Source organism: Nelumbo lutea, chromosome 7, assembly GCF_056320005.1.
Source record: "Nelumbo lutea isolate HS-2025 chromosome 7, American lotus-T2T, whole genome shotgun sequence".
Classification (NCBI taxonomy): Eukaryota; Viridiplantae; Streptophyta; class Magnoliopsida; order Proteales; family Nelumbonaceae; genus Nelumbo; species Nelumbo lutea.
This window is the reverse complement of record NC_142690.1, coordinates 23,406,614-23,550,412: the sequence shown is the minus strand read 5'-3', so window position 1 is coordinate 23,550,412 and position 143,799 is coordinate 23,406,614. Positions and strand designations below refer to the sequence as shown.

Here is a 143,799-nt window from a genome sequence, read left to right as displayed (position 1 = left end):
GCTTTATTTTACACTTATTTCATAGTTTTCCATTCAGTCATTAAAACATGCAAGAAGAAGAAGAAGAAGAAGAAGAAGAAAATGAAAGGAAAAAGAGGAGGAATAAGAGGAGAAGATAGTGAGGACGTAAAAGAGAAGGGGATGAAACGTCTCCCAAGAAATGCTCCATTCGAGAGAAAACCCTTGATCCAAGCGGCTTTATTTTACACTTATTTCATAGTTTTCCATTCAGTCATTAAAACATGCAAGAAGAAGAAGAAGAAGAAGAAGAAGAAAATGAAAGGAAAAAGAGGAGGAATAAGAGGAGAAGATAGTGAGGACGTAAAAGAGAAGGGGATGAAACGTCTCCCAAGAAATGCTCCATTCGAGAGAAAACCCTTGATCCAAGCGGCTTTATTTTACACTTATTTCATAGTTTTCCATTCAGTCATTAAAACATGCAAGAAGAAGAAGAAGAAGAAGAAGAAGAAAATGAAAGGAAAAAGAGGAGGAATAAGAGGAGAAGATAGTGAGGACGTAAAAGAGAAGGGGATGAAACGTCTCCCAAGAAATGCTCCATTCGAGAGAAAACCCTCGATCCAAGCGTTACTTTAATTGAGGACAGTAAATGATTAAAAAAACCTTGTTGCTTTTTTTAATTGTAATGCTGATTACGGGGTAATAACGTAACTTATTGTTTTAAATTCAAGAGAATGAGGAAACCCAAATTTATCATCTCTCAGCCTGAAAAGCTTTTTAAATTCAAGATCTACTACTTTCCTTTTCTTTTTTGACATAACTTATTGTTTCAACACAATTTAAATTAAATCATTAGATAAAAAATAACTGTTGAATTTATGCAATTTCCTTATGTATAAAGGAATAATAATAAAGCTACAGAGACATAATCCATCTCATAAAATTTCTGAAACTGAAAAGAGGAGGAGGAAAGAAGGAAAGATCTTATTATATAAAACATTGAATGTTAGTAAAGAACTAAATGTCTCATATTCTGCATGTCATTAAAGATCTCATTAAGGAAGCATAGAAAGAGGGGGAGGAAGCAACGAAGAGAATTCAAAATATAAACAAATAAAGAAATGCTAAAAGAAGCAAATTTTAAGTAAATCCTGGTATTTTACCATTTTTCATTGCTGCTTGGATCCAAAGATGCTTATGCCCACCGATTACATACACAGAATTTAAACAACGTATTTATTGACTTCTTTAAATTAGAAGAGGTATCCCATGTTATGGAGTTTGAAGCTATGAGCTGTGTTGATGAAAAAGTTGCATTTTAAGTATATAAATTTTCAAAACACCATTACGATGAGAATGCTTATCTACTAAATTTGGTTCTAATTAATAACACCCTGAACAGAGGATTAATCCAATGTTAAGAAGCAATCTTATTTAATATTTATAGGTCAAGATTCAATTCAAGCCTTGCTACTCATCCTTTTTCCATGGCAATCTTGATAAGTTGGCCTATATCTGAAACCTCAAGTCCATTAAAAGAAGCAAAATATTAAGTAGATCCCAGTGTTTTACCATTTTCCTTCATTTCTACTTGAAGCAAGGCAATGATGGCATTATCTCTGGTGGAGGGAGGCTTCAAGGTAGAAGTCACCCCATACAATATACATCATGAATTTTAGAGAATTCCATTCTACGATAGTGTACTTACAAAACCAAATTAAATTAAATAAATTTATATATAGAGAAATAGAACTGGGCGAAAGAAGAAGGGCGAAGCCCTTGTTTTAACATCCGACAATGAAAATTCTGTCTATAAGACTGTAACCCACCTTAGTTAAACCTATCATAAAACCTAAATCGAATCTACAATTTTAACTGCAAAACCAAACTATTTTGGCATCCAGACCCCTTGACATCCAAAAGAAGGGTGGAGCCCCTGTTTTGATGTCCAAAATGATAATGAAAATATTGTCTACAAGTCACACCAGTTGACTTGTTACAAAACTAATCCCCCATAGAGCTTGATTGTAGAAAAACCCAAACAAATATTTGAAAGAGAAGACAGAGGGGGGCTTGATTGTAGGAAAATAATAGAATGGGATGATAGCTTGAGAGCAAACCGAGTTTATTGTGGAATCAAGAACAAGACTATAGAATGGGAAATGATGATAGCTCGAGACCAAAGTAAGTGAGAGAGACGTTTGGAATACCCTTATGGGGATGCTTCGTAAGTCCAAACGCCTCATGTGCGTCATTGGACTTCATTGTAATTACGCGGATTTAAAAAGAAAGAAAATTCAAAATTTTGAAGGAAAGGGATGGGGGAGAAAGGAGAGGCATGCTGACGTGGTACGTCCAATTTTAATATATATATATTATCAATGGAAAGTTGCAAGATGCTGTTTGAACAGTGTGACCATACACTTGTACTAACCGAAGCCGATTTCACTAGGATATGCTACCTAAATATGTCTACAAGAGAATGAGATGTTCCCGATGTACGACATAGTGTCTTGCAGGAATTTGAGATCCAATACCAAAAGCTGATTACATTATGTATGGGAAATGTTCTCAATGCATGGCTGCAATGCATTGTGAGGTTGGTATTAGGCACGCTCTGTAAGGGGGAAAGAAGTTCCCAATACACGGCCTATGAGGTTTGTGGGAGGTGCACCTTGTGTGGAGCAAATCCCCATTCATCAAAGCAGCCTCAATATTCGAGAGCCTTCATTACGTTGCAATAGAGTATAGATTTCCCAAAGTTTATTTCGCGTATACCATGGTGTGCTCCCAATCATGTTATTACACGTTGGCTACACACGACACTTCACTTAGTAGATATTTCAGCTAGAAAAAGCATATGAGAGAAACTCAATGATAAAATATCATGTACAAGAATGACTCAATGATAAAATATCATGTACAAGAATGACTCAATGATAGATCATGCCTAAGCCTTACTAGGGATGGCAATTTTCTCAATTCCTAACGAGGACCCGACTTCCCCGACTCAATGGGACCGGGGATGGGGATTGTTTTGGCGGGTGGGAACGAGGACGATGATTAATAGGAATCCCCGATCAGGGTCAGGGATGGGGATTGAGGTCCCCAACATTAACAGGGACTCATGTAATGCATAGGATTTGTTAAGCAAAAGCTAAACAATAAAACAGGTCATTTACTAAAACACCACTTATAATTTGCAATGGATTTAATCAATCTTCCATTAGATGATAGTGGAAAATGATAGTGTTGACCCAAATGTTCATTTAAGTAAATATGTAAAAACTATAAGGTATGTTCTAGTAAATGACCCTAATAGAAACACACAATAGTATGCAATTATTTTATATTTTCAAATTTTTAAAAAATTAATAATTATTCAAATTATGAAACCAACAAACCCGATCATCTCGACCTGAGTTGGTCGTCTTCTAGTATTTTAGGTTGGCTTTGATTAAAAAATGTCCCAACTCGACCAAGTTGGATAAGTTTCGCTTTGGCCATTTATAAACCGACCAAAATCGAATGACTTGGCCATTAATATATATTAATATTATTATATTTTAAATATAATTTTTAATATGGAAAAGTGGGAAATTTCCCTTATTAATTAGTCTAAAATGTTTTATATCATAAATGTAATTTTTAATAACTGCACTATAATTTTTAAATTTTAAATTTAAATCATTTGAACCAACTGACCAAACCAAAAAATTGACCCAAACCGGTACAACTTGAATGGATCAATTTTTGGAAATGGTCGGTCGAATTCAGATGACCAACTCTCCAACCTGACCAGGTCAATTTGGTTGGCCTAACAGGCTACGACCGAACCAAACCAACTCATGAATGCTTATAATTTCAAATAAATTAATAGTCTCATCTTTGATAAATAATAATAGTTTAATTTCTAATAAAAATTAATCAATAAGTTATAACAAAAATACAATAAAAACAATAAGTGCAATAAACAAAATTTAAAAATTTCAATAATAATAGTTTCATCTCTAATAATTATTGAAAGTTTTCTGTTAAATAAAAAAACAAAAATAAATTTATACATAATTATTGAAAATACATCTATCACAAAAAACAATAAATAATTACTAAAATATAATAAATATTAATATTCATATATATAATTATATAATAAATATATATTAAGAGCCTAAAATTATTATTAATAAATATTAATTTTTATGAAAGTTATTTTCTCTAATTGTTAATTGATATAAGTAAAATTAGTTATTTACAATATTATGTAAAATATTCAATTATTATTAAATTTATTTCATTATTAATTTTGTAAAAATTAAATTGTTATTAATTTCAATACTATGATATAATTATTTTTCTACTTTTCAGATTTTTCTAAATTTATTTTATAAATGATTTATTTTAACTAATTTAAAATCTAGTTATGTAAAATAATTCTTTATTTAAATACTAAAATAATATGTAAAATGTTTAAATTTTAAAATATTAATTACATATTGAATATAATAATCCATAAAATTAAAATTGAAACTATTACTACATAATTTCATTATTAATTTTGTAATATATTAAATAATTTTTTATTTCAATATCATGCTATAATTTTTTTTTAAATTTATTACATAATTTCATCATTCTAACTATTTAAAATGAAGTTATGTTAAATATTTAGTTATTAAAATATTTATTTTTTTTGTTATTTATTGTATTTAATAATCCATAAAATTATCATTTATACTATTAATACATAATTTCATTATTAATTTTGTAAGATATTAAATTATTATTAATTTCAATATTGTGTTATAATCACTTTTCTACTTTTAAGAATTTTTTAAATTTATTCCATATTTTTGTTATTTTAACTATGTAAATTCTTGTTATGTTAAATATTTAGTTATTTATATATTTAAATAGTATGTAAAATTTTGTCATTTTAATATTGTTTATTTAAGGCTATTACATATTATTACATATTTTTTATATAATTATTTATACTTATAATATTTTTTTATTTAAGATATTTATTTATTGAAATATTTAAATAAGAATTTATTTTTTAATGTTAAATTTTTATTATTTGAATAACATTTAAATTGATAATCTAGAAAAACAAAATTTAAATTGTGGGGGGGGGGGGATAAATAGGAATTAGAGATAATTTAGGGAGAGAAGCTCTCTACTAAATTATGAATAATTTTGGAGATAAATAGGAATAGAGATAGTTTTGGAGAAAGTGCAGGATAATTGGGGAGCTTGTTTAGGAAAAATTTTAGAAGAACAAGTTATTTAAGTTATGGGAAAGCGCATCTCATTGATTATTTTAAAAATGATATGGAATTAAAAATTTAAAAAATTAAAAAATGAGAAAATTTATAGACTTTCTTGTTTTAAACCACCGATAGAAGGTTGATAACTGTGAGAGTATCGCCTTCAAGAATACAAATGACAGTTGTAGGCTCGAGAAAAAAAGAAAGTTACTCGAGTGAAACTGAATAGAACCTATAATAGCATCAACATTGATATTCAAAAAGACAATATGAGGTTTCACCCAACGTCGAACAAAGGTGGATGCTCGGACTAGGGATAGGGCAGTTTGAGAGAAGGTTGTCATAGATGTTAGTGGAATTGCTAAATAAGTTGGGCAGTTTTTAGCATTGAATTGATAAAGATGAATGCATTTCAGGCTAAGGCAACAACGTCAAAGTAACAAAGCATCATCATCAACGTATTCTTTTCTATCTTTGGACCACCATAGATAAATGTAATCTACGAGATCATTATAATTGCATTTGATTGGGCCGGAATTGCATGAATGAGCCGAAACAAATTGGTTGTACTAACGAACATTAAATAAGAATGTGCAGTGACGTTTCTGGATGTTTCTAAACAAAGAGGGCGAATGTTATCTATCACATTGGAATGTTTTGTAAGATTGCCTTTATAGGCAACATATTAAATTAAGGTTTCCACACAAACATCTTGGTCGAGGGTGGAAGATGTTTGTTCTAGTCATGATGCAATCTCTCTCACAATCACTCTCTATACCCTTAGCTTCTCTCTCTGATTAAGAATAACTCGGTCCCCTAATTTGCACTTATCGAGCCAACAAGAAGTTTTTATACAACTCAAAGTACAGAGTCAAGGTCGAATTAAAAAACAATAGAGTGAAAGACTCCAAAATACTCAAACCTAGTCGTGTAAAGCCCGTGCAAAGTGCGGGATGCGGGATGTGTCGTGCTGGTTTGCGGGCTGTTATGGGCCGTGCCACCCTTCCGATGAAAAATTTGGGGGTCGGCCTAGCACGGCCCATGGCCCAAGCCCGTACGAGCCCATGCCGTGCTGTGGTGCAGGTCGGGCTGGCCTGTGGGCCAGGTTGGGCCAAAGCTATTTATTAAAAAAAATTGACAAAAACTTAAAATTTTAATTTTATATGAAATTTGTGTATAAAATTGCTTATATATACAATAATTAAATAAATTAGTATTATAAATTTAAAAAAATATTTATTTCGTTAATATATTATATACTATATATAAAATATAAATAAAAAATATATATGGGTCGTGCTGGCCCACGGGCGACACAACCCACTCGGTCGCGCCGTGCCGTACTGGTTTGTGGACCTAAAATCCCAGGCCCAACACGGCCTGCATGGTCATTCCAGGCCTAACACGACCCACGGACCATTGTTTCGAATCGGTCCAAGTTCATGCCGGGCCACGAGCGGCATGGCCCGATTTACACCTCCACTCAAAACACGTCATTGAAGTTAAGGAAAGTAAGCTTAGGGGGGTGTTTATAAAGTTGTATCCACACTTCATCTTTGAGGTTAAAGAAAGTACGCTTCATGGGCCATCTCACGAAATTGCATTGATTAGTTGATCCTACAAGTTTGTTGCTTGTAATCGACTAGGTTGTTTAGACTTGGAAGGGGCTGTGTTTGGTTATATTACCTTTTTCTACCTTTTTATTTCAAGCCAAACACAGCCTTATTGGCTTTCAAAGGGTTTCTTTCGCACAACCTGCCAAACTATCTTATCATGCGTTTGATTGTCTTAATGGTCTTTGGATAATGTTTCATAGTAGGCAATCCCGTCGTAGTGCGGGCTTTCCCTCCGGTCTTCGTACAGGCTTCTCCCTACTTTCACACCCTTGATTCCCCTCGGTTCCTTAGCATGGCTGAGGAGGATCTACTAAAAGATTTATCTCGCATTCTTCTCCCTAGATCCAATCATGCAGTTGAGGCTAACTTGGACGATGCTCTTCCCAATGAAGCTTGGAGACGATTGTTAGTTTTCAGGGCCCTCTCCGACCGTCCTGTTAAACCCGCAGGTCTAACGGAAATGGTTTCGAAAGCTTGGCAAATCAAACCATCAGCTATTTCAGAGTTTACATCAAATACTTTAAGAGTGAATTTTCCAAGCAGTTTTGAACGTGATCAAATAGTGGATCGAGGCCCGTGGCTCTTCGAAAATGATCTCATCACTATGCAAAAAGGTGAACCAAACAAGAGTCCTATAGACTACGTTCTAGATCGTGCAGATTTCTGGGTGCATCTATATGGCTTCCATGTTGAGTATCTCTGAGCAAATGCAGTCAAAAAGGTTGCATCGGAGATAGGTAAACCATATGAACCCGATCCGAAGGATATCCCGAAGTGGAGTCAATTTGCTAGAGTTAAAGTTTCAATCAATATTTTTGATCAGCTAGTGCAAGAAGTTCCTTTTAATCTGTTAAATGGAAAAACAATTTCTATTGGCGTTCAATACGAACGTCTCCCTAGATTCTGTGTTTTTTGTGCTAGAGTTGGACATAAAACAGTGTGTTGTAAAACAAAACATAGGTTGCAGGTTGCAATTGAAGATTGTTCTAACCAAGAAATAAAAGCTAAACTTGAAGCGATGTTGGTGGATAAAATATCCAAGGACTTGCGAGCTCAGAATCAGCACCGCCCTGCAATTGGCCGAAAGAGACAAGACCTTTCATCAGGCCCCCCTACATTGGATTCTCACCTGAATCCGAACAGCATCTTTCCGGAAGGGACATTGAATCTGAACGGTTTGGAAGCAACCACTGAAGCTCGAGCATTTCCCTTGGATGGCAGAATCTCTACCGAAGAAAACGGAGGCAATCTTGCCAATATTGGCAACGCATCTTCAATATCGCCCTCCAAGTCAGGAAAACATGGCAGTTCCCACTCCAATCCTTTTAGAGATGACTCCACAAATTCAGGCTCGTCTCATTTAATCAACTTAAATGATTCCAATCTTTCCGCTTCAACTTCCAATCCTACTGTTACAGGGGTTACTTCCACGTGCATGGATCAAATTATGAATGAGCAATTACTTTTGGACCATCCAACTCAAGTCTCCTTTAAGTCAAATGCGCCAGAAAATTCTGAGAAGTCAAGGCTTATTGATTCGGATCCTAGTGATTCTCATAAGGAAGGTGGGCCCCACTATTCATCTTCTTCTTTGAATGCACCCAATCAATCGGATAGAACTATGATGCAATATGAGTCTTCTTTAGTCCACACAAGAAAGAGTCCTACTTCTTGCACAAAAAGGAGAGCTTTGGAACCTGCAGAAGAACAACCGGTTTCAAAAATACAACGAACCCAGTGCAGTAGCAATATACGTACCGGTCGTCGTAATGTTAAAATCTTGGCTCGTTCCTCTGGCACTGAAAATGACAACTTATTTCTTGACTACAGGGGTGGAGGAGGCGCACCCAAATCATGCCCCTACCTCCCCATGAAGCTGCTCTCTTGGAACTGCCAGGGAAAGGGGAGTCCCCGTGCAGTTCGTCACATTTCAAATCTCCTCGCCGCACTAAGCCTGATATTATTTTCTTATCTGAAACAAAGGATAGTGAACAAAAAACAAGGAGCTTAATGTCTGTTCTTGGTTGGGATCTATTTCATATAGTCGAAGCAAATGGCCTCTCCGATGGCCTTTGTTTAAGTTGGTGCAGCAATATTAATCTTCAAATTTTGAGCTCTAGCTGCAATCTCATTATTGCAAGGATCGATGATCCCATTGGAAGAGGGCAGTGGGATCTTCTGTGTGCCTATGGTTTCCCCAACAGAGAAGATAGATCCAAGCTCTGGGATTTTATCAATTCTTACCATGCTTCTTCTACAGTTCCCTGGGCTTTAATTGGAGACCTGAATGCCATTATGAACGACAAAGAAAAAGTGGGTGGTCCCCAAATTTCCATCAGAAATACAAGAGAATTTAACTCTCTCATTCAGAACTGTGGTTTACTGGATCTTGGCTTTCATGGTCCAGCCGATACTTGGACGAATAGAAGATCTCCCCATCTACTCATCAGAGAAAGGTTGGATAGGATTTTAGTGCAACCTCTGTGGCTAGAACTGTATACGAAAACAATGGTCAAGCATCTCCCTGTTGTTGGTAGTGACCACAATCCTATTATCTGCAGTTTGGTGGGTTTCCATAAGAAGTTTAAACCCACAAGACGTTTCGAAGCGGCATGGCTGACCTATGCAGATTATTCTGAGAGTCTTGTTCAAGCTTGGAATTCTAGTGAAGGTTCTTTCATTACCAAGTGTAGTCAAAGTAAAAGCAAGCTATGGCTTTGGTATTCGTCTAAGCTGAATTTTAAAGCTAAGATCAAGGATTTAACTCACCGAATTGAAGATTTACAATGCAGCCCTTCTTCTCCATGGACTATTGCTGAAGAGACTAAGCTAACAAAAAAGCTTGAAGAATGGTATAACAGGGAAGAAATCTATTGGAAGCAAAGAGCAAAATGCAACTGGTTAAATTATGGAGATCGCAACACCCTTACTTCCATATTTCAGCTACAAATTGGAAGCGCAAGAATGGTATATATTGGCTCAAGGACTCTCATGTTGAGTGGTGCTCTGACCCAGAGGTAATAGAGGCCTCATTAATTAGTTATTTTGAATCCATCTTTACTTCTATTAATCCGGCTTTTGATGATCTCAACGAACATTTGATAATGCCTTGCATCACTGATCATGAGAACTCGATGTTGTGCACTCCTCCTCTTAACCTAGAAATCCAGCAAACCCTCTTCAGTATGAACCCAATATAGGCTCCTGGCCCTGATGGCCTACATTCTCTTTTCTTTTAGAATGGTTGGAATGTTGTGGGGGAGGACCTTTGTCATTTCATTCGCACCCTATTTGTTGAACCTTCCCACATGGCATCCATTAATGATACTGGATTGCTCTTATTCCAAAGAAATGAAAGGTGGAAACTGCAAGTGATTTCCATCCAATTGGACTTTCAAATATAACTTACAAAGTTATGGCAAAATTGGTTGCAAACCGCCGTAAGCCTCTTCTAATGAAAATTATCTCTCCATTTCAAAATGCTTTCTTACCTAGGAGACGGATAATTGATAATGTTGTGGCAGCTCATGAACTTATTCACTCGATGAATAGAAGCAATTGCCAAGAAGGTTTCTTTTTATTGAAGGTGGATTTGTCAAAGGCCTACGATCGGGTCGAGTAGCCATTCCTCATTCAGTGTTTGAATCTATTGGGTTTTTGAGAATCTGTTTGCAAATTAATTAAGGCTTGCATTGCCTCTAACTCTATGAAAATCTTGATTAATGGAAAGCCAAGCTATGGTTTCTCTCCTAAAAGGGGCTTTAGACATGATTGTCCACTTTCACTCTATCTTTTCATCATATATTTGGAAGTTTTTTCTTGGATGTTATCTAATGCCTTGGAGACTGGCACGTTAAAAGGCTTCAAATTTGGCAGGTCAAATGTGAAAACCAAACACTTAATGTTTGCTGATGATTTATTATTAGTGGGAAGAGCTGAAATTGGAGAAGTTCAACACTTTAATGCCATTTAAAAAAAAAAAATCTGTGACTGGACAAGTCAAGTGATTAACCTTGATAAATCATCTATTTTTTTTTCAGCAAAAATACCCCTTTATCTACACAAAACTCAATTAAGAATTTGTTGGGTGTTGCTGATACGAGAAAGGAAGATACCTACCTTGGTGGTCCACTCATCGGAGTTAGCAGAAAATTCTCTTCTTGGCAGTTTTTGTTGGACAAAGTTAAAGCTAAACTCAAAGGCTGGAAGATGGGGGTTCTCTCTCATGCAGGAAGATCTACTCTCATTAAATCTATGCTTACCTCAATGCCTATTTACCACATGCTGTCTTACTCTCTGCCCTCAACCATTTGTAAGGGTTTAACTGCCATCTGAAGAGACTTTTGGTGGGGTGTGTCTCATGGTAAAATACCTCTTTACCTCAAGGCTTGGAATTCTTTTTTACTTCCCAGTGAGAAAGGTGGTCTGGTCTAGGCTTCAGACATTTTGGCTTGGTCAACAAAGCACTCATAATGTAGATTGCTTGGCATTTCTTAAAGGAAAATAATTCTTTGTGGGCCTAGGTTCTCCATGCAAAATATCTTCTAAATGATTCTTTCTAGCGTCAGAAGAAAAAATTAGGTGATTCACCTCTTTGGACTGCTATTCTTGATTGCATAAATGACTTAATTAAAGGGTGTAAGTGGATTATTTGTAGCGGGTGGAATGTTAACATTTTTTATGATCCTTGGCTGCCAAATGGTCTTATTAACAAACCTGCAACTTGGAACCAACCCATAAACATAGTGGCTACTCTTATAGATCAACACTCTCATAATTGGAGTAATGTTGTGCACACATAGGGTTTCAATGAGGAGACTGTTAATTTGATTTTGAGAACTGGTATCCCTTCTACTTCTCATTCCCATGGGGATACCCTAGTTTGGACATTAACTCCCCATGGTAACTACACCTGTAATTTGGGATACAAACTTATTTCTAATTCTCTAGAATCTTTACACTCTATGTGGGTTTGTCTAGGACTAATCTGGAAATCTTTTTGGAAGATAAAATTCATCCTACCTAGAATAAAAACCTTTGTTTGGCGCTGCTGCAAAGGAGCCCTTCCTATGTCTATTGACCTTGCCAAGAGATCGAATCACATTGATCCCACCTGCAGACTTTGCCATGAAGATCCAAAAACTTTGGACCACTTATTTTTCCACTGCCCAATGGTTCAATCAATTTGGTTTGCCTCAGTCATGGGTTTGCGAGTCAACATTTGCAATGATCAAGGTTTTCTTTTCTAGTTAGAGGAATGGAGGAAAATAGATAACATTATTAAAGAGGAGTCTGATCTCTCCCTATTTACTAGAGGCACTGTTCTTGTGTGGTATATTTGGAAGGGTAGATGTCAAACCTATTTTAATGGGAAGCCATTCACTCACTCACCCGTTCTCATTCCCTATAATACCCACCTTGGAGACTTGGTGAAAATGCATGAAAGACCTTTGTTGACCCAGCGAGAAAACTTAGGATTTGCTTCTCCTTCTTCTCTTCAAAGAACCTCATCAATTTGGATCAAACCTCCTCATTTGCACATTAAAATCAATACTGATGGAGCATGGTCTCCATCAAAAGCTGTAGTCAGTGTCATTGCTCGAGATGAATTTGGATCACTCTTGGTTGCCAAAACCTTGTTGGTGAAGAGTTCTTCTCCCATTGATTCTGAATCTAAAGCAATACTAGAAGCTCTTCGACTAGCAAAATCTTTCATCTTGGACCCGATTATCATAGAAAGTGATGCTAAAGTTGCTATTCAAGTTCTCTCTTCGGATCTGGAACCCCCTTGGAGTTTTTTGCTAGTTGCCTTGGATTGTAAAACCATATCAAAATCCTTCTCATCCTGTACTTGGTATCACACCCCTTGGTTCTGTAATAGAGCAGCCCATGGGCTTGCCCAATTTTCTTTAAGACAAAATAGATCGTTTACTTGGTCCTATTGTATCTGATCTATTATTTTGGATGAGATGTAACCTCCAAGTTGAAAGTTAAGTAAAGCTCTTGCCCTGTGGCTTCAAAACAAAAAAAAAGATAATGTTTCATAGTACAATTAATTGCACCCAACTATCCATTTTCAACAAATAATCTACTCATAAATGAAATAAAGATGATCCAAACATCAATCCCAAAATATAAACATTAAAAAAAATGCTTTTATTGTATCCTCTAGGTGGATTAACCCCAGTTGCATTTTGGTTGCCTCAATTGGATTAACCCGATCCACAAATTACTAATTACATTTTGGTATGATTGTCCTTTCATTTTTTTCTTTTCTTTTTACGTTATTAGTTATTAATTAAAGTCTTTTAATTACACACATTTTCAAAGCTCAATAGACATTAACAGTTTTCTTTGTGGCTGATATGTTTATTATCAAAGCGTATCAATTAGATGTGAGAAAGGGCAATAGAAGTGATAACTTATATATATTTTATGGTCTGGATTACTAAAATTAAATAGAAGGGTAAAAATAATTTTTTTTCTCCTTGGGGTTGGATTGTACTTTTACTAATTTAAATTTCTGATTCTAAAACTTTGAAGTTAATATTTTCTTGAACATGAAAAGCTAAGGATGGTTAAAGGGTTGCTTCTATTTTAGTTTTATTTAACAAAATAAATGCATTACATGGGGCTCAAATAGTATTTCTATGAAATTTTGAATTTTATGTGAAGGATAATTGATATTTTATATGTTTTTAACATGCTTTAATCAAATAATTAGAAATTTTAATGTTTATTCATGTTACTTTACTTGTTTATTGCTTATATGTAACATAAAATAATAGAAATTTAAATGCTTCGGACCTGACCCACCTACCCTACCTGCCCCACACTCAAATGCAAGTAAGGTAGGGTTTTGCACTATCATGTGCCGGGGAAGTTTGTGTTTTGAAAATCCAACCCATTGTAGGTTACAGGTTGGGAGGTTTAGAGAGACAAGTAAGATCTGAAATCTACAAGACCTTCCCCAAACCTGCCCTGTTGCTAGGCTTGTAAACGGATCGAACTCGAATTGAATCAGGCTAGATTCGAATTTGAAACCGATTATATTCGAATTTGATTTGATATCTGACAGATATCAAATCTATCAATTCGAATTCGACTTCAATTATTAAATCGAATATTCGATTCGAATTTGACAGATTGGTTTTAAAATCGGTATTGATTGCAAAGAAGGGGAAAAAGCTGAAAAATCTAACTCATAACTAGAAACCAAAAAACCAATAAATCATCTAAATCACCATCAGAAATTTGTAATCTATTCTATCTCATTAGAAATTTAGCATACGAAAATGAGCTGAAAAATCTAGCTCATAAATAAATCAATAAACCAATTTACAGTCTATGAAATCTATGGAAATCTAAATCTAACCTTGAGAAAAGATGCAGGGGATTGACAACGGTAGGCGCGACTTCCTGGTGGTGGGCCAAGTGTGAGTGTGTGACCGCATGAGTTCCCAACAGTGCAAATGTGATGGGTTCCCAGCAGTCATGGGTTGTAACACAAGGTCGGTGATGCTGGACGGTTGATAGTTGCTTGAGCTTGAGCAGTGGTGAAGGAGATGACACTTTGAGCTTGAGCTATGGCCGGTGACTGGTGCTCGACCATTATCATTGACGCTACTGTCGATGATGGTGGTTGTTTGGGCGTTCGGCATTACTCTGAGAAAGGAGAGGTAAAGGTAAGAGGAAAGATGACTAGATGAGTGACAATGGCGTTCGGCGAAGGGTTGGTGGTTGCTCGAACGATGAGGGGCAATGACCGTTGATGGATTGATGGTGGTTGCTCGGTCAGCATCCGGTGATGGTGAAGGGAGTGACAGAGGGTTAGGGTTTTTGGGTTTTGAAAGCTGAAACTTGAGAGAGAGAGAGAGAGGCAAGGACGTAAGCTTTGAACTTCGATCTCAAAAAAGACTGAAATGAGTTCAAATTCATTTGACCAATGTATATTTATCGGTTTGGATATTTATCAGATCGGATCAATGTATATCCAAATTTGACCAAATATTTGATTCATATTATTTAAATTCGATTCGATTATACCGAATCTCAAATTCGAATTCGGATTTTCTAGTAGCTTTTATAGGCCTACCCGTTGCCTTCCCTAACTATCACTTCTGTGATACCAGTTACCATGATTTTTGGTTCTTAAGTGTCAAGTTTTATAAATGTTATTTTATTTTTTCTTTTTTTTTTTTTTTTTTTGTAACCAATGGCGAATTCCATTGAATTAGAATGCTTTAGAGTACAAGTCTTCAGCTAGTGCACCATTAATTATCTTACTTTTTGGTATATTAATTAATTGTTTTCAATATATTTTATTCATAATACATAATAGTAAAGTTATTTTTAATTCATTTTATTAATAATCTAAATATTTTGATTATTTTTTATCTTTTTTCTATTGGCATTTTGTATCGATTGCAACTCAAAATCTATTCAAATCTGATATAAATCCATCGAGAGTAACATTCGAATCAAATCTAGAAATAAACGGATCAAAATTTAATCTAACCCTTTAGTATATTGGATCCAATCCGTTTGTAGCTACATTTGGAGCCTACTGCCTACCTAGAGGTGTAAATCAGGTCATGTCACCTGTGGCCTGGCATAGCCCTTCTCGGCTCGTCACAATGGTCTAGGTTGTGTTGGGCTTGGGGTTCTAGGTCCATGCGCTGGAACAACATGGCACAATTATGCGTGTCGTGCTGCCACGTCTCACATGCTGGCACGACCTAGACCGCAGCATGGCCCGGGGGCCCATAGCTATATAGGGTTTTTTTACAAAAGTACCCCCAATAGCTATAAACGACTATATAGGGGGTATTTATGTATTTTGGTTTTGGTGGGGAGAAAAAATGACACAAATGCCCCTAATAGTTATACAACAACTACTTTGGGGGCCTTTTGGGTAAAGTGATAAGTAACTTTACAATGACCAAAACACCCCTCTCAACAACTAAAAAATGGTTAGTTTTTAGGGTATTTTGGGCAATTGAATTATTTTCAAATTCCTATAAATAGCCCTATCCTCCACCATTCTCATCACACCAATTCAACAATTTCTATAAATAGCCTTATCCTTCACCATTTTCAATTCCTACAATGAACAAAGTCAAGAACAATAGGAAAAGATGATGAAGCCAATATTTTTTATATACTCAATAGTTGAATAGTATTTTTCAAATTAGTTTAAAATTTGTTTTAATTTTATTTAATTTATTTCAGATTTTTTAATAACATAATTTTTTATTTTCAATTTGTAACTATGTTGTATTTTTTATATTTATTAATTTATTCCGTTTTCCAATTTTCATATTTCATTCATCCAACCATTGTATGATTTGTATCATTCAAATTTAAATGAAATAAAATTCCTATTTTTCTTCCAATTTGTTATTCACTTCGAGTCTTTGTCTCTTTGACTTCTAATCTGGTTAAGTATTTTTTTTTTTCATTTTTCTTTGTTAGATTTCTTATTTTTTCAAATAGCTCCCAAATGAAAGTTAAATATTTTAATTTCACTTAACAAAAATATATATAAAAAAAGGGAAAATATATGATGTGGAAAAGATATGGTATGGAAAGAGTTTTGACCAATCAAAACCCACCCATGAATTTTTATAAATAACACCTGATTGACTACCACTTTTATGATTCCGATTGACTGGTCAGAAGTTCTTCAGATATCATATCTTTTCCATATCACAGTTGAAACCATAAAAAAAACCAAATTGATCCAGTTCAGCCCATACCTAAGACCCATCATGTGGATCAGGCCCACAGCACGGCCTGCAGCCCGCCTGATCAACCCCCAAATTATCGCTGAGGAGGCGGCACAACCCGACCCGATTTTACACCTCTACCTACGTGTGATATGTCCCTTGTCAGTCACACTCATTTCCTGAAAGTCTAAAACACTCACCCTCTAGAGATTTTTGTGATAGAGATTTCATTTCTCTCAACCCAAAACCCCAAAGGAAAAGAGTTCGACTTCCGTCAGGGCAACGCCCATTCGAGCAGCCTTCACAACCTTGAATTGTGAATATCTCGCTACTCATTTGCTTTATTCCATGGAAAGATATTTCTGATGCAAGGTTGCAAGAGGCCATTGGGATGGTGTGAGCACGGGCTTGCCCTGACCGAAGCCGATCTCAAAGGGAAAATAGAACACAGAGGTTCCTAACAATAAGCTTTTTGACTCTCTTCCCATTGGCGGGAATCTTTGTCACCATTTCCTGGAATTCTGTAACTTGCTTAGGTCTCTCTCTATTCCCGAAAAACCAGTTTTGTTTCTTCCCATTTCTCTATTTCTGTTTCTATGTTGGTTAATTTTAGGGATGATGGTTCAATGTTTTCTTTTTGGCGGGTTTGGTTTCACTTCGCATCGTCTCTTTATTTGTTGTGTTTCAAGTAATTGTTGCTTGTTTTGCTTTTTGCACTTCCCCCATATTTTTCGTAAACTCCCCCTGGAGCTCCAAGTTTTGAAGGAACCCAAGGTTTTTTTTTTCACTAGAAGTACGTACATTTAGGCATTTCTAACTACGAGATTCTGAATTAACCTCTACTAGAAGAAATCACAAGGTTTTATGGTTTCACTCTGATCTTTTAACAGTTTCCGTGATTAACATGTTGTTTTTTTTTTTTTTCAAAATAACGTGTTGTAATTTAGGTTTTTATTTTATTTTATTTAAGTTATTTATCCGAGTAAATGCAATTACGTATTTCCTATCCATGTTCTTTTATTTCCTAGGTAAACAAGGCAATGGCCATTTTAGCCATAAAAATCTATTATTAAAAGGAGCATTTTTATTCCATTCAAGTGTTGGCAACCTTCCCCCTAGGTGGGAAAGTTTTACCCACCTAGGAGATGGGGGTAAGTGATACATATATTTTCTATATATCTACATTCAGACACCTGCCATTCATTCCAATGATTTAAACAAAATGAACACATGTCAAATTCTGATTAGTGGTAGTTCAAGAAAAGAGACCACTAACATGAAGAGTGGAACTCACCACCATGCAAGAAGTGGGAAGCTCCCACTTTCAATCCTTTCCTAAAGAAAAGGAAACTATGCTATTAATTATTGTTAACTACTAAACTATTTAATTAATTCTAGCTATTGATTACTAATAATAATTATTGTTAATTACTAATTAATTACTGTTAACTACTTCTAATTAATTAATCCTAACTATTAATTACTAATAATATTTTTTTATAATAATTATTGCTATTACTTAATTGCTGATAATAATTAATTAGTGATAATATTGCTCATTATTAATTTGGAAAATAATTTCTTATAATAATTATTACTAATACTTAATTACTGATAATTTATTACTGACAATATTGCTCATTTAATTCAAAATGATAATTAATAAATATTTTCATAATGGTAATTAATAATTTAGAAATAATCATTTTATATTTACATTAACTGATATTAATTATTTTGAAAATAAATATTTAATGTTAATTATTTATATTATAATTATTATCAAACATTATAATTCATACATTTATATGTAATAATTAATTATATTATTATAATTAATGATATTATATTAATTAATATAATTATATTGTTATTATTATCAATAATTATAATTAATTAATACTAATACTAAAGATGATAATTATTACTTCAGAATGTTAATTAATAAGCATTTTAATAATGTTAATTATTAATTGGGATATAATCATTTTTATTATTGTTAGTTCATATTAAATATTTTATAAATATATAATTACTGTTACTTATTTACATTATTGTAATTACAAGTAATTATAATTAATATTATTACTATTCTCCAATAAATACTTCATTTAGTAAAAGTTAAATTATAAAACTTTCATTTATTCAATATTTTTAAACTTAAAGGATTATAAAAAAAAATATTATTTTATGAATAAACTAAAAATCGTAATTATGACAAATTAATTACTTAATAAAAGTAAATATTAAATAATAATAATAGTAGTAGTAATAATAATACTTTAATATTACTGATTTCAAAATAATAATAATAATAATATACTTATTATTATTACTGATTTCATAATTTTTAATATATTATTAATCTATTAATAATACTGATTATTATTAAAAAAATGTTAATAGCAAATTTTAATTACTTAAAATTATTTACTGAAATTACCTATTTTAATTTGGACATATAATTAATTATTAATTTTAATTTCTTAAAATTATTATTTACTGAATAATTTTAATTACTCTTTGATTTAACGAACTTATTTTTGAATAATTGGTTTTTCATGTTGAATATTTGCAAAAATCCAAATAATTTTTCATTTGCAATGCTAACCATTTTATTTTTCTCTTATTTAGTTTTCCAAGAGATAAAAGAATAAATTAATGATATTTACCTATTTTTATCGAATTATGTATTTATCAAGTTGTTGTCATTGATGATGACGATAATGATGAGTCAAGTTTTTGAAAGAGAGTGGTGATAATAATAATTAATGATTTCTAATTAATTAATTAATTTCAGGTATTAATTAATAATAATAATAACACATTAATAATAATTACTGCTAACATTTAATTACTGATATTAACTAATTATTGATAATTTTTCACATTATTAATTTGGAATGATAATTAATAATAATTTTCATGATGGTAATTAATAATTCAGAAATAACCATTTTATATTTATATTAACTCATTTTAATTATTTTGAAAATAATTATTTAATGTTAATTATTTATATTAGAATTATTATCAGAAATTATAATTCATACATTTATATGAAATAATTAATTATATTATTATTATTATTATTATCAATAATTATAATTAATTATTACTAATAATAATGATTTCTGATAAAAATTAATTACTGATTATAATTACTTACTGATAATTAATTTTTTAATTATAGCAATTATAATTCTTACTTTGGAATGTTAATTAATTAATGATAATTAATAAGTATTTTAATAATGATAATTATTAATTGGGATATATTCATTCTATATTTATATTAATTCATATTAATCATTTTATAAATATAATATTAGTGTCACTTATTTACACTATTATTATTATTATTATAAGTAATTATAATTAATACTATTATTTTTCTCCAATAAATATTTTATTTAGTAATAATAATATACTTATTATTATTACTGGTTTCATAATTATTTATATATTATTAATCTATATTACTCAATAAATACATGGAATAACAAAAATATTCAAATTACCACTAAATGAATGAACTAAAAACCTATGAGTATTCTAATTGACTTGAATTTGACACATCAACATGCCCAAAATTATAATTTCAACCTACATTTTCTATTTCTATCACCCAATTCCCATAATTCAAACATACCATTAGGTTATGTACATGTTTCCCTACCCTTTTCGTAAAGATAAATTCTAGCCAGATTACGTGCATTGTGCAGAATTTAAACTTAAAATCCATAACCATGATTGACCAAAAGAAGTGTTGCCACTTAACTTGGAGGTGACTTCCATACTCAGGATGGTCCCATCATTCTCCTTTTTTTCATGTTTCTTTTGTTGGATGGGCCTTGGAGTCCTGATTATATTATTAGTTGATTGTAGCCATACATGATGACAGTTTGATTGTTGTCATATATTTTTCATCTCTTACTTTAGAGGATTGATGCATTTGCAAATGTTGTTTGGCATTGATTGTTTTTCTTAGCAGCTCTTTGAATGATTTTCTTTCTTCTTTGCCTCTTTGAAGGGATATCATTTAAATGCTTTTTATCCATTCATATGTCCCTAAATATTAAGCAATATTGGTGATATTGTTGTAAACATCCATCTAATTTTACTATTTCATAAATAGATTAATGATTTCAAAGTTATCGATGTTTTTTTGGGGGGTGGGTTGCTCAATAGGACATTGATTTTTTATTGTTAAATAGTAAATTTCAAATTAAATGATACTGTAGTTGCCCCTTACTTAGTTTGGGGTCATTGTCTAGATAAAATATGGTAAGTCTCTTAAATCAAATAAAGAGCCTACTCTAAATGTCTATTATAAATAATTAAAAAAATAAAATAATTCAAATTAAATCAAATAGTTACTTGCTGAAAATTACTGGATTAAGTAAATAATAATACCAATCAATTATTTATAGAAATAATCAATAATAATAACAATCATCAAGTATTTAAATAAGTAAATAATAAAAAATGAAATAACAATCATCAGTTATCATTAATGTTTATTCAAAACATACCCCATAATAATTATTGAATACAGTAAGTAAACCTTAAATAAGAATCAATATTTATTTTTTTATTAATAGTCATTAAAATTGTTAAGCCAAATCATTAATGTTTATTCTTAAATGCAAAATATGAATTAACAAATCTATTATATAATAATTATACTCAGTTGGAAATAATTATTTTAAGTAAATATTTAAATAATTATAAATTTAGTTATTATTATTACTATTTAACAAAAATTTTAAATTTAATACTAAAATAAATTAATAATAATAATAATGGTTAAATATAAATGACCTGTAGACTCTATGAATGTCTTAAAAAATGACAGTTTATATATAGTAATAAAAAATGGTGATAAAAATCATTAATATTTATTCATACACACACACACACACACACACACACACATATATAACTTTTCCATTCTTAGTACAGGGTCATTCACTAGTAAATAAGCCGAGTCAAGCCGAATAGTACTAGGCTCGGCTCGGCTCGTTTTATATTTTATAAAAATAAAATCATATATAAAAAAAATCATTTTAAATTTTAAAAATTAAGAATTATAATAATTAATAATTATAATATTGTTATTATATATATATATATATTCAAGCCGGCTCGCGAGCCTCATGAGCCTATTTCTAGTAGGCTCGACCTCGGCTCGTTTAATAATCGAGCCACCAAGCTTTTCACGAGCTGAGCTCGAGCAGCTCATGAAAATCTCGACTCGTTGCCACTCTTAGTCAATGAGAACCAACATCCTATTAACCAAATTTCTCCCTATCAAAATCCCAAAAAAGAACGCCCCCTAGTTGGGTATATTTTATTCGTTTTATTTATTTTATCTATCGTTATTATCGGCAGGTCACTGAAGAAACCTTCGGAATGGAATTACTGACTTTGGGGGATTTCATTCTCTAGTCTCCGAGATTTTGGATTTCACCATTAAAGGTGGCAACTCATTTAGCATGTTTTCCGTCTCAGGTCTAATTGGGATTATTTATGTAATGCTACAAGATTTTACTTTTTAATCTTTACTATTTAGTCTTTACATTTTATCATTTACTCTTTGAATTTTTGAATGTTTCAAGTTTTTTATTTTATTTTTAGAATTTGAAGATTAATTCCTTTAACTTTGGCATTTTTTTATATTTTTCTTTATTATTTAAATTTTCAATTATTTTTAGGAATGACTTGAATTGACCCATGGGTCAACCCTAACCCGAACAGTTAGGGTTAAGGTCTAGCATTTACTGACCCAACCTGAAGTGTCTTGACCCAACCCACTCAACCCAATTTTCAGGTCTATTCCCAACATTAAACAGGGTTTATTTGTAGTCAGAATCAAAATCGAAATGGTCTATTCCCATAATCTGTTTGGTTCAAACATAAACATAAAATGGGAATTGGAATCAGCTGGAATGGGATTTCATTTTCAAAGGAGGGGGAGGGAATGGCCATTCCCTCCAATGGGAGAATGTCATTCCACCAAGAATGGAAATAAGATTCTAATTCCACCAAACCAAATAATTGGAATTGGAATGACCCATTCCGATTCAGATTTCAAACCCCTATTCTTGTGAATCAAACGGGATCTTAGTCATCGCTCCACTATTATTGATCATCTACTCATTCCCTCTAATTCCAAAAAGTAGAAAAAAGAAAAAGTATAAATAACTTAAATTGTCATATTGACAAATGGTACATATCAGATATCACATTGACATGCAACGTGGGTCTTGGGTCCATTATTTGCAATTGAGTTGCTTAACATTAACATAAGGTTTTGCACTCTACATATTTACATTTGTATTCCTTTCAAACTGAGCCTCAAAGCTCAAGCCCAAATCAATGGTCCATTGTCACATTTAAAAGTGTCAATGGACCGGTTTTGAATTGAATCCCATCCAATTCAAAATCAATGTAGATGGATTGGACGGACCAACAAGACATATTGGATTGAACTAATCTGATCCAAAATATTTATTAGATTGGATTTGACCTGATCTATCCATAACAAATTTATATTGGATTGGGTTGGATAAAACCAATATCTGATATAAGTTAAGAATATGTTTCAGTGGACCGAATTTGGGTTAAAACCAATCTAAATCAAAATGAATTTGAATAGATTGGACAATTTAAACATTGAATTGGACTAATCCAAAACACTTATTGGATTGAATTGGACCTAATCAATGGACTCACATTGGATTGGATCAGATTGGACCAAATCCAATCCAATTGACACCCCTAGTCGCATTATAATGGGTTCTGACTTCTGAGAGAAGCAGAAGCTTTGATCCACCTGATGGATGTCCACTAATCTTTGGATTGGCCCACCTGATTTCCTTCTCACTTATCTTCTGGCTGACTGTACCAGGCTTCTTATTGTTTAACGAAATTTGTCTTACAGGTAAAAACAAAAAATAAAAAGTAAAAAAGAAAAATCAGAACTGCAGAAGATAAGTGGGGCCATGAAATTATATGGTGGTCCTGATGGTGGATGCATTTCAGCAGATTCTGTCTCTCCACTGAAATAGGCAACGCACTTGATACCCATTTTCCCACCTAATTATCTCATGACATAAACCATATGTAGATCACTAAAGTTATGTTTGGTCTGAAGGATAAGATAAGAAAATTTATACAAGTTTTATAAAGGTTTTCTTACCTTTTTCCTTTCTTTCCCTATTCTTTCGTTCAAACAAAAAACAGCCTAAACGTCACCCGAAAACGAGAGAGTTGGGACCTTATTTTATGTCTTTCCTTGAGAGCTTGGAATAGCGAAATTCCATGTAGAAGTCTGAATGTCGTTATCCTGCAACGTGTGCATGGCAAAGTTTTCCCCCACACGTAAGTCATCTATCAATTGGGTTGGTCTCTTTGTCCTGATAATTCACATAAAAGAAATTATAATTTACCTCACCCGTGCAAATGCATGTATTGAATATAATAAGATAAAGATATAATTTGATATTATATATTGATGAGGGTAGATTTGGCCCTCCAGTAAAATTGTGACACGTGACACCTCGTGACAACTAAGAAAACACCCAGCCAACAAACTTACGAAGCTGGTGACCCACCCGGGCACCTGTCTGGCCGGCCTGGCGTGACCTGCGCGTGGCCTGACGTGCGCCTGCGCGACCTGGCCGACCTGGACCAGCCTAGCGCATGATCCGGCCAAGGCGCTAGCTTGATGACCTGATCTAGACACTGGCCCGCCGACTGACACAGGCGCTAGCTTGACGACCTGATCTAGACACTGTCTCGCCGACTGACATAGGCGCCGACCTGACGACCTGGCCTAAACACTGACCCGCCGACTGATGCAGGCACCCCTCTGACAACCCGGCCCAGACGCCGACCTGGCCGCCTGACACAAGCGCCAGTTTGACGACCTCGAGGAGTTCACCACTGCACCCCGGTTCTGACAAGATGTGACGAGTCTTACCGTTTGGAGGCTTTTCACCCACCTAACCCGCGAAGACTCCGGTATATAAAGACCTCACCCCCCAAAGGGGAAGGGGATGGAAAAGAAAGGGAAGTAACCCTGCTCTCTAACTCTCTCATATTATCTTCAAAGCTCTCTACAATAAGAGTGCTAACTTAAGCATCGGAGAGCCCCCACCAGGAAAGTACCCCCGGGACCTCTGATTCAGTTCTCGCAGGTCCTTCAGCTCCCGCCGCCTACGAAGAGGAGGAAAAGATGTAGTTCTCGGAAGTCCCTCAGCTCCCCCCACCTACAAGGAGGAGGAGGAGATGGAGTTCTCGGAGGTCCCTCAACTCCCGCCACCTACAAGGAGGAGGAAAAGATGGAGTTCTCGGAGGTCCCTTAGCTCCTGCCACCTACAAAGAGGAAGAAAAGATGGAGTTCTCGCAGGTCTCTCAGCTCCCGCCACCTACAAAGAGGAGGAAAAGATGAAGTTCTCGCAGGTCCCTCATCTCCCGCAGCCTACAAAGGAAAGAAGACCACCTCATGCTGAGGGCAGTTGGATTGCGCCGCACCAGGGAGCTCCAACATTCTCTAAGGCATCGACCGCCTAGTAGGGAGTTCGCCCCCAAGCAGTTCGCCACCAGGGAGTTCGCCACCAGGCAGTTCGCCCCCAGGCAGTTCGCCACCAAGGCAGTTCGCCCCCAGGTAGTTCACCACCAAAGCAGTTCGCCCTCAGGCAGTTCGCCACCAGGGAGTTCGCCACCAAGCAGTTCGCCACCAAAGCAGTTCACCACCAGGCAGTTTGCCACCAAGGCAGTTCACCACCAAGCAGTTCTCCCCCAAGGAGTTCGCCACCAAGTAGCTCGTCACTAAGGCATGCCACCACTGGGTCGAATAACGAGGTACTTTGCCAAAAAAATTTACATCACAAAACATTGGTACGTGGCCGAAAACGATTACATCATATATTAATTAAATTTTACTTTTATGACATACAATTCAACGCAAGTATTGAATTGCAGGGTATGTATTTGGTATCGCTTATGTTTATTGAATAAATGCTTATACTTTATTTGTTAGTAAAATTGAGAAATGCAATAATTACAATCATTTATGACAATTAGGTGCCACTTGACGATTAGGTGCCACATAGCCGTTTGTTGAAGCTTTAAAAAATAATTTCTAGGCATGCATATAAACCAAAGTTCACTTTTTACATTTTCAATGTATGCAAAAGAGCAAGAGAGAGAAAATGCTTAGATGACGCCTATGTGGCACCATCAAGAAAGGTTTACTGAATAAACTTAAATGGTACCAAACATCACCGATAGCATTACATAGTAACGTTTATTATATATGTATGGATAAATTTCTTAAACTACCTTATAGTTTAGATAATTGACAAAGTATATTTTGAATGTTTTAAAACTGAATAAGGCTATTCCTACTGTTTTTGACAATTAAGTAATTCTTCCTAGCATTTGATAACATAAATACTAAAAAGACTATTTTACCTTTTATGTTTCTTCAAATTTTCAAAATAAAACAACTTAAACATGAATCTCATACTGTGTTTCCATGGAATCCAATTAAAACTGAAATTATAGAATAATTTACTGAAAGACAGGAGAGCGGAGAGGGAGGTCTAAGAACGGAGGTTGAGAGAGACCGGAGAAAGGAGGTTGGGAGAGAGAGAGAGACAGAGACAGAGGCGGAGGAGGAGGTCTAAGAACGGATAAAGGAGAGAGAGACCAAAGGCAGAGAGAGAGGTCTGAGACAGAGGCTTGAAAATGTGACTTTTGATGACGCTCTACGAGAGGACGATTGAAGTGGGTGACTGTGGGAAGGTACGCCTGTTACCGTGCAGATTTAACGATTGAAGCGCCACTTGTCGCACTAAAGCTCTCATCTACTCTATTATATACGGCAGCTACTGGGATGTTGCTGGTGATGAACAAGATTCAGCCATCGCAACTATATGGTTATTTAATTTTTAGTTTCAACCTTCACATGAACAAACTTGTTCGCTGTTGGAGAACGAGCATCAATGGAGTTGAAGGGCCTTCCCTTGTTAATATTTTGCTACAGTGTTCTTTGTTTTCTGTCAAACATCTTGATAGCAGTCGACACCATAGCTCTAAACCAAACTATTACAGGTGATCAAACCCTTGTTTCCGTAAGCCAAACCTTTGAACTTGGATTCTTCAGTCCTGGCAATTCCAGGAACCGTTAACTTGGGGATATGGTACAAGAACATCCCTCTTCCTACAATAGTTTGGGTTGCAAACAGAGACAACCCGCCACTTACAGATTCCTCCGGAGTTCTAAAGATCGGAGATGATGGAAATCTTGACTCCTCAACAAGACAGGGAGCATTGTATGGTCCTTGATTTTGTCCAGAGAAGACAAGATCCCAATTGCACATCTCTTAGACTCTGGAAATCTTGTTCTAAGAGATGAGAGTGGTGATGATTCAGAAATCTATCTATGGCAAAGCTTTGATTATCCGTCCGATACATTGATGCCAGGAATGAAGTTTGGATTGAACTTTAAAACTGGCGATAGCTGGTACTTAACATCCTGGAAGACCCTAGAGGACCCTTCCACGGGAGAGGTCTCTACTTTTATCGTGCTTATGTGCTCCTTGGTTTTGACAGTGGAAGAAACGGACAGCGGTGGACGTGGGCAATCGGCGAGAACGAGAGAGAAATTTCTCTATTTATATTCACACACAGCCTGATTTTATATTCGATCAATCAACAACGAGTTGAACAGTTGAATGATGTCGGTGCATTTGGTTGGGGTTCTCTCTCTCCTTCAACCTCACCTTCCCTCTTTTTCCTCCACTATCATTGCCGCTGCTAAGAGTAGCAGCGGCGATTCTGCCCGCCCTTCTCTATTTTGAAGGCGATTCTGCCCGCCCTTCTCTATTTTGAAAAATCCCTCTTATTGATGATTTTTTTTAGAGGAAATCCAGATTTGCTCCTCGTACCCTAGGTAAGAGAGAGAAATGATACCGGAGGTCTGAAAAGGGGTTGTGGAGGAAGGGGATAAGGGAGGAGTGATATTGGGTTTTAAAAAAAAGTTTAAAAAGTCATGTGGTCTCACATGTATGTGGTTTTGACCGATTAAAATGGGATGTTAATGGTAAGGGTAGAGTTAGTCAATTGTCAAAAATAATAGGGGTAGCATCAGTCAATTTTCAAATATTAAAGGTACATTTAGTCAATTAACTAAACCATGAGGGTAGTTTAAGAAATTTACGTACAAATATTTATACATTGTGGTGCCACAACGATATTTGGTACCGCTTAATGAGTGTAACTTTCACTCAAAGATAATGATAATGATGATGATGATGATGATGATAAATGTAAGTCCAATGAATCAATCAAATGAAAACTAATTAACTTAGGTGCAAATCTTTTCACATTTTTATTATTTGAAGTTATATCTGGGGACATGGCTTTGTAGAGAGGAGGTTAGACATTGATAAAGTGAAAGTAATTAAAATATGTTATGCTACATTTCATGGTAAGAATATGATATTTTTTATAATTCTAAAGAGATGATTATGAGGCTTTCCCTATGATTTTTAATGGTTTTTCAAAGAATTTTGTGGAGTTTTATTCACTTATGAGATTCATCATGTGTCCCTTCTCCATTTTCTTCAAATTTTTGTTTTTCTCTTTTGTCCATTTTCTTGTATAGATCATTCACTTTAGTCTACTTCTCCTTCTCCTAAGATTGATTTGAATTCCTAAAAGTTCTCTTGCTTTTTTTCTTCCAATTTTGTTTTCTTATTGAAAACTTTTTTCTCATGTTTATCCTTCTATTCACTCTCTCCCATCCTAAGAAATACCTAGCCTCTTAGATCAAATTTAAAAATTTCGCTTATACAATATATGATCATTGTACACCTCTAGATTTATGGATTGTTGCTTGCAGATAACATATATATAGTATTTAATGATGAATTAACAGAGTCAATGCAAATTAGGTCTATGGACAAATATCTTGGAAACTTGAAGTTCTAAAATAAGAGTAAAGTAGAATGATATGTAATATAAACATAATATGATTAGGAGTGCAAATTAGGTACACTTTAATTGGGAGGTAAGTCAGTGTAACATATTCTACTAAAAGTGAAGAACAAACAAGGAAAACAAATCAATTCAATACTTTTTTCTTTTCAAAATATCTATGATGCATCCAAATATTTTAAAATTTTCTTGAAATTGCATTGCTCCCTTGTTCTTCACTATAATTTTAGCACTAGCAATCGGATCTATTGGGCAATGGTATGTGCAAATTGAATTGCTCCTTTTAAGGCTAATTAAACTACTCTTTTCGAATTCTCTAAGGGGGCATTTTTTTTTGGATTTTGAGAGGGGAAAGTTGGTCAATGGAATTTTGGTTCCTATTGACCAAGAATCCCATGTTCATTTTTCAGCTTTATGTGGGACTAGGGAAAGTATATTTTCTTAGGTATCACTGACCCAGGAAAGTGATACCCATCTCCTAGGTGGGTAAATAACTTTCCCACATAGGGGGAAAGTTGTCAACACTTGAATGGGACAAAAGTGCCTCTTTTAATAATAGATTTCTATGGCTAAAATGGCTATTGCCTTATTTATATGGCAAATAAAAGAACATAGGTAAATGTACTTACCCGGTTAATTGTTTCCCAAGAAAAAAATACCAAAGTAATTACATTTACTTGAATAAATTATTTACCGAAAAATGAATGGGGCCTAAATATAAAATATATAAAGAAAAGAAGTATACTTTCAAGGGTGTGATCCTGTTAGGATTTCCAACTTTATGAATTAGAGTTTCCCAAAAAGAAACTTTTTGGCTCTATTCTTGGATATGATTGGAATCTCCAATAATGTGTGGTTAAGATTTAAATATAATTATAATCACTCCTGCCGTGTAAATTATCACATAAGCCCTTTCATGCTAAATGAAATGGCAATTATATCTTTTTACACAACAATATTGTCAGAAATAGATTATGAAACCATAACTTATCACTATCTAAATGAATCACTAGCACATAAGATGTAGCGAAGAGTTTTAATGCCACTAGAACACATCCAAGAAATAAGATTTGAAAACCTTTTTTTTTTCAGTATAATTGTTTATATATAATATTTTACTTGTTTCAAAACTCTTTTTAAAGAAAATACTGAAAAAAAAAATCACCTAGGTGAAACCAAGAATCCCAGTCTGATTCTAACGCTTCAGGGCAAGCTCTAGGATGCTTTACTAAAAGTTTCTATACCACAAAGGCTCTTCCCATATTCATCATAAAGTTATTTTGGGCTAAAACAATGAAGTTCTAGTGTAACTAGGATTTTTTTTACCAAGGCTCCATTTGTTTTTGGGATTTTGAAGGGGGAAGTTGGTCAATGGTGGGAATAGCAACGGGGCGGGGTGGGGATGGGGAACATCTCCCCATTCCCCATGATTTTTTATAATGTCAATCATTTTGTTTTTTATTTTATTTAAAAAATAAAAATAAAATAATTAAAATTTATAATATTATTAGAAAAGATTTAAACATATTTCTGAAATTATTAATATATAGACGTATGTGTATATATATATACATATATACATATATACTAGTGGGCTGGTATCCCACGGAGTGGGAATTGCTCTCCCCATCCCCGCCCCATTCAGGGCGGACTATTATGGTTCCAATTGACCAATTTGTCCATGTTCTTATTTCATAAGCATGTGGAATTCAGGAAAATATTGATTTTCCCAAGTATCACTTATTCAGATAAATGGTACCCTTCTCAAACTTGGGTAAATGGTCAAAAATGCCCCCACAAAATACATTTGCCTAGGTAAATTAAACAAAAAAAGAACATGGATAAGTGCACTTACATGGGAAGTAGGTTCCTAAAAAATGAACATGGCCTAAAAGTCCCAATTCAATTAGGAATCTTCCAATATTATCTCAATGTTACCCAAGGACTTGTATTGGAGTCCTAGTCTTACTGAGATTCTTCCACCGAAGTCCTTATCCAATTAGGATTCTTTGCAACTGCCCTAATTCAATAAAAATTCATAGTAATGACACTATCCTTTTGTCTGAGATTGTATATCCTTTGTTTAACATTCCCAAAGCCACAAAAACACTCCCAATTACCTTATGTCAACCACTTATTTTAGTAGCCGCCTATGGCAAATCAAAGTACTAATCATGACTCTACAACCTTAAGAATTCCTTAGGTCCAAGGACAAAGAGGGGTTTAAGTCAACATGTTGGGCTGAGTTTAAGATCAACCTAGACTAAACCTTAAGAATTTGACCTATTCCTTAGGTCCAAGGACAAAGAGGGGTTTAAGTCAACATGTTGGGCTGAGTTTAAGATCAACCTAGGCTAAACCTTAAGAATTTGACCCCAAGTTTGAGGTCAAGCCCCATCCGTCCAACCAAAGCCTAATGCACGTTGAAATTTGATTCAACAATTACCCGGGGGGGGGGGGGGGTGCAGTTAAAAAAAGATGTTGCTCAAATAGTTAAGTGCATTCAAAGTCTTATATGATGGGTGAATAGCACTTAGACCAGGAGGAAATTTTTATAAAACAGTTGTAGGGCTAGCAATATTGTATGGAGTGAAGTATTCGGCAGTCAAAAAATAACCAATGCCCAAAAATGTGTGGCAATGTAAATGTTGATATGAATGAATGAAAAAACTAAAACAAGAAAGGAACTTAGGAGTATCTCCTATAGGTGATAAAATTAAAGAAAGTAGGAATGGTTTGTTAGAAGTTGAAGGGTTATAAGAGCTAGGGGTAGACCTAAAGGGACAAGGGTTGAAGTAGTCAGATATGATCTAATAATTTAGCAATGGATAAAACATTAACAATCCATTTGGTTCGGAGTTAGAATTGAAATTAAGGTTTTTAAAACTAAATTAGACAACGAACCGGTCAGGGGTTTCGTTCCCAGGTTAAACGGTCCGACTGTTTGAACCAAACAGATGGCTTGTTCTAACAAAAAATAAAAAAAATAATAAAAACCGGCCAAACCATTGAACGATTCAAATGGTTCGAACGGTTCGACTGCCCGGGTCAACGGTTTGCTGACCAAATCAATGGTTTTGGGGGAAATAACAGTTCTGGAATAAAACGAAACCGGTCAGGTTTTTTTCGGTATGATCGTCTAGTTCGGTGTAGCTTTTAAAACAATGATTGAAATCCATCAAAATTGAAATGGTCTATTCTTCTTGCTCGCTTGGTTTAGATAGGAATCAGAATCATAATTAGAATTGGAATCAACTAGAATGGATTCTGATTCCCAAGGGAGGGGGAGGGAATGGCCATTCCCTCAAATAGGGTAATGCCATTTCACCAAGAATGGGATGAGACTCTAATTCCGTCGAACCAAACAGTTTCGATTCCAAACCCCTATTCTCATGAACCAAATGGACCCTAAATAGAATGGAAGGGTGAAATAGGATTCAAGTAACTAACCCCATATAGTTGGGACAAAGCATTGATGATGATTGCAATAGCAACAACAACAACAACAACAATAACAACAACAACAATGACAACGATGACAACAATGATGATGATGATGATGATTTAAATCCTCATACTTTAACAATGAATAATAGGTACAATAAATAGATTGAAAAGAAAATTAGGATTAAAGTAACAATAAATACTTTGACAATGAATTGTTGGTACAATAAATAGATTGAAAATCAAATTAGGTACAATAGTAAGCTTAAATGATGATGATGATAACAATAACAACAACAATGATAATGACGATTATTCTAATGCCCTCATCAAACCTCATACGCAACCTTTAATTGGTGTTGTTTTCTTTGGTATTCGGTGTTATGCACCATTAATAACTTTCCCTGACCCCTTTTTCTCCAAAGTGCCGGTTGCTGGATTTGATTCCGCATCAACGCTTTAACAAGCTAACACACCAACGAGTCAGCCCTCGGTTGGTTATTGGTGTTGGTTGGCTGGTTGGGAATTTGCAGCCATCTTCCTTCCGTAAGGTGGCTGGATCTTTTTTGTCATCCATTGTGTTTTTCCTTCTTCATAATATATTGTGTGAGTTGACCGTATTTTTGTCTAGTTGTATAATTGTATTCCAAACATAACGGGAACAGCCAGAAAAATGAAAAAATACTTAGAGATTTTTTATTCAATATGTTTTATGTTTCATAATCACTTTCAATTGATTTTAGCAAGCAAATTTAAATAGGCTTGGATTGTCAGTTCTAAAAATAAATCAAAACGTTTAAAAACACATTGTTTCTTAAAACAAGATTGAAACTAAAAACTTGTTCACAAATCTGATTTAAAAAACATGTTTTCATTGGATTATTTAACATCATATTCCATAAATTGTATACTTTCTATACTAGAAAATTTGTTTTGTTTTAAAAACCATTATTTTGTTGGTCCCAATTTCCAAGGCATGTATTGTTTTTTGAAAAAAAATCAATTTGTTTTACCTAATAATAATAATAATAATAATAATAATAATAATAATAATAATAATAATAATAATAATAATAATAATAAAATTATATAATGAATTTATGTATAATATTAGAGATTTTCCCCAAATATTTTCCACAAAATTTATGTATTTTCTCCTATTTTTTGTTTTTCTATCTTTTTTATTTTATTATTTAATTGCAAAATAAAAGGGTTGATAAATTTGACCCAAAAGATTGAATGATCGATCCATCACCAAATTGAAAATAATTCTTGTTTATCATACTTATTTTTATTTAATATGATTAATATAAAATATTAGATATATGCCCAATTTTTTTGATGTTTTGTATTTTTAATATTAAAATTACATAATAGTGGAGATGTTCTAAAATGTTTTCTACAAAATTTTCAAAATTATTCATTTTTTTGTGTTTTAATATTTTTAATTTTTAATATTTAATTATGATGTCAAAGGCTGATCCATTTAGCATGAAAGATTAAACTAGTAACCTGCCATCAAACATGAAAAGGATCCTTGTTCATCACACTTAGTTTTCTTTAATTTTATTAATTTAAAATGAGATGTGCCCAAAATTTTCTATAACATTCTTTTTTCCATACTTTTATTTAATATGATGAATATATAATATTAGAGACGTGTCTAGATGTTTCCCACATATTCTCTATAATTTTGTAATTTGTGTTTTATCTTTTTTAATTTTTGTTTTTTAATTATGACATAAAATGTTGACACATTTGATATCAAAACTTGAATTGTTGATCCATCACCAAATAGAAAAAAGAATTTCATTTTCAGGTTGATTTTATATTTTGTATTTCATTTCTATCATCAACAAAACAATTCTTATTTATCACTTATTTTTTCTTTAGTATGATTAATACAAGATATTAGAGATGTGTCTAATTTTTCTATATATTTTTTAATTTTTATATTTATTTCTATTTCAAAATTTTATTATTTAACTATGACATTACGGGTTAGCTCATTTAACCCTAATGGCTAAATTGTTTAGCCAATACTTGAATGTAAAAATTGTTTCATTCTTGGGTCTACTTTTTAAAAAATATGTATTATATATACTTAAAATTTATTTGATTTAGAATTTATTGATGACAAAAATATATATTAAATTTATGATTTAATGATAAATAACATGTATAAATTACCTTAAAAGGACTTCAAGAGAAAATTAGATAATTCAAATTACATTTTTTTAGTAGGGAGACAAATCACTAACAAATCAATATAATTGAATGCGTTGACATTTAGAACTAATTCTTGATACCCAAGCAAGCTGGTAGAATAATAGAGTAGTAAAGTCACTTTATAACTTCTCTTTTTTCTTTTGTTTCCTAATAATGAAGAGAGAGTAGTTTAGTACTCTATCCATTCCTTACTGCTTTTTGTTCGAAGTGTTGACAATGGTGGACCGTGGATGGGGACGGACGGCTCCTAGTTATCAAACAGGGAACGACAATGGAGACCCTCATTGGCGAACACCGATGTATCCTCCATCGTCGACGGCAATATTAAACCTCCAAAGTTTGGAGCTTTCAGACCAAACGGCAACGTTGGATTGAAGTTTTAGAAAAGAGGAAATCTCTAAAATGAAAACAATGAATGGCAGTGCGATTAGATTCACAATTTAGAACCATGATTTCCACCATGGCAATGGAAGCTCAAATGGGAAGCACATTTCGCTTAGCACCCAGGTTGCGCTCAAAGAATGTGGAACACGAGGGTGGAGGGTCGAGTCACTCTGATAAGAGTCGAAATACCTCGACCGGCACTCATGACTCTCTCTCGTCTTTGTCATCATTGTCTTAATTAAAAAATAAATAGCAAAAAGACAGAGCAAACAAATCGACACCGCCGTTTACCGGGAATCAACTTGAAAGCACAAAACAATTCCGCCACTTTCGTTCAAGAAAAAAGGATGAAGAATCCGAGACGCCGTGGGCATCTCCCCGTTTCTATATTGTTGACGTTGCATCTTGCCGTTAACAGTTCACCATTGCCGTTTGGACTGAAGGATTTAGTCGTTTTTGGTGCCGGTGAATGGTCGGGAGTGTAAGGTCTACCGTCGATGGTTGGTGACAATAGGGTTTACAAAATTTTAAATCGGTTGTACAGAAATTAAAAGTTTCAATTGGTTGCAAGTTCAGCCCAACTTAGCAACTATTGACGTGCCAAAATTTTATTGGAAATCCCTTCGAGTCCCCACTGGTTCCGGAATCAACCCTGATTGAATTCAATGACTATTGCTTTTGTCTTTCTTAGTAAGACAGATCTGCATTCTGACACGACAAGATTTGTCTGGTTAATGGTGTCAGGATCACAAATAGGATGTATTTAGCGGTGGAAGAAGAGGCGTGGTCTAATTTACTTCTGCGGCAGCTTCAATCTTGACTGTTTTGTACGCTAGTATGTTAATGTATATAAACTGTTTGTCTCATTGACTATAACAGCCAATCGCTTTCTGTTTTTCTATGTTTAAGATTATGTGGCACTAGTTTTCTCTTTTAATATTTCACGTAATATTACTTTAAAAAAAATTATTGTTTTGTTTCACGTCCTGATCAAAGGGTTTTTTCTTTACCAAAAACAAAAAGAGCAAAGGGTTTTTAAATTGCATCTGCAAGTTTCCTGCTCCATTTGGCAGTGGGTGGGTGAACTCTGAGATTCTGTGGTGGCTATTAAGATTACAGACATGGAACATGTGGTGGGCTCTTTTGTTGGTTTATTTATTTATTTTTTTATTATTATTTCCTTGTTTCTTCCTTTCTTTTTGAGTGACGCATACGGTGATGAAATTATGAATTTGGGACCTTCACATTTTTTGAGCTTTCATTGTCTGACTGAAAAAGAAAAATTACTTTCGTTGTGCAGAGAAGCATGTGTAGGTTTTCGCTTTGTAAAATTATTAAAGCTTCTCTGGTGGGTCTACGGTACCTGCTTTGATGACTCTGGAGGGGCTTTACTTCTGTGAAGTCTGTAAATAGACGCTGCCTGGGATCAGAAGTGATTATCTAGAGTAATACATGAGATTCTTGTATTTAAACTCTGTTATACATTCGTCTTTCTTGATTGTTTTTAATGCAGAATACTGTTTGAAGTTTGAACTAAGGATTGGATTTTGTAGAGAAGAAGACTGTGGCGGGCTGAATTCTTGTTTGGCTTGTTTCCCATGGCGGAGAATAGAGAACCATTTCTAAAGAGATTCTACCATGAGAATTGCCCAGGTTGTAAGATTGATCAACTTAATGAGACTCGGCGAGGCATACCTTACAGGGAATTTTTCTATGTATGGATTGTGGTATTGTGCACCGGTAAGCGGTCTTATCGTTGTTATTCTTTATTAGATGCCTATTTCGATGCTTGCATGTTGATTGAACGTTGTGCTGAAATGTAATTACTAGTGCATTAGCTTGGTTCTGTGTTGCTTTAGAGGTTTCATGGTTACGGTCAGTTGCTTCAGTGTTGTATTAAATGTGGGGGAAGTAATACCAAGTCCCAGTAAATAACTGCTAGTGTTGAGTAAAAAAAATGGTTTGGCATGGCTGCAATTCAAAAGTGGAATCAAAGTCATACTCAAGCGAGAACTTTATAAATAAGGTAGTTCCAAATTGATTTAGAATTTGCCAGATCAATGACTAGAAATTTGTTAAGCTCAACTGAAAACATCTAAATCTTGAAACACAAAAAGCACAACTTGGGATAATTATGTACAGGAATGTAAAGTGAAAATGTGAATATATCATGAAAAGTATATTTCTTTTCAAAGATCCTACAAATCCAAGTAATCTGTCACCTCAAGAGTTCCATGTCTGGTTTCAATTAATTCTGCTAATGAATTGATTTGGTTTGATCAATTAGTTCATCTCATGGGTGAAGTAGCCTTGCTAGTTGACTTGGTTTGAATTTAAATTAGCAAATTTTGCCAACCATTTAGTCTGCAGGAAGGCTTCTGGAAAACTAATAACTAACGTGAAGTAATTGCACACTTGGAGAGCATTCTCATACCATGTGAGCAGACTGGCGTAAGACGGCCTGCCATCTTCTTTGTCCAATGAAAGATATGGAAAAGGTTCATTGGACACTTTTCATATTTACTAGGTGGTGCTTTGTTATTTCAGCCTTTTATTTTAGCTTGGTATAGGGAGGCATTCATCACCCATTGAGTTTGGAGGAATGCCTTTTGCCAGTTTCTGGGATGATTGTGATAACCTGTTCTTTGTTCTCTCTCTCTCTCTCTCTCCCCCCCCACCTTCTCTCTTAAGTTATAGCTTTTTTAAGGCTCTTCATAGTTCTCTCTAGCAAGCTGTACTTGTATGTTTGTTCAATTGTCTCTTACCCATCAATAAACAATATAATAAATAATTTTTAGAAAAACAAAATATACAAGTAATTTGATGGGAAAAATGTGAACATATATCTGAACAATGTTACTTGGCTTGTGTGAATTTGTGAGAGGGACATTAGTGTTTTCTAATTGGCTTAGGTGTAGGCATTGGTCACATTATAGCCTATTTATTTTGTAGAATAATCAGAATTGGGATTTTTCTTCTTTTCCAATCAGCAGCAGAATATGATTTTATTAAGAACATGTATAGGTGATCAAAAGTATGAGTTATCTCTCCAAGAGGCCAGAAGAGGTGCCACTTAGAAAGGCCCATAACATGCATATATGGTTAGATACATATAAATGTCGGAATAAGTTTCTCCCAGTGAGATAGTCATCCAATACAACTAATCTATGCAACTCCACTTTGGAATTCATTTTAACAAGCTGTTCATGAATGGTAGGTCTCTATAACTAGGAACTACTAGCTCCATATAAGATTTCTTGATTGGGTCGTAATTAATCATTATTTTATTCTTTTGTTCAAATATGTTGTTGTGAATACAATAAAATTATCAACCAAGAAGAAGATGGTTATTTACTATCTTATGCTACCTATTTTTTCCCTCTTTTCTTGCATGGTTAATAAATTTGGGAAGCATCAAAGTGAATTTTTCAATATGGTTAGGATGAATTTCTATCCTATCATCTTTTGACAATATTGTATCGATTAATTATCCAGTAATGTATGTTTTTGCTTTCTCCATGAAATTGAAGGTAGTTCTTCTGTTTGCCTTATTATTTTCTCTGCAATGTTTCAATATCATCTCTCATTGTCCTCTTGTTATCTGCCTTTTCAGCTTTGCCGATATCATCCCTCTTTCCATACTTATACTTTATGGTATGTATAATACAACCTCAACTTGGAATTATTTTTTCATGTGCATGCTTTTGACTGGTAACTTTAAATATTGCATTGGTAAGACAAATAAAGAAGTGAATACAAATTCTTAGGTTCTCATGAAGGTGACCAAAAACCTGGTATAAAAAGGTATATTGTATACAACAAAATCTAATCTAATGGACATTTTCCTTTTTCATTCCTTCTCTTGCAAGGTCATGGAGTTCTCTGATCAACAAGGGGCCATACTTGGTTGAAAGAGATCCATACTATGAGGGAATTCTAATCTAATGGCAAACTAAGAGTCTCCTTCAATAATAATCCTTTCATTGTGATGATGGATTCTCCTGGTACCTTTTCATTGCAATGTTCCTTCACTCTTAACTTTCCACAAATGCATACTCCTCAGGCTAGGTAACTCCCCTCTTCCTAAGATTAGATTTAAGTTATCTCATGATTGAAACGTAGATTGTCTAGGAATTCAAAGGTCCTATTCTGTTTGCTATCTTCCCGATCTAACTCGGCATCTTTCTCACTCTTCCAAGAAATAACTTGACAATGGTCCAGTTCCCTATCAAATGCTCTGTAGAATAGTGAAATAAGCTTACAAACTTTTCTTCTACTGGTGAAAACTGGCCATCTCCTGGTGAAGCTGATAATTTCTTGCTACATTCTTTTGGTGTGAACACTTTATGACTTTCTGATAGGAATCAATCAGCACCCTTGAAGACTTATTCTAGAAAGAAGAAGGCTTTACAATAGGTCCTGATATGGCATAGTGATGGTACTTGGGATTTGGACTGAACTGAACACCAAGGGTATTTTTACCATTTTATAATTTTTCTGTAGGGTCCAATAATAGGGTTTGATTGTCTAGTTATAGTTTGTTTATGTTTAAAATTTAGAGTCATTGCATAAGTAGGATTAGAGTTATTGAGTCTTCTTTGAATTAAAATAGGATATGACAACGTAGTTTGAGTCCTACTAGGATTATTGAGTCTAACAGTTTGACTCCTAAGACTACTATGAGTCTAACAGTTTGACTCCAAGGATTTTTTATGAGTTTAGAGTCTATAAATATGTATGGACGTTTTACACAAAGGCAATGAATTATATTGAGTTTTTTTTCGGCTTATGCTAGCTATGGTGAGTGATTCCCATGCCCTAGAGTGATTCTAGGCACCTTGTGAGTTATTCCAGTTATTTTCTCTCTTCTTTCTCTCCCTATTTTCTCTTTTATTCCTTCAAGAGGCCATTACAGCCATCGACAGCCATAAAACTCTGATCAAGAAGACCATTCAACATTCTCTAAGGACTAGAACTGAGCTGGTCCTACATCAGTTGGTATCAGAGCCAAGGTTATAGGCTGTTATCATCATGGCTACACGTAGTAGCAAGCTGTATAGGGGTCGGCTGACTGATACACAGAGATTCATTGATTTCTACCCTTTGTAAGAGAGTTGAAACCCTTCAAGAATATATAAAAGAAATTCAAGAAGATGAAGAAGAAGAAATCCAGCAAGAAGCACCTCTAATCAATGAAAGGGATGGAGGATGAAACAATGGAGCTGTCCATGAAGATGATAATGGTGAAGATGAAGGATCTGTTAATCTTAGAGGACAATAAAGAGCTGCAAACTGCACAAGGGTACCACCTGCACAAGCTAATCGAACCCGAAATACCCATCAAGGGATTGATCAAGAAGCATTGCTCACAAATCTATTTAATGAGATGATGGAACAAGCTGAACATAGTGGTTATGCAGATTGTTAGAATGCTCGAGTCAGGGGTATTTTGGTCATTCTAGTGTATTTTCTTGAAAGTGAAAGGTCTATTGTATCTGAGTTTAAGTTATGTGTCCCATCTTCTATGAGGGACAAAATTGCCTTTCTTGTAACTCAAGTTTTATGAATAAAAGTCAAGTGGGTCGGCTAGGAGAGTGATTTTGAACATTCTCTCTTCTAGTCTGGCTGAACACTCTTCTCCTCTCCTTCTTCTTCTTCTTCTTTCTCTTTTCTTTCTTCTTTCTTCTTTTCTACTTTGACCTAGAATCAACTAGGGTTTATTCACATGGTATCAGAGCATTAAGGTCTCGTGTTTTCTTGCTACTGTCTTCTTCCTGGGTTTGCCGCCAGCTTCACAGTAGGTTTTATCATCCTACAGCTGATCTGATTGAAGACTCGATAAAGGGCTGAAAAGGAGTTGCCATTTTGAGGGCCTGGAGGTGAGAATGCCTCTGGACGGTGCTGTGGTGGTCGTTGAAGTGGCATACTAGATCCTTTATTCAGTGTACAAAGAGGGCTGGACGTATACAGGTATGGACACTGCTGTCGTGTGTTCAGAAATGGACTGTGAATGCTAATTTTTTGTGCTTCAAAAGTTAGTTGTTGTGGTGCTGGGTGAAACTGATACACATATCAGTCACGTTCTTTTGTTTTCTTGCTCGCATGTGTGCTGAAAGAAGAGTAGTAGACTGCTGATGTCCACGACAGCAGTGGTGTGGTGTTGGTTGTGTTGTGGCGGCTAACATATCTATGATTCTAAATGCTTAAAAGTGAACCCCTAGACCTTGTGTGTAATCAGTTCTGCAGTATGAAGAACAAGTGTTCGATGAAATGACTGAGTAATTTCAGCAGTGGTGCATTGATGGTAAATGGTTCTGTAGTGTGCAGTCCAAGTGTTTGTGTTGACTGAATGATTTCAGCTTTAGAGTGTAGTGTGTAATGTGCAGTTGAAGAAAGTGGGTTGGTGGTATCATAAGTGAGATAAGTCTTATGACGAGTGTGAGATTGTGGTGTCTATTCAAAGGTGAAATAATTGAGATGGCTTCAACTGTAGTTGGGAATGACAACAAAACCGTCATCATGCTTTCATGACATGGCTTTGGAACAGCATGGAACCAAAGATTAGTGTGAACTTCATGTTCCTAGATACAGCCAAAGAGATCTGGGGTCATGCTAAAAAGTTGTACTCTGGACAAGACAACACAACTAGGGTATATCAGTTATACCAAGAGTACTTCAATTTGAAGCAAGGAAGTCAAAGCTTAGAAGAGTATTATGCAAGTTTGAGGAACATCCGCAGTGAGCTAAATGTGTATCACCCTCTAACATCAGATGTCCGGATCCAACAATAGCAACGTGAACAACTTGATGTGACTAGGTTTCTTGTGGGCTTGAAGGTTGAGTATGAGACTGTCAGAGCACAAATATTGGGGGCTATGGCCCATACCACATGTGCTCTTGAGATGGTAGGGTACACAGATGCTGATTGGGCTGACTCTATATCAGACAGGAGGTCAACCACAGGGTATTGTACCTTCCTGGGTGGCAATCTTGTAATTTGGAAGAGCAAGAAGCAAACAGTGGTGGCAAGAAGTAGTGCGGAAGCGGAGTACAGGGCTATGGCCCATACCACATGTGAACTATTATGGCTGAAGAACTTACTACAAGGGATGGGTTTCTCAATTGACAAACCCATGAAACTATACTGTGATAACCAAGCTGCTGTTCACATCTCATTTAATCCTGTCTTCAATGAAAGAACTAAACATATTGAGGTGGATTGTCACTTTGTGAGAAAGAAAGTGATAAGTGGGGTAGTAACTACATCTCATGTGAGGTCAGGAAATCAGTGGGCAGATCACTTCACAAAAGGATTGTCTCGGGGAAGAATAGATTACATTTGTAACAAGCTGGGACTATATGATATATACTCTCCAGCTTGAGGGGGAGTGTTAGAATGCTCTAGTCAGGGGTATTTTGGTCATTCTGGTGTATCTTCTTGAAAGTGATAGGTCTATTGTATCTGAGTTTAAGTTATGTGTCCCATCTTCTATGAGGGACAAAATTGTCTTTCTTGTAACTCAAGTTTTATGAATAAAAGTCAAGTGGGTCGGCTAAGAGAGTGATTTTGAACATTCTCTCTTCTAGTCTGGCTGAACACTCTTCTCCTCTCCTTCTTCTTTCTCTTTTCTTTCTTCTTTCTTCTTCTCTACTTTGACCTAGAATCAACTAGGGTTTATTCACATAGATGATATAACCAAGAAGGTAAAGGTGGATGTTTTTGATTTCAATGGAGATTTAGACTCTCAATCTTTTTCAGATTGGCTGGCTACACTAGAGGAATATTTTGACTGGTATGACATGATTGATGACCAGAGGATCGGATTTGCACGTATGAAGTTTGGTGGTCATGCTAAAGTATGCTAGAGAAGGATGGAGCGACGATTGGATAATAGAGGTGATGGTTCTATTTCTACATGGTCAGAAATGAAGAAACATTTGAGAGACAAGTATGCTGTCTGTAGTTGAATACATGCATAAATTTGATGAATTATCTATTAGATGTGATACTACTGAAAGTGAGAGGCAAAAGTTGGCTTAATTCAAGAATGGACTAAGGGCTGAAATCAAGAAAGAGATGGTAACTGCTCTAGTCTTTGACTTAGAGGAGAGAAGAAGAAGAAGAAGGTGGCGGCATCTTGGGTTCAGAGAGAGATTTTCTTAACATCATCCCTTCTCTTACTCCCTTAATTCTATTTCATTAAGTTAAACTTTAGTAATTTATAGAGAAGCCCCTAGTTGGCCAGAAAATTAAAAAGACATAACATAAGAAAGAATAAAGCCCAGATTAAGGCCCATTACAACAAAGAACATAAAAGATAAAAATGATAAATAGCCTATGGGCCATTCGGCCCATATTCTCTACACTCCCCCTCAAGCTAAGCATAGATGTCAATCTTGCCAAGCTTGCCACTATCATGCTGAAGTTTAGCCTTGGGAATGCCCTTGGTGAGGAAATCAGCTAATTGTCCTGTAGAGGTGATGAAAGGTAGACACACTTCTCCAGAAACCACTCTTTCTTGAATGAAGTGTCTGCCAACTTCAATATGCTTGGTTCTGTCATGTTGCACTGGGTTGTGAGCAATGTTGATGGCGGCTTGATTATCACAGTATAACATCATTGGTTTATCATGCTCAATACCCAATTCCTCCATCAAGGATCTAAGCCACAATAGTTCAGAAGCTCCATGAGCCATGGCTCTGTATTCTGCTTTGGCTGAAGATCGAGCAATAACTGATTGTTTCTTGCTTCTCCAAGAGACAATATTACCTGCCACCAAGCTACAGTACCTAGAGGTAGATTTTCGGTCATCAATGTTTCCGGCCCAGTCAGCATCTGTGTAGGCTTCAAGTTTCATATGGCCATGCTTAGCAAATAGAATTCCCTTTCAAGGGGAGCTCTTCAAATAACACAGAATCCGCTCTGTTGTTGCCATGTGAGTATCCCTGGGAGCATGCATGAACTGACTGATGCAACTGATAGCATATGCAATGTTTGGCCGAGTCGTGCATGGATAAATAAGTTTTCCAATTAGTCTCTGGAAGACTCCCTTATCTTCTAACAATATTCCATCTGAAGCAGAGAGTTTATGGCTCATATCGATAGGAGTAGCAATTGGTCTAGCACCCATCTTCCCTGTTTCAGAGAGCAAATCAAGAACATACTTTCTCTAAGAGATAATGATCCCATCTTTGGATCTAACAAATTCTATGCCAAGAAAGTATCTCAATTCCCCCAGATCTTTGATCTGAAATTCTGTATGAAGGAAAGATTTGAGATCATTAATCCCTGAGACATCATTACCAGTCACAACGATATCATCAACATACACAATCAGGTAAACGGCCAATGATTCTCTGTTCTTCACAAAGAGGGTATGATCAGGCAGTGTCTGTACATAGCCAAAGCTAACAAGGGCAGCCTTAAACCTTTCAAACCATGCTCTAGGGGACTGTTTGAGTTCATAAAGAGATCTCTTCAGCCTGTAGACCTTTCCTTTCATATCTGCTTCATACATCCCTGGAGGAAGAGACATATAGACCTCCTCATGTAACTCTCCATTCAGAAAGGCATTCTTTACATCCAGTTGATAAAGTGGCCAGTCTGAGTGTGTAGCCAAAGATAACGGAACTCTCACAGAAGTCATCTTGGCAACAAGGGGCAAAGGTCTCCCGATAATCAATCCCATATGTTTGTGTTTAGCCTTTTGCAACCAACCTAGTCTTGTACCTTTCAATGGTGCCTCTAACATGATATTTGATAGTAAAAACCCACTTACAGCCTACTGGATTGTTCCCTTCAGGCAAATCAACCACTTCCCAAGTGTCATTCTTGTGCAGGGCATCAATTTTTGTTATTATAGCATCCCTCCATTATGGAATAGTAAGAGCTTCTGACACAGATCTGGGAATTGGGTTAGAAGCAACAAAAGAAAGGTAGGCAAAATATGAAGGAAAGAGTAAACTATAAGAAAGGCGTTTGGAAATGCAATGTGCAATACACTTCCTTTTTCCTTTCCTAATAGCAATGGGGATATCAAGGTCTGGGAAGGATGGCTGCAAAGGGGTTGTAACAGTACCTGTTGTCTTATCTGTAACTGGAAGTGCATGAGGCTCATGTGTTGGAGGGGAAACAATCTGTTCATTTCTGGTTCTCTGCCGTTGGTACAACTTGGGATTAAAAAGAGGGCGAGGAGGTAAAGGAGGAGGAATAGGAACACTGGAGTGAGAGTGGAGTGACTGATCCTCCCTTGACTCATTTGAAGGAGGAAGAGACTTAGCAAAAGACTCAATTGGGACAGGAAGAGGAAGAGCAAACACCTATGACAAATCCTCCCCCTTTGGACAATGTCTCTCCAGAGAAGAACCATAAAAGGAAGAAAACTCATCAAAGGTGACATCCATTGAGACATACCGAGTGCCAGTCGTCGGATCAAAACAACAATAACCCTTCTGTGTGGGGGAATAACCAAGGAAGATACACTTGTGGGCTTTTGGTTCAAATTTATGTCTGTGGACACTTGGGATATGTACATAACAAGTGTAGCCAAAGACACGAAGAGGAATAGGAAAAAGATCATTGTCCGGATGAAGAAGATTGAAGGGAGACTTAAACCCTAAAACCCTGGATGGCATACAGTTTATAAGGTAGGTAGCAGTGAGAACAACATCACCCCAAAACTTTGTAGGGACATGTGAGGCAAATAGAATACTTCTTGCAACTTCAACAATATTTCTATTTTTCTTTCAGCAACTTCATTCTGTTTTGGGGTCCTAACACAGGAGTTTTGATGAATAACCCCTAAATCAGTGAGATAGTAGGTTAGGTTTTTCTCAAAATATACTTTTGCATTGTCAGATCTGAAAATTTTAATTCTGGTATCAAACTGGGTTAAGACAAATTCATGGAATTGTCTCACAAGTCTGGGAACTTCATAAAAAATATCCAAGTGAATCGAGAAAAGTCATCAATGAACAAGATAAAATATTTGTAGCCACCCATAGAAGGTAAGTGGTAAGGCCCTTACACATCAGAGTGCACAATATTAAAAGGAGAAGAAGATCTTTTATTACTCAAAGGATAATTATTTCTACAATGTTTTGACAATTCACAAGACTCACAATGAAGATTGGACAAACTAATTCCCTTAAACAGTTATGGGAATAAATGACTTAATGTAGAAGAAGAAAGATGACCCAAACGAAAATGACATAACATGACTCGACTAATGGACTTTGTAGATGTAGACCCAAAAGCAGCTTTTCCAGGTTGTTCATGGCACTGTCCAAGAGTATCCAGTAGATATATTCCATTTGCCTTACGGCCACTCCCAACACCTTTTGAGACTCCAGATCCCGAAAAACACAGTAGGAATGGAAGAAGGTTACACAACAGTTCAATGACTTAGTTAGGCTACTTACAGATAACAAATTTGTATTTAGTCTAGGTACATGAAGAGTAGAAGGAAGAACCAAGGTGTCTGTAGCCTTGATGGTTCCTTTGCCGGAGATAGGGGCAAGAGATCCATCGGCTAGGGTGATTTCGTCACGCCCAGGAAGTAAATCATATTAAACAAACAAAGTAGAAAGGCTGATCATATGATCAAAAGCACCAGAATCAATAATCCAAGGAATCCTACGATTACCTGAAATAGTTGCATGATTGACAGAAGCCCGTATACCTGAATGAGCAAATGCAAAAGAGGTTGAGTTTCCTGGAGGGTTGGAAGAAGAGGTCACACCCTCTAGGTGACTGATCATCCTCCCAAACTTCTCATATTCTGCCTTCATAGCTACTAACTGCTCACTAGCTGTCATCTCTTCAGTTTGGTATGTCACTATCTAGACCAACAACAACATTGGCACTCCCTGCCTTTATATTATCAGACTTATTTTGAAACCGAAGTGGTAAGAGCTTATGATGCAATTTCCAACACTTGTCTTTAGTGTGTTTTGGCTTTTTACAGTACTCATAGATAATCTCTTTCTTCCCTGAGCTACTTGGAGTCCCTGCAACCCCCTTGGGTTTCACTCCATATTAGCAAAGTGATCATTTAGACCAGCCCCTTGGACCTGTACAAGTCTTCTGCTTTCTTCATTACTTACCAAGGCATATGCTTGAGACAGTGAGACACTATCATTGGATAAATATTTTGCTTTGTAATGTCGTACTCTGGATTTAGCCCTGTCAAGAACTCAAACACCCTGTTTCTCTCAACCAGTTTTCTATAGGTCTTAGCATCCTTAGTGGTGTCCCAGGCTACAACTCCTATCAAATCTATTTCTTTCCATAAAGACTTCAGTGTTGAGAAGTATACAGTTAATGGTTTCTCCCCCTGTCTCTAATTCTTCACATCACTTCTCAACTTGTAAACCCTGGCCACATTTAATTTTTGGGAATATGTTTCAGCAACACTATCCCAAATTTCCTTTGTTGAATTCATCCACAAATAGTGCTGACTAATCTGTGGTTGCATTGAGTTCACAAGCCATCCAATAACAGTATAATTTTCTTGCATCCACTTTTCATATGATGGATCATCTTCCGAAGGAGCCTTTTTGCTCCCGGAGATAAAACCCCATTTGCCTCTACTACAAATATGAATTTTTACTGATTGTGACCAAGCTAGATAATTAGTTCCATCCAGTTTGACTGTGGTCACAGCCAGTAGAGAGTCTACAGAGGCTCCTGGAACTTGTCCGGATTCAGCAATATGCTTGTTTTCAAAGTCTGAGGAATTCATCTTCTTAAATACTTCAAAAATGACTTCAAACATCTTCGAATAACAACTATTGAAGACAGAACAAAAAAACTGTGTTGTGAGCCAACCTGTATGCTGTCGTACCAATAACCTGCGTCACACCCGGAAGCTGGGAGAAACAGAGAAAACTCAGCCGCTCCTTGTAGACTTCACAGAACACCAATCCACTTGATTTGATCTTCGAGAAGAAGAATGAGAAGGCCTTCAGTCACTGAGCACCCAGGTCAAACTCCCTGTGGGGCCCACAATCAGATTTCTCCAGAAAATTAGGGTTTTGGGCAACACACTTGAATCTGTCACGAGGATGACAAAACCAGTCCCCTTCTCTCCAGAAACCACTAACAATTGGGCTGAAATAGGTTTCTTTAACCATTTATACGATTCAGTTCTCCATACACATTGTGTATGGGAAAAAAGGGTGAAAAAAAGTGAAAACGAGCCTGCTCTGATACCAAGAAGAAAAACAGCCTTTTGAGAAGAAAGGACTGTTTAGAAAGTTGCAAAAATTCAAAAGAAAGTAGCAGAAATCAGAGTTCAAGAGGAGAGAAGAAGAAGAAGAAGGTGGCGGCAACTTGGGTTCAGAGAGAGATTTTCTTAACATCATCCCTTATCTTACTCCCTTAATTCTATTTCATTAAGTTAAACTTTAGTAATTTACAGAGAAGCCCCTAGTTGGGCAGAAAATTAAAAAGACATAACATAAGAAAGAATAAAGCCCAGATTAAGGCCCATTACAGCAAAGAACATAAAAGATAAAAATGATAAATAGTCTATGGGCCATTCGGCCCATCTTCTCTACAGATTCCTACGAAGTTGCTGTCAAAATTGGGAAGAGTTTAAAGCAAACAAATACAAGGCAATTTGTATCACAATCCGGGGAGTATGCAGCTCGTAAGCAAGCTGATGGGGGAAAGACTTCTCGGCCAGCATATTTTAATGACAATTCTAATAAGCCTAGTGGGTATAGACCTTATCAAGGGGCCGACTATAAGAGTAAATTAGTTGATAGTGGTGTTACTCAGAAAAAACAGCCTGATACTAGTTGCTTTAGATGTGAAGGAAAGGGCCATATGGCTTACCAATGTCCTACCAGAAGCCTTAATATCATTTATGAAGAAGGCATTGAAGCGGTAGGTGACCCAGGTGATGACTTAGCTGAAGAAGAGGATTTTTCCTTCGCTGATGATGATGCCTTAGATGAAGACAGCAACTATGTTAGTGTAGTTCGGCGTATTCTTGCTTCCCCAAAGGAAGAAATCAAGGAAGATTGGCTTTGTACAGCAATATTTCAAACTATATTAAAGAGTGGAGACAAGCATTGTAAGCTTATCATAGATGGTGGCAGTAGTATGAATGTGATTTCTGAAGTCACTGTGGGTTGGCTAAAGTTGACACCACAACCATACAATATTTCTTGGGTTGATAAGACAACAATTCCGGTAACTAAACGAGTCCTTGTTATTATTTCTTATGGTAGTTATTTTGATTCTATTTGGTGTGACATTGTTCCTACGAATGTTGCACACATATTGCTTGGAAGGCCTTGGTTGTATGATAGGGGTATCTATCATTGTGGAAGGGAGAACACCTATCACTTCCTATTTAATGGGAAGTGAGTTATCATGAAGCCAATGTCACCGGAAGTTATTAAAATGCATGCCGGACCACCTCAAAAGGAGACTACAACCCAAGGGCCTGTTGCTGAATCTAAGAAAAAACCATTGCATTTGCACTCCAAAAAAGAGTTTGAAGTAGAAATCAAGGAGACAGGAGTTGTATATGTTGTAATATCCAATTAGGTAAAGCAACCAGATGTAGTTCCACCTACTGAAATGCCTAAAGAAGTGGTCCAATTGTTGAATGAGTTTTCAGATTTGGCACCAGAAGAACTACCTAATGAGTTAACTCCCATGAGAGACATTCAACATGCTATTGACTTGCAACCAGGGTCACAATTGCCCAACTTACCAGCTTATTGTATGAATCCTAAAGAGCAAGCTGAACTTAAATGACAAGTTGATGACCTCCTAAATAAAGGTTTTATTAGAGAAACCTTAGTCCATGTGCTGTTCCAACTCTTCTCACTCCAAAGAAAGATGGCTCTTGGCATATGTGCATTGACAGTAGAGCAATCAACAAGATTACTATCAATCTTGTAACTAGAGACATGCCCACAAAGGCAGGGATGAGAAGATTTGAAGTTTTCATAACCTAGTCATAGTTGAATCAATGAGGTGGTCAAAGGACATCGTGATTGAAGCAAAGACTTTCAGCTTGACAGAGTTGAGATTCGATGGGCTGGATTACTTGGAACTTGAGGAGGAAAATTGGCCATCAACGCTCTTGCGTGAAGACACGATAAGATGGTTCAAATGATTCCTGGATGTTGCTGTTAGCACTGTTAGGATTCCTGAATGGAGAAACAGCTTCAATAAGGAGTGAAGAGTTTATGATGCAGTGAAGAAGTGAAATGAGAGAGTTTGGTTTATTGCTTTTACAGAAAAATCGGTAGATAGATGAATGAGGCGTATCTGTGTTCCCATGGGATTCCAGAGAAAGGGCTGAGCTGTAATTGCAGAGACATTTCAGGAGTATCTTTTGAGGAAAGAAAAATCGAAACTCGAAGGGGAAGGTCTGAATAGAATGATTTCTAAAGTGTATGAAGCTGAAGAGGAGATTGACAAGACTTTGTTGGTGTTAAGGTTGACAGAGGTTCTGAGGATGGTTATGAGTGATGAAAAGGAGACCTAGAAGAAAAATCTGTTATTAACAGCCGCAGAGGAGGTTGGTGACTGGAAGTTGATTGTGGAGATTCTTGGGACCAAACTAGATCAGGACTTTTGATAGTAGGAAAGCAATTGTCGAACTTGAAGAAGACTTGGTCGATTTGCAGACCTTAGAAACTAATGCTGGTCCGGTATCCGTGGAGCATTGGTTCCCAAATTGTAACAGTAAGCATATCGCGATCGATACAGTTGCGCTGAAGCTGGTGGGCCTTCCTTTCAATCTCTGGGTGGTAAGAGTGTTTGAAAACATCACGAAGGCCATTGGAGGGTTGTTAGTCGATTTGGATTTATAGGATCTTAATGCTGCAATGATAAGAATTTTAGGGGTGCGACCTGAAGATATCCCTAGATCTATGGAATTGGTTCCCAAATTGTAACAGTAAGCATATCGCGATCGATACAGTTGCGCTGAAGCTGGTGGGCCTTCCTTTCAATCTCTGGGTGGTAAGAGTGTTTGAAAACATCAAGAAGGCCATTGGAGGTTTGTTAGTCGATTTGAATTTATAGGATCTTAATGCTGCAATGATAAGAATTTTAGGGGTGTGACCTGAAGATATCCCTAGATCTATGGAATTGGTTCCCAAATTGTAACAGTAAGCATATCGCGATCGATACAGTTGCGCTGAAGCTGGTGGGCCTTCCTTTCAATCTCTGGGTGGTAAGAGTGTTTGAAAACATCAAGAAGGCCATTGGAGGTTTGTTAGTCGATTTGAATTTATAGGATCTTAATGCTGCAATGATAAGAATTTTAGGGGTGCGACCTGAAGATATCCCTAGATCTATGGAGATGCAGGTGGGTGGTTGTTGGTTCAGAGTCTGGATTGCTTTGGAAGCTGAAGCAATGATATGGAGAAACCTCTATGCATTTGAGGAAGATGATGATGTGTCATTTTGACTCCCATGTGGAAGAAGAGGAGAGGGAGAGAGTGGAGCCTGAGTAAAGGGAAGTAGAATCGACTCTAAGCATTGGAATTCTTCGAAGGAAGACAACATTTTTCAAAACGATTGTAAGGTAGATGAAAGGGCAGGGTTACCTTTAAATGGCTGGGGCGGGTTTGGATTATCGGGTTATCAGATTAGGTTGAATGGGTCGGTTGACCCAAAAGAGAGTGGGTCGGATTTCAGGGATGAGAGCCCCAAACGTGGCAGAATCCTGAGGTCCTTTAGTAACTTGTAGGATAATCCTAGTGAGTCTTTGTCTAAAACTTTTGGTTACAAAGTCACTAGCTCTGGCATTTCGAGTTTGATGCAAAGGAAGATGGGAGATTCTGAAAGATTAAAGAGATCGATCCAAAGGTCTTTACAAGATGAGGTTTACAGGGGCTCAGAGGAAGCGAACTTAGGGGACACCCTCTCAGGATCAGTAGTCACGCTAAAGGGTTGTGGCACTCAACCTCCATCATCTACCTCTAATCAGGGCTGTCCCTTAGAGATTTCTTACCACCCAAAAGAAATATTGAAGAAAGCTGAAGCCTGAAGCATCGAAGAACACAAAAGTAGGGTGAAAAAATTGGTTCAAGAGAAGGAAGAGCGACAAGAAAAAGTTTCCAGGGATTAGCAAACCAAATTTTAAAAAGAGTGGACTAACGGGAAGAAGATTTTCGAACGTGGCCAGAGAAAAAATAGAAGAATGGATTTGGGTGATAGCTAAGTATGACAAAAATGGTAGGAAGAGGATCGTAGGTGGAAAAGGAAAGACTTCCGATGACTGCCCATGTTTTCCTCTGACTGGTGAAGTGGTGATGTCGGGCAGTTTCCTCATGTTAGTAAGGAGATCGATGGGTGGTTTCTCCAAGCCCGAAGTTGCAGTTGAATTGACCCTAGAGGATAGATATGAATCTGAAAAAACAGATGTGACGACACCAGAATTTCCTGTCTCTACGGAATCATAGAGGTGGAAAGGGGAGGGTGAGACAGTACGGGGAAGATATGTTAGCGCTAATGCAGAGCTGGAGAATGAAGGTGAGGATATAGGAAAGGAAAAGTCTGGTGCTGAAGAATTACCTGAAGAACAAGGTGAAAACCTTGTAGAGGATAAACTACCCTACAAGGAGGTTAAGGTTGGAAGGGTGGGCATCGCTTTGGGTAGAGGGAGCAATTTTCAGGAGGAACAGATTAACAAAATGACCAATAAGAAGCCACGTAATGGGAGAAACATAACATTGTACATGTGACAAAGATTTTTTCAAGGCTAAAACTCGGCTTGGTAGGGGCAGGACTGACAAAAAAATACAAATGGGTGTATAAGAGGAAAAGAATAAGAGGCAATGGGGCATCTGGTACAGTTCACAGGGAGGTAAAAAAAGCAAATTCAGTATTTGGTCCCCCTTCAAACGAAGGAACAGCAGGAAAGGGAGATAAGTGGGGTCGAGCCTGATTCTAGTGCAAATAGGTTGCCGCATAGTACTGATATTATTGATGGAGAGTCATGTGTTGTAGCTCTCCAGTGATTAGTGGAGAGAGAGGTTGCGACCGGGAGAACAAAAGAAGAAAAACAAGGAGAAGGAAAAGCTTCAGAGACCGGGGATAGGAATGGAGAGAGAGAAAGAGCAGATCAGATTCAAAAAGATCAAGAAGTCAAGGAATTAGTTCAAAATGGGAAGGTGAACATCAATAAATTGGTGGAGAAGGAGGTCGAGATAGCAAAGTCTCTAGGTTTAATTTTTTGGGGAGGGGAAGGCTTCACTAAAATAACTTTTGAGAAGTTTGAAAAAAAGAAAATAGAAAAGAAAAAGAAGGAAGAGTATTTAGAAAAAGTCAAGGGGTGGGACAAGGAAGGGGGAGAAGAGGAGGGACTGGATGAGATTGAGTCACCTTGGGGTTGGTGGAAGACAGGGAGATGGGGAGGAAGATGTGGTTCCTTGGCTGGATTGCGAGGGGTATGAGAGAAGGAAGAAGGAGAGAGGAGAATGGGTGGAGCATTGAATATTTGATAGTAGGAATGGGCAATCTGATCAAGCCTCCAAATCTGACTTCATTGAAAATTTCTGGAATTTCCTTGAATTATAGCCTTGTAATGCAGAACCCTTTTCATTTAAAGCCTTGAGAATGTATTTGGTGTGTCATCTAGACAATCAACGGTGATAGGATGTAATCTTTTTCTTTTAATAAAATTTTGCTTGATTTTTCAAAAAAAAAAAAGTATAGGTTCCCAATTCCTTGGCTTGATGACATGCTTGATGTGATGACTAGAGCTACCATTTTTTCTAAGATCTAAGGAGTGGCTATCATCAAATACGGATTAGGCCTGGTGATGAGTGGAAGACAACATTTAAGACAAAAAGATGGCTTATACGAGTGGTTAGTTATGCTATTTGGACTAACCAATGCCCCTAGTACTTAAATGAGGATGATGACCCATGTACTTTGATCCTTCATTGGTCATTTCCTAGTTGTTTATTTTGATAATATTATTCATATAATTAGCCATAGTCCATAAGAGCATATTGATCATCTACGTCAAGTGATGAGAGTTTTATGCCAAGAGAAACTATACATCAACTTAAAGAAATGCTCTTTCATGTCATCCAAAGCTATATATTTGGGGTTTGTTGTTTTCGCTGAAGGCATAAGTGTTGATCCCAAGAAAGTAAAGTCTATCTTAGAATGACCCTTACCTACCAATCTTCAAGAGGTTAGAAGCTTCCATGGCCTAGCAACTTTTTATAGAAGATTTATTTAGGGGTTCAGCACTATCATGGTTCCAATTGCAGATGCAATGAAAAGAGGTGAATTTAATTGGACCAAGGCAGCAACAAAGGCATTAGAGACTATCAAGAAGAAAATGACAGAGGCACCTACTTTACAACTTCTAGACTTCTCTAAAGTCTTTGAAGTGGCATGTGATGCATCCAGTGTAGAAATTGGAGGGGTTCTCATGCAAGAAGGCCATCCCATTGCATTTCATAGTTAGAAACTAAATGAAGCCAAGCAGAAATGTTCAACTTACGACAAGGACTTATATGCAGTAGTGCAAGTTCTATGACATTGGTGACACTAGTTAATATCCAAGGATTTTGTGCTCTATTCAGATCATGAATCTTTAAAATACTTGAAATCCCAAAAGAAACTAAACTATAGGCATGGGAAGTGGGTTTCATTCCTACAAGAATACATCTTTGTTCTTAAGCACCAAGCTGGAAATGAGAATAAAGTGGCAGATGCGCTAAGTCAGACGGCTTACATACTTCATTCCATGAATGTCCAAGTCATTGGTTTTGATCAACTAAAGCAAGACTATGCTGGTTGTAAGGATTTCAGCATCATCTATACTGACTTACAAGCTGGGAAGCAAGATGAGTATCCTTCCTTTTCACTGCATAATGGTTATCTGTTTTATGATACCTGCTTATGTCTACCAAATACCTCTTTACGAGACTTTGTTATTTGGGAGTTACATGCTGGAGGTGTAGCAGGTCATTTTGGTAGAGATAAGACCATTGCTATGGTGGAAGATAGGTTTTATTTGCCTAGTTTGAAGAATGATGTTGCTCATATAATAAAGCAATGCAGGACATGCCAACTTGCCAAAGGACGAAGGTAGAACATTGGGCTATATACACCCTTACCTATTCCTCATGAACCATGGCAAGATCTGCTAGGGTCACGATACAATCTATGTTGTGGTGGATCATTTCTCCAAGATGGCTCATTTCTTACCTTGCAACAAAACACTTGATGCTTCACATATTGCTACTATATTTTTCACCAAGTTTATGAGTTATTTTTGGAAGAGAGTTTGGAAGCTACTCAATACTCAGCTGAAATTCTCTACATTGTTTCACCCCCAAACAGATGGTTAGACTGAGGTAGTAAATAGAAGCTTGGGAGATCTTTTATGGTGTCTAGTTAGTGATCATACTTTCTAGATGGGATCTAGTGCATCCAATAGTTGAGTTTGCTTATAACAACTCAGTAAATAGATCCACAGGAAGAAGTCCATTTGAAGTGGTGATTGGTATTCAACCTAAGTGGCCAATTGATCTAGTTACCTTACCACCAGATACACGTACTAGCATTGAAGCAGAAGCATTTGCTAGGCACATAAGAGAGATGCATGATGATGTTAAGAGAAAAATTACATTGAGCAATGATTTATACAAGGCTAGAGTTGATATTCATTGACGGTTGGAAAATTATCAAGAGGGAGACATGGTTATGGTACTTATACGACCAATATGTCTTACTAAAGGTGTGTACAAGAAGCTCCACTCAAAGAGTGCCGGTCCTTACAAAATCATCAAGAAGATAAGTTCTAATTCTTATGTTCTAGAGTTTCCAGATGACATGGGAATTTGTCCTATCTTTAATGTTGAGGACTTGACTCCTTACCATGGACATGTGGGTTCTTTTAAGACTCCTATACCTAAATTTCCAACTATTGCAGTTCCAAAGGACATTCTAGAGGATGTTTTAGATGAGGAAATAATATCAATTGCTATAGGAGGGTATCAGAAATTCCTTGTCAAGTGGAAAGGCAAGCCTATGTTTGAGAGTTCTTGGATCACTGCTGAAGATTTTCATTGTCTCAACCTAGATCTTTATTAAAGGTACCATGCTTTTAACTCGTTGGGGTCAAGTTCTTTCAAGCCGGGGAGAGATCATAGGAATTGATCGGCACCCTTAAAGACTTATTCTAGGAAGAAGAAGGCCTTACAACAGGTCCTGATATGGCATATAGTGATGGTACTTGGGATTTGGATTGAATTGACCACCACGTGTATTTTTGCCATTTTATGATTTTTTTGTAGGGTCCAATAATAGGGTTTGATTGTCTAGTTATAGTTTGTTTATGTTTAAATCTTTAGAGTCATTGCATAAGTAGGATTAGAATTGTTGAGTCTTCTTTGAATTAAAATAGGATATGACAACTTAGTTTGAGTCCTAATAGGATTTTTGAGTCTAACAGTTTGACTCCTAAGACTATTATGAGTCTAACAGTTTGACTCCTTGGTTTTTTTATGAGTTTAGAGTCTATAAATATGTATGGACATTTTACACTGTTTGCCGAACTGAACCTGTTGAGAGAGCTGAGAAGAAGAAGAAGAGGAAGAAGAAGAAGAGGAAGAAGAAGAAGAGGAAGAAGAAGAGAGGAGAGTCTGATGTGTTCGAATGGACACTATTCATCAACCGACACTATTCACTAATATAAGAGCAATACGTTATTTACATGAAAGGACCAGGATGCCCCTGATTAGTGATGAGACACCTAGTCCAATAAAACAGAAGATACAATTAGGCCCAGTTACTAAGGCCCTTTAACTAGAGACTCTAATACCCAACCTAGACAAGAGAATAACAACATATCAGCCGAACCAACACTCCCCCTCAAGCTAAGCATGGATGTTAATCATGTTTAGCTTGCCAGTAAGTCCAAAAATTTCACTGTGGTTAGCCCTTTAGTTAAAACATCTGCAATTTGCATCTCTGAGGGAGTGTAAGGAATGCAGAGTTCTCCTGTGACTATTCTTTCTCTAACAAAATGGCGGTCTATCTCAATATGTTTTGTTCTATCATGTTGCACTGGGTTATTTGCAATGTTGATAGCAACCTTGTTGTCGCAGTACAACTTGAGAGGACGCTCAGTCTTCACTCCTAGTTCACCAAGAAGAATTTTAAGCCACAATAGTTCTGCAACACCATGAGCCATAGCTCGATATTCTGCCTCTGCACTAGACCTTGCAACAACATTCTGTTTTTTACTTCTCCATGTAACTAGATTTCCCCCAACAAAAGTGCAGTAACCTGAAGTCGACTTTCTGTCACCCATAGAACCAGCCCAATCTGCATCAGTATATCCTTCAACTTCAATTCTATTGTTTTTTCAGAACAGAATCCCTTTTCTAGGGCAAGACTTCAAATATCTGAGAATTCTTTCTACAACCTTCATGTGAGGAATTTTGGGATTGTGCATAAACTGGCTGATAACATGAACGACATAAGCAATGTCGGGACGAGTGAGGGGCAAGTAAATTGACTTCCCCACTAACTTCTGGTATTTCTCCTTATCAGGGTAGCCCTCTCCCATTGACTTCTGTAGACCATGATTTGGTTCTATTGGAGTATCTGCTGGCCTGCACCCCAACATGCCTGTCTCTTGTAGAAGGTCAAGGATGTATTTCTGCTGACATATATATATGCCCTCTTTGGATCTAGCAACTTCAATCCCTAGGAAGTACCTCAGTTGACCTAGGTTTTTGATTTCAAATTCAGTAGCTAGGACCTCCTTTAGTCTGTTGATCTCCTCCTTATCATCCCCAGTAATTCCCATATCATCTACATAGACGATAAGAGCAGTAAGTTTCCCATTCCTCTTCTTTATAAATAGAGTATGATCTGCCCTACTTTGAGTATAACCACATTTTTTCATGGCTCCACATAGCTTCTCAAACCAAGCACGAGGGGACTGTTTAAGGCCATATAGTGCCTTTCTCAGTCTACACACTTTTCGGCCAAATTCATAACCCGGTGGAGGATCCATGAATACCTCCTCATGTAGATCACCATTTAAAAAAGCATTATTCACATCCAGCTGATGAAGCTCCCACGAGAAGTTTGCAGCTAATGAGAGTAGGACTCTGATAGTGTTGAGTTTTGCTACGGGAGCAAATGTTTCTTTGTAGTCAACTCCTTCCTTTTGAGTAAACCCCTTTGCCACGAGTCTAGCCTTGTATCTTTCAATGGACTCGTCCTCCCTATGCTTCACGGTGAACACCCACTTGCATCCAACAGTACCTTTCCCTTCTGGTAGATCTACTAGTTCCCAAGTCCCTGCTTTCATCAAGGCCTTCATTTCTTCATTCATAGCCTCTTTCCACCTTGGGCCATACACAGCCTCAGAGTACCTAGTAGGAACATGCACATAAGAGAGAGCAGACACAAAAGAACAATAACTAGGGGACAAGTGTGAGTAAGACACAAAATCCGCAATAGGGTATCTGATAGTACAAGAACGAGTAGATTTACAAAGTGCAATTAGAAGATCCAAGTTAGAGGAATTGATAGGATTACCTTGAGTTACTGAGACAGGTTGATCCGAGTCCAATTGGTTGATGTCATGAGTTGGAGGGCTCTTCTTCCTTCTATTGTAGGTAACTCTGATATCTTTCTGCTGCCTGTTGGAGCCTTTAGTAACATTTTCCACATCACTAGTAATAGCTGGGCCAATGGGAGCCTCACTAGATTCACCTGGGATACCACAACTAGGAGGATCAAGTGGAGAAGATGGAAGATCTGAGGCAGAGAGGGGCACAAAGAAATGGGGAATAGAAGAATCAACCGGAGGGTCCTCTTCCATCCTATTAGTCTCCCCCTAAAGAGGATTCGAGGAAGATTGAAAGTAGGATTGAGACTCAAAGAACACCACATCTTTTGTGACATCTTTTCTTGGTGACTGGATCATAACACTTGTATCCCTTCTGAGTAGGAGAATAACCCGAGAAGATTCCCTTTGTAGCTCGAGGATCCAGTTTTGTCTTCTTTGGATCCTTGACATGTATGAAACATACACACCCAAAGACCCTCAGTGGAAGAGAAAAAACAGGGAGATGAGGGCAAAGAACCGAAAATGGAGTCTTCATTAAGACCTTAGATGGCATTCGGTTTATCAGATATGATGTAGTGAGGACTGCCTGAGACCAATAGCCTTTTGGAACCTTGTGCTGAAATAATAAAGCTTGTGCAGTCTCCAATAAGTGTCTATTCTTGCGCTCAGCAACCCCATTCTGTTGGGGGGTACTAGCACAAGATGACTGGTGAATCATTCCCGCATCCTTCATAAACAAGTTTAAGGATCTTTCGAAATATTCAGTAGCATTATCTGACTTGAATTGCTTGATTTTCTTGCCAAATTGTGTTTCAATCATTTTGCAAAATGCCATGGTTACCCGCGGCACTTCATCTCTTGTCTTTAATAAGTAGATCCATGCGCATCGAGAATAGTGGTCAATAAAATTGATAAAGTATCGATAGCCATCCATAGAAACAATGGGAGAAGGACCCCAAACATCAGAATGCACTAAGTTAAAAGGTGCTTGAATTTCATTACTAGAAGTTGAGTACACAGTTCTACACTGTTTTGATAATTGACAGACTTCACAGACTAACTTTTGACTTGACACACCTTGAAACAATTCTGGAAACAACATTTCCAATGACAGGAACTGTAAATGACCTAGTCTAGCATGCCACAGGTGCAGCTTAGATAATGACTCCACATTAGATTGACCATTAGTAGTAGATGTTTGAAGGGTTGAACTGATGTCTGCATCCAGGTAGTAGAGGCCTCCACGCTCATGACCGCTCCCAATCGTTCTCTTCGTCAAACTGTCTTGAAAAACACAATGGGTAGGAAAAAATGTTATGCTACAATTCAAGTTCTTGGTAAGTTTTGAAACATATAAAAGATTTGAAGAGAGATTGGGAACATGTAAGACAGATTTGAGGGAGATGTCCTTGCTTAGGTCAACCACTTCTTTCCCAGATATAGAGAGGGAACCATCAGCAACCTTCATCTTGTCTTGATCAGACATTAAATGATAGGAAGAGAATAAGGAAGATATGTGAGTCATGTGGTTAGTTGCACCGGAATCAATAATCCAGGAGGCTGGATCAATGGAACTAGTTGCACTAAAGGCTGAAACAATACTTGATCTGGCAAGGGAGGTGGAAGCAAGAGAATTTGTCCTTAGGCGGGCTAGTGCCCGGCTAAGTACCTCTACCTCATCAGCTGTGAAATCCGTAGGCCCATGTCCTTGGGAACTAGTAGTCTATCCCGAAGAAGAGGAAGCAACTGTGGATGAGTGTTTGGAACCTCCATCGCTGTGACTTGCTGCTAGGTTCCCACTTGCCGAATGGCCCTTCTGGTGCTTCTCTTTCCTCAATGCTGCTGGTTTCAAATGAGGGTAGAGAACCCAACAGTTCTCTTTCACATGTTCTTCTCCCCCACAGTGAGTACACCTCAGGTGTCTCTTGTCAGAGAACTTGTTCCCCCTTTGGCTTGTAGAAATGAGAGCTGAATGTTCTATAGACTGCTCTATTGGTTTAGTCTGGGCATCAACTTGCATCTCCTTTCTTCTCACCTCTTCATTTCTCACAAGATAGTAGATATGATGTAGATCAGGCATCTCATCTCTTCCCAGAATTTGGGACCTTATGTTCTCATATACTGGATCTAGGACAACCAAAAATTTGAATGCTCTACCCTCTTCAACTTGTTTGTCGTGTTTCTCCTTATCTCTGGCATTCTCCCAGTCTATGATGAGGTGGTGATCCAGCTCTTCCCACAATCCTTCTAATGTAGCAAAGTATGTAGCAACACTCATGTCTCCCTGGTTCAAGGCAGCAATATCTTGATTCAGTCTATAGATTCGGGCATTATTTGTTTTCTGCCCATAGGTTTTAGACACCTTCTCCCATATCTTGGCAACTGTGGAGAAGTGTTGAACCGTCCTAGCTACCCTGGAAGTCATTGAAGCAAGTAGCCAGGACATGACTGTAGCATTCTCTCTTCTCCAAACAGCATATTCAGCACTCCCTATTTCGGGTTCTTTCTTCTGCCTGTCCAAATAGCCTGTAAGATCCCGGGATGTGATAAAGAGCATGACCGAAACAGACCATTCCCTAAAGTTGTATTCATCAAGTAACACACTTGTTATCTGTAGGCTGTGCAAATTAGGGTTCTCCAGATTAGGAGACATCCCACTAGTTCTAATATCTCTAGAAGAAACTTCCCCAGATATGTAAGTCATCTTCTCCGACTTGCAAGAGTACCAAAACTGTCACACAGGTTATGTGAAACCTCTTCAGACTTCCGGACCTTGCAGCACTGTAATCTCAAACCTGAGGGTCTGTTTTAGGGCTGTAATACCCTTCCCACTCTGCTGTACTGCTCCACTCACTGCTGTTGCAAGCTGCCACTTATAGTTGAAGTGTCGAGCCAAAAAAAAAACTCTGCTGTGTTTGGCCACTGTTGCCACAACCCTGACCTAGCTGTTGTGGCTTCTACCACACACCAATCACTGCTATCGCAGGTTAACCTTCACCCACGAACTGCTCTAGGACTGCTGAAATCAGTCCTCTCTTCTAGATCTGTTCTACACAGATCTCACTTAGCCGAATGGCTACACCTTGCTCTATGTATCTCTTAGGGCATCAGCTATTGGGACTAACTCCCCTTGGGCCCTACAACCAAGGGAAACCCTAGGTATAGGTTTTGCTGTGTTCTATGACCAGACCTAGGGTTTCTTTGCAGTACCAAGATGGAGAGAGAAGTGCGAGACAGCTGCTGTAACCAGGTGAGAGAGGTGTTTTACGACCAGACCTAGAGCTCTGATACCATGTTTGCCGAACTGAACCTGTTGAGAGAGCTGAGAAGAAGAAGAAGAGGAAGAAGAAGAGAGGAGAGTCTGATGTGTTCGAATGGGCACTATTCATCAGCCGGCACTGTTCACTAATATAAGAGCAATACATAATTTACATGAAAGGACCAGGATGCCCCTGATTAGTGATGGGACACCCAGTCTAATAAAACACAAGATACAATTAGGTCCAGTTACTAAGGCTAGAGACTCTAATACCCAGCCCAGACAAGAGAATAACAACATATCAGCCGAACCACCAAAAGGCAATGAATTATATTGAGTTTTTTTTCAGCTTATGCTACTAGCTATGGTGAGTGATTCTAGGCACCTTGTGAGTGATTCCAGGTATTTTCTCTCTTTTTTCTCTCCCTATTTTCTCTTTTATTCCTTCAAGAAGCCATTGACAGCCATAAAACTCTGATCAAGAGACCATTACTTATTTGAGGTTGCACTCAATTGAGTAACCAGGGCATGATTATGAAGTTTTCTTATTCCCACTTGTCACATGTAGGGTCAGTTGTCTTTGGATTTTTGATCTTCCCAGTTAAGTGTCAATTTCCTAGGTCGTTTCACATGCATTTTTATCGATTGGGACCATTCCAAAAAGTTCAAGCCATCTAATTTGATAGTCATAATCTGAAAATTTGGGTTGTCAACAAGGGAGTTAAGAGTAGATCTAATCCTTGAGGATTGTGCCACATCTTTGACGTCTCCAGATTTATTTCCTGTAACCATTTTCTTGAAAGAATATTTGAAAGAAAATGAATATTGGGTTCACTACACAGCTATATCTAAAATATGCTATCTTTCACTGATGCTCCTTGACCACCCCAATAGTCCAACGATCAAAAAACATACATCAAAACCTTCGTCACATATGCAAATGTATTACAAATTTCACATGTTAAACACCTCCTACCAGATCTAGGCATCAACAACCCAAAACAAGAAAGGAAAGGATTTTATGGCAAAGGCAGTAAATTTCAAATAGAAGAAAAATCTTAGAATATTCTATAATCCACCAAAAACTCTCAGACCTATTTCAAATTATGCCAAAATTACAATGCAGCGAGGATCAAGACATCCATTTGAAAAAAGAAAAGCCTCATGAATTTGTTGGTGCCAAGAAATTGTGGGTTGATTTTTCTTTTGTAAAATTTATAAGAAATCTTTAATCAATTCAAATAGTGGAAATCTTGGATGCAAATTCATCTAAAATCATCTTCAACCAGACCATACAAGTTTTCTCATCAGAAGTCACGGGTTGATGCAGTCCTTTTGATGTCATCCAATGTCGTCTAGCAGCCTGCTAACATCAGCTGGGATCTTCCATTCTTTCTGAGCAAATATCTTAGATTAGGATGATCTAGTCCGCTTTGATCCCAATTTGATCTGAAACTATAAAATTAGCTTTTGGTGAATTTTCTGGCATAGGTTTTTCTGGTTGTATTCTTTCCCTTTTCTTTTTCTGCCTTCTTATTAAATTTTGCTAATAATCCAACTAAAAGGGCTAGTCAAGTATTTCTTTTCTTTCTATCTTTTTTATTTGCAGATAAGAGACTTCCATATTACAAAGAAGGAGGAAGATATTGGTTCTTATGCAGGTTATGTTGGTGAGAGTTATTCTCCATTTCTCTTCATACATTGAGACCTATTTATGATAACTCATTGGAAGTTTCATAAAGCTATGCCAATAATACCTTTTCTTTTTTTTTTTTTTTTTAAAGGATCTTCATTTATGTTTGGAAGAGCACTGACTTCTGTCTTCTGGGGAGTTGTAGCTGATCGTTATGGTAGAAAACCAGTAATAATGATAGGAATTATTACAGTGTTAGTACTGCTACACTTGTATTTACCTATCAATTGAACATGAGTTTTCATTCTTTCTGATTTTTTGTGTGTATGTTTGTGTGTGTGTGTGTGTGTGGGTGGGCATGCTTCCTCATGTGTGTGTGTATATATATTCTTTTTCTCATTAGTATTATTACCTATCTCAGTGTTATTTTCAACACTCTCTTTGGCCTGAGTACAAACTTTTGGATGGCCATTTCAATGAGGTTTCTTCTTGGAAGCTTGAATGGTCTACTTGGCCCAATAAAGGTATAGCTTCTATAACATATATTGAATTTTCACCTCCAATTTGTTGTTATCTTTGTATATTATGGACAATTGTTTAGATAATTTGTGCTGTTTTTCTCACTATTACATTGTCTTTACACGTTTAAAATTTCCTTTTTGTTGTTTTCCAGGCATATTCTACTGAAGTTTGTCGTGAAGAATATCAAGCTCTAGGAGTGTCATTAGTAAGAACGTTTCCTATCATTATTTATTATGGATCCAAAAGTTCATGCTGCATTATTTTGAATGGGCATTATTCAATCAAGTGTTAAAATTTCAGGTTAGTACTGCATGGGGTACAGGATTGATTATTGGCCCAGCACTTGGAGGTTTCTTGGCACAGGTATTCACTGCTCTTTTTTTCCCCTTTCCCTTTCCTACTATTTTCTGTGGGTGGACAAATGAGAATATTATTAACAAAATTTTGAAATTAAGAAAGAAGAATATGATCATATGACCATGTATGCATAAAACTTGCAGCCTTTGACTTATTCCTCAAAAAATTGGGAAATTTGTTTTCCGTGTTTAATTCAAAGCCCCTAGGCTGGATGGTTTCACAATGGCCTTCTACCAGGATTGCTTGGACATTTTGAAAGAAGATTTGTTGGAGGTTTTTGACAAATTCTTTGAAAGAGTAGTAGTTAATTTTCAGAGATGAGGACAGGAAAGTCATTGCTCTATTTTCTGGTCCTATTGCTGTAGGTGATTCACTTTGAGCTGAAGCCTTGGCAGTGCTGGAAGGAATGAAGAAGGAAAAGGAGCTGGACTGATGCATGCTCATTGTTGAAGGGTGTTTGCTGAAGTACAGCAGTAGAAGAGAAGAGAAGAGAAGAGAAGAGAAGAGAGGAGAAGAGAAGCAGCTTGTGAATGGGCGACAATGTGTTCTCAGCCGGCCCTAGAAGCTATTATATATATGTTAACGATAAGATATTACAGGAATAGACTAGAATGCCTTTGATTAGTGATGGGATACCTAGACATAATAGAATAAAACAGGTTTAGGCCCAATAAATAAAGGCCCATAACAGACTAAAGAACTGAAACATAAAAGATTAATAAGCCCACCAACACTTAACCTCTCGATCCAACACTCCCTCTCAAAGCTAAGCACGGTTGTTAGTCATGTTTAGCTTGCCAAGTAAGCCTAGGAACTTCATTGAAGACAGTCCTTTTGTCAAAACATCAGCAACCTGCATCTCAGAGGGTGTATAAGGATTGCAAAGTTTGCCCAAGACAATTCTCTCTCTTGCAAAGTGTCGGTCAATCTCAATACGCTTAGTCCTATCATGTTGTACTGGGTTATTTGCAATGTTGATGGCAGCCTTGTTGTCATAATACAACTTGAGAGGACCATCAACCTTCATCCCGAGCTCACCAAGGAGGGTTCTAAGCCACAACAGTTCTGCAACACCATGTGCCATAGCCCGATATTCAGCTTCTGCACTTGATCTTGCAACAACATTTTGCTTTTTAATTCGCTAAGTAACCAAATTCCCTCAAACAAATGTGCAATATCTGGAAGTAGACTTCCTATCTCCAATTGATCTAGCCCAATTTGCATTAGTATACGTCTCAATTTCAAATTTATTGTGCTTTTTGAACAAAATTCCTTTCCCTGGACATGTCTTTAAATAGTTGAGGATCCTTTCAACTGCTTTCATATGAGGAATCTTTGGAGAGTGTATGAACTGGTTGACAACATGCACTACATAACCTATATCAGGTCGGGTAAAAGATAGATATATCAATTAGGATGCAACAATAGGGAGAATTATGTGGAGATGTGCTCATGTTGCCTAGATTTGGAATCTTTGGGAAGAAAGGAATATTAGAATTTTTCAAGAGAAGGAAAGGAGCAGTCAGGAATTGAAACACTGTGTGTTAAATAGGGCAATACCTTGGCTGAAGACCTTGGAAATCTTTCATCAATTCTCCTTTAATGACCTTTGGAGAAATTGGTCAGTAGTAGCGAGGTGTTCATCTCTCAAGGACAAATCAATTACAAGCTGGTCTCCTCCATCCGAAGGCTCACTGAAGTTGAACTTTGATGGAAGCAGCATGGGTAATCCAGGATTATCCGGAATGGGGGGTGCTTTGAGAAACGAAAAGGGAGAGGTTTTGTTGCTCTACTAAGGTCCCTTGGGAATTGGGGACTCCATCAGGGCAGAACTTTTAGCTATTGTACAAGGGGTACAATTTGCAAACCAGCTAGGGGTACATAACCTAGCAATTGAGGGGGATTCCAAAGTGGTGGTGGGTTGGTTAAAAAATCCTGAAGAGGCTATGTGGCGTTACAAGAATGAAATGAAAAAATTTAGTTGGTTGACAAGGAATATGTTGGTCACTGTACAGTGGGTGGGGAGATCAACAAATACTTTGTCAGATGTGTTAGCTAAGCAAGGCGTAAATAGGGAAGAATTGTTTTGGGCTCAGTTGTGATTCTTGCTTTTCTTTCCTAGTTTACTAGTAAGATTCAAGGAGGGGTTGTAGCTCGCGCCTCTCCCTGGGATGTTGTATGAGCTAACTCTAAATCTGCTTCTGAATTAATAAATTTATTATCATTCATCAAAAAATTAGGGTGCAAGTCGGGTGGGTTAGGCTGGGTTTATGGTCAACCCAGGCCCGACCCTAAAATTTGGGCTTAAGACCCGAGCCCAAGGTCAATCCCAACTTTCCCAACCCGAGCCCATCCCGCCCTGTAATTTGATGTACTCGGGTTGGGCCAGCTTGAGTTGGTCAATGAACCCACTCTAAAATTATATATGTGTATATATAAATGCATTTATGCAAATATATATACATATATTTATGTATGTAAATATGAATGCAAAATATCTATACAAATGTTGTATATACAACTATGTATGTGTCTATGTGTAAATATGGATGCAGTATTTACATATATACACATATTTATGTATATATGTATATAATTGTGTCGGGCTCGGGCAAGGTTTGGGCTACCTAAGGGCTAGGCCTGAGCTTGGCCTGAAAAATAAAAAAGCCTGACTTTTTGTGCCTGAGCCCAGCCTGATTACCGAAAATCCAAGCCCATCCCATGTAAAATTCCGGGTTGGGCCGGTTTGAGCTTGGGCTGGGCCCACCCAAGTTGCACCCTTAATATCAATTTTCCCACCAGCTTATGGTATCTTTTTTTATCATAGTAGTCCTCTCCAACCGATTCCTGGAGACAATGATTTTGCTCTATTGGAGTATCTGTTGGTCTACTCCCCATCGTACTTGTCTCCTCTAGAAGATCAAGAACATACTTCTTTTCACATATATAAATGCTCTCTTGTGACTTTGCAACTTCAATTCCAAGGAAGTATCTCAAATGGCCTAAATCTTTGATCTTAAATTTAGATGCCAAGAACTCTTTCAATCTTTTTATCTCTTCCAGATCATTCCCTGTAATCACCATATCAACTACATAGACTATAAGTGTTGTAAGCCTGCTACCTTGTTTTCTTATGAACAAGGTATGATCTGCACCACTCTGACTGTATCCCACTTTCTTCGTGGCCCCACAGAGCTGTAGGGTATAATAATAATTGAAGGTAAATTTGACGGCGAGAGGAAAGTTAAAATATATTAAAGAAAACAAACCATTCCCGGGTGTTGCAGGGTATAATAATTGGATCTAGGAGAATGCACAAATTATGACATGTCTTTGGAACAATATGGAACCTCATATCAGTGTGAACTTGATGTTCTTTGATACTACGAAAGAAATTTGGGAACATGCTAAGCAGTTGTATTCTGGACAAGACAATGTAATTATAATCTATCATGAGTATTTTCAACTACAACAAGGTAATAGGAGTGTGGAAGAGTACTATGCTTGCTTGAAGAGTTTGCGGAATGTGTTGGATTCGTATCAACCTCCTTTTTTTTTTTTATCTCAAAGTGCAAAAACAATAGAGAGATCAGTTGGATGTGGCACATTTTCTTTCCGGATTGAGGTCTGAATTTGAACTAGTGCGTGCCCAGATTTTAGGTAGCAATAACATACCTACACTATCAGAAGTCTTCTCCAAAGTAAGAAGGGTTACGAGTCCACATATAGATGGCTCTCTAGTATTAGAGAAGTCGACCCTAGCCGCAAACAGAGGTGGTAGAGGTGGCGCACATGGTAGAAGTCGCTATCTAGAGGGAGTAACTGTGGTGTGAAAGGAGGTCGCAATGGTGGTAGAGATGGGAATTTTAGAGGTCGTGGTGTTAGTGTTGCTGGTCGAGGAATGATCAAAGAATGTAGCTATTGTGGATGGGAAGGACATACTGTAAACTACTGTTATGATCTACATGGCCCACTTTGTACTTGGGCCAATCATGCTACTGTAAAAGGAGATAGTGGTACTACGGGAGATGACTCCATTGCTTTAGGTATTGGGAAGGAGAAGGAAATGATTTCCATCACCCAAGAAGAGTATGGAAAAATTCGTCTATTTTCTTCTTCTGATAATACTAGAACTCTTGCATAGTCAGGTACAACATGTCTTGTTTCTTCTTTTAAACCATGGATTGTTGATTCTGGGGCCTTAGATCACATGACTGGGTCCTCAGACTTGTTTGCATCTTTATCCCCTCCCTTTACCGCCAAACCGATTACTCTGGCTGATGGTATTACCTCCAGTGTTTCTGGTACCGGTGATGTTTTTTTACATTCCGATTTTACTTTACCGCCGGTCCTATATGTTCCTAAATTTCCTTTTAGTCTTATGTTTGTTACTAAGTTGACAAAATCTTTGAATTGATTTGTCTCATTCTTTCCATCCTATTGCATTTTTCAAGATCTTGAGACAGGGAAGACGATTGGTGGCGGGCATGAAGCTGGAGGATTGTATTATCTTGATAGTGGTGGATCACAAACAACTCTTCATTCCTCTATTTACACCATTACAGTGGCACTATTGGATGGGTTACCCTTCTCTTCCAGCTCTCAAGAGTCTTGTTCGAGAGGTTGTGTCTGTTCGTGAGTTATAGTGTGAAGTTTGTCAGCTTAGTACACATCATGTCTCTTTTGTTCCAAGGGAACCTACTAGAGTCTCGAGTCTTTTTGAACTTGTTCATTTAGATGTTTGGGGTCCTTGTCCAATTGAATCTTACAATGGTTTTAAATATTTTATTTCCATTGTTGATTATTTTTCAAGAATGACTTGGATTTATTTAATGAAATCTCGTATAGAGGTGTTTGATATATTTCTCTCCTTTTATGCTGAAATTAAGAATCAATTTGGTTTCTCCATTAAATACTTTCGATCTGACAATGCAAAAGAATATTTCCAACGCCCATTTCATATGTTCTTTGAATCTCATGGCATAATACATCAATCGTCCTGCTACTCCACTCCACAAAAAAATGGAGTAGCTGAGCGGAAGAATAGACATTTACTTGACACTGCTCGGGCACTTTTGATTCAAATGTTAGTTCTAAGAAAATATTGGAGGGATGCTGTTCTTACTTCTTGCTTTTTCATTAATCGTATGCCATCTTCCTTGTTAAGTGGCTCCTTTCCTTTTTCTATTGTCTTTCCTTCTCAATCTTTGTTCCCTTTTCCTCCGTGTGTCTTTGGTTGTGTTTGATTTGTTCACTGTTTGGGGCAGACATTGGATAAGTTGGATGTCCGTGCTCTTAAATGTGTCTTTTTAGGGTATTCTTGGACCCAAAAAGGATATAAGTGCTACAGTCCTTTCCCTTCGGCGCTTCTTTGTTATTCCTAATGTGACCTTCTTTGAAAATGTTCTTTTTTTTCCCCTCAACTGAGCCTACTTCTCTTGATACTCTATCCCCACCTCCTCTTTCCTTACCAATGGAGGAGGTGCCTATGCTTGCTCCTGTTGTTCAAGAGTCAATGCGACCACCGATACGTTGAGTATATGCTTACGACCCTCATGGTATTTTCAGCCTTCTTCAGCTCCATCTCAGCCATCAACGGCTCCTCTGTCGATGGATCCATCTCATTTCGATCTTCCCATTACGCTTCACATAGGTAAGCGTGCTTGTACTAAACATCCTATATCTCGTTATGTTTCATTTGCCCATGTATCTCCATCCTATTAGAATTTTGTATTCCCTTCTATCATCTGTGTTTGTTCCTAGATCTCTTCAAGATGCTCTTCTCTCTCCGGAATGAAAAAAAGGACGATGGATGAGGAATTTCATGCTCTTCAATCTAATCATACTTGGGACCTCACTTCTCTGTCTCTAGGAAAGAAAGCAATTGGTTGTTGGTGGGTTTACATTGTTAAGAATCTTGCCGATGGTAGTGTGGAGTGATATAAAGCATGCTTAGTAGCCAAAGGGTATTCACAAACCTATGGTATTGATTATACTGATACTTTTTCACCTGTAGCTAAAATGGGTTCGGCCTAGGTGCTTATTTCATTGGCTACACAATTTGACTGGCCGTTGTTCCAGTTGGATATTAAAAATTCATTTCTTCACGGTGACCTAGAGGAGGAGGTGTATATGGAGCAACCTCCAGGGTATGTTGCTTAGGGGGAGGAAGGTAAGGTGTGTTGGTTGAAGAAAGCAATTTATGGGTTGAAGCAATCTTCGAGGGCTTGGTTTAGGAGATTCAGTAGTGTAGTACAACAGTTTGGGATGACCCAATGTAGGGTTGATCATTCAGTGTTCAATAGAGATACTACCTTTGGGAAGATTGTGTTGGTAGTCTATGTTGATGACATCATTATCGCTAGAAGTGATGAGCATGACATTGAAAAGCTCAAATGGATCTTACAAAACCAATTCCAGACTAAGGACTTGGGGCACTTGAAATATTTTCTGGGCATAGAAGTAGTAAGGTCAAAGTGGGGAATCTCTCTCACAAAGGAAGTATGTGCTTGACCTGTTGGAAGAAACTGGTCTTTTAGGTGCAAGGCTAGTGAATACCCTTTTAGATCCGAATTTGAAGATGTCTGATAGTGAGGGGGAGCCCCTAGCTGATCCTAGATGGTACAGGAGAGTAGTTGGAAAACTGATTTATTTAACCATTACAAGACTAGGCATTTCCTTCATTGTTGGATTATTGAGCCAATTCATGCAGAACCCAAGGATCCATTGGGAAGGATAGTTAGAGTTCTACGCTATTTGAAGGGTGCTCCAGGTAAAGGGTTGTATAAGAAAGAGAGAGAACTTTCCTTGGAAGGATACATAGATGCTGATTGGTCAGGGTTGGTTACTGATAGGAAATCAACAGCTGGTTACTACACTTTTTGGTAGGGAATTTGATTACTTGGAAAAGCAAGAAGCAGAACGTGGTGGCTAGGAGTAGTGCTGAGGCCGAGTATACAGCCATGGCCCACACTACATGTGAGTTGGTGTGGTTGAGACTTGAAACAATTGTTACAAGAGATGGGAATCAATCACAACCCCCATGAAGCTATTTTTTGACAACCAGGCAGCCATTCATATCGCTTCTAATCTAGTGTATCATGAGAGGACCAAACACATAGAGGTGGATTGTCACTTTGTTAGAGAAAAGGTGGTCAGTGGAGAAATCATTACCCCATACGTGAAGTCTGAAGATCAACTAGCTGATTTGTTTACCAAAGGCTTGAGTGGTGCTCGGATGAAATACATTTGTAACAAGTTGGAGTTGTATGATATATATGCTCCAACTTGAGGGGGAGTGTTAAAATACAACTTTGTTCTAGGGTTATTTTAGTCTTTTATCTTCTTTAAATCAGTGTTTTTTTCTCTATTCTCAAGCATTTGTATACAGGGGTAATAGTGTAATTTTCTGTTCAACCTTTCTTCTCCTCTTCTTCTTCTTCGTCTCTTCTACTTCTAGGCTCATGCCAGGAGCCTTCTTTTTATTTATTTAATTAAATACAGGCCTGATAACAGTTATGTTACACAACCCCACAATAGGAACTCTTATTGATGTTCTGATAGAACTAGAAAAACAATAATATCCCTACTTAACTTTACAATGTCTACAAACAAATGCAGAATACCAAAATTATCCATATGCATATTAATACTTAGGTATTCAAATCTCTCTATCTTTGGAAAATAGGTTTCATTTCTTTTTGATCCTTTCCTTTTTTGTGTAAGTTTCAATTCACCATATTATTTATCATGCTTGGATGAATTTTTGTTTTAGCCTGCAGAGAAATTCCCAAATATTTTTTCTAGAGAATCTCTTTTTGGGAGGTAAGTAATTCTATGCCTATTTATCTTATGTTAGATTTCTTCCCATGGTTAGCTCAGTATTGTTATAATTTTCGACTTGTACTGAATATTCTCAGAATAGAAATAATTTGTTGCAGGTTCCCTTATTTACTACCCTGCCTTCCAGTATCAATCTTTGCATTGTTTGTGGCTATTTCTTGTTTTTGGCTTCCGGTATGTTTCTGAATCGATTTCAAATCATTACTTTTTCAATTTGGTCTTCACAAGGATGACCCGTACTGTTATGTTAAACAGCTTTTGATTTTGGCTTTCATTCACGAAAACAAAGCATGCATACAAAATCAAGTTATGTTGGAAATTGAGATAAAAACATTATAAAATCATTAAGCATTTTTGTAGACCTTTTAACTTGTAAATAAAACAAACCATTTAAATTCAGAAAGAGTATGGAAACTGACAAAGGATTCCTGTAGGCGGCATAGAAAGATGGAGTTTACATATTGTCTACCTTACGTTAACAATTCCCTTCAGTGAAAGAGCAAGAGAAGTGCTAATTCCATGGCTGATGGGTTAGCCAAGCAAGGGGTGCTTAAGGATTCTTTGTTTTGGGCCACTTTTTAACTTTCCTTCTTGTTCTCTGTTGTGGGGGAGTTAAGATATTTTACCTCCCCTCTCTTGTACTCAAAGTTTCACAATTTTTATAATCTAATAAAACATTCTGTTATTGATAAAAAAAAATCCCTTCAGTGAAAGGGCTTTCTGAAAATTTTTATCTGACATTTGACATCTCTTTGCTTTGGTCTGAGTGAAGGATTTCATATCATGCAAAACTTGTATGGTGCTTGCTCACCAAGAGTGTATGCTTTTCTGTGGTTGTCTTTTTTGGACAGCTTATTGACAGTTAACAATCATTTGCAGTGTAGAGGCTTTAGCATGGAAATTTTATGTTTTGTGTAAAACTTGTTCATTCATTGCAGACTTCTGGAGCTTCCTCTTGACCTTACTGTAATCTCTTATTTTCTTTAATAAATTATTACCTTACTAAAAAATAAAGGTGTACCATATCCAATATGATGCCCACATTATGGATCCTTTGCTACTTTCATTCAGGAAATGTGAATTTAATCTTCTGACACCTGACTAGTAGATTGCTACCCTCCAGAGATCCATCTCTTAAGTCTTAACTATGAAGGTTCTGATTCATTATTTACAGAAAACCTGCCTAAGATCCTCTCTGTCTTTGAAATCTACCTAGACTAAAGCAATGTGATCTATCTCTGCATTTACATCTTTCTTTATTCCTGAGAGCAAACCATTATCTAAGTGCCACAATTCTTCTTGTGCTATTCTTTTTGATTTACTCTTTATTTGATTATGGTTTCTTTCAATCACAATTTCTCCCTCTCTCTCTAATATATATACATATACATACTAGTAAATGCATGGTTCAAAATTTTGTTAATTATTGGACCATATCGGTCGATACATATCATATCAGTGGGTCACCAATATGCCAAATCTGCAACTTTTGGGAGTTTGACCTATTTCAGGGGGTAGGCAGGCCTAAAACCTACCCCTTTGTCGTAATTTTGAAAAAAATACTAAAAAAGTAAAAAGAGTGTGATACAAAGTACCGATACACCCCTTCTGCCATATCGAGGTGTATCGACACTTTGAACCCATGTAATACTAATACTGATAATTTAGTGTCCTTATTAGAACCCATGTAACAAAGACAAATTATCAAAGCATGGTGTAGCAGTGGATTTGTTGTCTTCCAAGAAGGAAGGGAAGAAAAAAACAGTAGTGGATGAAGCAAAATTGCCTAAGGAGAACTCAGAGATATTTTCTTGATCAGCAACATAGAAAAGATTTTATTAATATTAAAAAAGGAAGAAAGAATACAACAAGAACTCAGGGATTTCCTTGGGGGTTTCTCAAGAAGAAAAGGAAAAGGAATTAGAAGTGAGGAAAGAAGCTAAACCAGAAGAGGAAGTTTCAGAGGCTGGTCTAGGTTTTGTAAAACAGAGAAAAAGACGGCAGCAAGTTTGTGGGTGTGTCCAATGTGGAGCTCGACACCCTAGAAGAGAAATTTATATTAAAAAAAGGTAAAAGGACCAAATTGTCCTTTGAGTAGAAGAGAGGATAGTTTACAAGAAGAAAATAGAATGCAATAAGATGTAAGTTACAGAAATAGCCCTCTTGGCTAGCTCTCTTTATCTCTACACTCTCCCTCAAACTGATGCCTAGGAATCGACATCAATTTGTCCACAAGGAAAAAGTGTTGTGCCTGCATCATAGCTTTCATCAAGAGATCCGCAAGTTGGACTCCAGAGGACATGAGGGGAAGAGAAATAGTACCAGCTTGAAGATCGCGAATAAAGTGGCAGTCAACTTCAATGTGCTTTGTGCGTTCATGGAAAACAAGATTGGAGGCAATCTTGATGCCATTGACATTATCTGCAAATAGGGGAACTGATGGCAGTGACTCTTGTAGTATATCATGTAGTAGAGCCCTAAGCCATATAATTTCACTGCATACGGAGGACATGACTCTATATTCAGCTTCAGTAGAAGATTTTGAAACTGTAGATTGTTTCTTACACTTCCAGGCAATGAGAGAGTTACCAAGAAAAACACACCATCCCGTCGTAGATTGTCTAGTGTCTGGACAACCAGCCCAATCAGCATCGGTAGGGGTGAGCATTCGGTTTGTTCGGTTAAAAACTGAAACGAATAAACCGAATTTTCAAAAACCGATATACCTATTCGGGAAACCAAACCGAAACTGAACTTTGCAAAAACCGAACAAACTGAATCTGCTTGCTACTCTCGATCTTTCCTATGCATTTGTGCAAGTGCATCTGAAATTTACACTACAAAGTTTAAGCAAAGCACTTAAAAACTAAAGAATCCATGGCTAAAAATTTCTACAATCCAGATTTGGTGGCTAACAAAAATACTAGGAAGAACTGAAGATTAAAAGGGAAAAATAGAAAAAAATACTTGTACTTAGAGATTCAAATGGATAAGAAGAAAGCTGGGAGGGAACTAAAATGAACCAAAAAACTAAAGATTAAAGAAGACTCGCCGGATTCTATCACTTGTTGCCGCCCGCCGGAAAAGTTAGTTTGTTGGATGTTGGATTTTGGAATAGTGGAACTGGAACTTTTAGTTTACTACTAGCCTGCTACTTTGCTCGCTCAGGCGCAAAGACACTCACTGCTGCAAGGGACTTAAGGCTTCAGTCTTTAGAGGTTAGAGGAAGATGAAGGTCAATGGTCAAAGACTAATGGGTTTTGGCCTATGGCTAATAACCTTTGGGCTTTTCACTATATTTGTATATTTACCACGTTACCCCTAAAAGTTAAGTTTTTTGGGTTTGACCTAAGGCTAATAACCTTTGGACTTTTCATTATATCTACATATTTACAGATTTGCCCTCTAAGTTTGGTTTTTTAGGTTAACTGAACTACTAAATCTCACAACTGAAACCGAAAACTGAAGTTTGGCAAACAGATTTTTAAAACTGAAACCAAACCGATTTTTCGAAATAACCAAATCAAAAACACCATAACCGAATTTTCGGTTCAGTTATTCGGTTTCAACCGAATTATGCTCACCCCTAAGCATTGACATAGGTAGTAAGGCTGGTGGATGATGAGGAGGAGAAGTATAAGCCATGAGATAGGGTTCCCCTCAGATACCTAATAATCCGATGAACTGTGGACATGTGGGGTTGTCGTGGAGATGAGACAAATTGGCTCACTATCTGGACTGCATATGATATGTCCGGCCGAGTCATTGTGAGATATATTAAGCTGCCCACCAATTGTCGGTACAGAGTAGGATCCTCAAGAGGAGAGCCTTCATCCTTGCTTAATTTCAAATTAACTTCCAAGGGAGTATTAACAGTCTTGGAGTCATTGAGATTAGCCAATTTGACAAGATCCATTGCATATTTATGCTAGTTAACAAAATAGCCATGGGAATTACGGCTGACCTCAAGTCCCAAGAAGTAGGTTAAGGGGCCCAAATCCTTCATCTTAAAGGAATCGCTAAGGAGTCTTTTCAGATTAGTGATTCTCTCCACATCATTCGCTGTAATAATTATGTCATCAAAGTATAGGAGGAGAAGAGTCACACTCTGATTCCGATGCAAAATGAAAAGAGAGTGATCAGAAGAGCTTTGAATAAATCCTGCATCAGTGGTCACAGATTTGAATATCTCAAACCAGGCTCTTGGTGCTTGTTTCAGGCCATACAAAGACTTCTTGAGATGATAGATAAGTTGAGGATCAATGCCATATCCATCTGATGAATTGCCCAGTCTTTAATTGCAGAAATGGCTAAGAGGGTTCTGAATGTAGTCATTTTTTCCACAGGAGCAAATGTCTCCTCATAGTTTATCCCATATTCCTGTTTATAGCCTTGTGCAACAAGTCTAGCCTTGTACCTATTTAGACTTCCATCTGACTTCAACTTTACTGAGTAAACCCAACGACTTCCAATAAGAGAGGCTTCAGGAGGGGCCTTGACCAATTACTAGGTGTCATTCTCAAGAAGAGCTCGGATCTCAAAGTCCATGGCATCTTTCCAATGAGGGATTGCTATAGCCTATTGATAATTCTTGGGAATGTCTGCGGTGGATAAAATAATAGAAAAGGAACTATGGTCTTGGGAGTAACCATAGCGGTTAGGAGGGCGAGCGGCACAATGTGGGTGCAGTGGGTTCAGGTGGCGGGTTAGAACTTACAGAAATGAATGGTGTAACTAGAATAGCAATTGATGTTGGAGAAGGCAGAGGGGGCATAGGAGCTGGTGTAGACTTTTGTCTTCTGAAGTAGGTTTGAAGTTGTTGCGTAGGTGATAGAAGGAGCAAGAAATTTAACAATATGCTCAAAGAAAGATATGTGCTCAAGAAAGTTATTACGGGAGATCTTGATATGATGAACTTCAGGATCGTAACACAGGAATCCCTTGTGGTCAGGGCTATACCCTACAAAAGTACATAATGTTGTCTGTGTAGAACTTGGTGCATTCATGGGGTGGAAGATAAACAAAACAAACACGACCAAAAACTTTGAGTAAGGATAAGTTAGGTGGTTTGTGAAACGGGGACTGGAATGGAGAGGTATTATTCAGAACATAAGAGGGAAGAAGATTTATTAGATACATGGCAGTGCCAGCGACCTCTACCCAAAACCAAGAGGGTATGTGAGAGTCTTACAGAAGGGTTCGAACTACACTCAAGATGTGTCTATTCTTTCTTTCTACTACTTCGTTTTGTTGTGGAGTACTAGGACAGGATTTTTGAGATTGGACTCCATGTTCTTTCAAATAAGCCTGAAAATCCCCATCAAAGTACTCTCCCCCTGAATCAGATCATAGGATATATATTTTTTTCGAATTGGGTGGCAGCATGGGCTTGGCAAAGTTTAAATTTATGATAGACGTCAGATTTCTTACAGAGGAAATAAATCCAAGTAAAATGAGTGCAGTCATCAATGAAAGTAACAAAATATTTGAACCCCAATCTAGAAGTAACTGGAGACGACCGAACATCACTATGAATCAAAGAAAAAGGTATTGTTGCATGCTTAGAAGAAGGAAAGGGTAAAATATGACTTTTGCTCAAACAACAAGTAATGCAAGATTTATTAGCATTCTTAAAAGAAGTAGTAACATTAGGTAAACTATTAGAAGCAAACAAATAATCAATTTTCTTAGCAAAAGGATGACCAAGGCGTCTATGCCACAAGTTCCGTTCATTATTACAATTAAAATGTTCAAAACTAGATGTAGTAGAAAGTAAACAAGAAGGAGAAACTAAATCAACTTTCTTCTTCTCAAACTCCAGAGAAAACAGTCGACCCAGTCTATGCCCTTCCCCTTCACCTTCCCAGTTTGTTGGTCTTGTATCAAACAACCATTAGAGGAAAACAAAACAGTATTACCATCTTCCACAAGTTTGCCAACAGAAATCAAATTAGTTGTTAATTTGGGCACAAATAAGGTCTTGGGTAGGTGAAATTAAGATGATTTAGAGGTAGATAGGTGTAAATCATCACAACCAAGTATATCTAGTTTTTCACCATTTGCAGTGATAATGTGTCTATTGGAAAGATGGGGTTTAGGAGACTGACCAACGGATGCCCCCGTCATGTGATTAGAGGCTCTAGAGTCTATAATCCATAGGTGGTTTGAGGAAGGACAAAAGGTAGAAGACTTACCGGATAGGCCAATAGCTGAGAAAGCGGAAGAGTCGAGGACATGAGCTTCCAAATCTGGTCTTTAGAAATACCACCAGAAGAGTTATTCTGTGAAGTCACTGATGTAATGGTAGATGAAGCATCTGAATTCTCCATGGTTGTCTGATAGGCTTTGTAAGACCCTTTCTTCTGATTAGATCCATTTTCCTTTGGTGGCCGAGTTGGACATTCTGTAATGGTATGCCATTGTTGTTTGCAATACGTGCATATGTTCTTCTTACAATGTGAGACAACATGTCCGAGCTCCTTGCGTTCATAGCATTGAATTCGGGAGAAATCCTTATTTTCTTTTGATTTGGTTGCCAAGAAAACAACATCAATATTGGTGTCTTTCCTAACATCAAGAGTGGTCTGTGTAGCAAGTCTAGTTTTAGCTCTCAGAATTTCCCCAAGAATGGTATCTAAATCAGGAAGAGTCCCTCGGCTTAGGATATTAGACCTGACAACTTCAAACTCAGGTCTGAGATGCATTAAGGAATAAATAACCTTCCTTCTATCAAAGTGTTCCTTCATATACCTCACAAAGCAGTCCAATGGATCTTTTCCCATGTGTACTAATTCATATTCTGTCTAGAGGTTAATAAACCCTGCATAGTCCTCCTGGACCTTTCTCTCTCCCTGATAATATGAGAAGATATCGACCGCTATTTGGTATTGCCTAGAGGTGTTCTATAACCGCGCATAGGAATGGCAATGTCAACCTCAATAGATCCGAGGATCCAAGATGCAATCTTTGCATTGTCAATTTTCCATTGATTTAAGGCCTTAACATCTGAGTTATTAGGTTTAGTTACAGTCCCGTCTAATAGGCCCCAAAGGCTCTTTGCCTCAACATGAAATTGGAAGTTAAACTTCCACAAGGCATAGTTCGATCCATTGAACTTAACAGGGAAGGACATCTGCTCTTTCTGAAGCCATTATCAAACAGAAAAATACTGATTTCCAAGACTGATATCAGAAACTGAAGAAGAGATGATAATAGAGAGGTACCTTTCGATCAGATGCCCAGAAAAGGAAACTGTCACAGTATGCTGAACCAAGAGAAGGATAAAGGCCTTCTTAAACCAAACCGATTTTAACCTGGCTGAAGAGGATCACAAGAACTCCTTTGGGCGACACTAGATCTAGGGTTTCAAGTAGATCTGATGTCTCCAAGTGCAGATTGAAGAGAAAAGATGAAGCTGATGGCGCAGACTTCCCGATTTCAGATCTGTCAAGGTCTGATCGAAACAGCCTTGAAAAGAAAAATATAGGGCACAAAAGGGTTCCCAAGTATTGTTAGGAAGACCCCTGAATGCCAAAGAAAACAAGAGACAAAGAGGAGAAGAAAAGCAGTCCTTGAGAATAGAGGACTGTTTAGAACAGATGCAGAAATCAAAAGAAAACAGCAGAAATCCTTCTTCTAAGGAAGAGAAGATGAAGAAGAAGATGGCGGCAATAAGGGTTCAGAGGAAGAGAGTTTCGAACCTAAATCTCTCCTCTTACCCGCTAACACTATTTTATTAAGTTAAATTTTAATAATTTACAAAGAGGCCCTTAGTTGGGCAAGAAATTAAAAGAACATAACATAGAAAGAATAGGCCCAGAATAAGGCTCATTACAGTAAAGAATATAAAAAATAAGAAAGGATAAACAGCCTATGGGCCATTCGGCCCATCTTCTCTACAAGAGGTAAGCTCAGTAGTTCAGATTGTGACCTGCTTTGATACCATGTCAAAGGCTGGTCTAGGTTTTGTAAAACAGAGGTGAAAAAGACGGCAGCAAGTTTGTGGGTGTGGTGGAGCTCGACACCCTAGAAGAGAACTTTATATTAAAAAAATTGTCCTTAGAGTACAAGAAAGGATAGTTTACAGAAGAAAATAAAATACAACAAGATGTAAATTACAGAAATAGCTCTCTCAGCTAGCTCTCTTTATCTCTACAGGAAGGGGATTCAAATAATGCTCTAAAGGAAGGTTTGGTGAAATCAGGAGAAAAAAAAACTAGTGGTGAGTATTAGAAAGATTCTGGAGTTGTTATGGATGAAAGTGTAGAAAATGAGATGGAAGATCAGGGGGTAAGCAAGGGGGTGAGATCGAATGTAGTAAAAGTAGAAATGGTGGCTAAGAAGAAAAGAATTTAATAGGATCATGTTCAAGGGTTTTTAGAAGAAAGAGAAAGTATAAAACAAGACCAATGTAGGAGAATGGCAAGAATGAAGCTATAGAAAAGGAGGAAGGAGAGGACGATGGTTCAAGAGAAGAAGAGATTATAGTGGATGAAACCCATGTAATTGAAAGGTCAGTTGATTTGGAAAAGGTTGTAAACACTGAGGTCAAACAAAAATTCACCCTTTTCATTGACAACCTCTCAGGAAGGCTACTCTTGCAGTAAGAAGATTCAGAAGTCAAATAAAGCATCAAAGTGTCTTGGTGTCAAATGTTTCTGTTAGATTAAAAGGGGGTCTATTTGGGATTGGGCCAAACAAGAAGGTGATGAAATCAAGGAAAGAAAGTCTTAAAGAAGTAGAGAGACCTTGTTCTAGATTGTTCTTTTTGGGTTGGTAGATAGTTGGCATCTTTTGGGGTTTTGCTTTCTTAGTTTTTTTTTTTTCTAAGTGGGGTTGATTTTTGTTTGAGCTTGTTGTTTGGAAGATTGATATTTTTGGGAGTCCGGCTGCTTGGGTTTGGTTGTTTGTTTGGCTATTTTTCATTGTTGGAGAGTTTGGTTTCTGGTGTTTTTTCTTCGTTGGTTTTTGGTTTGGAGGTGTGGGTGGAAGTTGGAGTTCTTTCTTTTGTCTCTTGGGTGACTTCTGGTCACCTTCCTTGTGGTATTCCTTTTTTAACAAATTTTATTTTATTACCCAAAAAATATCTAAATAGATTCTGTTAGAGAATAAAACCTATTCAAGGACCTCGCTTAACAGCTTAAGCTTTTAGGTTGAATGGTTCTTTGAGATGGTATCAGAGCCACTTTGACCAAGTGGTTTAGTGTTTGATTCTCGTCACCCCCATTATAATTAATGAAGTTTCAGCACAAGGTATGGGTGGGCCTGTGCTGTCCATGTTTCAAGCCCAATGGGCTTTCGTGTGAGGGGGCATGTTAGAGAATAAAACTTATTCAAGGACCTCACTTAACAGCTTAAGCTTTTAGGTCGAATGGTTCTTTGAGAGATTCACACCCTTTCGTGATCATTCTTCTGTCCTCTTCTTCTCATCTTATCCAGAATCTGCACCGAACTACCAGGTCATGATAAAGAAGTGATCATAGAAAACATTTCCGTTTGCATGGCATATTGGATGAAAGCATTGGTTTCCTTCAAAAACTTCTGTACAGGTGACATTATTGGGAACTGGCTGAATGTTGTGAGTTCTTCCTTAGAAAGAGCACAGTTAATCCAAACCTGCTTCCTACCTACCTCATATGCTATTAAAGAACTTCAGGTATTGAGGGAGTTCTTAGAAATGGAAATATAGATAGCTTTGTACTTGGGTCCCATAAACTATGGAAACTTTAATGGAGCAGAACCCTTAACTGTTTTGCATGGGTTGAGGCTGGTGAAAGCCCTCCAAAACAAACTTGATCATGGAGGGGGATTCAAAAACAGTAGGCTGGCTGATGAAAAATAGTACCAGTTCTTGGTTATTTTAAAAGAAAAGTTAGACTGCTGGTTGTGGGGCTAAATATATGATACAATTGGATCCCTAGATCAGCAAATGCTTTGGCTGATGATATGAAAAGGAGTTCATAGGAACCAAGTGTATTGTGGGGTGGTGATTTCCTAATTTGTAAAAGAAAATATGGGTGGCTAGTGGGATTTGGCCTAAAATGGGTTGTTGGGCACTTCACTTGTAGATAATGTTCTTTCTCCATTATCTAATAAAATCCGACTGTTTCCGATAGAAAATCTGAAATTTTAGGTTGAAATGAATGTCTTCCAAGGATATTGGAGATTCCTTTGGCAGCAGGGTTGTAGATGCTGGTGGATTGATGCGATGTTTAGGGATTCCTTTTATGTGTTTAAAAACAAAAATTATCCAATTCTTTTAATTAGCAACTGTTCTTTATAGATATTTTATAATTGAATTTAGCTATGTAAAAGGTCCCAATTTATGATAACTTTGATCATGAAATTGTTTGATTCTTTTTTGAGACTAATATCTTTGAGCAAGTTCTTTTTCCTCCATACTGTTACTGGAAGCATTATCTTGTCTAAGAAATTTATTTTATTTTCAAAGGGAATTTTCCTCCTAAATGTAATCATCCATTCATTCATGCAACTATATGTTGATGTAAAAGTGAAAATAGTGGTTTAAGTACAAGTCCCTGGAGGACTAAAAAGATATTAATAACAAGGTATCCCTTGCCTAACTATTGAGGCCCTTAGTACATCATAGAATAAATATGTCTAATCTTGTAACATGATACAATTTTCTTGGGAACATCCAAAATTTCTGCTATACTGTCTTGCAAATTTTGGTTTGTTGTAGGAAACATTGCACAAGCATAAGGAACATAATAAAGACGGATGTGAGTCATATGATGCTCTGGAGGCTGCACCTTATACCTCCGATGAAAAAGAAAAGCAAGAAACAGAACAAAGAATCCCATCTTCTAAAGAGAGCCTCTTAAGGAATTGGCCCTTAATGTCTTCTATTATTGTATACTGTGTGTTCTCACTTCATGATATGGCCTACACGGAGGTAATATTTCTTGTTTAGAGTTGTTAATTGTGAATGGTTTTATTCACTTTTTAATGTCTTAGTTACTGCTTATTTAATAAATTCATCATATTAATATCTAGTTACATCCATACATGATTCATATATATTTTTCTACAATGAGAGCGTGCCTATTCAATATATAGAACATTACATGGTTGTTTCAGATTTTTTTAATGCAGATTAAGGGCCTGTTCATTTCCTCTTAACTCTTCCCTCTTAAGAGGAATCTTACAACTTTAAGAGGAAAATGGGTGTTCGTTTCCTCTTATCCTTAAAGAGGAATCTTACAACTTTTGTTTTCCAATGATACCCCCAAAACATAAACAAAAATTCTCATATATAAGGTTAAAATGGACATTTGACAATTTTCAGAATTCAGAACAACATTCTATGCATTCAGAGTTCAGAGGAAAGAAAAGTTCACCAATACCAATATACCTCTTAATGTAATTATTGCACTTCCAGACGTCAGACGTCAGAGCAAAGAAACATGTGTGTTTCTTTTCAAAGTATATATATCATTGTGAAGTAAGATTGTTATGGCCCGCATTTCCATATGATATGTCAAATTGAAGTTGGATTGCTGCCTATATGCTTGATTTTAGGGATTTACCTTTTCTCCCTTGCATATTCGCCAGCACTTCTTGTTAATTCCAAACTCATACTCCTGCTCTTTTAAAATTTATGAATAAATAAATATAATAATCTAGCCATTCCAGTATGCATGATCTAATGTTATTATCTTTCGCTGAATACTGGAAAGTTAAGCAGTTTGATATGGTGGCATATGGTCAGAAACTTGGAATTTTGAGATGTATGGGTAGTTTGGGCACAAAAGAATGAAAATATTCCTTCGAAAAAAAAACAAAATTCTGAAAATTAGGGATTTTGGTTGGATTTTTGGATTCAAATTTGGTAAGGTGAATTATATTGGAGTATAATGAGGGAGGTGGATTGGAATATTGGACTACAGGAATTTTTCCTATGTGGGAAGATTCCAAGTAAGGTACAAAAGGAAAAGACAGTTTTCTAAAACAAAAAGCTACTTTATACTTTTAGAGATAAACAAATAAAATTTATTAAATATTTGAATTCTCTAAAATCTAAGAAGCTTTAATATCTCCAAGTGCAGTATTTTGGAGGGAAGTAATTAATGATTAATTAAAATCAATATTAGCGAATCATATTTGTTAACTTGTTGACCTACCTCTAGGTTGTAAAACCATATGTTGTAAGTGGGTATTCAAAAGGAAATTAAAAATACATGGGTCTATTGATAAGTTTAAGACTAGATTAGTAGCTAAAGTATACAAACAAAAAGGAAGGAATAGATTATTTTGATACATATTGCCTTGTTTCCAAATAGCTATTATTAGAGTTTTAATTGCACTAGCCTCAATATACAGTTTGGTACTTCACCAAACAGACGTAACTTGGGATAGCTTTCTAGAGCTCTTGTGAAAAATTTGGAAATGCACATGGCGTAAACGTGCAAAACCATTAGAACCTCTAGTTTTCTGAATTGTTGTGTGGAGGGCAGTTGCAACTGATTTACATCCAAGGAATCTAGTTTAAGAAGCTTGCTTCACTGGGTTTCTGTAGGCCCTGTGCTATCTTTCCAAGTTTGATTTTAGTCCAAAAGACGTAAGCACAAATGCACTTCAGTTCTCTGTTATCTCAGAGCTTTTATTAATTTTTTGAATTGTGGAGGGTTGTTAAGAAGTTTAAATTTTTAATTGAATTTTGGTGAGTTCTAACATTTAATAAGTCTTATTTGTCTGTCTCTAAAAGTATACAGTAGCCTTTTCCTGTGAAAGTTTTATTTTCTTTTCTTTTGTACCTCTCTTGGAATCTGCCCACATGAGAAAGATTCCTCTTTTTCCTTTTTTTCTTTTCTTAAAAAGTTAGTTTTGTCTTGGGCTAGTGGTGAGAGGCTGGAAGGGATATCATACACGCATGCAAGGGCTGGGCCAACTTGGTTTAGTGGGAATGGTTATGAGTTGCGAGATTCTTGTCATTTGTTGTGAGTGGTTTTGTTGTAATTGTGTAATCTGCTGGAGTCTATTTATGTCTCTTACTTGAGAGGACTCCAACTGATCTATCAACAGAAATGCAGAACACCACTCCCACTCCAACTACATCTTGCTTGCTTTTGTTGTGTCCTAGAGTTTGGATGCCATTTGCCCAGGCATTATAGATATTATCCAAATAGTGAATTATTACATTTGCTACAACTACTTTGTTTCACATTGATACTGCTGTTTCACACCTATGTTTGTTTTTCACCTCCATACTGGTTTGGATTTGTGATATTGTGGTTTCTTGGGCATTTTGGATAAGATTTGTTTTGGATTTAATTGTTTAAATCACGTATTTTCCCCTTATATTTCTCTAACAGCTTGGTCAAAGCATTATATCTTTATATTTAGGTAAAGTATGTACTTGACTTAAGGAGATAGGGAAGTTAAAGATATAGCTTGTCGAATGTTGTTACATTTCTCTCTCTCTATGACCAGCTAAACATTTCTTTTGTATTTAGTGCTATCAGCCAGTATATGCATGTGAGGGTGGGCCTTGGTGCAACGGTTGGGTTGCTCCATTGCAACTTGCGTGACCAGGGCTCAAATCTTGGAAATAGCCTCTTTGTATGTGCGGAGGTAAGGCTGCGTACATCTGTCCCTCCCCTGGCCCTGCATTGGTGGGAGCCTCATGCACTGGGCTGCCCTTTTTTTAGCCAGTATATGTATGCCCTTAGGACAATCCATCTTGCTGCCATAGAAAGAATATTGGCTTACCTGAAGATGCATCCTGGTAGGGGCGTTTTGATTGCCAATCATGGACATGTGAAAGTTGTATTTGCACTTACAGACACAAACTGGGCTGGTCTATTGATGATAGCGATAAACTTTTGGGGTTTTTTTTGGTAGTAAATAAAAAAGTTATTAATAAAAAGAAGAGTTACAACTGATTTGGTGATGATAGATCACCAGAAAAGAGAACCACCAACTCATAACTGATTTGGTGATAAACTTTTGGGTGTTGTGCTTTAGTTGGTGGTAGACTAGTAGTTTGGTGTCTTAGAGGATGAAGTAGATGGTTGTAGACGTGTAGCTTGTTCTAGTGCAGCAGCAGAGTTTAGAGTCATGGCTCAAGGTGTTTTTGAGATTTTGTGGCTATGGTCTCTCTTAGGAAGGCTTGATGTTACTTCGGAGAAATCATTGATGCTATATTGTGATAATTAGGTTGCTCTAATTCTCACAATCCCATACATCATGATGGAACTAAACATATTGAGGCAGATAGACACTTCATGAGAGAATATCTTTAGGATAAGTTTTTCTTTTTTTTGTTACTTCTAAGATGTAGTTGGCTGATGTGTTCACAAAAGTGGTTCTGATGTAAAAACTAGAAACTGACTTGGGCAAGTTGTGTATGGTTGGTGATGAAATCTATACTATATGCCACAGAAGGGCATTTTTGTCTTTTCCTTTTTTATTTTTAATTTTGTCTTGGTCGCCCTAACATATAAATAACAATGCTGGCACTGCCAGTAGTGATTTTTTTTTTGGCTCTCACGTCTTTCTCCATCTTCTTCTTGCTGAAAACATGGTATCAGAGCAGGTCGGTGCTCTGTAAAATCTCCTCAACTGCATCAGCTGATTGTTCTGTGATTTCTGGACTGAGAACAAAGGAAGCATACTGATGTTCTGGACCTGAGAACTGTTCGGGTGCATCTCCTTCGTCTGTTCTGGGCTAAAACTTGACTGAAGTGATTCCAGGAGTTGTTGATGATTGGCTGAATCTTCCTAAGAGGTCGGCTGTTCTTTTTTTTCTCTGTTGTTCCCTACTGTGTTACTGGAAAACCCAGAATTCTCTTGGACTGATCAGGGACACTTCGTAAACTTTTGTTTTGGTTCTTGGTGCTGATACCAAGAACAAGTTAAGGTTCTTTTACCTTGACCGAATGATATAAGGTGGGTTTAATCCCTTTGTGGGTCGGATGATCCAGAAAACCCTTTTTTTCTCGTGAAGAAATCTGTAGGTCATTAGTGACCTGGTTCGGATGCTGGTACAGCAGTTGCTTACTGATGTTTGTGGCTAATATTAGCCTTGGGGGATCTGTTACACCTGTGAGAGTGTTCAGGTGACCAGCATCGCAGCAGAATTTGGTTTTTTTATTGTTATTTACTCAGAGTGAGGGCTGTGTCTTCTCTTGTGTGTGTGTATAGACTGAAATCATGAACGCTGAAGAGTCTGCAACTTCGGGAACCACCATGAATCACAGTGGAATGAGTAGTGGTCATGACTCCATGAATTTCCCAATGACTATCACCTCGTTGGATGGTAGGAATTACCTGGCTTGGTCTAAGGAGATGCGGCTGTATATCACAGCCAGGGGTAAGGCAGGATATATTAATGGGAAAATAAAGGAACCTAGGGCTGGTACTGCAGAGTACGATAAGTGGGACCAAGAAATTGCATGATTATGTCCTGGCTTTTGACATCCATGTTACCATCTGTCAAAAAGAATTTTATGTGGGCCGAGACAACAAAAGATATATGGGACCAAGCACAAGCAACTTACTCAGATCAGAGGCATTATGCTAGAATTTACCAGCTACAAGCGGAATCTTCGACATGTAAGCAGGGAGAAAGGAACCTATCGACATATTATTCTGCCCTCACTTCAGTTTGGAAAGATCTCGACTATTACCAGAACATTGAGTGGGAAAGTGAAAAGGATGCTAAAGCATATAAAAAGTTAGTTATTGCTCTTGCTGTAAGGGCTAACACTGGGGCATCGAGAAAAGGGGAAAATCAGAAAAAGACAGATGATAAAGACAAAATGTGGTGTGCTCATTGTCAAAAACCTAGGCACACCCATGAAACCTGTTGGGAATTGAATGGGAAACCGAAATGAGCACAAGAATTGGGTAAGAAATCAGCACAAGATCCAAGCAAGAAGCCATACCAGAAGAAGTTCACTTCGGCTCACTTAGCATCTCATGAACATTAGAGTACTTCTCAGGGCTGCCCCCCTTGTTTTGACCCAAAGGAAGATATTATCAATTTCTTCCATGACCACTTAGAGCAATATGGTAGGGCTCTCCGCAATGCTGATTTTGGACCCACACCTTCTACTTCTTTTGCCTCCTCCTTGGGTAATTCTGCCTCAACTTTTCATGTGTCTATTGATAATCCAGAATCCCCATGGATTATTGATTCCAGTGCATCCAACCACATGACTGGTAAGTCAACCTTGTTTCAAATATATTATCTTCTCTCTGGTAGAGATAAAGTGAGGCTAGCAGATGGATCCTTCTCCTCCATTGTTGGTCAAGGATCTATTTTTTACCTTTTGGCCTCTCCTTATCTAATATCTTACATGTTCCAAAATTACCTATTAATTTATTATCCATTAGTAGTATTACTCATGCTTTGAATTGATCAGTAAACTTTCTTCCACATTCTTGTGTTTTTCATGATTTAGCTACCAAGAGGTCGATTGGTAGAGGGAACATGGTGGATGGTCTCTACGTGCTAGAGAACAAAGTCGGTCTTACAATTTCAAAGTCTTTGAGTCCGTCAAATAAGAGTCAGATTATTTTGTGGCACCACCGTTTGGGCTATGTGTCATAAGTCTTTGAAGTTTTTGTTTCTTGAGTTGTTTAAGTCTTTGTCTGTTAGTTATTTTCCGTGTCAAGTGTGTCAATTGAGTAAACATTATAGAACCTCATTCCCTTTATGTAATAAAAGATCAGAATTTCCTTTTCACATTGTGTATTCAAATGTGTGGGGACCTATTAATGTTCCAACTGAGAACGGTTACAAGTATTCTATTTCCTTTGTTGATAACTTCTCTCGCTACACTTGGATTTATCCTATGCATTCACCGGAGGAAGTTCCTAAAATTGTGAAAGACTTTTAGCGTATGGTTTACACCCAATTTCAATATGAGATCCGAATCTTCCAATCAGATAATACCAAGGAATATTTCCATGGAGACCTCACAGATTTCTTTGTCTCTTGTGGCTCTCAACACAGGAGCTCATGTGCCAGAACCCCACAACAAAATGGGGTTGCATAAAGGAAAAATCAACCTCTCCTTGAAGTTCCTCGAGGATTAATGTTACAGATGAATGTCCCTAAAAGATTTTGGGTGGATGCTGTTCTAATTGTTGCCTATGTCATCAATAGAACACCATCTCAGGTATTGCAATATAGGTCCCCTCATCAGCTCCTTTTCCCTAAAGCTCCTTTGTTTCCTATTCCTATGTGGGTCTTTGGATGTAAGTGTTTTACTCATGATCTCTCTCCTCATGGTAAGCTTGATCCCAAAGCTATTGTTTGCACTTTTCTTGGTTATCCCCTTGCTCGCTATTTTGACCATGTGTCTAAAAAATACTGTGTCTTTATGGATGTCTTTTTCTTTGAAGATGTTCCCTACTTTCCTGTTTCTCCTTAGGGGGAGAGTAGAGTTGAGGAGAAACAGAGCCAGACTCAAGTTTTGTTGCTCTCTATTCCTAATCCTCCTCCATTTTGTGTCTTTCGGAGATTGCGCTACAAAAATCTCAGGAGTTGGATCCTTCACCCCATCGAGGTACTATTGTTCCAGTTGATGTTCCTAAACCTATTGATCTTGACTCTTAAAGTTGTGATCTGAACCTCCCTATTGCAAAAAGGAAGGGTGTCAGATCATGCACAACACACCACCCTATATCTCATTTTTTGTCCTATGAGAATGTCTCATCTTCCTTTCGTGCTTTTCTATCTTCCATTGATAGTGTTTCCCTTCCCAAGAGTGTTGTGGAAGCCTTACTTGTTCCTGAGTGGATAGATGCAATGAAAGAAGAGATCAATGCTCTCTACAAGAATGGCATGTGGGAAGTGGTAGATCTTCCTAAGGGAAAGGGACCTGTAGGGTGCAAATGGGTCTTCTCTATAAAACATAAGGCAGATGGGTTTGTTGAAAGGTACAAGGCTCAACTAGTTGCAAAAGGCTTCACACAGGTGCATGGAGTTGATTATGTCGAGACTTTTGCTCCGGTTGCAAAAATGAACTCTATCTGGGTTCTCCTGTCTTTAGTTGCAAATCTTGATTAAGAGCTTCACCAAGTTGACATAAAGAAGTGTGTATGACTCAACCCCCTGGTTTCTGTGCTAAGGGAAGTGAACATAAAGTCTGCAAATTGAAGAAATCTTTGTATGGTCTAAAGCGATCTCCGAGAGCTTGGTTTAGCAGGTTTCACCAAGCAATTCAACAGATGGGTTTTAAGCAGTGCCAATCTGATCACACACTTTTTGTAAAGAGGGAACAAGGAAAAACAACAGCTTTGATTGTCTATGTAGATGATGTTGTCATCATTGGAGATTGGGTCTCAGAGATTCAAAGATTAAAAAAATTCCTTGCTACACAATTTGAGGTAAAGGACCTGGGGACTTGTGCTACGTCCTTGGTATTTGAGGTTGCTCGCTCTCAGCAAGGCATCTTCCTTTCCCAAAGGAAGTACGCCCTAGATCTCCTAAAGGATACAGGGAAGCTAGGAGCTAAACCAACTAACACACCTATAGATGTAAATCACAAAATTGGGGATTTTAGTGGTGAATTCTTGAAAGATCCAAGGCAGTACCAAAGACTTGTAGGCAGGCTTCTCTACCTGTCCATGACTAGGCCTGACATAGCATATGCTGTGGGTGTCCTCAGTCAGTTCATGCACACACCCAAGGAGGCACACCTAGAGGCAGCATACAGAGTTCTTAGGTACTTGAAGAAATTTCCAAGGATAGGTTTACTCTTTAAGAAAAAATGGGCACATGTGAGTAGAGGTGTGCACAAATGTAGATTGGGCCGGCATAGTGGATGACAGAAAATCCACCGACAGATATTGTACCTTTGTTGGTGGAAACCTTGTGACTTGGAGAAGCAAAAAACATAGTGTGGTGGCCAGGTCAAGTGTAGAGGCAGAATACAGGACTGTCACATGGAGTTGTAGAGTTACTGTGGATCAAGAACCTATTGAGTGAATTAGGATTTCCTTTTGATGATCCTATGCCACTCTATTGTGATAACAAAGCTGCATCAACATCTCAGCCAACCTAGTTCTCCATGATAGAACCAAGCATATTGAGGTGGACAAACATTTCATCAAAGAGAAAATTGAGAAGAGGCAAGCGTGCACTCCCTACATTAGGTCTGATGAACAACTTGCAAATGTTCTTACTAAAGGATTATGCTCACTATGACATTGTGATCTTTGTGACAAGTTGGGGATGATTGACATCTATGCCCCAACTTGAGGGGGAGTGAAATCTATACTATATGCCGCAAAAGGGCATTTTTGTCTTTTCCTCTTTTTTTAAAAATTTTGTCTTGGTCGCCCTGACATATAAATAACAATGTTGGCGTTGCCAATAGTGATTTTTTTTGGCTCTCAGTTGGCATCCATGCCCAACTTGAGGGGGGGAGGGGGGTTGAGATGGTTTGGTTTATCTATAGGATTATGTTGTTCTTATTTTACTAGATGACTGTGTAACACTTTCTTTTTTTTTTGTATTTACAATGATAGTATAAATAGAAGAGAGGGGTGGCTGCCCAGTACTTTTGGCCCTCCAATTTTTTTTCTTCTCTTCTCATTGACACAAAACTAGATTTGATTAGAAAAATTCAAGTTTACAAACTGGAAGTCTCTATGTTCAGAGCAATAAGGAACTCAAAAGTTCTATTTCTTTAGATTAGCTTAACATATTTTTCTCTATTCAAGTACATGTCTCATTTAGTATTCTCATAGTAATCAATCTCCTTCACTTCTACAATTCTTAAAGGGATGAACACTGTAGTTTTTTATAATTAAAGAAGAAAAAAGCTTACAATAGGAAGATGGCAGGCAGTCACCCACAAAGAAGAGGCGATCACGACACCAACAGAACTGACAAAGTAAAAAAAAAACTACAAAAACTTCCTTCAAAACCCACCACTCTACATCCCCTTCCACCCAGACCCTACCACGCCAGCACCATACAAAACAAGCAAAACACAAAAAAGGAGAGATGCACTAGCCTCCACTAAACCTCCTCCTCAAGCACATCAACATTCTTCTTGTCTGCTTCATTTTGAGCCTCTCCTTCCCCCACAACAGCTTTCTTTGAGCTCTCCTCCCTCCTTCTCTCGAACTCTTCAATGGCTCTTCTAGCAAATGCCTTTCCTCCCAAAAAGAATAAAAGTATTTTTTCCAATTTCAATAATTTTGTCTACAATTTTTTCATTATCAAATCCTCCTTTTCCATTTTTTTCTTCTGAACTTGTACTTGTTGTCCCCCATCCCTTCCCCAATATTCTTGATTTTCTGTTGAGCATTAGCCATCTATGAATCTGAAGTCGGAGGACAAATTGGAACTTGCTCACTAGAATAAACTAACTCCAATGATTTCATCTTCACATCTGTTGCAAACTTTCTTAAATTTTTTTTGCAGGGCCTGCTTTGACCAAACTGAGCTTTAGTCTAGAGAAAACTTTTGTAACATGGACAATATGTTTCTTACTAGAAGCTTGAGTCTTCTTTGGAGCTAAACCAACTTCCTTCACTTCACTTCTTTCCTCAAACTTCCTCTTGTGACCCAAATCGATACCTAGCTTACCTAGCATAAGAGATTGTGGGTTTTACATGCTTGAAAATGCTTTATACGTTTGCTTTTATCTTTAAATTCTCATTTGAATACACTTTACATGTTATGCTTATGTATTTTAATTTTAGATAATAGGTTTTGTAAAACATTTATTTTAAAGTTTAAGTTTATATTTTTTATTAACATTATGTTTAATATTTTTTGATTTTTTTTGCATTTTTGTAATTTTTTTTGTAATTTTGTGCCTTGCGCTTTTAAAACACTGATCCCCCATACCTCCCCTCAAACTTCCACTTTCTTCTTTGAAATTATCAAACATGACTCCACCAAAGAAAATCACTTTCTTTAGATTACCCAAATGCATCGTCTTAACCGACCTGATCACCGTACACCATTGTAGATCCATAGTAACACAAATGATGCGTCTCCATAGACAGACTAGTCTCACCATTGATACGACCGTTATTGAAACCAACGGACTTCTCCCCTTCGTCCTCTTTAATTTGGTCTTTACTTTCTTGGTCACCTCTTGAACTCTCTCTAAGCCTATTCTTAACTTTTTTTTTTTTATTTGTCAAAACACAATTTCTTTTAAAAGAGCCTCCTTGTCTCTTAACAACCGGTAACTTGGACAGCTTGTTCTGGTCTCCCCTCTTTTTAAAGTTAGACCTCAAGTGTTGGTCCCCACCCGGGTCGCCATCCATGCCTGTGGCCCAGGATGGCTCTTCCACTCTTTTATTCATGATTTTCTCCATCTCTATCGCCGGTCCCACATCTTTAACCTTTTTGACCCTCCACATGTCCTTTCAGCCCCTTTTGCAACTTATCCCCAAAGCTTTCCAAGGACAACAAACCAAGATTAGAATTTGAAACATCCTTAGGTTGGGTACCCCCTTGACTCTTTGAAACCCAGCTACCACCACATAAATCGAGACCCAGTTCACCGCTCTCGGGTATACTTCTTCTATGGAGTAGAAGGTGAAGAAGGAGATGGTGGCAATAAGGGTTTAGAGTATGAGAGTTTCGAACCTTACTCTCTCTCTAACACCCTAACACTATTTTATTAAGTTAAATTTGAATAATTACAAGGAGACCCTTAGTTGGGCAAGAAATTACAAAGAACGTAACATAGAAAGGATGGGCCCAGAATAAGGCCCATTACAGAAAGGAACATAAATAGTAAGAAAGGATAAACAGCCTACGGGCCATTCGGCCCATCTTCTCTACAAATACCCAAATTTCCGCAAACTACCCTCATCTTCAACCTTTGAAACCTCCAAGTCGAACAGACTGTTGGACTTCCCATCTGTAACAGAACGGATGAATAATACATAGATTGAGTATTGGCCTTCTATTTAATCTGGGAGAAGGCTGCCATGTTGTGGGAATTTTTTTTCCCTTTGTTCAATATTTGAGGGATTTTTTTTAGTTGCAATGCATGTAATTATTCAGCCTTGACCTTTATTCCATCTGGTGAGAGGGCTATTGCTATTTGGGCTATGATTCCTTGTTCAGTTTACTGGACCAATGGGAAGAATGAAGCTTTAGGATCTCAATAAGCAAGGTTTTTCCCCTTCTTTGTTAAGATTTGTATGGATGCAAGTAGTTTCCTTATTGTTCAGGCTCTTGTTCTTGAAGATTTCAGTTCATTCAAGATAAGATATTCTGTATATAGATGGAACCATATTTTGTGTTTAGAGGGCACTATAAATTTAAAGAAATCTTTGTTTTTGTCCATCCTTGTACATCCTTGTATAATCAGTTGTTTCGACTAATTAAATAAAAGCATGGACCTATAAACCCTTAGGTTAGTTTTTCTTTTTTAATTTCCCTTTCTTTTGGGGACTATAATTGATGCAAGTGGTTATAAGAATGTTCTTAGCATGCCCCAAAGAGAGAGATTGAAGGGAAGGGGTCAGATAGTAGATCTACAGAATGCATTTGTCAACAAGAAAAGAAGTGAATGTTTGACTATTCAAATCTTGGTCGATTTGGCTGAAATTTGGTGGCATTTAATACACTTATAGTGCTCAAATATTTTAGGTTTTCAGCTTACTGGTAAGTGGAAATGCCCAGCTAAAGGCTTCAAGAAGACTGATATTTTGGTTCTGTAAGGCTTGCTCAAAGTCAAAGTCAACAGTGACTTACTATTGGTAGTAATCCTCATAATTACTATTTATAGTGATTATAGTAATTGCTATTTATGAGAGTTGACCTTGGTGCAAAGGTTGGGTTCCTCCATTGAGACCTGGGTGACCAAGGTTCAAATCTTGGAAACAGCCACTTTGTGCATCTGCGGGGTTAAGGCTGCGTACATCTGTCCCTCCACAGACCTTGCATTGGTGGAAGCCTCATACACTAGGCTGCTCTTATAGTAATTGCTATTTATTGTAACAGATGACTTACTATTTGTTGGTAATTTTTGGTTTCTTATATTTCCTATGTAAAGAGATTGGGCCGAATGGGCCCTAACAGCCTCTCTTGTGATATCTTTTATTTTATCTTTTATCTTATGTTGGTGGGCCTCACTTAATGGGCCTGATATTTATTCTTGTTTTATTTTCTTTATGTAACTGCCAAGCTAGCCACCCACTTAAGGGTATTCTTGTCATCATCAAATATTTAGATATTAGTAAAATAGGGTTAGAGGAGAAGGGAGAATAATTAGACTTCTTCTCTTACCTCTTCTCTTCGCCATCTTCCTCTCTTATTCAGTTCCTCTTCCTTCTTTTTCTTTGTTCCTGTACACTCTAAAATCAAGAGAGTGTATGGAGAGATAGGTTCTCTATAGTATAGAGAATCACTTGCCTAGTTGGTAGAAGGGTTTGGAGAGTTTAGTTCTGGCCAGACTTTGCCAAGAAGTGATGTTGTTCTGTTGCTACCCGAAACCCTAGCCAACTAGAGGTTTTCGAGGTTACCAGGAAAGGTGAAGCTTGGGTGTGGCGCTCTGTGCTTGGAAGGTGTCTTGTGACTGCTAAAGGAGGGCGGTTCAGGTTTGGAAGAGTTTGGGTCAGTCTGGTAGGTGCGGCAGTATCTTCTTTCTTCCTCTCATCTGCTGGACGGAGCAAAACCCTAGTTTTTCAAGTACTCGAGTTTTGGTTTGACTTCAAGTAAGTTTACATGGTCAAAATTTTATGTTCTTTGATTTCCGTTTGATTAATGGAGGCATACGGAAGTGAGTTCAAGTAGGTGCTAGTTTCTGGACCTGCTTTAGTAGATTTCATTTTGACTAGTGTTACCACAATTAAGGTAGATGGGACGAACTATCTTGCTCAGGCACAGTCTATAAAAATCTATGTCTGTAGTAGAGGAAAACTCGGGTATCTCACAGGCAGCAAGGTGAAACCCGAAGAGACAGACCTTGAATTTGAAAGATGGATGCAAGAGAAGTATACTGTTATAGGATGGTTAGTCAACTCTATGCAACCCCATATAAGCCAGCACTATCTCTGGATGTCTTTGGCTAAGGAGATATGGGACAGTGCAACTGAGACCTATTCACAGAAATTGAATGTAGCCAGAGCATACAAATTGAAAAGTGATGTGAAGAACCTGAGACAGGGGGAGAAGAGTGTGGCAATCTACTACTCTATACTAAAATCCCTATGGTAGGAAATTGATGTTATGGAGACAATGGTATGGGAGAGTTAAAAGGATGCTGAAATGTATAGAAAGCTAGTGGAGAGAAATAGGGTGTTTGAGTTTCTCACTGGACTCAACCCTGAGTTTGATATTATCAGACATAACATTTTGGCCAGGGATGAGGCTACTCTTTCACAAGCATATGCTATGATAAGTAGTGAGGAAAGTAGGCGGCAGGTGCAGTTGCAGAGTCCACCTACATAACATTTTGCACATGCGGGAATGAAACCAAAGGGCCCTACTGAGAAAAGAGAGCAGGTGTGTCAATATTGCAAGAAACCACGGCATACAAAGGACACCTGCTGGAAGCTTCATCCTGAACTTCTTTCTGATAGGTTTAAGAACAATAATAACCCTAAGAAGAGCAGTCAGGTGGGAAAATCCAAGACTGCTAATGCTGCTACAGTGCCTGAAGGGGGAAGTAAGGAGAGTGAAGAAAAATCAACTATTGAGCAATTGGCTGCAATGAAGCTAGATTTTGAGAAGTACGGGAGGCTACTAAATCACCTGGAAGCTACGGTTTCTTTAACTCGCCCTTCCAACAGTACATCATCTTCATCGGCTTTTGCTCACTCAGGTACTCGTGCTTCTGCAAATCATGCTTCAGTTTCAGGTAATCATAAAATCCCTTGGGTTATTGATTCCGGTGCATCAGACCATATGACCAGTCTATCTAACCTTTATTGCTCATATCACCTCCTCTCTGGAAAAGAGAAAATATCCCTTGCCGATGGGTCCCTTGCCCCCGTCTTTGGTAAAGGTGATATAAAGACCTCTAACACTCTGTTCTTATCTTTTGTTCTTCATGTCCTTAAGCTTAACACAAACCTCTTATCCGTTAGTAGCTTAACAAAGTCAATGAATTGCAGCATAACCTTCTTTCCCACTCATTGTGTTTTTTAGGACCTGCAGTCTCAGAGGATGATTGGGAGTGGCCATGAGGCGAACGAAATATACTTGCTGGACACACCGGATCAAGCTTTGGGACCACCTCATGGAGTTGCCTTAGAGTCAGTTGTGCCAGAGTCTGTTGACAAAATTTTATTATGTCATTTTTCGGTTTGGTCACTTGTCCTTTTCTGCTTTGAGTCATCTGTGCCCAGATATGTTTAAAGGAGTGTCTTTATCGAGTCTCCATTGTGAATCATGTGAGCTGGCAAAGCATTGTAGACATTCCTATTCAATTAGCAATAAAAGATCATTTTCTCCTTTCCATATTGTTCACTCTGATGTGTGGGGGCCATATCACATGCCAACCATGGGGGGTTACAGGTACTTTATCCTTTTTATTGATGATTATTCACGCTACACTTGGATTTATCTCATGAAATCCAGGGATGAAGTACCAGCTATTGTGAAAATTTTCATGAACTCATCCTCACCTAGTTTAATACCTGTATCAAAATATTCCGCTCTGACAATGCTAAGGAGTATTTTGAGAGAACCCTCTCCACCTATCTTGAAACTTTTGGGGTTATTCATCAAAGTTCTTGTTCCTACACATCACAACAAAACGGGGTGGCGGAAAGAAAGAACAGGCATGTGGTTGAGGTTGCCAGATCCCTCCTATTTGCATCCCATGTTCCTATAAAGTTTTGGGGGGATGTTGTTCTTAGTATTACCTTTCTGATCAATCGTATGCCCTCCCAGGTCCTTGGCTTTAAAACCCCTTTTAGTCTTCTCTTCCTGGATGAGGATCTCTTTTCTCTTCCTCTCCGTGTGTTTGGGTGTACTTGCTATGTGCATATTCATAGTCACCAAAGGCATAAGTTTGAACCTAAGGCTCATAAGTGTGTGTTTCTGGGATATGCTTCCACACAGAAGGGTTATTGTTGTTTTGATCCAGTTCGTGGCACCCGCTTTGTATCTCGGGATGTCACCTTTGCCGAGTTGACTCTCTTCTTTAGTATTCCTCCTGAGGGGGAGAAATCTGATGTGTACTTTGCTATGTCTCTAGCTGTTCCTCTTCCCATCCCTTGTGAGTCCGATCATGGGGTGTCCACCTCTTCCACTGGACTTACCCCTGATATCCCTGCTCCCCCTCTTGCTTCTGCTCCTGCTCTCCAAAGGTGGTACCAAAGGCAGAGATTCAGACATGTGCAGGTTGTTTCAACTCCTTCAGAAGAGCACCTTGCCACTCCCATCATTCCTGAGGAAACAGGTCAGCCCTCTACCGACCCATCTCTGATTGTTCTAGACCTTGACCTTCCTATTGCTCTTCGCAAGGGTAAGTGAAGTGTACAACCCATTGTATCTCCAAACACTTATCTTACAACCTTCTCTCCCCTTCTTATTACTCCTTTCTTGCGTCTGTTTCTTCCCATGTGATACCCAGGTCTGTACCGGAAGCATTATCTCAAGCTGAATGGAGGGATGTTATGATGACCGAACTTGATGCATTGCATAAGAACCAAACCTGGGATATTGTGGACTTGCCGGAAGGAAAGGAACCAGTGGGTTGTAAATGGGTGTTTACTATTAAATATCACTCTAATGGCTCTGTTGAAAGGTTTAAGGCTCGGTTGGTTGCTAAGGGTTACACCCAAATGTATGGCATTGAATATCTTGTGACATTTGCTCTTGTAGCTAAGATGACTTCAGTCAGGGTTGTAGTTTCTCTGGCAGCTACTTTTGACTAGCCCCTACACTAGTTTGATGTTAAAAATGCCTTCTTGAATGGAGAACTGCATGAAGAGGTCTATATGTCTCTACCTCCAAGAGTGTATGGAAAAGAAATGAAAGGCAAGGTGTGCAAACTACAGAAATCCCTTTATGGTCTCAAACAATCTCCTCGGATTTGGTTTGAGAGATTTCGGGCTGCTCTTGTCTCCTTTGGCTACATTCAAACACAATCTGATCATACACTGTTCTTAAAGAGAAATGACTCTCTGGTGACCTTCTTGGTTGTTTATGTTGATGATATTGTGGTCACGGGTAATGGCATTGAAGAGGCTAGTAAACTAAAAGCATTTCTCAACTCTGAATTTGAAATCAAAGATTTGGGAGATCTTCGGTATTTCTTGGACATTGAAGTTGCTCGATCTAAGGATGGTATATTCATATCTCAGCGCATATATGTCCTTGATCTTCTTGCTGAAACTGGTAAACTTGGAGCTAAACCCATCTCCACTCCCATTGATCCTAATCATAAGCTTTCTGCCACAGATGGTGAACCTTTGTCTGATAAGGAGTGTTTCAAAGACTGTTTGGGAAGTTGTTATACCTTTGCATGACTCGTCCAGATATTTCCTATGCAGTAAGTGTTATTAGTCAGTTTGTGCATTCTCCTAGAGATACTCATCTAGCTGCTATAGAAAGGGTTTTGTACTACTTGAAAGGTACTCTAGGGAAAGGTATTCTATTTGCTAAGCATGGTCACATGAAGCTGGAAACCTTTACTGATGCAGATTGGGCAGGATGTATTGATGACAGAAGATCCACTTCTGGTTATTGTGCTCTGGTTGCTGGGAATATTGTGTCTTGGAGGAGTAAGAAACAATCAGTAGTTGTTAGATCCTTAGCTGAAGTAGAACACAGGGCAATTGCTCATGGTGTGTCAGAATTACTATGGCTATGATCCCTTCTAGAGGAATTGGGGGTGGATTACGAGAAACCAATGATGCTCTATTGTGAACACCAAGCTGCTATCAACATTGCACATAATCTTGTTCAACATGACAGAACTAAGCACATTGAGGTTGATAGGCATTTCATAAGGGAAAGAGTCTCTTCAGGAGAAGTTTGCTTACCATTTATCACATCAGAAGAGCAACTGACTGATATCTTGACCAAGGGAGTTCCAAGGGGGAAATTGACACACTATTATAAGCAAGCTGGGCATGATTGACATCTATGCTCAGCTTGTGGGGGAATGTAAAGAGACTGGGCCGAATGGGCCCTAACAGCCTCTCTTGTAATATCTTTTATTTTATCTTTTATCTTATGTTGATGGTCCTCACTTAATGGGCCTGTTATTTATTCTCGTTTTATTTTCTTTATGTAACTGCCAAGCTGGCTGCCCACTTAAGGGTATTCTTGTCATCATCAAATATTTAGATATTAATAAAATAGGGTTAAAGGAGAAGGGAGAATAATTAGACTTCTTCTCTTACCTCTTCTCTTCGCCATCTTCCTCTCTTATACAGTTATTCAGACCTGTTTTATTCTGCTAATCACTAAGTTTAATCTTGATATTAGAGGACTGATTTACATCTTCCTAGAACTAGTGTGTTATAGTGTCCTAATTTGAAAGGGAAGTCTAATATAGTCCGCAGCTATTGTAGAAATAATTTTTGTTTCATCTTCTATTTTCTCTCCTTTATTTGTTTACTATTACTAATACCTGTAACTGATGCCTATTGTTGCATGTTAGAAATTTTCTACTTCAATAACTTTCTATTGACACCCATGTCATATGAAATTAGGTTCATTGTATAAGGGCATCCTAATAACCCATGTATTTTCTTAAACAGATGTGTAGAGACAAATTTTAGACATCTTGATTGACTTGCATCATGCACAGTTTATGTTATTATCATCATAAAACTGGTATTTTTGTATTATACACAAATCTTATGGTACATGATAACTTTTAACTTTGAGGATTTTATAACATGTGAAAGGAAAATGAAACTTAATAACATGAAGATTAGAAAATACATTGGTGTTGTAGTTTTCTTAACTTACATTATTCTTTGTGCTTGTTGATAGAAAATGGATTTCTGTATCTCTAAGTTCCTACTAAAGAAACATGTTTCATTTATAAGCCTTATAGGAATGCTTTTGCAGTGACACTGATCTTTGAGTGGTTGATTTTGAAAGCCAAACTTCCTTGTGCAGATCTTTTCATTGTGGGCTGTCAGTCCTAGAAAGTTTGGGGGATTGAACTATTCATCTGATAATGTTGGTGAAGTTCTTTCTATAACAGGTTTGTTGGTATATAGTTAAATAGTTATTCATATCAGTTATCATATTTAAAGAAAATTCCATTATTCTATGCTAGCTCCTAAAACTTGCACATTTATACCCCCTGGTTAAAGTGCATATAACTTCAGAATACTATCTAATTCCGAGACCTTAAGGTATCAAGATATGCTGAAAACCATTGATAAACAAAAGCACACTGTTGCTGTGTTGACATAGTTCATCGCACAAGCTGTCAATCCAAAGCAGGCTCTTCTGAAGAAGTGAAAATCCAAAAAGCAGTCGGCACGGGCTAAAAGAGTGTTGGCTGTATTATTGGGCCTTTCCAAAGGTATCCTTGTTGAGGGTGATAGGGGTTGATTCTTGTTATAACATTTGAAGTTACTGTAGTAATGCCATTGAACCTTGAGAGCTATCAATCTCCCAAATAAATTGGATGGTAATTCTTAAACTTACTTTGGTGTCATAGTTAGGAGTAAGATGGCTATATCTTATAAGGAGTTCCAACCATTCCTAAATTTTTTGATATTGAAGATCAAAGAGAAGAAAGGAAAATATATCGAGAACAATCTTGACTTTGACGTGATGGGCTGATCAATTGCTTGTGTGCACTGAATTTTTAGTATGTGGATTTCCACCTAATCAAGACCAACAACACCTTTTATTGTCCTCTACTGTCCCTAATTAATTTCTTTTATTAAACTTCTATTTGCCATAGTTTGTTTTTTATTTCCATCAATTTACTTAGATTCCCCCTTTCACGGTCTCTCATAGACATGACATATTGACTCTTATCCTATTCATTATGTCTTCCAATTTCATAGTCTTTCCTGTCAAAGTTCCTATGTTCCATATTGGTAATTACATTTTTGTTTCTTTAACTAACTTCCTTACTTGCACTAATCCAAAGTAATGCAAGAACCTTACCGCTTTTACCTACAATTGGACATTATTTTAACAAATTGCTTCTAATGAATACCATATATGAACTCTAGGGTGCCAATGGCATTCGAAAATCTGATTTCGAATTCGATATTCGACATAATCAAATTGTATTCGGATAATTCGAATATCTAATTGGTTGAATTCGGTTATCCTATTCATACCGAATAGCTAATCGAATTTGAATTCGGATATGACCTGATTCGATTCAATAAATATCTGAATTTGATCGATTATTTAATTCTTATATATAATATATAAATACTTAAATGTTTTATATAATTTATATATATAATAATTAAATAATATAAAATACTTTATATATTTATTAATTACTTAAAATAATTAATTAGTCAAATTCAAATCAAATCGAATATTTGAATATTTAATTGAATTCGAATTCAAATATTAATTTTCAAAATCCGTCAGATATCGAATTGAATTCGGATATCAAATTTTCTAATTGAATTTGAATTCGGATATTGCCAGATCTGATTCAAATTCGATCCGTTTACACCCCTAGTCTCTCTATAGTTTTACTATAAATGGTTTATGACGCATCTCTCTTCAGGGTGTCACCTTAAAATTAGTTGAGGGAATTATTTAGGATTCACCTTCATAAATGTTTAGAAAAATTTTTTATGCTAACTGTTATCCCAACACAACCTTCCTCTATTTAGACTTAGGACCTATGGTACAAGACAAACTAAAGATGACTAAATTCGTATGAAATTCTATTACTAATTTAGGTTTTAATTTATATTTAATGTACTTATAGATCATGTTAAATGAATTTTAAATTTTCTTGTTTTTCCAACTTTTAATAAATCAAATATTGAAGGATTCTTGTTTCGCTATCTAAACTACAAAATTAAGACTATTTTAGTAACAAACTAAGCAACCAATTATCCATTACATATCTTTGTTTGTATCATTTTTGTTAGCGTAGGGGTATTTCTATCTTTATACCTTGATTGATGTTGCTGATCTATAATGTTGTGTTGAAACATGTGCTCTTAACTTAAGTAAGGGCACATAGGTCTTTTCAGTTATGTTTGAATAATAATATAAATACTTACTGGCCGACTGGGAGAAGTCATGTTGACTCTTTCAGTTCGAACCAGAATTCTCTCTTCTCTCTTTCTCTCTTTCTCTATCACTCTTTCTTCTTCTACATAATTGAACTCAGTCAGGCCGAACTCTAAGGCAGACCTGAATTCTTACATGGTATCAGAGCTAAGTTAAATCTGCCTAGATTTCTGCTTGCCTAGGGTTCATTCTCTGCGCACTCTATCTAGGGTTTTCCTCTTTTTTTTCTGTGTTCGATTGGAGATAATGGAAAGGGCTGAAAAGGAGTGATCGCCCTCTTCCCTTGGGGGTCTCTATGCCTCCAATCAAGTCTCTATGCCTCCACGTGAAAAAATTGTATTTGGGGCAGGACAATACAACCAGAGTTTATCAGCTTTATCAAGAGTACTTTAATCTGCAACAGGGCAATCAGAAGTAATCCCCTCACTTTTGATGTCAAGATTCAACAACAACAGAGAGAGCAGCTTGATGTGACTAGATTTTTGGTGGGACTAAAGTCTGAATATGAACCAGTACGGGCTCAGATATTAGGGGGATCAACTCTTCCATCCCTAGAAGAGGTATTTGCTCGACTTCGGAGGATTTCTATCGGATCTACTGAGAATTCTAATATCTCAGATAGATCTACCTTTGCTGCATCGAGAGGCCGTGGTGGTAGAGGTGGAACTCGGGGAGCTCAGTCTGGCCGTGGTGTTGGTAGTGGTTCTGCATATGGCCGAAGTGGCAATGGTGGGTCTACTTATAATCGTGGCGGTGGTCGTACTGGGAGCAGAGATTCAGAGGGAGCCCATGGTAGAGGACGTAGCTCAGGCCGAGGAAGTGCACTCATTGTGGTATGTATGGACATACCATCAACTATTGTTATGATTTACATGGTCCTCCCTCAACTTGGGCCAATCATGCCGCGACCGGTGACTCAAGTTCCAGCTTTAAACAAGAGAATCATTCATCTGACCAGTTGCCTCCTACATCCAAAGATGGTCCCATGAAGGAGATGGTGAGTGTTCCCCGTGACGAATATGAGAGGTTTATCCAATTACAGCAGAACATGACGACTTTTGCTCACTCAAGTATGGCTTGTCTGGCATCTACACCCAATCCCTGGATCATTGACTCTGGAGTCTCCGATCACATGACTAGAACTCCATGTGTGTTTTCCTCCTTATCTCATTGCTCAACATCACAATCTGTCACCCTTGCTAATGGTTCCACATCCTCAATTTGTGGTGTTGGTAATGTTGACCTAGATCCTGTATCCCTCTCATCAGTTCTGTATGTTCCTAAATTGCCTTTTAACCTTATGTCTGTTAGTAAGCTGGCCAAATCACTTAATTGCTCCATTACCTTTTATCCTTCTCTGTGTGTCTTTCAGGATCTCAAGACGGGGATGAAGATTGGTGGAGGGCATGAAGCAGGTGGACTGTATTATCTTGACGGTGGTGGTGGTAGAAGTTCAACAGCTCTCCAGTCATCTCTTTCTCCTCTCTAGTGGCACTGCCGATTTGGTCATCCGTCGCTCAAAGTCTTGAAGTCCTTGGTTCCGTCCTTGAGTCAGCTTTCTATTTTGGATTGTGAGTCGTGTCAGTTTGGGAAACACCATCGTGTTCCCTTTAGTTCTAGGGTTGATAACCGTGTGTCGAGTCCTTTTTCTTTAGTTCATTCAGATGTTTGGGATCCTTATAAAGTAATGTCATATAATGGATACAGATATTTTGTCATTTTTGTGGATGATTTTTCAAGGATGATGTGGCTCTATTTAATGAAAGAAAGAAGTGAATTGTTTACCATTTTCCAAAAATTTTATGCTGAAATTCGTAACCAATTTGGTACCCACATCAAAGTTTTTCGTTCTGATAAAGGCCGCGAATATTTATCCTCATCATTTCAGGAATACTTGGACCAACACGGCATTATACATCAGACCTCGTGTACCTACACCCCACAACAAAACGGGGTGGCTGAGAGAAAGAATCGCTATCTCCTTGAAATAGCAAGATCCCTAATGCATCACATGCATGTTTCCAAACCTTTTTCGAGTGATGTAGTTCTTACCTCTTGTTTTCTTATTAATCGGATGCCCACGTTCATCCTTGATGGTCAGTCTCCGTTTCAGGTCTTGTTTCCCTCTTTGTCTCCGTTCCCTCTTACGCGGAGAGTTTTTGGGTGTGCCTGTTTTGTCCATAATCTGGGTCCTGGGAACGACAAGTTTGATGCCCGTTCTCTCAAGTGCATCTTCCTTGGCTATTCTCGGACCCAGAAAGGGTATAGGTGTTACCATCCTGGTTCTCGACGGTCCTTTGTGTGTGCTGAAGTCAGTTTCTTTGAGTCTACTCCGTTCTTTTGGGGTATGGTGATGCTTCTTCCTCCTCATCACCTCCTCCCCTTCCACTTCCCTTTGTCGATCCTCAGTTTGTTCCAGTTGTGACCAAATCCTTGCCTCCGGTGCCACCACCTGTTGAACGCCCACCTATCCGTCATGTGTATACACATCGCCCACGTGGACCGGCTACCACTCCTCCGGCTACATCTCCGTCGACGAATCCGGCACCAGTACCCCACTTGGCATCTGAGATTGATCTACCCATTGCTTTGCGAAAAGGTAAACGTACTTGCACCCTTCATCCCATTTCTAATTATGTTTCTCTTACTCACCTTTCCGCTTCCCATCGCCAGTTTGTTACCTTGTTATCATCAGTTAAATTTCCTAAAGATGTCCAGGAAGCCCTTGTCTCTCCAAGGTGGTGCCGTGCCATGAAAAAGGAACTCTCAGCCCTTCATCATAATCATACTTGGGACCTCGCTGCTCTTCCTCCTGGGAAGCAAACTGTTGGTTGTAAGTGGGTTTATACAGTTAAGCATCTGCCTGATGGTAGTGTTGAATGCCTGAAAGCGCGATTAGTTGCAAAAGGGTACTCCTAAACCTATGGCATTGACTACACAGAGACATTCTCACCGGTTGCTAAGATAGGGTCAGTTCGTGTTGTGATCTCTCTTGCAGCCATGTATGAGTGGCCACTATATCAGCTTGATATCAAGAATGCCTTTTTGCATGGTGACTTACTCGAGGAGGTCTACATGGAGCAATCTCTAGGGTTTGTTGGCTAGGGGGAGGATGGTAAGGTGTGCAGACTAAGGAAGGCTATATATGGGCTTAAACAGTCTCCTCGAGCATGGTTTGGTAGGTTCAGTGAGGTGGTAAAGAAGTTTGGCATGAAACAGTGCAAGGTTGACAATTCTGTATTTAGTCATGACTCTCCGGGAGGAAAAATACTGTTGGTAGCGTATGTAGATGATATTGTTATTACTGGGAATGATAACATTGGTATTGATAGGCTGAAGACTTATCTGCAGGATCACTTTTAGACAAAGGATCTGGGTAAACTGAAATACTTCTTGGGCATAGAGGTAGCGAGATCCAAGTATGGGATTAACCTGTGCCAAAGGAAGTATGTGCTTGATTTGCTGGAAGAAACATGCTTGTTGGGTGCCAAACCAGCTGAAACACCCATGGACACATACCAAGCTAAGTAGTGATATGGGTGAGGTGTTTGAAGACCTTGGCAGATACCGACGACTTGTGGGCAAACTGAACTACCTAACCATTACCAGACCAGACATCTCATTTGTAGTTAGTGTGGTAAGCCAGTTCATGCAAAAACCTTTGACTCCTCATTGGAATGCGGTTCTGAGAATTGTGAAGTATCTAAAAGGGGCCCCGGGTTGCAGTCTGATATACAAGAGTGGGGGAAAACTTGAAATAGAAGGGTATTCTGATGCTGATTGGGCCGGTTCTATGTTTGATAGGCGGTCTACTATAGGCTATTGCATGTTTCTGGGAGGTAACCTGGTGACATGGAAAAGTAAGAAGCAGACAGTTGTGGCAAGAAGTAGTGCAGAGGCAGAATATAGGGCTATGGCGCATACTGCTTGTGAATTAGTGTGGCTAAGGAACCTTCTACAGGAAGTAGGGTACAACATTAACACTCCAATGAAACTCTATTGTGATAATCTGGCTGCAGTTCATATCTCCTCTAATCCAGTGTTTCATGAAAGAACCAAGCACATTGAGGTTGACTGTCACTTTGTGAGGGAGAAGGTGCTAAATGGAGAGCTAGACACTGTAATCTGAAGAGCTATACTCGAAGTAGCAATGAGGAAAAGAGAACCACAGAACTGAAGAGAATGTCGAACTGTTCTATCCAGTAGACCAGTCCTTTATTTATAGATGAATATGGTACAAGGTACAAGAAATTACTGGGATGCCCCTGATTAGTGATGGGACACCCAGATGACTTAAATCATTAAACAGGATTAGGCCCAGGCCCATTAATACAAGCCCAGTTACAAGATAAGTTAAACATAAGAATGGGCTAATAAGAACTCTTATAAGCCAAACATCACTCTAACATTCTAACACTCCCCCTCAAGCTAAGCATGAATATCAATCATGTTTAGCTTGCCAAGTATGTCCCTGAACTTCGTTGATGCCAGCCCTTTAGTTAATACATCTGCAATCTGCATCTCTTATGGAGTATAAGGCACACAAAGTTCTCCTGAAATAATTCTCTCTCTGACAAAGTGTCGATCAATTTCAATATGTTTTGTCCTGTCATGCTGCACAGGATTGTTGGCAATGTTGATAGCAGCTTTATTATCACAATATAGCTTGAGAGGACCCTCAGTCTTGATACCAAGCTCATTAAGGAGAGTCTTGAGCCATAAGAGTTCAGCAACCCCGTGTGCCATAGCCCGGTATTCTGCTTTTGCACTTGATCTAGCCACAACATTCTGCTTCTTACTACGCCATGTGACTAGGTTTCCTCCCAAGAATGTACAGTAACTTGAGGTTGATTTTCTATCTCCAACGGACCCAGCCCAATCAGCATCAGTGTAGGCTTCAATTTCAAGTCTGCTGTTTTTTCTGAATGGAATTCCTTTCCCTGGGCAAGTTTTCAAGTATCTGAGGATTCTTTCCACTGCTCTCATATGAGGAGCCTTTGGTGAGTGCATGAATTGACTGACAACATGCACTGCATAGGCAATATCTGGCCGAGTAAGGGATAAGTATATCAGTTTTCCAACCAACTTTTGGTACCTTTCCTTATCACAGTATTCCTCACCCATTGATTCTTGTAATCCATGGCTTGGTTCTATTGGAGTGTCTGCTGGCCTGCACCCCATCATGCCTGTTTCTTCTAGGAGATCTAGCACATACTTTCTTTGACATATGTAGATTCCTTCTCTTGATCTAGCAACTTCAATTCCAAGAAAGTATCTTAGATTTCCCAGGTCTTTGATCTCAAATTCTGAAGCTAAGAACTCCTTCAGCCTCTTCATCTCTTTCACATCATTTCCAGTAATCACCATATCATCCACATACACAATGAGTGTTGTAAGTTTGTCATCCTGTCTCCTTGTAAACAATGTATGATCTGCACTGCTCTGAGTGTACCCTACTTTCTTCATGGCCAAACAAAGTCTCTCAAACCATGCCCGGGGAGTTTGCTTCAAACCATATAATGTTTTCCTTAGTTTACATACCTTCTTTCCAGCATCATATCCAGGTGGGGGTTCCATGAATACCTCTTCATGAAGATCACCATTTAGGAAGGCATTCTTCACATCCAGCTGATGAAGTTCCCAAGAGAATTTTGCTGCTAGTGACAGTAGAACCCTGATTGTGTTGAGCTTTGCTACTGGGGCAAAGGTTTCCTTGTAGTCAATTCCTTCCTTTTGTGTAAATCCCTTTGCCACAAGTCTGGCCTTGTACCTCTCAATTGACCCATCTTCCCTGTGCTTTACTGTGAATACCCACTTGCACCCAACAGTGCCTTTCCCTTCTGGCAGGTCCACCAATTCCCATGTCCTTGCTTTCATTAGGGCTTTCATCTCCTCATTCATAGCTTCTTTCCACATCGGATCAGATGCCGCCTTTGAATACCTGGAAGGGACACATACAGAGGAAAGGGCAGATACAAAGGAATGATAGGCAGGGGATAAGTGTGAGTAAGAAACATAATCGGCTATGGGATGCCGAGTGGTACAAGAACGAACAGGCTTACGGAGAGCAATAAGAAGATCCAAATCTGAATTGAGTGAATCAGAATTACCTTGGATTGCAGAGACAGATTGATCTGAGTTCAACTGGTTGCAATCATGAGGTTGAGGGGCCTTCTTCCTTCTACTGTATGTAAGTATCTCTTTTTCTTGTTTACTGAAACTTTCAGGAGCATCAGCCGAATCTGGAGAAGCAACTGGCACAGTGGAAGTCTCACTAGGTTGACCCGGAATGTTACAGCTAGTAGTAGTGGAAGGTGATGAAATGGGAACAAAAAAGAAGGGAGAATGAGAATCCTCTTCCAACCCACTACTCTCCCCCTGAAGAGGATTCTGAGAAGACTGGAAATAGGGTTGAGACTCAAAAAAGACTACATCCCTAGTGACATATTTTTTCTTGGAGACAGGATCATAACACTTATACCCCTTCTGCGTAGGAGAGTACCCCAAAAATATTCCCTTTGTAGCCTTGGGATCCAGCTTGGTCTTCTTTGGATTTTTCACATGTATGAAGCATGTACAACCAAAAACCCGCAAGGGAAGAGGAAATTCTGGAAGAGTGGGACACAAAACAGAGAACGGGGTCTTCATACCCAGTACCTTAGATGGCATCCGATTTATCAGGTAAGATGCAGTAAGAACAACTTGAGACCAATATTGCTTGGGCACATTGTGCTGGAAAAGAAGGGCTCGAGCTGTCTCCAATAGATGCTTGTTCTTGCGCTCAACAACCCCATTTTGCTGAGGGGTGTAAGCACATGATGATTGATGTAACATGCCTGCATCTTCCATGAATGAGTTCAGGGATCTTTCAAAGTATTCAGCTGCATTGTCTGAACGGAATTGCTTGATCTTTTTATCAAATTGTGTTTCAACCATCTTGCAAAACATCATAGTTATCCGGGGAACTTCTTCACGTCCTTTCAACAGATAAATCCAAGTGCACCGAGAATGAAGGACCCCAAACATCAGAATGAACCAAATCAAAAGGAGCTTGAATTTCATTACTAGAAATTGGATACATTGATCTACATTGTTTTGACGTTTGACACACATCACAAATTAAACTCTGACTCAGAATGCCCTTGCATAATTCGGGAAACAACATTGCTAAGGAAGAAAAAGACAAATGACCTAGCCTAGCATGCCACAAGTGCAGCCTAGCTATTGACTCCACACTTTTCGGACTAGTAGTAGAAGCTTGCAAGGCTGAGCTGACATCTTCATCAAAATAGTAGAGGCCCCCATACTCATGACCACTCCCAATCGTTCTCCTCGTCAATCTGTCCTGTAAGACACAATGAGAAGGAAAGAAAGTTATACTACAGTTCAAGTTTTTTGTAAGCTTTGAAACAGACAACAGATTAGAGGTAAGACTAGGAACATGTAGGACTGATTTAAGAGAGAGATCCTTGCTTAGGTCAACCACCCCCTTTCCAAAGATGGTGGAGAGGGACCCATCGGCTACTCTCATCTTATCCTGGCCAGACAACAGATGATATGTGGAGAATAAGGAGGACATATGTGTCATATGGTCAGTGGCTCCTGAATCAATCACCCAAGAGGTAGAACTAATGGAACTAGATGCACTAAATGCAGAGGTTGTACCTGATTTGGCAAGAGAGGTGGAAGCTAAAGAATTGTTCTTCAGACGGGCTAATGCCCGGCTAAGAACCTCTACCTCACTAGCTGTGAAGCCCAAAGTACTTGGTCCAGAGGAGTCGGCAGCCTGCCTTGCGGTGGAAGATGACACTGTCTGAATACTCTGTGAGTTGTCACTACTGTTGTTGGTGGCAAGATTCCCACTTGCTGTGTGGCCCTTATGTTGCCTTTTGTCCTTTCTCAGAGCAGCTGGCTTCAGATGAGGGTACATGACCCAACATTTCTCCTTTGTGTGTTTCTCACCACCACAATGTGTACACTTGAGGGACTTCTTGTCTGAAAATCTATTCCCCTTAGTGGAGACCAAGGCTGAATGTTCTCCAGGTAGTTTTGTTGACTGTGTCTGGAAGTCAACTTGCATCTCCTTTCTCCTTACTTCTTCATTCCTCACCAGGTAGTAGACATGGTGAAGTTCAGGTAATTCATCTCTCCCTAGAATCTGTGACCTTATACCTTCATATACAGGGTCAAGACCCGCCAAAAACTTGAAGGCTTTGCCCTCCTCAATCTGCTTATCATGCCTCCCCTTATCATTAGCATTTTCCCAATCCAAGATCAAATGGTGGTCAAGCTCTTCCCAGAGGCCTTCCAGTGTTGCAAAGTAGGTTGCCACGGACATGTCTCCTTGCCTTAGGGCTGCAATGTCTTGGTTCAGCCTGTAGATTCTAGCATTGTTCTTTTTCTGGCCATATGTCTTAGATACTTTCTCCCAAATTTTAGTAGCTGTGGGGAAATGATGAACAGTTCTGGCCACCCTAGGAGTCATAGAGGCCAGCAACCAAGACATGACTGTGGCATTTTCCTTGCGCCACACGGTGTATTCAGGACTGCCAATTTCTGGTTGTTTCTTGGCTCCATCCAAATAGCCTGTGAGGTCACGAGAGGTAATGAACAACATTGCTGAGACAGATCACTCTTTGAAGTTATACTCATCTAGCAGCGCACTTGTAATCTACAAGCTGTGCAGATTAGGGTTTTCCAGGTTTGAGGACCTTGTAACAGGTCTGTTATCTCTAGAGGAAATTTCACCGGATAGTGAGGACATCCTGACTTCAGTCCAAGAGTTGTTCACAGTACTATAGGTGATTCTGTTAAGAACTGGCCAAATTGGTCACTGTGTTCACAGTACGGGTACAGTAGCAAGTAGAGGTCTGTAACTGAACCAGTTCACAGTGTTGGTAAAGGTTTAAGGCTGCAATTGTGTGGTGCAAAAGTTGCCGCAGTTCTGGTAAAAGGTAAAGGTCTGTAACTGAACCAGTTCAGTCCAAGAGTAGGGCTGATAACCGACCTGAAGAAAATCTGTAAGTGAGGTTGCCGCAGTTCTGTAAGAGTCTTGCTGATGCACCAAGACTGCAACTGTAGAAGCTGATGCACCGAAACTGCAACTAAAGTTGAAGGAGCTAAGTCTTTACCACTTGTTCTGCACAAGTCTTGCTGGAGCACGAAGCTGCAACTGTAGAGGAAGTTCTCCCCCTCTTGGCTAGTGCTAGGACTGCTTAATCAGCCCTCAACCAGGTCTGTCCTATACAGACCTCTCTTAGTAGCCCAATAGCTACTACTTGCTGGTGTAATCTAGTAGGACATCTACTTTTGGGTCTTACTTCCCTTGAGTCCTACAACCAAGAGAAACCCTAGGTTCGAACTTGCTTTACTCTCTTACACTCCTAGGTCTTCACTGCAGCAACCCAGAAAAGGAAGAGAGAAGAGGAAAGGACAGCAAGAGAAAAGAGTGCGCCTGCTGAAACCAAGAAGGAGCTAATGCTCTGATACCATGTAATCTGAAGAGCTATACTCGAAGTAGCAATGAGGAGAAGAGAACCACAGAACTGAAGAGAATGTCGAACTGTTCTATCCAGTCGACCAGTCCTTTATTTATAGATGAATATGGTACAAGGTACAAGAAATTACTGGGATGCCCCTGATTAGTGATGGGACACCCAGATGACTTAAATCATTAAACCAGATTAGGCCCAGGCCCATTAACACAAGCCCAGTTACAAGATAAGTTAAACATAAGAATGGGCTAATAAGAACTCTTATCAGCCAAACATCACTCTAACATTCTAACAGACACTACACATGTTAATACAGGAAATCAGTGGGCTGACTTATTTACAAAAGGCTTGAGTCGGGGAAGAGTGGACTACATATGTAACAAGCTGGGAGTATATGATATACACTCACCAGCTTGAGGGGGAGTGTTAGCGTAGGGGTATTTCTGTCTTTATACCTTGATTGATGTTGCTGATTTGTAATGTTGTGTTGAAACATGTGCTCTTAACTTAAGTAAGGGCACATAGGTCTTTTCAGTTATGTTTGAATAATAATATAAATACTTACTGGCCGATTGGGAGAAGTCATGTTGACTCTTTCAGTTCGAACCAGAATTCTCTCCTCTCTTTCTCTCTTTCTCTATCACTCTTTCTTCTTCTACATAACTGAACTCAGTCAGGCCGAACTCTAAGGCAGACCTGAATTCTAACAATTTTCATTAAATTCGTATTTATATTTTTTGTTGTTTTTAGATGAAATTTAACAAATACTTTTGTTGACCAAACAATAATTTCTTTTGGTCCAGTGCATGGACGGCTGAAGGCATTCCATGTATAATCAGGTGGTGCCTAATATACTAAGATGGAAAATTGAAAAAATAAATGGTTTTCCCTAAGCTTTTATATTGCACATTAAGAATCCTTGGAAATAAATATCCAATTATTGACATGTAATAACTATTCATTCATTAAAAAAGAAAAAAATGACATGTAATAAAGCTAAGTGGGACATCAATCTACATACTAATCAAATAAGTTATAGGAAAGTTTCACTTGTTCTGCCCTCCAAATTCGTTCTAATTGTGAATGAAAAAGTTGAAGTTGGGTCTCAATTCTTTCACTAGAGTCAAAAAGGGGACCGATTTGGGTACATTTTCATTTTTTTAATAAAGATGGAACAACCTAACAATTGGTTACATTCTTTAAAAGGAAAAAACTCCTATTTTTAGACTTCTATCATTACCAACAGTGTTACTCTCATTCCACTATGGATGTGCCCACTTCATAAAAGATTTTCTATATTTAACTTGCCTTTGGGATTTTAATAAATGGTCCATTGTGAGTAGCATTGGATATTATTTGGCATCCTCATGTTTCTAAATGACATTGATAAATTGGGATATATTAGTGATGCTCGAGAGTTTTAATTCCTATGATAGCTTATAGTATATATGGAGGAGAGTTGATCTCTTGATTTGTATAGAGGGACAGTTTTGCTATGGTAATTTTGCATATGTGGTCATGTGTTCGCATTGTGTTGCTCTATACCATTCTTTTGGACTTTTCCTGTCCTTATCTCCTTTTTCCTTTTTAGTTTTTTAGATGATTGAGTGCCATTGCATCTTCATTTTCTTTTTCTTTTGCTAATAATAAATTCATCGTTGATATTCCTAGAGCGTTTGTTTTTGTATCTACCGCATATGTTATATCAACTGTTTTATGTATACATGCATTTAAAATTTTCTAATAGAGTACTGACCACACACACATGGCTGTTAGGTACTAGTCTGTTATTCTTTCAACTTACCGTGTATCCTTGTGTTGAGAAGATTCTTGGTCCTGTCAAGGTTTCTCGCATTGCAGCGGTATGCTTTCTATGTTATGTTTTGTATTTTTAAGAATTTTAGATATGATATTTTGTGATGTCTTTTTTACCATTTTTAAGGTTTTATCCATACCATTGCTGTCAAGTTACCCTTTTATAGCAAGGCTCTCTGGATTTAGACTCTCGTTGCTGATAAATTGTGCATCTGTGTTGAAGAATATTCTCTCTGTAAGTATAAAATCTGTTAGTATTTATTAGTATTTCTGTCTTGTACTTGCCACAGGGTATAAATGCCATTGCACCCTTTATTATGTGCCACCCTATTTAAATAATAGAATAGGGCCCCACCAACTTACTTTTTGACTCCCTAAACACTTTCTCTTTTCTTCTATCGGCTTCTAACTGTATTTAGACTTGACATTCTAAATGCTACAATTATGCTTAGAGAGTTAAGTTGGTGGGAGTAAGGAAGAGGTTCAACTTGATGAGGTTCATTAGGTAAGCCTTGATTTTCCTCTTGATCAAGTTGTTCCCCATGAGGTTCAAATGTTAAAATTGCTTGGTTTGTTTTTCTTGGGTGGTGAAGCATATGTTAAAGAGATTTTTAGGCAACATGAAGGGGATGATTAGAGGAAAAAAATAGCTAGCATTGTTTAGTAGATGATGTATGAGAATTCTTCACATGGATGAGGTTTCAACTCACCAAAGAAAGGGCAGAAATTGGTGGGATTGTTCTATTTCGAGGGAGACCTCGTGCAAAGATGATGTGGGCAAATAAGCAAGATATATGCAGCACTTGCAGTGAATACCATCTGAAAACAACAAAAAACAAACTGGATTTTTATCGATTTCAGAACTGAACTTGAAGTATAACTCCTCTTGGAACTGTTCTGCTACAGTTATAATGGTGTCAAGCTGGCCTTTTGTGTCGACTTGTAGCGACAGAGGGATTGGAAGGTGTACCCAATTGGTTGACTTCTCAAAACCCAAGCTCCCAATACTTGAAAATCCAAGAACTAGGGTTGAGCTACAGCTCGAATAAGAGAGAAAGAACCAAAAAGGCCCCCACAAAAACAGCCCCTTCTCTTTTACAAGACTAAATGGCTTGCTAGAGAAGCCAACTAAAATTTCAAACACCCCTAAAAGATAACTTTAGTTACAAAAACACCCAAGGGACCAAAACCAACAATGGTGCACCCAAACTGCCCCTGACCAGAAACCAAATTATGAAATGGCGAAAATACCCCTACCTCAAATTATCTACAAACCTACCCAAGACGACTACCTGGAATCTACTGCAAAAACAAATTAAAAAATCAGAACATATTTACATCATTTTTTCTTCTTTTTAATTTTTTTCTTTAGTTAAAAATAACTTGGCTCCATGCATCTCCTTGCAAGCAGCAGTTTTAGCAGCCTTGTACATGTTTTCATCTAGCTTCATAAACACTTCTTCACTAATACAAGAGTTCTTAGTTGTTTTCTTCTCCACTTGACCAAGAACCTAAAATAGGCTCCATTTCAAGTATTGGCGATTCAAATATCTTGGCCCTTTGTGCTTCTTCTTGGTTAATCTTTGTTGCAGGTTCTAGATCTCCATGATAATCAAAGAGGTTTGCTACATTAAAAATGGTAAGGGAGTTGGGATACTAACAACATAATAAAGGCAAGGATGATGGGAATTAATAAATTATTTGTGGAGGGAGACTCAAAACTAGTAATCAACTGGTTACAAGAAGAGAGAATGAAAAATGTGGCTCTTCAACGATGAAAAGAAAAGAATCAGGTGCTAACCGGAGACATGGAACTAAGATTTGGATGGGTTAAGAGAGATGCCAATTCTGTAGTTGATACCTTAACTAAACAGGGGGTGGGGAGAGGTTTTCTATTTTGGTCACAATTGTAAGGGAGTTGGAATTGGTTGGGGAGAGATAAGAGGTTTTATCTCTCTGTCTTTGTTTTGTACCTCTATGTACTTAAATTATTACTTATTATCCTAATTAATGAAATTTTGGAGTTATTGATCAAAAGGACAGGCAGTCTAAATTTCTTTATTTTGCTGGGATTGTATTTGTGGAGAGCATTGTGGGCTAGATGGGACACTTTCTAGTTATTTAGTATCTCATTATTTTATGAGAATTTTTTGTTTGCATTCCTTTTCTTTTTTTGAGGTCTTAGTTTTCATCACGTTCTTTTTTATTTTAATTAATCTTTTCTCTTACAAGTGACCATATAAACTTTAATTAGGTTTCCATTATCACCGGATTATTCATCTTACAAAACAATGCTGTGGTAATTTCTTCCCTTATCTGTTTCAACATGTATTTCCTTTCCTTTTCTCTCTCTTCCTATTTTTGTTTCACAGTAAATTTGTAGCTATTGGATCCTTTTTTGATACTTGAACAACAGGCTCAAAATCAAAGAGGTGCTGCAAATGGAATTTCCATGACTGCAATGTCTCTTTTTAAAGCATTTGGTCCAGCTGGAGGTGGTGCTTTGTAAGTTATCTTCTTAAGATTATCTTCCATTCATGTTTAATGCTCAATTGTTAGCCAGATTGCAGAGGCCAACACCAACTTTGCAATTTTCTAAAGAGTTATTTATTTTTAGGTTACCATGCAATTGTATATTTGTATTATCTATTAAAGTAGGCAGTACATGATCACGTACAACTTTGCTAAGAAGACTACTTGTTAATCATTGGGGATCCAAGGGTGGTTACTGAGATGAGTAATAAAGAAGATTCTCATTATCCATATATTTCAACGCGTGGTGGGAAATTGGGTTTTTATTTATGGTCCAGTGAGGATGAGATGAAATATGGAAGAAATTAGAGGCAGCATAAATAAAATGGGATGCTTCTTGATCTTTAGGGAATATTTTAATGTTGTAACCATAGTCCATAGTTTTCAACAGTGTTTTAAAAGCACAAGACGCAAAAAAGGCACAAGTGTCAATTTTTGACGTCTGAGGCGTGCGCCTTTTTGATGCAAGGCACAAAAATACAAAAACAAATTGCTAAAAAATAAAAAAAATGTCAGAAAATTCAAAACAAATGCCAAAAAATTCAAAAAAGAATAAAAAATATTAAACATAATATTAATAAAAAATATAAACTTAAATTTTAAAATAAATGCTTTAAAAAACCTATTATCTAAAATTAAAATACATAAACATAAGATGTAAAGCATATCAAAATGAGAATTTAAAAATAAAATCAAACATATAAAACATTTTCAAGCATGTAAAACCTCTAATCTCCTTTTTCACTCAATTGCATTACTTCAAGTAGCTAATGTAATGTAAAACATATTACATTCCTGATTCTACGAGCCGCCTTTGTGCCATGCCCCTCGAGGCAAGTCCAAACAAGTCCACGTTAGGTCTTAAATTCTTAGTTCTCACACAAAAAGTGATGATTTTATAGTTTTAATTGCTTTTTAACAAGATATTTTATTAGAATGAATGAATGTCCAACATTAACAAAAGCAGTTAAAATTATAAAATCATCATTTTTTGTGTGAGAACTAAGATTTTAAGACCTAATGTGGGCTTGTTTGGGCTTGCCTCGAGGGACGTGGCATGAGGCCCAGGGTGGAGCCCTTGGCCCAACCACTATGTTCAAAAAAAGCAAAAAAATGTCAAATTTTTGAAAGGCGCACGCCTGGGCTAAGGCACAAGGCACGCCAGGCGTGCGCCTTTTGAAAGGGCTGCAACTAGGACCTAGGGGAGGCGCATACCCAAAAATGCACCTCGCCTATGCACTTGTGTGCCTATGTGCGCCTTTTAAATCACTGGTTTTCAAGGGGCCATGATTTCCGCATGAACATCTATCAAAATTTAATTTAGTTCTGTTGTAGCTAGGAATAGCCCACATCAGCTGCACAACTAATTTCGAAGTAGAAGAAGCTGCTATTACTCCCTAGCCTCTGATGAAGTCATCCACAGAGTACTCATTGAACCACTTCAAAGTCTTCACCCAATGAACTATCTTCACTTGAATTCCTTGAATTACATCATATAATGATATTTTGACCTTTGAACAACATGTTATTCCTTTCTTCCCAAAGTGACCATAAAACGGTGTCTCTCTGCATCAACTTTCCTCTTTTCTTGGGCAAGGGAAGGAACCCTAAGGTGAATGAGTTAGCTACATCTAGAGGTGGCTCCCTACATCCAAAAAGAGAACAAAAGAACACCCAAACACAACAAACAAAAGAGTAGGAGGTTAGTAAATGGGAAGTAGATTCACCATTAGCATAACATAAAAGATAGATATGGGGGAAAGATAACAATTTGATCTCCTCTTTTGAAGCATATCACAAGTATTTATTTTATCCAACATTACTTCCCAACAAAAAGCTTGAATTTTAATCTGCATAGGCTTACACCACACCTCTTTCACTAAAAAGGAAGCTACTGAGACCAAAGACGAAGTAAGGATATCCAAAAGTGAAGCAAAAGAGAACAACCCTAAGGGGGATGGGACCTAAACTCCACTATCTAAATAAGAGGGGTCTAGAAAAAGATTATTCAAGATCTCAAGCAGAATCACCAAGGAAGCAAGCTCATTATCCCTTGAACCCCATCTGAACCCATGATCCCAAACAAACCCTTCAGGAGAACGAACGAGGAACTTAGTAATGGGTTCCAATTTATAAGTTGAGAGAGCAAACAAAGAAGGAAATTTGTCCTTTAAAGGGGAACCTCAAACCCACAAATCTTCCCAAAATAAAACTTTAAGGCCATTCCCAACATCATATCTCAATAAATTTCTTAGGGAAGGGAGGATTTTAATGATAGATTTCTAAGGGGAAGCTAAGACCTTTGAGAAACAAAAGCATCTCACCCATTATCATCAAGCCCATGAACACTATTACCTTGCGCAACAACATATCCTATTTTACTAGAAATCTCCACCACTTACCTAGCAAAGTAGAGTTCCTGTGGATGATATTGCCAATCCCTAGAGCCCCCTCTTACTCCTACTCACTAGATCCCATCTCACCAAGTTATCCTTCCTAGATTCTCTCAGCTCCCAAAGAAAATCCCTCATAATGTTCTCAATGCTCTTAGAAACATTCACGGGGATTTTGAAGGTAAAAACGAAATAAACCAGTAAGTTGGTCAATGTGACTTTAATTAAAGTGATGCATGTACATAACCAATTTTTTGGTAAACCTTTCTAGAACAGGCTTCCAAAAATCAACTGCCCTAGGGTTACCTCCCAAAGGGAGACCTAAGTAGGTCATAGGCTATGATTTAGGGCATGTTTGGAACCAATGCCATTTTCCCAGATAATGGTGCCACATTGGCGCCACGTGGGAGATTCAATCTGGGGAAAATGATGCATGTTTGGTTGGATGTTTTTTCAAAAAACATTTTATCAGACCATGCTTTGGAAAACGGGAAAGGTGTGGTCTGAGAAAACATCCTTTTTGAAGTTTTCTCATTTTATGCCGTTGCTAGCAATGGTTTTCTGATTTTGCATTGAAAAAATGCCTAGGTGGCAGAAAAATTCCTCAAAAAAAAAAACAGTTTTCTAAGCAAATGGCATACCAATGCAGGGCACTGTTTTCTCAGAAAATGGCATTGGTGAAATGGCACCAGCTCCAAGTGTTACCTTAAAAGGTTTGCTATAGAGATGACCTCTCCTTCACCCCCCACAAAGCCTACCATCTGAAGTAAAAGTTGTGGGACCCCTACCCCGTCCTACATCAGTTTAACCTTGCTTGATAAAAGCTCTTAATGTAGTCTGATTAGCTTAAGATTTGGAGGATTTCCTCTATACTTTTAAGCTTTGGTACATCCAAATTTCAGCTTAATCTAGAGGTTGGATCAAGAGAAATTGGGTATGCAACTACTACCAAAAAGTTGGATTGTTAATATGAAGTCTTCTTCATCCTTATCTTAGTTTTCTTCTTCTGAGCTTTGATCAAGGATCAATGAAAACCATATTAGTCAGTTGATTGGTTTCTTTGTGCATCTGAGGTAATGAGTAATTCTTTTCTGGTGTGGGGTTGGATTTTTTCCCTTTTGTTCCCACTTCCTTTTGTGTGCCTCTTGTATACCCTTTTTCTTCATTAATTTATCTATTATTATCAATAGAAAAAATGTAGACATGCAAATGCACTAATATATGAACATTAAAATTAGGGCCCAGCTTTGGTAGTTTCTTTACAAAAAATTAAATGAACTAATGGTACTATTTTAATATAAGTTGATTAAGACAACTCTGAGATGATACTGAAAAGGTATACTTTCTGTCCGATTTAAGATTTTTAAGGAATCTTAAAAAGGAATGAATTATGTTGCTAATGTGAAACTCCAACATGCCATCACTTGTTTTGTAAAATTTCTAGCATATTGCAATTCTTTTGAATTGTTATGAAGTTTTAACTCAAACACTTTTCGAGATTAGGATAGTACATTATGATTGCATTGTTGATAGTGTTGGCTGAATACTAGTGATCTTACCTGATGAAGAAGAAAAAATTGGATTCAATTCAAATTTACATCATTCTGTCAGTTTTAACTTCAATTATTAATAACTTCCTATTGCAGACTTTCTTGGGCACAAAAGCGTCAAAATGTTTCTTTCCTCCCAGGTATGGAATTCTACCTTGTTATAACATCTATGATGACTTTTAGGGTGACGATAGGTAAACCTCCAAAGCTATTTCATTTCCATCTGTAACTTTTGCATAGAGATGCTCCACATCCACGGTGTATCTTACCTACAAGGTTTTCTGGGAAAAGGTTGATTATTAAGTTTTCTGTTATGTTCTAGTGCCAGGGACAGATTAGTCTTTTTGCCCTTCCTTATTGTCACCCTAGTATATGCCGCCCTTTCAATGTTGACAACTCCACTACTGTCTCTTTCTTCTTCTTTGTTCTCTTCTTCTAAGGAACACTGAAAACATGGTATCAGAGCACTAGATCTGATCAAAAGGACTCTTTTCTACTGCACACTATTCTTGTTTTTCTTCTTCATACGTGGAGGAACAACAGAATACCTTGACCTGATCGAGGCATCTTTCTTTCTTTCTCACCTTATTCTTTGTCCTTGATCATAGAACCAGGGCAGATTCTTTCAGACCTATTCGTGGACCATGTGAACAGTCACTACGTGGAAGTTTTCTACTTTGTTCGTGACCTACAGGTGTACACCCTAGTGGAGTATTCCAGCAGTTCATGGGATGTTTGACTGACCTGTATTATGCATCTATTTTCTTCAGCTTATGGTGTGGAATCAGATCTGTGTATACAGATCCATTTGGTCTATGTTCTAGTGCCCTTGACTGATTGACATGTGTATGGTATGCCCTTTTCGCTTTCTCTTGGTGGTTAATTTCTATTAGCTGTGTATGCTACATTCTAGGGTAAAGAAGTGAAAGTTCTTATCGGAAATAGTGACAGAAAGGTCCCAGCCAAGATCTTCACACTTTCTCTAGCCTTGACTAGATGCAGTTTGGTTGCTTTAGCAACAAAGGGTGTTGGTGTGGGGTTCCCAGGTGATCCGGTGTCACTTTTCACTCTTAGTAATGGTCTTTGGAATTCAATTCTTCGGCGTTAAGGATGAAATGTGAAAGCTCAACCACCTCCAATGTTACTAGAGCTTCTTTCAACAGTAACACTCCATTCATAAGTTCAGATAACATGTTTATGCCTATTTTTTCACTCCTCCAGGTGGTCTAAATTATCTAGAGTGGACTTAGAGTGTGAAACTTGTTGTAAGAAGTAGAGGCAAGACTGGGCCTCTGATGGAAGCATAACAGAACCAAAGGAAAAGGGACTGAATCATGACAAGTCAGACCAAGAGAATTGCATAGTGATGACTTGGCTGTTGTCCTTTATTCAGCCTTCTCTTAGGAAGACCAAGTGAAAGCCACCTACTCAAAGTAGAGGCACTATGCAAGAATATATCATCTACAAGTTGAATCGATTGTAAAACCCCATTGGCATACTACTCTACCTTTACATTCATGTGGAAAGAGTTGGATCATTATCAAACTATTAACTGGAGGAATGAGGGGGATGCTAAGGACTATAGGAAGCTTGTGTCTCAACAATGTGTGTGTTAGTGGTGTTAGTGAAGGGGTATTTCGGTCTTTGTACTTGTTGAGAATGTTGATGTGTACTGTTATGTTAGTTCGAGTGCTTCTTACTTAAAGAAGGGCACTTGAGTCTTTTCCAATAAGTTAATAATATAATAACAGGTCTGGCCGAATCTAAGGAGATTATCTTTCTCTAATTCGAACCAACCTTACTCTCTTCCCTCTCTTCTTTTTCTTCTTTCTCTTCTTTCCTCTCCTACTTGTTGTTTACTTTACTTTACAGTCAACGAACAAGACAGAATTCTAGGGCAGGTCAATCTTCAACATGGTATCAGAGCGAGGTTCAACAAATCAGACTTGCTAGAATTCTGTCTTCTACGCATTCGAATTAGGGTTTCTCTTGGGTTTCTCAGCTGTGAGTTGGAGGCTGGGAAAAGGGCTGAAAAGGAGTGATCGCCCTCTTCCCTAGGAGGTTCCTATGCCTCCGATTGTGTCGCTGGTGATTGGTTGTTGTGGTTTCTAAGCCCTAGTTAGGGCTGGTACATGTAGTTCAGTGGTGTCTCAGTCCTTCGTGTGGTTGGCCTTTAGGCGATGAGGTAAAGTTTTTTTTATGCATATTTTCTGTTATGGAATACATGAGAGGTGTAGTACAGTTCGCATGATGGGTTTTCGATTGCAGTATGCTAGGGTTTATTCTGGTTTGTGTGTGATTCAAAGAGCAATAGTGTCTACTTAATGGTGAAACTTCCTGTAGCTGTGGATTAGGGTTTGTGGTGTTACAAGTGTGGTTTTCAGCATTTGATATTGCTGAAATCAGTGTGTAGATTTCGATGAGTAGGGGTTGTGGTGTTGCAGTTTTCAGCATTTAATACTGCTGAAATCAGTGTGCAGATTTCCATGAGTAGGGTTTGTGGTGTTGCAGTTCTCAGCATTTATTACTGTTGAAATCAGTGTGCAGATTTCGATGAAGTGTCTGTGTGTAGTGTGCAGTGTGTAGTGCTCAGAATTCAGTGATAAGGGAGTTCGGCAATGGCAGATAACAGTGATAGTAAACCTAGTGTCATTATCTCTACTAACTATCTGAATGTCCAAATGACCTCCATTCGAACTAGGGAGATTATCTTTCTCTAATTCGAACTAGCCTTACTCTCTTTCCTCTCTTTTCTCTCTTCTTCTTTCCTCTCCTACTTGCTGTTTACTTTACTTTACAGTCAACGAACAAGACAGAATTCTAGGGCAGGTCAAACTTCAACAATGTGTTTACCCTCCTTGCTGGTTTGAATCAAGTGTATGAGCCCCTCATTTTTTTTTTTTTTTTTGAAAAAGTAAGATAAGATTTTATTTAAAGAAAATAACGAATTACAACAGATTCCTGGACAAAAGGTGCCCAGAACCAAATACAATTATAGACTCCAAATGACTAAGAGCTAAACAATTCAGCTACATTCATGTGCTTAAACTCAGCAGTAACCAACACCCAAGAGAACAGCTTGCTGACTAACTGCTGAACTAGCTCGTCTGGGATTTTTGACTTGTTAGAGAATACTCTATTGTTTCTTTCTGACCACAAGGACCACAGATTGCTGCTGGAATTGTTTTCCAGACTAATCTTCCTTTTTTCCGCAGCCCTGCTAGATTCCAGCTAAAAAGGAGGTCTTTGACTGATCTCGCATGACCCAACAAACTCCAGCAGATTTTAAAAAAATGCTCCCACACTCTAGAAGAAATTGGACAGTGTATACATAGATGATCTGTACTTTCAGGCATCAGTCCACACAGCCCACAAGCAAGGTTTGAGAGCTGCAGTCCCCTTCTTTCTAGACTGATTTTTGATAGGCACTTATTAAGCACCATAGTACACACAAGAAAATTTGACTTAAGAGGGAGAAACTGCATTCCAGATTTGTTTACAAGGAAAAATAACCGACCCCGAACTGCCAAGCTTTGATGATAAAGACGACTGAAAAATTACCATCCTTACTCCATTTCCATATCCACTTGTCTTCACTATACCTGTCAATATTTTTGGCCCTGTAATAGATTCAGCAAATCAGCATCTCATTTAGCTCCCTATCAAACAGATCTCTCCTAAACTAGGGAAGCCAGGTCACTTTACTGTTGGAAAACTCATATCAATCTGCCACAGAAGCTTCTTGGTCAACTGCACACTGAAAGAGCTGGGGAAAAGCCTCAGCCAAGTTACTGTTCAGGCACCATGGGTCTCTCCAAAATTTAACCGTCTCCTCTGCCCACTTTGATCTCCACACCTTCCAGGAAATTCGGTTGACTTTTTAGGATATCCTTCCACACTGAGCAGCCCCAACTGGAGAGATTGTCGTCTGATTTCCAATTACCCCAGTCTACCCTATACTTGGAAGCCATTAAATTTCTCCACCAGGAGGTTTTTTCAACAGCATATCTCCAGCACCACTTGCTAAGCAAAGCAATATTCATCACCTTCAGCTTCCTAATTCCTAGACCCCCTTCCTTTCTAGGCAAGAAAATTTGGTTCCAGTTCACCAGGTGGATTTTCTTCTCTTCCTCCCAACCCCTCCAAAGAAAGTTTCTCTACAGGCTTTCAATTTTTTTTGCAACTTTGGCTGGAATAGGAAAGAGGGACAGGAAGTAGGTGGGGAGACTAGACAGAGTGCTTTTTATAAGGATCACTCTACCCTCAGCTGAAAGGTATTTAGCCTTCCAAGAAGAAAGTTTTCTCTCTAGCTTCTCAATGGCTGGATCCCAAATAGCAGATGAGGAGTCAGATTATTGCTCTTGTTTCTTTCCAACTTCTCTTCTCTTCTCCTTCTCTCTTCCTTCTATCTTCAAGAAACTACTTTTCTTTTATATTTTTTAATTTAGCAGATTTTTACTCAAGGAATCCCGCCAGCTGACCATTAATTAGGACTGATAACTTGGTGATGATACACATACTTTAATCCAATTTCTCCATTTCTGTCCGAAATTCATTTTTTTCTAGCACTAGATCCAAACATCTCCAATTAACATGATCATAGGCCTTTTCTATGTCTAGTTTACACACTAGCCCCGGAACTCCCTCCCTTTGCCTCGAGTCAATGAGCTCATTGGCTACCAAAACTGAATCAAGCATTTGTCTCCCTGGGACAAACGCACTTTGATTGCTTGAAATCACACTACTCAGCACTAACTTCATTCTTTCGGCCAACACTTTTGCCAGAATTTTGTAGAAACTGTTTAGAAGACTAATTGGTCTGAGGTCTCTAAGGTATGGCCCCTTCAATTTTCGAGCAATAGGATCACAAAAGTGGTATTAAGGGCTTCTTTGCAAGGAAGTATTGCAACGGAAATCCTATAAGACTTTCAGAATATCTTGTTTAATCACATCCCAACATTTGATATAGAAAAGTTTAGTAAGACCATCAGGTCTGGGAGACTTCTCAACCTCCATGTTTTGGATTTTTGTTTTAATTTTCTCTTTAGTAAACGGTGTCTCAAGGAACATAGATTGATCAAGACTCAGCTGCTTAAAAGGCAAATTTGAAGGGAAAGGTCTTCTGGCCCAGTTTTCTTTGTAAAGGTTTTTATAGAAAGCCGTGGCTAGCATTTTTATTTCAGGTATTGATTCTCTCACTCTTCCAACCCAATCCAGTTTGCTTATTGAAGCAATCCTTCTCCGTGCATTAGCCAATTTGTGAAAAAAGTTTGTGTTTTTATCACACAACCTCAGTTAAGCCACTTTTGCTCTCTGCCTCCATTTGATTTCTTCTTTAGTTGCCAACTTATCAAAATCTGCCTTTGCCTGTATTCTTTTCTGTCTCAAGTCTGCTGAAATTGGACCTGCCTCTTCAGCCCTGTCAATTTCTTCAATAACCTTCAGCAAAGCTGTTTTCTCAGTTTCCATCCCAAGACTATTTTCAAGTTTCCAGATTTTGACATTTTCCTTAATTGCTCTCTCATTTTCTTTGTGAATATATAGGAACTAGTACCTTCAGCCTGTAGATCTTCCCCCCATACTGAAGTCAACAAAGAAATGAAAATTTCTTCTTCAAACCAAGCATTCTCCAATTTGAAGGGAGTTTTCAATTTCTCCTGATCCCCACAAATGAGCTAAATAGGAACATGGTCAGAAACAGGCCTGGGAAGAGCTACTTGCCTCAAATCCAGAAATAGCTCATCCCAGTTTGAAGAAACTAGGAATCTATCCCGCCTGACCAACGTTGGGGATTCCTGATTGATGGTCCAAGTATACTGAGCTCCCCTCCCACTAGAGGGAGATCCATAAGGTCAAAATTATTTATGAAATCAGCAATCAGGTTCATCACTCTAGTTCTTCTGCATCTTGTATTTTTTTTTTCTTCAGTGGATAAAATAGCATTAAAGTCACCCCCGATGACCCAAGGACAAGTAAAGGTTTCTCTCATATCAGCCACTTCCTCCCAAAAAGAAGTCTGCAAACTAGAATCTGTTGGACCATACACATTTGAAATTTGGACCTGCTTCAATCCGAAAGCTCCACAACCACTGAGATTGAGAACTGCCCCACTCTGTGAGAAATGATGTTACAGCCGATAGGGTTCCAGAGAGTTAACAGACCCCCTGCAGTGCCTATAGTCGGCTTAGCCCTCCACTTGACTTCTCCATCTTCCCAAATACTCCGAACAACCCCCTCATCCATTTTTTCCACCTTAGTTTTTTGCAACAAAACAAAGAGGGAATTTGATCTTTTGAGCGTATCACTCACCATCAGCCTTCTTCCCAACCCTAGACCCCTAACATTCCATGATAATATTTTCAGCTCCATAACAACTTAAGAAAAAAAAAGAGTTATTCTACACCAGCCTATTATTTCTGGCCCCTTGCCATTCCTTCACAGCTCCCTGCCTTGTCATTTAAACCCCACGTCAACCTCATCAACTCCCTATTCTCTTTTGAAGAATCCCCCCCTTTTCTAGCCGCTAATTTTCCTCTTTCCATTAAGATTCTTTGCTGCACTCCTTCAAGGTAACTAGTTGTTTCTGCCTCCAAACCCTCCACAGATACCCCCAAAAACTTACCCAACCCCAAAAGTTTTGAGGTCACCCAAGATGAAGAAGTATTAGTAATTAGTTGACTTACCTCTTTGCTCTCCTGCCGGGGTTACATCTCTGTTGTTAATCATCAATGTGTTGGGGTTATCCTTAGCCTTATCTCCTTTGTTGCTTTGAGGATTACTATTCCCTTTCGACTTTGAAAGCTGATCAGTCTCCTCCTTCTCTCTACCTTCATCAGTCATCACCATTGCTATTGGTGATACCTCCATGGTGCTTCCTTCCTCTGGGACAAAAGCAAGTTGCTAGTTATTCTTCTGGATTGTCGCCTCCTTCTGGGAAATCAGTGACTGTTATCTGGTTGAGGTTTTGTGGGATTTCTGCCCCCCTCATCTAACTGAATGCGAACCGCAGAATTCAGATATTAGGTAGTAAAGAATTGCCAAGTTTACAAGGATACGAATTTGTCCAAGGGGAACTTCTCTAGGTAACAAATGGCGATCTGTTACAAGGATATGAGCCCATCAGAATTCATATCTTGGCAATTCTTGGATCACCTAGAGAAGCTCCCCCTTGGACACACTGGAGTGTCACCTAGGTCCTCGATATTTGTCCAAGGATATGAATTCATATCTTGACTACAGATATTTGTTGCTGAGTCCAAATGACAGTCACAGAAGCATCGCCATTTGTTACAAGGATATGAGCCCATCAGAATTCAGATATTAGGTAGTAAAGAATTGCCAAGTTTGCAAGGATATGAATTTGTCCAAGGGGGAGGCACTGAGGCAGTGGCGTTAGCTGCAAAGGAGTTGTGAAGAAAGGTGAACCATCAAAAAGGATAGAGGAGGATGACAAAGACAATTTGTAGTGCACTCAAATTGTCACATTAAGGAAACTTGTTGGGATTTGGTGGGTAAACCCATGATGCTTCAAAATTAGAATCAGTATCAGAAAAGGCCTAACCAGAACTATCATAAGAAGAAGCCTACTTCAGCTAATGCAGCAGCCGTTATACCTGCACATGATGAGCAGACTCCTCCAGTTCCTATTATACCTACTCAGTGTTTCGTACCTTGGGAAAATCTATTAGTTCCAAATGTGATCAGTTAGAGCAGTTTAGTAGGGTTCTTTGTAACTTAGAGGGAAATCCTAATGCTCCCTCAGCTTCTTTTGCAGCTTCTCTAGGTAACCACACTTTCATGGTTCCTTTGTTCCTAGTGGTTTCTGGATCATTGAGTTTAATTAGTGATGATTAATATAGAAGTCATAATAATGAATAGAAACATCACTAAACACATCAGTTAACCGGCAGAGTTGACATTTGACCGACGATGATAAGAAACAGAACAGCCATGACGGGCAACAATAGAGGTAGAAATAGTGAGAAACAGAGGAGAGTCTCTCTACGGAGGGGCAAGCCAGAATGTGTAGGAGAACGGAGTGGGTGGAGATCTTACTCCCAACCGCTGGGAGTTTCCAGGGGCGTAGGGGAGAAGGGGAGGAAGGAAGAGAAGAGTAGGACCTCAAGCTCTTTCCTAGAGAAGGCAAAAAAGGTCTTGACTGGACAAAGGAAGGGGAGGCGGTGCTGAAAGTGGGAAGAAAGAATTTCTTCGTAGAAGTTAGTGGGACAAGGGAAGAGAAGAGGAGGGAGTTTTTGAAGGCTTGTCTGGTTGGAACGGTGGAAATTTCGAATTCGGTGGTCTGGTTACAACAATGGGCAGTGAGGAAGTAGAGAGTGGAGTTTGGAGTAAGGGTCAGGAAGCTGCATGACAAAAAGTACCTCTTAATTCTACCCTCAGAGGAAGAAGCGGAGAGGGTGTGGAGAACAAGGGCAAGAAATGTTGATGGGGTGGTCATGCATCTGGTGCCCTGGGAATTGTTTGCTGAAGGGCAGGGTAAACTCCCAAAGGAAGGTGAGGAGTACTGGGTGAAAATTGTCGACCTACCTCTGCAACTATGGAGTGAGGCGGTGGTTTGTCAAGTAGGTGAACTTTGCGGTGGCTATGTCGGAATGGACAACTCAAGGGAAGCAAAAGAAACAGCAGAGTGGATTAGGATTAAGGTGCGTTGGAATGGATACCCCCCTTCAACAGTCAATATAGTGGAAGGAGGAGAGTGGTGACTTTGTGGCCAGAAATATTCATGGAACGACGAAGGAAGCCAGACGAAGCAAGAGATGTGGTGGTAGCAGAGAGTTGGTTGATCAAGAAGGCTCTCGTAGGCGTAGATATCATTGCCAAAGTGAGTCTAAAACTGAAAGGCAAAACTATCGAGTGGGCAAGAGATGTGGTGGTAGCAGAGAGTTGGTTGATCAAGAAGGCTCTCGTAGGCGTAGATATCATTGCCAAAGTGAGTCTAAAACTGAGAGGCAAAACTATCGAGTGGCTGATCAGAGAAGGAAAAAGGGTCGACGTTGGAGATGGAGTAAGAAGTCCTTAGTGTACGTAGTAGTAGCTGAATCGTTGGGGTCAAGAGGAGGACAGAGGGGGAAGACCGAGGGGGTCTTTTCGATCAATCTGAAAAGATAGGTGAAAAGGTGTCAGAGGGCGATTAGTGGTTTTCGAAAAATCTATTTCAAATTTTGAATTTAGAGGAGTTGTGTGAGAAGGTTATAGATAAATGCTGTGAAAAATTGGAAGGGAGATGGGTTGATCGTGGCCATTGGAGAGGAAGAAGTAAAGCCAAATGTCGACGTCGCAAAAGACACTCAAGATCTTTGATGAATGATAAATATACCTTTGGAGGAGCCGCTAGAGGCAAATTCTGACGGTGCTGAGGTGGTGTCCCCTGAGCACTTTGATAAAGAAGAGACTACAGTGTCATCTACACCAAGCCCAAGCCCGACCTCATAGGATCAAGTTGAACGGGCCCAGGATGGACCAGGATCAAACCAGGCGGTTCAATCGACCAAAGGGATTGTTATAACTCAAAGGGGAGAGAGGGAGATTAGTTTCGCATGTGAAACAGAGGAAAGGAGCGGTGTACAAGGGGTTACAGGGGAGTGCCAGGGAGATTGGGGATCGAGAGATGCTGGAAATCTCCAAGGCAGTCATTGGCGACAACTATAAGAAGGGGAACACAAGCCGCAGAAGCCCAAGGGAGCATGTAGATGAAGTGTAAGTCTCGAAGAAGTGGTTCATCCGCTAGCGGTGATTCCAGTAGAGGAGATGGAGGAGTGGAACATGTTCAATCAGGTGTTACAAAAGTCTTCAATAGCAGGAGATGCAGGTAATACTCAACTGGAAGTTTCAAGCTGGGTTCTTTCTGAACTTCTGAACATCGGTGATTTCTTGGGGGTTTTGATGAAGGGCTTAGAAGCGATAACAAAGGAGTACTTGATGGAAATTGAGAGAAAAGTTTTGGAGGAGAAAGGAAGAAAAGGACAAAGAACAGAGAAAGAACTATTCAGATTGGCATGGGGCTTGAACGAGTAGGCCGGCAGTGCGAGTAAGGGTAAGAAGGTGCCTAAGGGGAGGTGAAAAGTGAGGTGGATTGCTTTTGGCAGTACATGCACATAGAATCTTTATTTTGGTGTATAGGTGGAGTCGTTGAAAATAGTATTATGGAACATTAGGGGTCTGAACTCAGGTAAAAGAAGAGTGGTGGCCATTGCTTTCTTAAAGAAGTGGGATCTGGGAATATTCAGGAAAAGAAGATGGAGAGATTAAATCAATCAGTGGTCAGAAGTGTGTGGGCGGAGCGCAGTTGTAATTGGGTGTCCCTACCAGCTTGTGGGACGTTTGGGGGATTTTGGTGGCATGGGACATGGATGTGGTGGCAGTGAAAGACAGACTCATAGGGCAATTCTCAGTGTCTTTATTACTTCAGGCGGTGGACATCGATTGGGATTAGGTCCTAACTGCGGTGTATGGTCCAAATGAAAAGGGGTTGAGGGATTGCTTTTGGAAGAACTGGATGAGGTGAGAAGGAAATGGAATAGTCCTTGGGTAATCGAGGGAGACTTCAACACAATCAGATTCTCTCACGAAAAGAAGGGGACTAGAGAAAACAGGAGGGGAATGAGGGGTTTGGCTGATTTTATGAGAAGGTGGGAGATGATGGATCTGCTGTTATTAGGAGGAAAGTATACATGGTCGAACAATCAGGAAGAAGCAACCTTAGTCAAATTAGACAGATTTGTTGTCTCTACAGATTGGGGGGTCTACTTTTCAAATTTATCACTACAGGCCCTTCCTAGATCTCTATCAGATCATTCTCCTATTTTGTTAGATTGTGGAGGCATAAGGAGAAGTTGACCTCCATTCAGATTTGAGCATTGCTGGTTTGAAGAACCAGGCTTCTTAGAGCTAGTAACAGGGTGGTGGGATGAGATTGTTTTTTAAGGGACTGCCAGTCACATTTTGAGTAAAAAACTAAAAAGCCTAAAGCAAAAACTCAAAGATTGGAGTAAAGGGGTTCTCAAAGAGGGATAAAAGAGACATGATCATGTTTAGTAAGCTGACAAGTTTCACATTGTAACTCACGAACATACAACCTCTGGAACAACTCTTGAGAGCTGGAAGAGAAGGGTGACCCATCCGATAGTGCCATTGCAACGGTATAATAGAAGAATGAAGAGTTGTTTTTAACCCACCACCATCAAGATAATATAACCCTCCAGCTTCATGCCTGCCACCAATCATCTTCCCCATCTTAAGATCTTGAAAAATGCAATAGGACAGAAAGAATGAGATAGAGAAATTCAAAGATTTTGTCAACTTAGTAACAGACATAAGACTAAAGGGAAATTTAGGAACATATAGGACAGACGGTAAAGTAAAATCAGAATGTAAAGAAACATCACCGGTACCAGAAACACGGGATGTAGTACCATCATCCAGAGTAACCGATTGAGCGATAAAGGGAGGGGATAAAGATGAAAACAGGTCTGAGGACCCAGTTATATGATCTGAGGCCTTAGAATCAATAATTCATGGTTTAAAGGAAGAAACAAGACATGTTGTACCTGACTTTGCAAGAGTTGTAGTATTACCGAAAGAAGAAAAAGATTGACGAAGTTTTTCACTCTTCTTGGGTGATGGAAACCATTTCCTTTTCCTTCCCAGTACCTAAAGTAGTGAAGCCATCTCTTGTAGTACCACTATCTCCTTCTACAGTAGCATGATTGGCCCAAGTAGAAGGTGGGCCTTGCAGATCATAACAATAGTTCATAGTGTGCCCTTCCCGTCCACAATAGCTGCATTCTTTGATCATTCCTCGACCAACAATATTGACACCACGATCTCTAAAATTCCCATCTCTACCACCATTGAGACCTCTCACACCACGGTTACTACCTTTGGGATAGCTACTTCTACCACGTGAGCCACCTCTACCACCTCTGGTTGCAGCTAGGGCCGACTTCTCTAATACTGGAGAGCTATCTGTATTTGGACTAATAACCCTTCTTACTCTGGAGAAGACTTTTGATAATGTAGGTATGTCACTGCTACCTAAAATCCGGGCACGCACTGGTTCAAATTCAGACCTCAATCCAAAAAGTAAGTGTGCCACATCCAACTGATCTCTTTGTAGTTTTTGCACTTTGAAATCAATCGAAAAAGGTTGATACGAATCCAATTCATTCCGCAAACTCTTCAAGCAAGCATAGTACTCTTCCACCCTCCTATCACCTTGCTGTAATTGAAAATACTCTTGATACAATTGATAGATTCTAGTTACATTATCTTGTCTAGAATACAACTGCTTAGCATGTTCTCAAATTTCTTTTGCAGTGTCAAAGAACATCAGGTTCACGCTGATATGAGGTTCCATACTAATACAAAGACATGTCATAATCTGTGCATTCTCCTGGATCCCATCATCATACCCTGCAGCTCCTGGGTCTTATTTGTTTTCTTTAATATATTTTAGCTTTCCTCTTGCCGTCAAATTTACCTCCACCGACTTTGCCCATGGTACGTAGTTGGTACCATTAAGTTTAACCGATGTCATTTGAACAACCATGAAATCAGGTTGTACCATCACACTAGTTTTGTATTCACTGCCAAAGGTAGCCATTAGTTACTTCTGCAACACTCTCCCTAGATGAATACCTTCCCGACTCAACAACAGCATTCAACCGACTTGACTATTGTTTTTAAAACTTCAACAGCATTGCCGCAACCCCTAAACCTGGAACATCAGCATAAAAACATCTCCTACGAGTCAACCAACCTCCCGATTCCTAGAAAATAACCCACCAAACACATCAACCACAACCAACAATCAGCCGAACTTGACATTCACAGTCCCTAACTGCCGAATAGAGGGAGTCTAAACCACCATCAAACAGTCGACCAACGATGCAGGTTGAGGCATAGAAGCCTCTAAACCTTCTGGGCGATCAGTCCTTTTAGGTTCTTCCCCTTCCTTTCTTCTCGTATTGGTATAAAAACTCAGCCAAACCAGTTGCAGGCATCCTTCACTAATGCAGTCAGGAAAATCGATCAACCAGGCTCTGATACCATGTTATCAAGCATGTATTTAATTAAATAAATAAAAAGAAGGCTCCTGGTATGAGCCTAGAAGGAGAAGAGATGAAGAAGAAGAGGAGAAGAAAGGTCGAACAGAATAGGGCTATACAGTTTCTATTGAAGAAGAGAACTGCCGCCCAGAATGTTTAAATCATAATAAAAGGTAAAACTACACTATTACCCCTGTAAACAAATGTTTGAGGATGGAGACAAAAAAACACTGATTTAAAGAAGGGAAAAGACTAAAATAGCCCTAAAACAAAGCTGTATTTTAACTACATCAATATATCAAAGAGTGAAATAATGGCTGCTGGGGAGGTCTCAAACCTGGAGGTATGGGCAGAGGATTGGGGATGCAAAGTGGGAAAGCTCCCAATGAAATATCGCATGCCGTTGGGTGAAAACTACAAGTCCAAGGCTATTTGGGACCCCATCATAGAGAAAGTGAACAGAAAAATTGGCTTCGTGGAAGACCAAATACTTATCCAAAGGGGGCAAAGTAACTTTAATCAAAAGTATATTGTCATCCTTCCTTGTTTTCTACTTGTCTCTATTCCCAATTCCAGCCAGGTGGGCAGCGGTGTTAGAAAAGAAGATGAGGGATTTTCTCTGGAGGGGTTGGAAGGAGTCAAAATGTCACTTAGTTAACTGGGCAAGAATCTGCAGCTACAAGAAGAATGGGGGTTTGGGGATCAGACCCGTGAAAACATCAGCACAGCCATGCGTGGTAAGTGGTTATGGAGATTTAATGAACAACCAAATAGCCTGTGTAGAAGATTAATAGTGGCCAAATATGGGTTGAGTAGAAGAGAATGGGATGCTGAAGAAGTCAGAACATCTTATGGATGCTTTGTATGGAAGGCAATTCAAAAAGTCCAACAACAGTTTATGAAGGGAATCAAATATGAGGTTTGAAATGGCCTCAGGGTGATGTTTTGGAAAGATTTTTGGTGCGGAGATGTCCCTTTAATGACTATGTTTCCTGATCTTTTTGAGATCTCGGTGAATAAGGATGCATCTGCAGCTGATTATTTGGAAAAACAAAATGGACTGTGTATATGGAATCCCCATTTTAGGAGAAATTTTGAATGACGGGGAGGTGACTTCTTTGGTAAGGTTATTTCAAGTATTGGATGAAGCAAAGGTAGAGGGAGTAGGAAGGGACAAGAGGAAATGGCTCTTCAAGAAATCAAGAACCTTCTCTGTGAAATCCTTCTCCCAAAACCTGTCTAGGGGGGAGCCTTCTGACTTCCCTAGTGACAAAATTTGGATAAGATTGGTTCCCTCTAAGCTGGCTTTCTTTGTTTGGTCAGCAATTCTGGATAAGATTTTGACAAAAGATAATTTAGTCAGAAGAGGTTTAGAGGTGGAAGACTTGGGCTGCATCCTATGTGGTGGATCTGTGGAATCCTCCAGTCACTTACTGATTCACTGTAACTTCACCCATTGGATTTGGATGAGAGTGCTGAATCTGTTTGGTGTTAAGATGTGCTTCTCAGCTGATGTGAAATCATTTATAGCAGCTTGGGAACTTGGAGGTCTATCCAAGACGGGAGAGGTAGCATGGAGTATTCTTCCTGCAGCAGTTTTTTGGGCAATATGGGGTGAAAGAAACAGCAAATTATTTGAAGGAAGGCAAGCTCCAAAAGAAGTTTATAACAGAATTTTGAGGATGATACACTCCTGTTGGCAGCTAACCAATTATTAAAAAATAGGCATATCCGCATATGTCGTCCTTTTTTGATTCAGACTTCCTATTTGTAAGGACTAAGGAGAGTTTAGTTTTGTTGGTCTTTTGGTGGGTTGGAATTTTGTGGATATCAGATTTCCTACTGTACAGCTTCTCATTGTACAAAGGCTTTTTTGTGATCTGGCTTTATTTATTAATAAATTACTTAACCTTCCTCTCAAAAACAAAATCCTGGATCATTGACTTTGGAGCTTCCAGCCATATATTTGGTAAGCTTACCTTTTTCTTTTCATATCAGTTGTTATCTGGAAGGGATAAGGTGAGATTGGCATATGGTTCCTTCTCTTTTGTTGCTAGTTGAAGAATTATATCCCTTGCCTCTGGCCTTGTTCTCTCTAATATTTTACATGTAAAGTTGGTCCACAAAAAGTAAAAAATAAGAGTTATTATTTAGCCTATCCAATGTGTCCCACGACATCCCTATGCGAACTTGTGCAAACTCCATTGTGAGATTTGCAGCTGGATTTGAAACTTGAATATGGTCTCAACAAAATTCACATATGAATCTTTAATCGCACTCGAATTCAAGTCTAGATTCGCAATTTTGCAGTTGGTTTCTCACTTGGATTCACACCTTTATTGTGGGATTCGCAAAAACACCTGTAACACCCCTACGCAGACCACCTAGGTGCATGTGTTTTCAACTTAAACATTCAATTGGTATATGTATTTCAAAGTCTTGCCAAAGTTAGTAGTGATAAACCTTTAACCAATTACTCTTAAGATTGATTGGAAACACTATACACATAATAACACCCTGTCTTTACAAGGGTTTCAAAATTTTGCTCGATACTTTATGGCCATGTGCTGCTTTCTTGATTTCATGAACGATCTCAAGAGTGAAACCCAAATTCTCATAAAATGCAACCCCATTTCTATGTTCACATATGTGAAATTCTATTATGTCTCCATTACTTGAAACACTTCAGAATTTCATCAAGAGTTTTACTCAACCTCTTTCCATAATGGACAACACTGATTGTATATATATATATATATATATATGTTTGATGGGAGCTCTCAATTTCAGTGTTAACAACCGCGTAAAAGTAACTTCTTGTTGCCCATTAAACCTGAGACTAGCAATTTTCTAGTTTAGGTTTACCATTACGGTGATTACATAAATGGTTTCAGGCTTTCAGCCCCATCTCTTTTATTGTCATTCTTACCAACACTCTAGGTAAACCCTTGGTCAAGGGATCAGCCAAGTTTTCACTTGAGCTAAAGCATCAAATCAATTATTAGACAATCTATCAATTGGAATGCCTTGGGAAGAAAACACTATTACCATTTGTTGAATTTTGCAATGTTGGTTCACCTAATTCCTTGAAAATAATACAACTATTTTTCTGTTTGCATAATTAATTCAGTTCTGAAGCTGGCTCTCCAAATTGTTAGTTCCATTTATTTTGAAGTTTTTCTATGAAATTGACCTTGAGAAGGGATTTTGTCACCCAATCTGTTTGAATTTTAGGCTTATATATATATATGTTAAAATGCAAGCATATGGTATCCTAAGCTTATCTGCTTTCCATATTCCAGAAGTAAATTTTTATCATCACTTTCCTACTCAGAAACTGAGAAGTTTGCTTGTTGAAATACAGGTGATCAGATGGTTTTTTTCATCCTAAACATTGTCGAGCTGATTGGAGTGTTATTGACCTTTGAACCATTTCTAGTTCAACCTGCACACAGAACACACAGAATACAATAAAGCCTATGACAGCCCAGTTAAAAGCTACTCAAGATTGATTTCCCATACTTAATATTTTTTTTCTCTATTTTTGGATAATGTAGAATCATCATTATGCTATAATGGTAGCAGCATTTTACCATGCCTATGATAAATGTCAGAACAATCTTTCCAGGTTCTAATATATGTTTGTATATGTAGATATGTAATCATTGAATGAGTACACAATTGATAGCACTATCTATGCTATATCTACCATAAGTAAACATTCTAGGATGGCTTTCGATGGGAGGGCCTCTCGGCCTCTCCCAGTCCCCTTAGAATTTCCTCAATAGGTGGCTCCTTACACACCAACTCTTCTCAAAAGAAACAACTCCTGTAAAGTGGCATGTCCAATCCTTGGATGCCTAATATGTAGACCTGTTCATGGGCTGGGCTAGGGCATGGCCTTTCCCAAAATTTGAATGGGCCCAGCCTGTGAACAGGTCTACTAATATGTGGTTCTCCTGTTCTCCATGACTTCTTCAGAAAAGAAACAACTCTGAAATGGCATGTCTTCCTAACCTTGTTTTCTTTCAATAAATCTCTTCTCCAACTTGAATGGATTTTGCTATTTCGCAAGCCTAGTTGTAGACCTGTAGTAATGCTCCTATAAAATTACTTAAAAGGTGAATCTGAGAAGGAATCACTATCGTGTGATCATCTGGTTGTCCGTGGGGCTGTCAATGGACCGGGTTTTGCTTCGAACTGACTTGATCTAATGCGAGTAGTAGTTTAAGACACTATATGCCATATCTCTATAATCAACCATCGTACTAAAATATACCATAAAAGGATTACTTCTTACTTTTATGCAAGAACCAAACTATTTGATGTTTTTAAGGAGCATCAAACACCTCATAGTCTGGACTGCCCAATATCATGATAAGTACATATAAAGATGGGCAAAAAATCAACTTACACATGGATATTCTAAGGAAACAACATAAATCTCAAAATTATAACACCAAAATTAAATTCAACGACTATAAATAAAGTACATACTAGAGAGAGAGAGAGAGAGACTACCAATGCACTTATGAAGTGTACGTTAAAAATGGAAAAAGAAAGAATTAAAATATGCATTTACACAAGCTAATATGAATTTAGCAAATACTAAAAAAAATACTATTTTTAGATGTCAACAAAGGGGATAGCTTAAAAACTATGAAATTTTAAACTTGTACTGTTTTAACTTTTAACAAGGCGTGCTGATGCAGTGCAATTTATAAGGTATTTGTCTTTCATATTGAACGCTTGGGTGCAAACTTCGACATTTGTGTTCTAGTAGTTAAGTGTTAATACCATTTACATTTTAAATTTGATAGGACTTTTTTTTGGCTTCAAGGGGCTACAAAACAGGGGTAAACCTATCCCCCCAACCTTGGTTACAACAGGATTCCGTCCCTAAGTCTTGGCTACAACCAGTAAAGACCTTACCAATTGAACCAATTGGCATCGCCAATTCAATAACACTATTGAAGGGAATTAATTTGAACTTAAGTAAATAGTTGAGTGATCTGTGTTTTTTTAACTAGTCTTCATCTCAAATTCTATCATCTCTAAACTTTAGCATAATTTTTCCATTTTCTTCATTTTTAGTTCTTTATTTTAAATACCCTTACTCATTTTAGTGCATGCACTTAATCATACATTTCTTTACATTGTTCTTTGCAATTTCATGATTTTCTATTTCTCTTCCAGTCTTACTCATTTTGGCATGTTATTATTACTGTACTCGTGATCTCCCACTCATAAATCATAATGTTGGTATGTCCCATAGCCCTGATACATGGGACCCACAATGCAATGTGTATAAATATAACAGTAGCATGTATAGACTTTTGGACGGACGGAATTGCTGGTTTGCCAATCAATGTAACGAAGCTTTTTAGAAAAGGGGTCAGGTGGTAATTCTATCTCGTGACTCGTGAGCTACAAGCCATTCTCAAAGGGTTGAAGAATGCTAAGGAAAGGAATCTCCGTAGAATTGTAGTACAATCTGACTGTCAACTAGTTGTGGATTTTTTGAATGGAGCATGCCCTCCTCCTTGTTCTTTTGTTCATATTTACAGGGAGGGTAATAGGGCTGTTGATTTCCTTTTGAAACTTTTTGATATTTTATATGAGGCTGAACTGCGCCCTTTGTTCTTCCTGGCTGAGCTCTCTTGGATTGTTTGGGAGGATGCTCAGGGCCACCGGGTTGTTCGCGTGTAAATTCTTTTTTCTTCTAAACAGTAGCATTTACACTTGTAATTAGGGCTATCAATGGGTTGGTTCTGACCCAATGGACCCAAACGGATTAGGTTCGTTATGGTTCCAGGATCTGGAAACGATAAGTCAGCTATTTAGTTCTGGATCGATTCAAACCCAATTCAAAAATGTTTTGTTTGATTTTTTTTTAATCATATTTGGTAAAGATGCAAACTGATTAGGTTCTACCATTATTGGGTGTCCGTGCGTGCTCCTTTTTTTATCCAAAATTCACGTTTGAACTACATGAGTTTGATTACCCAAGAAAGGGAAAATAATTAAGGTTAAGTACACTGCAACCCAAATAATTAAACCTCTCTTGACTTTCTTATTATAAATACTAAAACCTCCACTACGGAATTATGTCAAACAGAATCAACGAAAAGTCTCTCTTGCCCTTTCATATTTTCAAAATGGTGGAATCTCTCTTTTCAGAAAAAAAGTGACCCATAAACTTCCTAATTCCACACCTCGACAACCACGGTAAGACCTCCGCTACTGGCTTCCTCGCATAAGCTGCTTAATTGCTATAATCTACCTATTACCCATCTTTCAACTGCCCTTTTTAGACTTCCCCACCCTCCCAGTCACATTTTCGGAGGATGGAATTTTTTTACGGGTTTTTACTGTCCACCCGCTTAGTTATACCTTACAGTTGGAGTAAGTATCAGCTCGGAACGAGTGGATATTAGTGTTTAGGGTGGAGGTATTAAAAATTCTGAATTCTTATCAGAATTCTGAGGTAGAGCACAGTCTATTTATCCTATTTTTGCATTGCACTCGGGAGTTCAGAAAGTGAAAAATTCTTACATAAAGACTTTGAAAGGGTTGATTCAGTATTTTCAGTTACGTTGGATTTAGAGTGGATATTGAGTCCTCTCGGGAGGGAAGGTGAGTAGTCCAAGGAATCCGTACGTGCCAGTGAAAAAAAATTAAAAGCTGAATGCTATGTTTTAATTTTTTGGGCTGTTTTTTTTTTTCTTTTGAATTTTGAGGGGAAATTGGTAAATGATATTTTGGTTACTATTGATTAAGATGCCTGTATTATTTTTTTAGATTTATACAGAATTTATAAAAAAATTATTTTTCCAAGTGATAACCATTTCTATGTGGGTAAGTAACTTTTCCATGTGAGAGATGTTACTAATACTTGGATGTAACAAAATTGTCCTTTTTAATAATGGATTTTATGGCTAAAATGGTCAATGAGACCTTGGAGTTTAGTTTTCATTAATTATATTCAAATTCTGCAATTTGGATTTAAAGTGTCAAATTAGATCTACCTTATTCTAGTACTAAAACTTTGGTCATTGTTGATACTTGAATTAGCCGAGGGAAACAAAGTAAATTCACTCCCAACCTTCGAAGGAAGGCCGAAGGCTTTAAGGATTCGGATGAGACAAGCCGAAGCTGACGGTTGGAGGCCAAGGCAGATTGCTCCTTCGGATACTATAGAAGCCAAGGGCTTGTACTGAGAAGGGCATCCGAAGAGGAACGACATACGGCTCCCGCGGTAGTGAATCTGCAAGGGAGGAGGTGTCAAAGGCCTTGAGTGGGAACCCGAGGCAAAGACTCCGACGATCAAGTTAGTATGTGCGCAAGGTAAGCAGTGAGTCTAGAGCCGAGGGGCCCAGATGAGGTCTTAGATAGCGCTAAGTCCTTAGAGGAGAGAGCACTAGAGATCACAAAGGTTTCGAATCCTTTACCTTGTAGGGGGTGCCTTGTATTTATAGTCAGAGTTTCCAAGGGGTAGTTAGGCTCGGATGGTCCAAAAGTGTGCTATACGAGGCCCTAGCGAGATGTTCTGCTAGAGCTACGCAGCGCCCTGCGATTGGGTCCGCCTGGTCTGCGTCAAGTAACCCTAAGTGTCCTCATGGCGAGCCTATGCTGGCGCCTAGTCCCCCCACTCCTGAGGCCGAGGTGGGGGTTCGGAAGGGGCCTTTGCTTCAGCCAAAAGGAGTGTCGATATTGGTAGGTGCCATCAGGCTTGTTCAGCGGAGTCTACCCTATAGTGGCGTCGCCTTCGTCTCACTTCTGCTTCGGCCCGATTTCAGTTCATGGAAGAGAGGTGAAACTGTGGACACCTTGGCTTCAGCTATGGAGTTCAAGGTGGAGGGGGCCCCGGTGGAGGCGAGCCTGTGCCTTGTACTCACGCGATGACGGTCTGGGGCCGTGCGCGATAAGGGATTCGTGAGTTGGCATGCCAGGGTTGTGCCCGATACGGGACTGGCACGAGGAGAGCCTTCCGCAGGGGGGACGGGCGCTTTGGGAGAACCGGCCTACGCGTCCACCGGACTTCTATAGGCTCGACGACGGGTAGCGTAGGCCGAGGAGTAGGCAGCCGAGGCCGTGAAGCAGGCAACTGAAACCGAGAAGCGGGCGGCCAAGGTGGTGGAGGCCTTCATACAGTCATTCGATTACTAGAAGGCCCTGACGGAGTATGCATCTTCATCATACCTAGACATCATCGAGGCCACGAAGAAGGTCGTCCTACAAGTGATGCCCGACTTCGACGTCGAGGGGTTGAAGGTGATTCCAGACTCTCCCAAAGGTTCTGTCATGGTCATAGATGTTGTTGAAGGTGCCAAGGACTTTGCCCTCTCCCCCGCTGGCGGCGAAGCTTAGTGGGTTTCTTCTTGTTTTTTCATCTTCTTAGGCCACTTCATGAACTTCTCCTCCCCTATCTGCATCAGTATCTACGTCCGGGTGGAGTTGAGTGGCGTGTATTGGTTGTAAGCCAGGGCCGAGGCTGGTGGCTTCTTGTGGTCCTTGCTGCTGTTGTTGTTGTGATGGTGGTCTCCACCCTTCCTCTTCTTCTCTGGGGGCCCATTGTGGCGCTCGGCCTCCCTTTCTTGGTGGTCCTCAGTTGAAGCCTCCTCAGCCGCAATGCACTTTTGGGCTTTCTTGAGGAACTCTAGCTTCGTCTTCAATGGGGTCTTGGCAACCGAACATTTCAGGGACGAACTGGGGTGGAGCCCATTGATAGCAGCGTGCATAGAGACCATGGGGTCGAGGTCATGGACCTCAAGCTCTTCCTTTTTGAAGTGGTTGATATAGGACCACAGACTCTCTCCATGCTTCTGCTTGATAGACACCAACAAGACTACGCTCTTTTGGCATCGTCTACTACTGATGAAGCAGGCAAAGAATAGGTTGGCAAATTGCTCCCACGAGCTGATTAACCAAGGCAGGAGACTGGAGAATTAACAGCGGGCAACCCCCTGAAGGTGGCCTAGAAAGTCTGTCATGTCAAGGCGTTAGAATACCCATAAAGTATCATGAACGCTCTGAAACTTTCCAGGTGGTTGTTGGAGTTTGAGTTCCCGTCGTACATCTCTAGCGTGGGAGCTTTAAAGTGCTGGGAAAGGGGCTCGGAGATGATATTTGGGGGGAAGGCGTCCATTCTCCCCGTCAGCTTGCTTTGATTGGTCGAGGCGTCAGCTTGGCTCTCTCGGATCTAATGGAGCTTGTCCTTGATGGCTCCGAGCCTTGCCCGTAGTTCCGCAATCCGAGGGTCGACTAGAGCTTGCCACCTGTCTCTGTCTTCGCGGGCATGATGAGGGTCGGCACGAACTCTGGAATGCTCTGAGGCAGGATCGTATGCCTCCTGTCTGGCATGGCGGTCGTTCAGGACGTCACGATGGTCCAAGTCAGGTGCGGGAGAGGCACGGCGTCGTCCCTCGACCCTTGAGTGGGCGCTACGACGGGCGATGTGCCCACCTTCATCCCGAGGGTTCTCCCTCCTGTGGCGGCGGTGTTGTTCAGAAGGCTGGTGGCTGTCTTTGGACCACGCTTGCTCTTCCTTCCTTCGACTGGAAGGCCTCACATTTCTCTATGTTGGGTTGGCAGGTCGGCTGTTGCCGGCTTGGCCCGTTGGGGGTTGGCTAGGCCGAGTGTTGGGGGCTCGACATGCTCACATTGGCCTTGGTGATCTGACACCCTGGCGGGGCGGTCGCCTCAGGAGGGACCTCCTGCTTGGGAGCATTCTTGTTCCACACTGCGTGAGGAATTCCAGACAGTCGAGGACCGCCTGAAACTACTCATTTGTGACCAGGTTCTGAGGGTTCCTGGCTCTTCGTACCATGATGTCTAAAGTTTAGGAGATCTTAGGTTTGCAGTGATTTTTGGGGGATCGTCTTAGCAACGGTTCCCACATACAATGCCAATTGTTGGTGCTCGGATTAGCCGAGGCCAACAAAGTAAAT

At 38.3% G+C, this 143,799-nt stretch overlaps 1 protein-coding gene across 7 annotated transcripts; it reads left to right on the top strand.

The window, feature by feature from the left end:
* Nucleotides 1–34,762: 34,762 nt before the first annotated feature.
* On the top strand, nt 34,763–137,514 carry LOC148845669 (protein ZINC INDUCED FACILITATOR-LIKE 1-like). Of its 7 annotated transcripts, none has more exons than XM_088954328.1 (20): nt 34,763–35,141; nt 35,386–35,476; nt 35,942–36,086; nt 36,195–36,381; nt 38,255–38,295; nt 63,101–63,161; nt 63,276–63,378; nt 63,546–63,648; nt 63,798–63,851; nt 63,947–64,009; nt 71,778–71,827; nt 71,944–72,019; nt 82,548–82,760; nt 100,887–100,974; nt 114,272–114,357; nt 114,438–114,545; nt 116,565–116,609; nt 116,727–116,815; nt 120,882–120,925; nt 137,214–137,514. In XM_088954328.1, exons 4-20 carry the CDS (start codon nt 36,240–36,242, stop codon nt 137,321–137,323), a joined length of 1,476 nt encoding a protein of 491 aa, XP_088810454.1. In that variant the 5' UTR covers nt 34,763–35,141; nt 35,386–35,476; nt 35,942–36,086; nt 36,195–36,239; the 3' UTR covers nt 137,324–137,514. The 7 variants fall into 7 exon arrangements, with proteins under 7 accessions (XP_088810454.1, XP_088810452.1, XP_088810453.1 ...); XM_088954326.1 differs by having other exon boundaries at nt 35,386–35,486; XM_088954327.1 differs by having other exon boundaries at nt 34,909–35,127.
* Nucleotides 137,515–143,799: the final 6,285 nt, after the last annotated feature.

Bases quoted from the DNA above. Each gene is read 5' to 3' on its own strand.
- LOC148845669 (XM_088954328.1), top strand. From the start codon at position 36,240: ATGGCGGAGAATAGAGAACCATTTCTAAAGAGATTCTACCATGAGAAT. The intron at 63,162-63,275 runs GTGAGAGTTATT...TTTTTTTTAAAG, and splicing joins TTCTTATGCAGGTTATGTTG to GATCTTCATTTATGTTTGGA. The intron at 63,379-63,545 runs GTTAGTACTGCT...TACCTATCTCAG, and splicing joins ATGATAGGAATTATTACAGT to TGTTATTTTCAACACTCTCT.